At 45.1% G+C, this 140,788-nt stretch overlaps 6 protein-coding genes, 1 long non-coding RNA gene and 1 pseudogene across 19 annotated transcripts; 7 read left to right on the forward strand and 1 right to left on the reverse strand.

The window, feature by feature from the left end:
• Positions 1-1,494: 1,494 nt before the first annotated feature.
• LOC103017351 (zinc finger protein 264) lies at positions 1,495-31,703 on the forward strand. Of its 4 annotated transcripts, none has more exons than XM_057534224.1 (5): positions 1,495-1,892; positions 3,515-3,641; positions 15,664-15,771; positions 22,284-22,427; positions 23,303-31,703. In XM_057534224.1, exons 1-5 carry the CDS (start codon positions 1,671-1,673, stop codon positions 24,928-24,930), a joined length of 2,229 nt encoding a protein of 742 aa, XP_057390207.1. In that variant the 5' UTR covers positions 1,495-1,670; the 3' UTR covers positions 24,931-31,703. The 4 variants fall into 4 exon arrangements, with proteins under 4 accessions (XP_057390207.1, XP_007175510.2, XP_057390210.1 ...); XM_007175448.2 differs by having other exon boundaries at positions 15,664-15,759; XM_057534227.1 differs by lacking the exon at positions 22,284-22,427 and having other exon boundaries at positions 15,664-15,759.
• A 6,537-nt stretch (positions 31,704-38,240) lies between these two features.
• On the forward strand, positions 38,241-41,556 carry AURKC (aurora kinase C). 4 transcript variants are annotated; one of them, XM_057534231.1, is made up of 7 exons: positions 38,241-38,499; positions 38,616-38,732; positions 38,897-39,088; positions 39,499-39,637; positions 40,059-40,207; positions 40,920-41,094; positions 41,261-41,556. In XM_057534231.1, the coding sequence occupies exons 4-7, from the start codon at positions 39,548-39,550 to the stop codon at positions 41,429-41,431; spliced, it is 585 nt and encodes a 194-aa protein (XP_057390214.1). In that variant the 5' UTR covers positions 38,241-38,499; positions 38,616-38,732; positions 38,897-39,088; positions 39,499-39,547; the 3' UTR covers positions 41,432-41,556. The 4 variants fall into 4 exon arrangements, with proteins under 4 accessions (XP_057390214.1, XP_057390212.1, XP_057390215.1 ...); XM_057534229.1 differs by having other exon boundaries at positions 38,616-38,655; XM_057534232.1 differs by having other exon boundaries at positions 38,619-38,732.
• Positions 41,557-43,103: 1,547 nt separating this feature from the next.
• Positions 43,104-71,611, forward strand: ZNF805 (zinc finger protein 805). The gene is given in 5 exon segments (XM_057534228.1): positions 43,104-43,356; positions 46,142-46,268; positions 50,436-50,531; positions 61,793-63,226; positions 63,229-71,611. Coding segments are annotated over 5 exon segments (1,800 nt in total). The 5' UTR covers positions 43,104-43,323; the 3' UTR covers positions 63,339-71,611.
• Positions 71,612-73,239: 1,628 nt separating this feature from the next.
• On the forward strand, positions 73,240-94,494 carry LOC103016585 (zinc finger protein 543). 3 transcript variants are annotated; one of them, XM_057534222.1, is made up of 5 exons: positions 73,240-73,640; positions 76,067-76,193; positions 84,183-84,278; positions 88,087-88,230; positions 88,767-94,494. In XM_057534222.1, the coding sequence occupies exons 1-5, from the start codon at positions 73,611-73,613 to the stop codon at positions 90,731-90,733; spliced, it is 2,364 nt and encodes a 787-aa protein (XP_057390205.1). In that variant the 5' UTR covers positions 73,240-73,610; the 3' UTR covers positions 90,734-94,494. The 3 variants fall into 3 exon arrangements, with proteins under 3 accessions (XP_057390205.1, XP_057390206.1, XP_057390204.1); XM_057534221.1 differs by lacking the exon at positions 73,240-73,640 and adding an exon at positions 74,080-74,780; XM_057534223.1 differs by lacking the exon at positions 76,067-76,193.
• A 3,916-nt stretch (positions 94,495-98,410) lies between these two features.
• LOC103016037 (uncharacterized) lies at positions 98,411-104,662 on the forward strand. The gene is made up of 4 exons (XR_450435.2): positions 98,411-98,823; positions 99,637-99,763; positions 100,717-100,849; positions 101,836-104,662. It is a non-coding gene; the product is annotated as an uncharacterized LOC103016037 (long non-coding RNA).
• Positions 104,663-109,405: 4,743 nt separating this feature from the next.
• On the forward strand, positions 109,406-117,332 carry ZNF304 (zinc finger protein 304). Its single transcript, XM_007175442.2, has 3 exons — positions 109,406-109,835; positions 111,441-111,567; positions 113,447-117,332. Exons 1-3 carry the CDS (start codon positions 109,803-109,805, stop codon positions 115,270-115,272), a joined length of 1,986 nt encoding a protein of 661 aa, XP_007175504.2. The 5' UTR covers positions 109,406-109,802; the 3' UTR covers positions 115,273-117,332.
• Positions 117,333-128,188: 10,856 nt separating this feature from the next.
• On the reverse strand, positions 128,189-137,180 carry LOC103015555 (zinc finger protein 548-like). 5 transcript variants are annotated; one of them, XM_057533437.1, is made up of 5 exons: positions 137,025-137,123; positions 135,144-135,185; positions 133,970-134,087; positions 132,954-133,089; positions 128,189-131,423 (listed from the first exon to the last, which is right to left on the reverse strand). In XM_057533437.1, the coding sequence occupies exons 3-5, from the start codon at positions 133,973-133,975 to the stop codon at positions 129,973-129,975; spliced, it is 1,593 nt and encodes a 530-aa protein (XP_057389420.1). In that variant the 5' UTR covers positions 133,976-134,087; positions 135,144-135,185; positions 137,025-137,123; the 3' UTR covers positions 128,189-129,972. The 5 variants fall into 5 exon arrangements, with proteins under 5 accessions (XP_057389420.1, XP_057389419.1, XP_007175505.3 ...); XM_057533436.1 differs by having other exon boundaries at positions 133,970-134,778; positions 137,025-137,104; XM_007175443.3 differs by lacking the exon at positions 133,970-134,087 and having other exon boundaries at positions 137,025-137,180.
• A 61-nt stretch (positions 137,181-137,241) lies between these two features.
• LOC114236880 (zinc finger protein 547-like) overlaps positions 137,242-140,788 on the forward strand; it is a 9,564-nt pseudogene continuing 6,017 nt past the window's right edge.

Genomic DNA, 140,788 nt, shown 5'->3' on the forward strand with positions numbered 1-140,788 from the left:
AAAATATTTATTTATTTATTTATTTATTTATTTATTTATTTATTTTATTTTATTTTGGCTGCGCCAGGTCTTAGTTGCGGCATGTGGACTCTTAGTTGCAGCATGCATGCAAGATCTAGTTCCCTGACCAGGGACTGAACCCCGGCCCCCTGCATTGGGAGCATGGAGTCTTACCCACTGGGTAAGTGGGTCCAGTCTTACTCACTGGACCACCAGGGAAGTCCCTAAGCTACTTTTAAAAAATCTGTTCCCCTAGAAGGCTACCAAATCAAACTTGGGTTCATTCACTCCATGCACAGCAAAGCCAATCTACTGTCACTGGGTTGTGGTGAAGGAAAGTATAGCGTTTATTGCAGGGTGCCAAGCAAGGAGAACAGGCAGTTCATGCTCAAAAGACCTGAACACCCTAATGGCTTCAGGAAAGGGTTTTTAAAGACTGTTAGGGGAGAGGGTCTTAGGATGCAAGATCAGCTCATGGACAATTTTCTGATCGGTTGGTGGTGAGGTAGCAGGGCGGTGATTCAGGAATCTCACCATCAGTCTTCTGATTCCAACCAGCCTGGCTTCTGATGTGTTTGAGGTCAGCAGTTTCCACCTGGTGGGAGTCTGGGTTCTGTAAAAACAACTTAAGAACATGCATCAGACATTGTTAACTGTTTTCCTTAAGGAGAACTATGGTCTTGTGACCCCATCCCACAGGTTGACTTATTGCTTTAGTTATTATACCCTTTTCTCCTTGAATGCCTCTCCTTTGTTCCCATTGCTGCCTCTTAAATGATTAACTGTTTGAGCCCACTCTTTGGAACTGAGGGAGGCCTAGTCCGCTAAAGGTTTTTCCACAGACAAGAAGTGGGGGATGCAGAGAGGCTTGGGGGTGGGTGGGAGGAGGCTCCACAGGGTCCTGCTAGGTTTCAAGAAGAGGCTCTTGGGGATTCCCTGGCAGTCCAGTGGTTAGGACTCCGTGCTTTCATTTCTGTGGATCCCGGTTGGGTCCCTGTTTGGGGACCTAAAAAAAAGAAGAGGATCTGGGAAGGCGTAAGGGGGGGAAGGGGGGAAATCACTCAGCGGGCTGCAAGCCTACGTCACAGCCCTACACCCTTTGCACCGCCCTGGGCGACTGTCCCAGCATTCCAAGCCTCAAATTCCCTGGGGCACAGCATGGACGCTCTCGCCCCCACTGCCTGGTCCTCCCCACTTGAACCCACTGTTAAGAAACAGATCTGGACCGGCGCTCAGTTCCTCCTGTGGCTCTTAGGTGGAGGAAGACCCTCCCCCTCCCCCCCTCTGCCCCACTCCCTCCCCTCCCCCTCCGTCCCACTCCCTCCCCTCCCCCCAGTTAAGGCGCTCCTCACTTCTGCGTATCTAGGGGAGACTACATTACCCAGAGGTGTGCATTGTGCGGCCGAGGAGGGCGCTGGCCAATGACGGCCAGCCGTAGGGGCGTTTCCTGCGGCGCACGTACGTGGGCGGGACTTCCGGTTTCTCTCAGAGGACGCCATTTGCCTCAGCGTTTCGCTCTTGGCTGGCTTTTAGGTGCCGAGAGCTGGGCTGCGCGGCTACTTAGGCCTTTCGTGGGGACTGAGCAGGGAAGGGGGATGGGACTCCCTTTCGTGCCTTGGAACGGGCCGTGACTCCCTAAACGGGCGTGTGCACTGGTCGCCCGCCGGGCCATGGCCTCTCCGGGCCTTCAGCACCCGCCCTTCGTCCCCGCAGTTCCCGAGGGCGGCGCCCGGTCTGGTGTGCCTTTTTCTCGGAGAGCGGCGGTCAGCCGAGGTCGCCCGGCCAAGGCGGGGCGGAGGCGAGGAGCAGCAGGCCGCCCGGCGCTCGCCTCTCCCAGCGTGGCTGGAACGCAGGGCCCCATCATGGCGGCGGCGCCGACCCACCAGACGCAGGTGAGTGGATGCTGGTTGCGGAGCTGCTTCTCTCCGAGGGCGGAGACGGTTCCGGAAGGAAGGCATCCCCTGGGTTTGTCTTCGCGGTCGTGTGCTCTGGCGTGTGGAGCTGCTTTGCTACTCAATTTATCCTCGGCCCTAAAAACTGTTGGGTCTCTGACACATGCTCAGTAAGTTGTGGAAAAATGAGTAATGCATCCTACAGGGGCTTCCGTTATAGTAAATCCCGAACTCCGCCATGTGCTGCAGGGATGTACCCTGCCCTCACCGCCCCCCCCCACTCCCGCCTTTCTCCAACCGGTGGCCTTGGAAAATGGAGGGGGAGATAAGCGCATGGACAAAGCCAAGGTATATTGGTTGTTTCACAAGGCCCATGAGGGCCTGTGAGGTTGCCACGGTGCCTCCTAGATGCTAAGACGTGTCTTGGGAGGGCGAGGTCCTGTAGTCTGTTGCTGTATGTTCCACTCACCTTCAGCCAGGTCAGACGTTGTGACCAGTCTCATGGTCAAAGCCTGTGTTATCTTTAGCCATTTGTGCTCTCTGGTCCTGAAGTATTCCTGGCGTACGGCTAAGTGCTGTCAGGGCTCAGGAAGGAAGCGGCTAATGGTTCATTGTGGAACCTCCCCGGAGTCTGGGAGACCCAGGAGGGTGTGGGGAGCTGGTCCAGGTCCTGCCATTACCCAGGTAGTTCCACCCTTTCAGGGGTGTCTCCAGGGAAGTCAGTGATGAAGGCTCTGCTTCTCTGTGCATGTTCACAGGAATATTTTCAGGTGTGATGAAAGGGACTTAACAGCAGAAATTGGTGTAAATGCTTCACAACCTCGTCATTAGGTATTCACTTTGATGATGGAAGCGTGTCGGGTTACTTTATTAGACCCTGTATTAGGGTAAGCTGTGTTAAAGTCTTGCCACTCGTTTGTAAGACACAAGACTCTTGGTGGATTGGTGGAGCTCCCTTAGTCTCGGGTCATCGGCTGGCATGGAGATGTTTACCTCAGGGGCTGTGGGACAATTAATGAAAATCCCCAAGCACACCGAACATTGAATAATTTCTGTCTGAATCTCACAACTGTTATTGGTGAAGTGGGAACTATTGTTGTATTGATCCAGAAACCAAGGCTCAGAGAGATGAAGTGATGTCTCCAGGGTAACACAGCTGGTAAGTGTCGCGTTTCAAGAGTTTGGATGTAAACAAGAGAGTGACGAAAGAACTGGGGACTTTTAGTCACTTTAACCAGGATGTGAAGCCCTCAGCATGGGGCAGGCAGCTAGCAGGACCAAGGAGGCTCAGGTACTGTTGTAACCGTTATTGATACTGTTATTATCATTATTTACTCATTCCTCTGAGGTCCTATAGCCCCTCCTGTCCGCATCTGACAGCCCACACATCACTTTCATTGTCTTGTGTGACTTTCCAGTGGCTCCCGCACAGGAGATTTCTTCCTTACACTACTGTATCATGTCCAAAACATTGTCCACTTCAGCCCAGCCTAGAGCTTGGCCCTCAGGAGGTGCTAAGTGGTTAGGGTCTTGATCTCTCTGCACCTTTAACAGTCTTCCAGAAACAAGCTCCGATCCCATCCACCAGCCCCAGGGTCAACACTACTATCTCTATTTGACAGGTGTCTGTGACTTTCGATGATGTGGCCGTGACTTTTACCCGGGAGGAGTGGAGGCAGCTGGACCCGGCTCAGAGGACCCTGTACCAGGAAGTGATGCTGGAAAACTGCAGGCTCTTGGTGTCTCTGGGTAAGGCCTTGCCACTCTGCCATGCAGAGGACCTGCCATCTCCTCGTCAGACATGCTCTGGCTCCACGCCCGGCTGATCGAGAAGCTTACCCTCTCTCTTCCATAGAGCTTCAGTCATTTTTGAGATTCATCTTTTCCTGCCTGCTATGTCTGTGTTTCTTGGAGCAAGAAACAGTTCCCCTTTTGCTCCCAGAAGGTGGTGGAAGGAAATGGGGGTGTTCTGCAGAACCCAAAGGCAGAATTTCCAGTTGGGCCACATGGGACTGAAATAAGGACTGGGAACCACCAAGATTATGCCGGCTTCTGGATCTCTTGTCCTGACTTCTCTGTCTGGCTTTGCTCATGTCTGTCTTTTCAGAATGGCTTTTGTGTTTCAGCAAGTTTGTGGCAGGAGTGGCCACCTCAGTCCCTGCTCTCTGTAGCCCCCAGATGCTTTGTTTTTACTTCTTTGCATACTTAACATTGTTTCTTTTTCTTTCTCTACTGCTGGGCTCTAGGGGGTTGTCCCTGAGGCAGGAGTGGCCGCCTGAGCCCATACTTCCCTGAGCCTCTACCCCAGTGCCCAGCACAGACTGGCCTCTGTCTGAGGTTCTTATTTCACATTCCAGACTGGGAGCTGACTGGGTGGGGCTGGTTGGCTCAAGTGTCCCCTGCAAGCCAGTCCGCAGGGCTGTGAGTGATGGGAGGGTCTCCAGGAAGAGGGTGAGGCAGGTCGGGCCTCCGGAGGTCTTTCCCTTCAGTGCCAACAGGTATTGTTGTAAACCACAGGATCTCGGTTATGGGGCTTTTCTGTTCTCCTGTGCCTTCATGATCTTCTCTCGTTCCCTGAATCCTGGCCAAGATCCTCTGCTAGTCCAAGAGAGAGAAGCGCTTCTCAGTACTTGGCGGTTTTGTCCCCAGGAGACACTTGGAAGTCTGCAGCCACATGTGACTGTCACACCTGGGGTGTGGGTGGTCCCGGCATCTAGCAGGCTAGAGTCCAGAGATGCTGCTTAGTGCCTGAGGCTGGACAAGACAGCCCCATTCAACACAGGATGATCCCGCCCACAAGGGCAGGAGAGCCAAGGTGGAGAGACAGCAGCCTGAGGATAATCACCTTCGACCTCGCAGTTTGAGGGAAAGGAGAGCTGTAAATCCAGGGCTTAGGGTAAGACCTGCCTGTTTTTAGAGAATCGGGATTGTGTCTGTGTTACACAAAATTAGGAAACGTTTGACATATTTAGATATTTTATAACAAAATTTTAAAAATAAAAAGGTCCACTATCTGGCCCTGCTGACCCTTCACTCTCCTCCCCACACTTTCCCTGAGCTCAGTCTGCTGTGGTCATGCCAGCATCTTGCTATTTCCTGTGCACATACTTAACATACTTGCTTTGGGCCTCTGCAGTTGCTGTTCTCTGTGCCTGGTGGGTGTGCTTGGGCATTTTGGCTTTTCTTTTTCTTTCTTTTTTTCTGAATTTTTAAATTTAATTCTATATATTTATTTATACTGCAGGTTCTTATTAGTTATCCGTTTTATACATATTAGTGTGTATATGTCAATCCCAATCTCCCAATTCATCACACCACCACCACCACCACCACCCCCGCCGCTTTCCCCCCTTGGTGTCCATACGTTTGCTCTCTACATCTGTGTCTCAATTTCTGCCCTGCAAACCGGTTCATCTGTACCATTTTTCTTGGTTCCACATATATGCGTTAATATACGATATTTGTTTTTCTCTTTCTGACTTACTTCATTCAGTATGACAGTCTCTAGATCCATCCATGTCTCTACAAATGATCCAATTTCATTCCTTTTTATGGCTGAGTAATATTCCATTGTATATATGTACCACATCTTCTTTATCCATTAGTCTGTCGATGGGCATTTAGGTTGCTTCCATGACCTGGCTATTGTAAATAGTGCTGCAGTGAACATTGGGGTGCATGTGTCTTTCTGAATTATGGTTTTCTCTGGGTATATGCCCAGTAGTGGGATTGCTGGGTCATAGGGTAATTGTGTTTTTAGTTTTTTAAGGAACCTCCATACTCTTCTCCATAGTGGCTGTATCAATTTACATTCCCACCAACAGTGCAAGAGGGTTCCCTTTTCTCCACACCCTCTCCAGCACTTGTCGTTTGTAGATTTTCTTACGATGAGCATTCTAACTGGTGTGAGGTGATACCTCCTTGTAGTTTTGATTTGCATTTCTCTAATAATTAGTGACGTTGAGTAGCTTTTCATGTGCTTCTTGGCCATCTGTATGTCTTCTTTGGAGAAATGTCTGTTTAGGTCTTTTGCCCATTTTTTGATTGCGTTGTTTGTTTTTTAATATTGAACTGCATGAACCGTTTATATATTTTGGACATTAATCCTTTGTCCATTGATTTGTTTGCAAGTATTTTCTCCCATTCTGAGGGTTGTCTTTTCGTCTTGTTTGTAGTTGCCTTTGCTTTGCAAAAGCTTTTAAGTTTAGTTATGTCCCATTTGTTTATTTTTGTTTTTATTTCCATTACTCTAGAAGGTGGATTAAAAAAGATCTTGCTGTGATTTATGTCAAAGAGTGTTCTTCGTATGTTTTCCTCTAAGAGTTTTATAGTGTCTAGTCTTACATTTAGGTCTCTAATCCATTTTGAGTTTATTTTTGTGTGTGGTGTTAGGGAGTGTTCTAATTTCATTCTTTTACATGTAGCTGTCCAGTTTTCCCAGCACCATTTATTGAAGACTGTTTTTTCTCCATTGTATATACTTGCCTCCTTTGTCATAGATTAGTTGACCATAGGTGGGTATATATCTGGGCTTTCTATCCTGTTCCATTGATCTATTCTGTTTTTGTGCCAGTACCATATTGTCTTGATTACTGTAGCTTTGTAGTATAGTCTGAAGTCTAGTATAGTCTGGAGTCTGATTCCTCCAGCTCCGTTTTTTTCCCTCAAGACTGCTTTGGCTATTCAGGGTCTTTTGTGTCTCCGTACAAATTTTAAGATTTTTTTGTTCTAGTTCTGTAAAAAATGCCATTGGTAATTTGATAGGGATTGCAATATTTTTTTAATTAATTAATTTATTTATGACTGCGTCAGGTCTTCTTCGTTGCTGTGCACTGGCTTTCTCTAGTTGCAATGAGCGGAGGCTGCTCTTCATTGCTGTGCACAGGCTTCTGACTGCAGTGGCTTCTCTTGTTGCAGAGCACAGGCTCTAGGCACGTGGGCTTTAGTAGCTGTGGCTTGTGGACTGTAGAGCACAGGCTCAGTAGTTGTGGCTCATGGGCCTAGTTGCTCCGTGGCATGTGGAATCTTCCCAGACCAGGGCTCGAACCTGTGTCCCCTGCATTGGCAGGCAGATTCTTAACCACTGCGCCACCAGGGAAGTCCCAGGGATTGCATTTAATCTGTAGATTGCTTTGGGTAGTATAGTCATTTTTACAATATTGATTTTTCCAATCTAAGAACATGGTATATCTCTGCATCTGTTTGTATAATCTTTAATTTCCTTCATCAGTGTCTTACAGTTTTCTGCATACAGGTCTTTTGTCTCCCTAGGTAGGTTTATTCCTAGGTATTTTATTCTTTTTGTTGCAGTGGTAAATGGGAGTGTTCCCTTAATTTCTCTTTCAGATTTTTCATCATTAATGTATAGGAATGCAAGAGTTTTCTGTGCATTAATTTTGTATCCTGCAACTTTACCAAAGTCATTGATTAGCTCTAGTAGTTTTCTGGTGGCATCTTTAGGATTCTCTATGTATAGTATCATGTTATCTGCAGATAGTGACAGTTTTACTTCTTTTTTTCCAATTTGTATTCGTTTTATTTCTTTTTCTTCTCTGATTGCCATGGCTAGGACTTCCAAAATTATATTGAATAATAGTGGTAAGAGTGGACATCCTTGTCTTGTTCCTGATCTTAGAGGAAACGCTTTCAGTTTTTCACTGTTGAGAATAATGTTTGCTGTGGGTTTGTTGTATATGGATTTTATTGAGGTAGATTCCCTCTATACCCACTTTCTGGAGAGTTTTTATCATAAATGGGTGTTGAATTTTGTCAGAAGCTTTTTCTGCATCTGTTGAGATGATCATATGGTTTTTATTCTTCAATTTGTTAACGTGGTGTATCACATTGATTGTTTTGCATATGCTGAAGAATCTTTGCATCCCTGGGATAAATCCCACTTGATCATGGTGTATGATCCTTTTACTGTATTGTTGGATTCTGTTTGCTAGTATTTTGTTGAGGATTTTTGCATCTATATTCATCAGTGATATTGGTCTGTAATTTTCTTTTATTGTGGTATCTTTGTCTGGTTTTGGTATCAGGGTGATGGTGGCCTCATAGAATGAGTTTGGGCGTGGTCCTTCCTCTGCAATTTTTTGGAAGAGTTTGAGAAGGATGGGTGTTAGCTCTTCTCTAAATGTTTGATAGAATTCACCTGTGAAGCCATGTGGTCCTGGACTTTTGTTTGTTGGAAGATTTTTTTAAAAATTTTATTTATTTATTTATTTATTTATGGCTGTGTTGGGTCTTCGTTTCTGTGCGAGGGCTTTCTCCAGTTGCGGTAAGCGGGAGCCACTCTTCATCGCGCTGCGCGGGCATCTCACTATCGCGGCCTCTCTTGTTGCGGAGCACAGGCTCTAGACGTGCAGGCTCAGTAGTTGTGGCTCACGGGCCTAGTTGCTCCATGGCATGTGGGATCTTCCCAGACCAGGGCTCGAACCTGTGTCCCCTGCATTGGCAGGCAGACTCTAAACCACTGCGCCACCAGGGAAGCCCGAAAACCATTTTGAGAATGAAAAAGAAGAACGTAAGTAGAGATATAGGAAGTCCTTGTAGGCAGGTTCATAACTAAGTTTCCCATTTATGTAGTATTAGCCAAGAAAATCGATATGTAATTTGGGGAGTGTCTAAGAGTATCTTTCAGGAGTTATAAGGTGTGCTAAAAGTATGGCTTTGTATGTATACGTGTGTGTGCATGTTAGTGTGGTATTTGTAAAAAATAAACATGGGACTTCCCTGGTGGCGCAGTGGTTAAGAATCTGCCTGCCAATGCAGGGGACACCGGTTCGAGCCTGGTCCGGGAAGATCCCACATGCTGAGGAGTAGCTAAGCCCATGCGCCACAACTACTGAGCGTGTGTGCCTAGCGCCCGTGCTCTGCAACAAGAGAAGCCACCACAATGAGAAGCCCGCACACCGCAATGGAGAGTAGCCCCCACTCGCTGCAACTAGAGAAAGCCCATGCGCAATGAAGACCCAACGCAGCCAAAAATAAATAAATTAATTTAAAAAACAAACAAACAAAATCCTTTTTCCTCATAACACTTGTGATATCAAACGTCTGGATTTTCCATACCAGGCAATTCTGACCCTAATAACTACCTGGAGTTAGCACAGACTCCACAGGTTAATAAGGATTCAGTCCCATAAGACAGCCCCTCCATCTCCCATCCACCCACTTCAGATGTCAGTCACAAGTCCTCACAACCTGTCCTGACCAACCAGCTATAAATTGGAGATTTCCGTTTTGGCAGATTGAGGCATATACCAGGATCACAGACAGCAGCTCAGGAACATGATAGAGTCCCTAATAGAAGAAAGCAAAAAGGTCCCAGGTCTGATTTCTGTCTTAGGAGAGGAAGTCCATGGGTATCTGCTGGCTGAAGGTTTTCGTGTCCCCAGGTGAAGTCATCTTCATCAGTGAGGTCTTGGTCTGGGACATGGGGCAGGGTATCCTTTGCAAGTGGGTACGCACTTGACTTGATGTGGGCCTCAGTATTTGCCGTGTTTGGTTGAAATAGTGGCTTCCTCAGAGGGTTCAGGCCTCTGAGTTATAAAGCAATGAAAGTACCCAGACCAGTTATAGTAAGAGCAACAGTTACCGGAATGGCATATGGCTGTTCTTCAAGGTTTGGTTTGTTTGTTTTGTTTTGTTTTGAAGTTCAGGGCAAATGGATCCCATATCAGGTGACCAGCTGCCTGGCCTGTGGGGCAGTCTGTGGTTAATGGGTTCCGGGAGCGTGTGCTCCCTCCTTCTGGTCTCCAGCCTCATGGGATGATGGGAAGCTCTGTGTGTAACTGCAGGGGAGACAGTGTGAATGGCCTCCTGTAGAACGAGTCTTTGTGTACATAGAGGTGAGGCACATTCCCTTCCAGAGTAGGAAAGGGCATTGGGACATTTTTAAAGGTATGTGATTCAGGGAGCCTTGAATTAAGGCTAAGGGGTGAGATAGAGGCCCATTGAGGGGTTTGTTTGTCAGACTGGAGTTTGAAAAGAAGCTGTTTAAGGAAATCGTTATGTTTTTCAGTTAAACCAGCTATTTGGGGCCTATTGGGGCCGTGAAGCTCTATTGACTACCTCTCTCCAGAGCCCAGCATTGTGTAGTTTGAGAAGTGAAATGTGTATTGTATCTTGGTTATTGTCAGTAATGTCTGTAATTCCAAAGGGAGTAAGGAGCTTCCTGGCAAGGCCTAGCGTTGTGGCCTTTATAAATGTAAGGACATGTGATTTTGACTTACTTTTGTTAGGGGTGTTTGTCTGTTAGGGGTGTTTGTGAGACAGTTTCTTTACCCTGAAGGAGGCAGTTTTTAAGCAATGGCCTAACAGTTTATAATGAATGTGAAGAGGAGGCCGTTTGTTGATCAGGGCATCTAGTACGAACATGACCTCCTGAATAGGCCAAGAAATGTTTCTTAGGTCCCATTTTTTATTTGGACATTCTGGCTACGGGATAGAAAGCAGCAGCATTCTACTGAGCTCCATCATGTGCTGTGGATGTAAGAGATCCGCAAACTCCCACAACTGTTCACTCACTTAATCCCAAGGTGCTCCCCAGGTCGCCAAGGGCTGTGGGGAGGGGTGCCCTCCTCCAGCACCACGGCATCTGGCAAGGACCCACCTTGTCCTACAAGAGGAATATGTCAGAGGGCCCAGGTTGTGTTCCATCCTGTCCTGGGGCCTCAGGAGCTGTGCTGAACTTGTGATGTGTTGTTGCCATGATCCAAAGCTTGATGGGCAACTGGGTGTGGCGGTCAGTGGCTTGGGGTCTGCAACAGCCTTCATTATCTGGAGAGCCTTGTGTGTAGTTAGTTGTTGTTTTAGTAGCATATAGTACCAGGCTGAGGGGGCAGTCTGTTACATCCGAAGCCCTTGGGCATCTTGTGGCCCCGGTAGGTGATTCAGAAACTCGAGGAGGTGTGAGAAGAGGTTGTCAAAGCCTCTTTGGTGAAGGAGTCTCTGAGGACACTGATGGGACTGGCTATTTAACAGTATTTTGAGCAGATTTTAGAGCTTTTGTTGGATGGAGTCCCATTTAAGGTGGGCTGATTTGCAAGTGTCAGCATCAGGGAGAGTAAATAAAATTTATAAATGAGGAATATGTGGCCACCAGACCCAAAGTAATAGTAAATAGTATTTTTATCTAAAACTAGTTCCCAAAGGATTAAAAGGTGTTGGACTCACTGTCACAAGTGTGTCAAATGAATCTCCTTAGACGAGGTTGTCATTGATGTAACATCGCCTGTGCTCCTGGAGAGAGGTGGGTGGGTGCAGCTTAGGTCTTGGCTGCAGAGGGTGTGGGTGTTGGCAGAGCTGTTGAGCCACCCCACGGGGCAGCCTGGGAGAGGAGTCCTATTTGCCTTCAGAGCGAAGGCAAACCGTGGTTGAGAGGCTGTCAAAATACACACCAGCAGAACACGTTAGCCACATCTGTAACTGAAGAGTAATTACCAGGTTCTAATAATATTGGGTATTGGGTGTGTGGATGTTGTTAGTCAGCTCAGGCTGCCATTACTGTGTGGTTAAACAGCAGCTTTATTTTCGCACAGTTCTGGAGGCTGGAAGTCCCAGTTGGGTTGCTGATAAGGATCTCTTGCTGGCCACCTTCTTGCTGTGTCCTTACCTGACTTTTCATCTGGCTTGAAGAGGCCTTCTCTTCCTCTTAAAAGGATACTGGTCCTACCAGATCAGGGCCCCACCCCATGACCTCATTTAACCTTAACTACCTTCTTAAAGGCCCTAAGTCCATATAGGATCACACTGGGGATTAGGGTTTAACACATGCAGTTTAGGGAGACACAGTTCGGTCAGTAACAGGGACCCTAACAGATGGGACCATGGCATTAAGATTGCAGTAACTCACAGCGAGGTGCCCTGTGTTTTTTTAGGTTTAAGAACACGCACAGCTGGGCTGTCACGTGGAGAAGCAGTGGGGATCATCACCCCTTGATTAATTAGGTCTTATATAAAAGTTTTACTCCCCAAAGACCCCTTTTCAACTTACATTGGGCTGAATAATTATTTTAACTCGGGTCTGTAGGGTCCCATTTTATCAAGCCAATTAATTTGTAAGTGCCAAAAATTTATTTTAATTGTTTATTGTGTCAGAGCATCTATGCCCAATATGGGATACTTTAGGACAGTGGGTACTAGGGCTATAGGAAATTCAGGCAAAGCTACTGTCAAAGTGAGATATACCTATTTTTTCTCTTTAATATTTAGGTACTTTTTACAATGGTGGAGTAGAGTGTTTCAATTTAGTGAGATCCCCAGGTATAACTATGATTTGAGCCCCAGTATTAAATTCATGAAGTTTTGTCAGTTGGTGCATTTTAGCAAATTCTAAAGATAATTTAGAACCTGTGTTGTGGAGTCAGACAAACCAATCAGTGCCCTGTTTTGTTTTGGTGATGAATTTTTTTTTAATATATAAATTTTGTTATGTCATATGTAATTATTATATAATAATTTATTATATAAATTTTAGTGTATAAATTGTGGATTTCCAGTTGGGTCAGAGTATAGACAGAGTTCTAACTTAGTTATATGTTGTATGTTATTTAAACATTTATCCTCCCTGTTATCTAGGGTTTTTTGTTGTTGTTACTGCTTTTAAATAAATAAGTAGTATAGAACCAGTATTATGTTTGCTAGACCTGGCATTTGCTTGGTATGTAAGGTTAATAGTGTGCACCCCTCCCCTTCTTTCTTCCTTTTGAGCTTTTCAGCCATTTAAAGCCCTGGTTTTTAGTTTTAGTTTGTCTCCTGCTGAGGAGAGGAAAGAGGGGAGGGGCCTGGGGCCTCCAAGATGCAGCCTCTCCCCTGGATGGCCCTGGTCCACAGCATAACGAGCCCCTTCCTCTCCACTCATTTTTTTTCTGCCTCCAAACAAAATCTTTTGGTAGGGGGGAGGGGTCACCTTTCTGCTCCCCCCCCCCCCCACCATTTTTCTTTTATTTGGGTATTTACCTGGTAGGCTCTTAGCAGTCCCAAGTGGCAACCACTGTGAGTGGCAGCCTGCCTTTCTAGGGAGGGGCTGGGGCTCATGCCTCAGGACAGCAGTGGTGGTGGCAGTGTCCTGACAGGGTGACAGTTTGGTGTTGAGGAAGAGCTCTCCACGTGCTGGTCTGCAGCAGCACTCAAGAGTGCCGGACACACTGGCCGGGCTTACACAATCTCGAGTGGGTTGAGAAACATCCTCGGGTGTCTCAGAGGGCAGCAAGAACAATATTCCTTATTCCTTTGTTTCTCCCCCCCATTATACGTTGAACTAGCAGTCTCCAGAGATGGGATCTCTTATCCGCTACGCGGCTGGGGCAAACTGCAACAACAGTAAGGCAAGCAGCCATGGCAGGGTTTGCCTGTGAAGCAGTCGAAGCCTCTTCTGTGCCATGGCGTGTGTGAGGGGGGTGCCCTCTGCCACTCGGATCCCTGTATTGCTCCAGGGACCAGTGCCTGGACTCTGGCCAGGTGTGCCCTCAGAGGGCAGGCAGTGCCGTCAGTCTCTCACAGGGCGGTGGGCAACTCAGTTGAGCGGCCCCCCGCAGACTTCAGTGTTGTTGGCTCAGTTGATCACACTTGAATCCCAACCGTCTATGGGGGGGGCCTCGGCGTTAGGCAATAGCCAGTTACCTGGTTGCCCCGGGGTCACCAGCCCAGAAACTTGGTGTGTTGACCATGGCGAGACAGACTAAGTGCTCCGTCTCTTCCCAGATCAGGTGGCAGCTAGGGACTCACAGCCCTTGCAGACCTAGACAGGAGGAGCGCTCTTCAGAATTTTGCTTGGTATCTAAAAAAATACTTAGATCAATGGAGGCATACCTTACTTTGACTGAAAAGAGTCAATATTTTAAATATGTGAGTTCTTTAAATTATTCCATCCATTTTAAACAACATAATGCATTTAAATTACTTGGTACAGTCTCTGGGATATGGTTACACCCTATAAACGTTAACTTTTCAATTATTATTAAAGTTAAAAGTTCATAGGGACGTGGTGGATTGGTTAAGCACCTGGACTCAGCCACTGTTCAGCAGAGTCTTCTCAGGGAATAACATTTGAGCTGAGACCCAAAGAGAGGTAGCTGGAAGGAGCAAGGTGGGGAGAGAACAGCCTTGCAGGGAGAAGGGCCAGCATGTGCAAAGGCCCCGAGGTCGCAGGGAGCGTAACTCTTGACAGCTAAAGGGAGATCTCGTCACTGTCACTGAGCCCCCTGCTGGGCACGGAGCACACAGGAGAGCACATTGCTTAGTGATGACTGATGAACCCTGGACCTGCCAGAGAAGCTGTCGGCGAGTCCTCGCACCTCTGCCATCGACTTCCTCCCGAGTCCGTGTGTCTTTCCCCTGCATCTGTGTTTGGCTGCATGTGACAGACTGGCTCAGTCTTCACCCCGGAGGAAATTTATTACCTCACCAGTACGAAGCTCAGAGGTGGGGCTGGCTACCGGGTTGGTGGGTGCCAGCCCAGTTGTCTGCTTCTTCCTGGTCTAGGGCCTCGGGCAGGTTCCCTCACAGGCGACCCAGGCTACTGCAGGACTCCAGCACCGGCCGGTCCCCTCACTCAGCCATCCTGGACTAGAGCTCCCACCCCCAGAGGGCTGGTGTAGTCACCTGCAAGTTGGTGGAAACCAGAGTTTTCAGCCCTCCCTTGATGCCAGAATCTGGGGTGGTTTTTATAAATCTGTAGTTACCGGGCCTCATCTGCAGAGATTTGGTTTCTTCTTTTTTTAAATAAATAAATAAATTTACTTATTTATTTTTGGCTGCGTTGGGTCGTTGTTGCTCGCAGGCTTTTTTTTAGTTGCAGCGAGTGGCGGCTACTCTTTGTTGTGGTGTGCAGGCTTCTCGCTGTGGTGGCTTCTCTTGTTGCGGAGCATGGGCTCTAGGTGTGCGGGCTTCAGTAGTTGTGGCACACGGGCTCAGTAGTTGTGGTGCATGGGCTTAGTTGCTCCGCGGCATGTGGCATCTTCCCAGACCAGGGCTTGAGCCTGTGTCCCCTGCATTGGCAGGCGGATTCTTAACCACTGTGCCACCAGGGAAGTCCCTATTTGGTTTCAGTTGGATGTGAACCAGACATCTCAGGAGGTTTTAATGCACAGGTGGTTGAAATTCACTTGGGTTAATTAGTAAACACCTTCTGGAAGGGGGGGGTCATATTCTCTGTGTCTCTTGGCTGCAACTGAATAGAGTTGGAACTCTGTGCAATGGAGGTCAAAGGGAATAGGTGTTGTCTACACAACCAGCACTACAGTTTAAAGTCTTTGGATCCCAACATTGGTGTTTGGTTGTTTTTTTTTTTTAATTTATTTATTTTATTTTTGGCTTCAATGGGTCTTCGTTGTTGCCTGCGGGCTTTTTTCTGGTTGCAGCGAGCGGGGGCTACTCTTCGTTGTGGTGTCCAGGCTTCTCATTGTGGGCTTCTCTTGTTGGGAGCATGGGTTCTAGGTGCGTGGGCTTCAGTAGTTGCAGCACATGGGCTCAGTAGTTGTGGTGCAGGGGCTTAGTTGCTCCGCGGCATGTGGGATCTTCCCGGACCAGGGCTTGAACCCGTGTCTCCTGCATTGGCAGGTGGATTTTTAACCACTGCGCCACCAGGGAAGCCCGCAACATTGGTGTTTTTGACCTTGGTTTCCAGGTTACAGGTCAGGATTTCTGTGGATGGAATCAGCTTCATTCTGAGGTCTTGTCCACATCTTGAAGTCCCACACTAGATCGAGGGCTTTTCTTTGTTTTCAGAGAAATCCTAGTGTCTTTTTCCTTTCTCCATGAACAGGGTGTCCTGTTCCCAGACTTGAGCTGATCTTCCAGCTGGAGCAGGGGCAGAAGCTGTGGACGGTGAAGGAAGACCTCTCCCGCAGCACCTGTCCAGGTAGGAGCCAAGGTGTGTGCAGCTGGGAAACCCTGCAGGGGGAGGCCGCTGGCCCTGGTTCCCTGGGGAAGCATCTTGTTCGGGCCTCTGTGGTGGTCTGGAGGCCATGGAGCCCTTTGACCCCAGGTCCCTCTGTCCTCCTGGAGGATAGAGGTTCATGAGCTGAGATGTGTCCTGGGCTTCAGCTGCCTGGGCTTCAAGCCTGGGTGCCAACCGATCACCAGCTCTGTGGCCCTGGTGAACTTCGGGATCTCGTTGTGTCTTTGTATATATAAGTTTGACCAAGTTAAATCTTAGCTGCCATGTCAGACAGACTCCAGCATCTTAGTGCTCAGCATATGGAAGCACTTGTTCTTTTTTTGTCTTTCTTTTTCTTTCTTTCTTTCTTTCTTTCTTTCTTTCTTTCTTTCTTTCTTTCTTTCTTTCTTTCTCTCTCTCTCTCTCTCTCTCTCTCTCTCTCTTTCCTTCCTTCCTTCCTTTCCTTTCCTTTCCTTTCCCTCCCTCCCTCCCTCCCTCCCTCCCTCCCTCCCTTCCTTCCTTCCTTCCTTCCTTCCTCCACACCTCGCAGCATGCAGGATCTGCATGATGCAACAAGAGAAGCCACCGCAGTGAGAAGCCTGCACACCGTACCTAGAGAAAGCCGGCGTGCAGCAACAAAGGCCCAATGCAGCCAAAAAAATAAATTAAAAAAAAAAACAAACTTGAATTTGCCTCGTGCTGGCAACTATTTATCAATATACAGCATTTACATTCTACTAGATTATATAAGCAATCTAGAGATGATTTAAGGTACACAGGAGGATGTGTGTAGGTTATATGCAAATACTCCACCATTTTATATAAAGGGCTTGAGCATCTGCAGATTTTAGTATTGAGCAGGGGGTTTCTGGAACCAGTTAATCTGCTGTGGATACTGAGAAACAACTGTATTTTCTTCTTTGAAATGTCATTTCATGGAAAATGCCTGTGTTTCTGTTACCTTGTTTCCCTTTTGTTTGTAGGGATTTTTTTTGTACATTCCTGATACTTTTATCAGTTATAGATGCTGCTCTATCCCCAATATCAAAAAGATATTCTTGTTTTATTCTAAGATGTTCTAAGCTTGGCATTTGACATTTAACTCCTTTTGGTCTGAGGTAGAATTTGAGTATAGTGTGAGATAGGAATACAGTTGTTTTCTTTGTACTTTTTTAAATTAATTTTTTTTATGATCCTTTTAATGTGTTGTTGGATTCTGTTTGCTAGTATTTTTTTGAGGGTTTTTGCATCTATATTCATCAGTGATACTGGTCTGTAATTTTCTTTTTTTGTAGTATCTTTGTCTGGTTTTGGTAGCAGGGTGATGGTGGCCTCATAGAATGAGTTTGGGAGTGTTCCTTCCTCTGCAATTTTTTGGAAGAGTTTGAGAAGGATAGGTGTTAGCTATTCTCTAAATATTTGATAGAATTCACCTGTGAAGCCATGTGGTCCTGGACTTTTGTTCGTTGGAAGATTTTTTTTTTTTTTTTTATAGTTTTATTTATTTATTTTTATTTTTGGTTGCGTTGGGTCTTCGTTTCTGTGCGAGGGCTTTCTCTAGTTGCGGCAAGTGGGGGCCACTCTTCATCGCGGTGCGCGGGCCTCTCGCTATCGTGGACTCTTGTTGCGGAGCACAGGCTCCAGACGCGCAGGCTCAGTAATTGTGGCTCACGGGCCCAGTTGCTCCGCGGCATGTGGGATCTTCCCAGACCAGGGCTCGAACCCGTGTCCCCTGCATTGGCAGGCAGATTCTCAACCACTGCGCCACCAGGGAAGCCCATGGAAGATTTTTAATCAGTTTCTATTTCATTACTTGTGATTGGTCTGTTCATATTTTATATTTCTTCTTGGTTCAGTCTTGGAAGGTTATAACTTTCTAAGAGTTTGTCCATTTCTTCCAGGTTGTCCATTTTATTGGCATACAGTTGCTTGTAGGTAGCCTCTTAGGATCCTTTGTATTTCTGCGGTGTCTGTTTTAACTTCTCCTTTTTCATTTCTAATTTTATTGATTTGAGTCCTCTTCCCTCTTTTTGATGAGTCTGGCTAATGGCTTATCAATTTTGTTTATCTTCTCAAAGAACCAGCTTTTAGTTTCATTGATCTTTGCTATTGTTTTCTTTGTTTCTATTTCATTTATTTCTGCTCTGATCTTTATGATTTCTTTCCTTCTAACTTTGGGTTTTGTTTGTTCTTCTTTCTCTAGTTCCTTTAGGTGTAGGGTTAGATTGTTTATTTGAGATTTTTCTTGTTTCTTGAGGTAGGCTTGTATTGCTATAAACTTCCCTCTTAGAAGGGAAGTTTACTGCTTTTGCTGCATCCCATAGGTTTTGGATCTTCGTGTTTTCATTGTCATTTGTTTCTAGGTATTTTTTGATTTCCTCTTTGATTTCTTCAGTGATCTCTTGGTTATCTAGTAACGTACTGTTTAGCCTCCATGTGTTCGTGTTTTTTACGTTTTTTTCTCTGTAACTGATTTCTAATCTCATAGCATTGTGGTCAGAAAAGATGCTTGAAATGATTTCAGTTTTCTTGAATTTACCGAGGCTTGATTTGTGACCCAAGATGTGATCTGTCCTGGAGAATGTTCCATGTGCACTTGAGAAGAAAGTGTAATCTGCTATTTTTGGATGGAATGTCCTATAAATATCAATTAAATCTATCTGGTCTATTGTGTCATTTAAAGCTTCTGTTTCCTTATTTATTTTCATTTTGGATGATCTGTCCATTGGTGTAAGTGAGGTGTTAAAGTCCCCCACTATTACTGTGTTACTGTCAATTTCTTCTTTTATAGCTGTTAGCAGTTGCCTTATGTGTTGAGGTGCTCCTATGTTGGGTGCATATGTATTTCTAATTGTCATATCTTCTTCTTGGATTGATCCCTTGATCATTATGTAGTGTCCTTCCTTGTCTCTTGTAACATTCTTTATTTTAAAGTCTATTTTATCTGATATGAGTGTTGCTACTCCAGCTGTCTTTTGATTTCCATTTGCATGGAATATCTTTTTCCATCCCCTCACTTTCAGTCTGTATGTGTCCCTAGGTCTGAAGTGGGTCTCTTGTAGACAGCATATATATGCGTTGTGTTTTTGTATCTATTCAGCAAGCCTGTGTCTTTTGGTTGGGGCATTTAATCCATTCACGTTTAAGGTAATTATCAATATGTATGTTCCTATTACCATTTTCTTTTTTTTTAATTTATTTATTTATTTTATTTATTTTTGGCTGTGTTGGGTCTTCGTTTCTGTGCGAGGGCTTTCTCTACTTGCGGCAAGCGGGGGCCACTCTTCATCGCAGTGCGCGGGCCTTTCACTGTTGCGGCCTCTCTTGTTGCGGGGCACAGGCTCCAGACGCACAGGCTCAGTAGTTGTGGCTCACGGGCCTAGTTGCTCCGCAGCATGTGGGATCTTCCCAGACCAGGTCTCGAACCCGTGTCCCCTGCATTGGCAGGCAGATTCTCAACCACTGTGCCACCAGGGAAACCCTATTACCATTTTCTTAATTGTTTTGGGTTTGTTTTTGTAGGTCCTTTTCTTCTCTTGTGTTTCCCGCTTAGAGAAGTTCCTTTAGCATTTGTTGTAGAGCTGGTTTGGTGGTGCTGAATTCTCTTACCTTTTGCTTGTCTGTAAAGCTTTTGATTTCTCCATCGAATCTGAATGAGATCCTTGCTGGGTAGAGTAATCTTGGTTGTAGGTTCTTCCCTTTCATCACTTTAAGTATATCATGCCACTCCCTTCTGACTTTGAGTTTCTGCTGAGAAATCAGCTGCTAAGCTTATGGGAGTTCCCTTGTATGTTATTTGTCATTTTTCCCTTGCTGCTTTCAATAATTTTTCTTTGTCTTTAATTTTTGCCAATTTGATTACTATGTGTTTCGGCTTGTTTCTCCTTGGGTTTATCCTGTATGGGACTCTCTACGCTTCCTGGACTTGGGTGGCTATTTCCTTTCCCATGTTAGGGAAGTTTTCGACTATAATCTCTTGAGATATTTTCTCGGATCTTTTTTCTCTCTCGTCTCCTTCTGGGACCGCTATAATGCAAATGTTGCGTTTAATGTTGTCCCAGAGGTCTCTTAGGCTGTGTTGATTTCTTTTCATTCTACACTTGATCTTAGCCAAGAGGCCAAGAAGTGATCATTTCTTTTCATTCTTTTTCCTTTATTCTGTTCCGCATTAGTGAATTCCACCATTCTGTCTTCCAGGTCACTTACCCGTTCTTCTGCCTCAGTTATTCTGCTGTTGATTCCTTCTAGTGGAGTTTTCATTTCAGTTATTGTATTGTTCATCTCTGTTTGTTTGTTCTTTAATTCTCTAGGTCTTTGTTAAACATTTCTTGCATCTTCTCGATCTTTGCCTCCATTCTTTTTCCAAGGTCCTGGATTATCTTCACTGTCAGTATTCTGAATTCTTTTTCTGGAAGGTTGCCTATCTCCACTTCATTTTGTTGTTTTTCTGGGGTTTTATCTTGTTCCTTCATCTGGTACATAGCCCTCTGCCTTTTCATCTTGTCTATCTTTCTGTGAATGTGGTTTTTGTTCCACAGGCTGCAGGATTGTAGTTCTTGCTTCTGCTGTCTGCCCTCTGGTGGATGAGGCTATCTAAGAGGCTTGTCTAATTTATTTTTTTTTTTTTTATTTTATTTTTTTGGCTGTGTTGGGTCTTCGTTGCTGCGTGCGGGTTTTCTCTAGTTGTGGCGAGCAGAGGCTGCTCTTCGTTGTGGTGTGCAGGCTTCTCATTGCAGTGGCTTCTCTTGTTGTGGAGCACAGGCTCTAGATGCACGGGCTTCAGTTGTTGCAGCACGCGGGCTCAGTAGTTGTGGCGCATGGACTTAGTTGCTCTGCGGCATGTGGGATCTTCCTGGACCAGGGCTCGAACCCTTGTCCCCCGCATTGGCAGGCAGATTCTTAACCACTGCACCATGAGGGAAGCCCGGAGTACAGTATTTTTATTCCCAGCACGTCTCCCATTTTTCTAGCTCCATTTACTTTATTTACTAATTTTTTTAAATAAATTTATTTATTTATTTTTGGCTGCACATGGGCTTTCTCTAGTTGTGGCGAGTGGGGGGCTACTCTTTGTTGCAGTGTGCGGGTTTCTCATTGCGGTGGCTTCTTGTTGCAGAGCACGGGCTCTAGGCACGCAGGCTTCAGTAGTTGTGACACACGGGCTCAGTAGTTGTGGCACACGGGCTTAGTTGCTCCAGAACATGTGGGATTTTCCCAGACCAGGGATCGAACCCATGTCCCCTGCATTCACAGGTGGATTCTTAACCACTGTGCCACCAGGGAAGTCCTCTGTATAAGTTTTTTTGTTGTTGTTGTTTTTTGTTTTTTTTTAAATGAAAGCACCTCTAATCTTTTTTTTTTTTTTTAATTTTTATTTAATTTATTTTTTTATCTTATGGATTTGTTAGGTCTTCGTTTCTGTGCGAGGGCTTTCTCTAGCTGTGGCAAGCGGGGGCCACTCGTCATCGCAGTGCGCGGGCTTCTCACTATCGCGGCCTCTCCTGCTGCAGAGCACAGGCTCCAGACGCGCAGGCTCAGTAATTGTGGCTCACAGGCCCAGTCACTCCGCGGCACGTGGGATCCTCCCAGACCAGGGCCCGAACCTGTGTCCCCTGCTTTGGCAAGCAGACTCTCAACCACTGTGCCACCAGGGAAGCCCCTCTGTATAAGTTTTAAGTCATACAGCCTGATGGTTTGATTTACATATATTGTGAAATGATTACCACAGTAGGTTCAGCTGACACCCATATAAATAGAATAAAAAATAAAGAAGAAAAGACAAAAGGAAAAAATTTTCTCCTTGTGATGAGGATTCTTAGGATTACTGTCTAAACAGTGCTTCTTTATAGCATACAGCAGTGTTAGCTACAGTTACCGAGTTGTATACTGCATCCCTAAGACCTGTTTATCTTACAACTGGAATTTTGTACCTTTTGACCATCTTTCTCCAACTTCACCTCCCCCCACGTTAAATTCTTCATTGGTATAGGTTCTCTTTAATGTCTTCAAGTAAACTATTAACATTTTCTCCATCTAGGTCATGTGTATTTTGCTAGTCTTTTCGCCGCACTGTTCGGGCATAACAGACCCAATGTGTCCATCCCAGTCCTGCTCACCTCCTGCCTTATGAGCCCTATCCTGGGAGTCCTCACTGTAACCCAAGTCAAAACCATGGGAATCAGCTTCCCTGGATTCTTGTCAATACCATCCTTATGGTCTGGGGGACCTTTGTACATTCTGTGTCCTAAGGCTATAGTGTCCTTCCCACTTCCTCTCTGTGGCAACGCCAGTGGTGCCAGTAGGACTCCCCTGGTCTCTTCCTGCACACAGTTAGCCAAACTCAAGGTTAGAAATACAGAACTCCAGGACTGCCAAGTCTGCCCAGGTCTTGTGAACCATCTGCATGTCGAGGGGTTTCCCAGTCCACCCTCAGGTTCAGTGATTTGCTAGGAAGACTCACAAAACTCCCTAAAACCTGTTATGCTCACAAACCATGTTTGTTACAGGGAAAAGATACAGATTAGAAGAGGAGCCGGAGGTGTTCCAGACACGAAGCTTCCGTGTCTTCAGCGTCTCGTTACCTCCTGGAATTGATATTTGGCAGTATGTGCACGGAGTGTTACCAACCCAGGAAACTTACCAGAGCCTCGGTATCCAGATTTTTATTGAGTCTTCATTATAGAAGCATGATTGATTGAGTCATTGTACATGGGACTCAGTCTCCACCCTTCTTCCCTTTCCAGAGATCCAGCTGATAACTCGTGGTTCAAAGCCCCAGCTTTCTAATTACATGTTTGGTCTTTCTGCTGTGGCCAGACCTTACCCAGACCTAATGTCATCTCTTTAGCATAAACTATTTAGGGGCCCATAGTGAGTCATGTGTTGTCATAAAGTATCATGTATATCCCTAGGGACTCACCATGAACAACAAAGACACACCTGTCTCTCTGGAGATACCCAGTTTACAGGTTACTTCCTTAGAGCTGGGGCAAGGACCATACTTCTCTTTGGAGATAGTTGAATTTGCATTAATACACTTCCTGTCTTTTATCAGGGCTGCATTAGATGCCTTTTCCTAGTGTTCTTTTTTTTTTTTTTTTGGGCCGTGCCACTTGGTTTGCGGGATTGTAGTTCCCCTACCAGGGATTGAACCTGGGCCTAGCAGTGAAAGCACGGAGTCCTAACCACTGTACCATTATGGAATTCCCTTTTCCTAGTGTTCTTACAGCAACATGGGATGTCTTTGATTAAAGGAAACTGAAAGCCCACAGAGGCATTATTACTCTGTCCAGCCAAGCCTGTGAAATTGTGGTGTTATGTCCATTGCAGACTCTTACTGGGTCTGGCTTCCAAGGTGTCGGCAGTCTAATGACCAAGAAAGAAAGAAGTTACAATCTTGAGATTCAGAGGTAGCAAAACAGACACAGAGGCACTGTTTTCATCTTTATCTTTTTCACTGAAATGCTAATTTTGTTTCATCCTTGTTGGTATTACTAATGGGCCTTGTTTATTGGTTTTCTTTCAGTCGACAAAGGAAAACCCAAGACCACAGAACCTACCACTTGTGAGCCAACCCTCTTTGAGGGAGCCTCTATCCAGGAACTAATACAAGGAGGCCCAGCGGACTCCCAGTTGGGACAAACCAAGGATCAGGATGGGCCATTGGAAATGCAGGAAGGACACTTGGGACCAGGGATGGACCCCCAGAGGGAGAAGCTTCCTGAGAAAATGAGTCCTGAACATGGCAGCTTGGGGACAGCTGGTGGTGTGTGTTCAAGAATTGTAGAGGAGCTCGTCCCTCCAGGAGGTGCTGTCCATGACCATGACTCATGTGGATCTGGTAATGATCCCATTATTCAAGAAGAGGAAAGTATCTTTAAATGCAACGAATGTGGGAAAGTTTTTAACAAGAAACACCTTCTTGCTGGACATGAAAAGATTCACTCTGGCGTGAAGCCCTATGAATGCACAGAGTGTGGGAAAACCTTTATTAAGAGCACACACCTCCTCCAGCACCACATGATCCACACCGGGGAGAGGCCCTATGAGTGCACAGAGTGCGGGAAGGCCTTCAACCGCAGGTCCTACCTTACACAACACCAGCGGATTCACACTGGGGAGAAGCCTTACAAGTGCAGTGAATGTGGAAAGGCCTTCACCCACCGCTCCAATTTTGTCTTACATAAGAGGAGACACACTGGGGAAAAACCCTTCGTTTGCAAAGAATGTGGGCAAGTCTTCCGACATAGGCCAGGATTCCTTCGACATCACATCATCCACAGTGGTGAGAATCCGTATGAGTGCTTTGAATGTGGCAAGGTCTTTAAACACAAGTCATACCTCGTGTGGCACCAGCAGACTCACACTGGGGAGAAGCCCTATGAGTGCAGTGAATGTGGGAAAGCCTTCTGTGAGAGCGCAGCCCTCATTCACCACTACGTCATCCACACTGGGGAGAAGCCCTTTGAATGCCTCGAGTGCGGGAAGGCCTTCAACCACAGATCATACCTCAAGAGGCACCAGCGGATTCACACTGGGGAGAAGCCTTTTGTGTGCACTGAATGTGGAAGGGCCTTCACCCACTGCTCCACTTTTATCTTGCATAAACGGGCCCACACTGGAGAGAAACCTTTTGAGTGCAAAGAATGTGGGAAAGCCTTTAGCACTAGGAAAGACCTCATTCGGCACTTCAGCATCCACACTGGGGAGAAGCCCTTTGAGTGCACGGAGTGTGGGAAGGCCTTCAACCGCAGGTCAGGCCTCACCAGGCACCAGCGGATTCACAGTGGAGAGAAGCCCTATGAATGCTTGGAGTGTGGGAAGTCCTTTTGCTGGAGCACAAACCTCATTCGACATGCCATCATCCACACCGGAGAGAAGCCTTATAAGTGCAGTGAATGTGGAAAGGCCTTCAGTCGCAGCTCATCCCTCACTCAGCATCAAAGGATTCATACTGGGAGAAACCCTGTCAGTGTGACAGATGTGGGAAGAACCTTCACCAGTGGGCAAACCTCAGTCACCCTCCGAGAACTCCTGTTGGGGAAAGACTTTTTGAATGTAAACACCGAGGAAAATCTTTTGCAGGAGAAAACACCTACCATGACATCTGATCGTACATACCAAAGAGAAATCCCACAAGTATCTTCTCTGTGAGAAAACCTGTCACGGATCATCAGTAGTTGTGTAAAGACGCATTGTAGAAATTGACCCAGCCTAGAGCCTTACTCTACATCTGAGAGTTCATCTGTGAGGGAGAGACCAGTGTTTATTGTGCACTAAGGAAAACTTTAGCTACGTTTTTCCCTTAGTTTACACTGCAGTGTTATCTCAGGAATTTTTATAAAAAGAAGGTGGAAACTTAGATGAAAAAATGAAATGCAAACACAGTTTCTTTGAGACTTCTCTGTCAAGGTTATGGCACTTTGTCATGGATCCCTTAGTTTACTTGGGGTGAGGGGAATGTTATTTCACAGGCAAAGGGCCTTGACCCTTTATGTGTCTTATATATACATTCATTGCTGTCCAGTATTGGGAGAGTTAGACACTTGAGGACAGGTATTTAAGTAGATAAAGATACACATATGACACACGGGCACGTTTTATTGCACCAGTTAAGACTGTTTCAGGCTTTGGTTTTTTAAAAAAACAAATGGTTCTTTTGGTGGTTTTGAACACCAGACATTCAGACTTTTTATTGATTCAATCTGTTTACTTAATTTCTGTAGCTATACGGTAAATCTTAAAATTCGGTAAAGTGAATACTTTCTTTCATTATTTAAATTAACTTAGCTTTCCTAGTTCCTTGGACTTTCCATATAAATCTTAGGATGCAAAAAAACCTTGCTCACGTATTTATAGAAATTGATTTAAACCTGTAGAGCAGTTTGTTTAAAAGCAACACCATGAACACAGTACGTGGTATGGCATTTCATGTATCTAAGTAATTCTTGATATTTCATTACCTTTTTATAATATTGAACAATACAGGTTTTGTATATTTTTGTTAGGATTTATGTCTAGGTTGTTGGTTTGTTTTTTTTTTTTAGTGATTTGTAAATGGCTTTTTTTTTTTTTTTTTTTTGGCCTCAGGGCTTGTGGGATCTTAGTTCTCCCACCAGGGATCAAACCCAGGCCCCCTACAGTGAAAGCAAGGAGTCCTAACCACTGGACTGCCAGGGAATTCCCTATTGGCATTGTTTTAAACTTTCATTTCCACATGATCTTTAGTAGCATACAGAAAGATAATTGTTCTGGGGGGTGGTATTTTAGTATCTTGCAGCCTTGGCTGAACTCAGTTATTTCTAGACATTTCTTTGGATAGAATCCTTGGTATTTTCTGCATAGAACCGTCAACTGCAAATAGTTTTTTTTTTTTTTAATTTTTAATTAATTAATTTATTTTTGTCTGTGTTGGGTCTTTGTTTCTGTGCGAGGGCTTTCTCCAGTTGCGGCGAGCGGGGGCCACTCTTCATCGTGGTGCGCGGGCCTCTCTTGTTGCGGAGCACAGGCTCCAGACGCGCAGGCTCAGTAGTTGTGGCTCACGGGCCCAATTGCTCCGTGGCATGTGGGATCTTCCTGGACCAGGGCTCGAACCCGCGTCCCCTGCATAGGCAGGCAGACTCTGAACCACTGCGCCACCAGGGAAGCCCCTGCAAATAGTTTTCTTTCTTCCTATTTGTATACGTATTATTTCCTTTTTTTATGCACTTAGCTAGGACTCCCAGTATGATGTTGAGTAAGAGTAGTAAGAGAGGACATCCTTGACTGGTTTCTGATATTAGGGGGAAAATGGTCAGTTTTTCATCAAGTACAATGTTAGTTGTAAGTTTTTTTTTTCCATAGAGTTTTCCTGTCAAGTCTAGAAAATTTCCGTCTGTTAATTTGCTGAGATTTTTGTTGTCATGAATGAGTGTTGGATTTTGTCAGATGCTTTAGCTCCGTCAGTTAATGTGATCATCTGGTTTTTCTTCTTTAGCCTATTGGTATAGTGTATTACATTGAGTTTTGAATATTGAACCAGTCTTGCATCTTTGGAATAAACCCCACTTGGTTGTGGAGTATAAATTTTTTAATATATATTAAAACATTCCATTTGATTATATTTTTTTGAGCAGGTTTTCCTATAATCTTTTGATTGATGATATGTAGTTGTCATTCTTTGTTTGCTTGTTTTTAACTATTGTCATTGTCTGGTTTTGGTGTTGAGGTGATAGTGGCTTCCCAAGTTCTATTTTTTAGGAAGACAGTGTAATTGATTTTTTTTTTTTTTTAATGTATAGAGCTTGACCTTTTTTTTTAATAACTACTTTATTTATTTATTTATTTATTTTTGGCTGTGTTGGGTCTTCGTTTCGTGCGAGGGCTTTCTCTAGTTGCGGCAAGCAGGGGCCACTCTTCATTGCGGTGCATGGGCCTTTCACTGTCGCGGCCCCTCCCGTTGTGGGGCACAGGCTCCAGACGCGCAGGCTCAGTAGTTGTGGCTCACGGGCCCAGTTGCTCTGCGGCATGTGGGATCTTCCCAGACCAGGGCTTGAACCCGTGTCCCCTGCATTAGCAGGCAGATTCTCAACCACTGCGCCACCAGGGAATCCTCTGTGTAATTGTTTTTAATTGTTGTTTTAATGTTTCATAACATCCTCCAGTGAACCATTTGAGCCTGGAGATTTTCTGGATACTTTTTAGTTACATATTATTTTATTTGATAAGTATGGAACTATTCAGAGTATCTGTTTTCATATTGGATAAATTGGATAGTTGGTCCTCTTCAAGGAAATGTTTGATTTTATCTAACTTTTCTTATTTGGAGACTTGTTGGGAGTATTCCCTTATTATGTTTTTAATGGCAACAGGGTCTGTACTTATATCCTATTTTATTCCTGATTTTGGAAATATGTCACCTTTCTTTTTAATCATTGTCAATCTTAGACATTTACCAGTTTTACTGATCATTTTGAAGAACCAGCACTTTATTGATTTTTCTCTATTGCCTTTCTGGGTGTTTTTTTGTTTGTTTGGTTTTTTTTTTTTGGTCGCACCATGCAGCATGCAGGATCTTAGTTCCCCGACCAGGGATTGAACCTTTGCCCCCTGCATTGAGAGCACAGAGTCTTAACCACTGGCCTGCCAGGGAAGTCCCTTTACCTTTCTGTTCCTAATTTCACTGATTTCGGATCTTTATGATATCGTATCTTCTACTTTGCTTTGGTTGTATTTTGCTCTTTTTATTTTTTGAGGGGTGCGGAGATTATTGATCTGAAACTTTTTTTTCTTTTCTAACGGATCATTAAGTATTTTAAAGTTCCTTCAACACTGTTCCAGCTTTATCCCACAAGTTTTCATTACAATTTATTCAGTTCTAAATATTCCTTGATTCCCTTAGAGACTTCCTCTGTCACCCATGTATTATTTAGAAGTATATTGTTTCATTTCCTACTGTTTGGAGCATTTTCTGGTATCTTTTTGTTACTGATTTCTTATTTGTTTCATGTTTGGTTTGACTGTTTAAATTTGTTGAAGTTTGTTTTATGACCCAGGGTGTGGTATATCTTGTTCTATAAGGCTTCTCAAAACGAATGCGTATTCTGCTGTCACTGGGTGAACTTTCTATAAATTTCTGCACAATCCCCTTGGTTGGGGTTATTGCTCAGATTTTTTACATCCTTGCTGACTTTCTGTGTAGTATTTCTGTCAGTTGCAGAGAGAGGGATGATGAAGTCCTGAAGTATAATTGAGAAATTGTCTATTCCTTACAAGTTCTGTAAGTTTCTGCTTCATGTATTTCAAAGTTCTGTTGTTTGGTGCATACACATATAGGATTGCTATGTCATCTTGGTGTATTGACCCTTTAATCATAATAAAAGGGTTCATTTTCTTGCCTTTGAAGCATACTTTATCTGATATTAGTATAGTCACTACTGCATTCTTTTATTAATGTTTGTAGTTTATATTTTTCCATAATTTTATTTTTAACATTATCTACATCATTATATTTGATGTAAGTTTCTTGTGACAGCATGTAGTTGGGGTCATACTTTTTTTTTTATCCATTTTGCCACTTTTAATTCGTAGGTTTAGATCATCTAAATTTAAAATAATTATTGATATGTTAGAGCTTAACTGTACCATTTTATTAATCTTTTTTTTTGTGTTCCCTTTGTATTATTCCTCTTGTTTTCCAGTTTTTATTATTTGGGTTCCCCACACCCTGTTTCCTGTGGGTTATTTTAACATTTTTTAGAATTCTATTTGATAACGTCTGTAATGTTTTTGAGTATATACCTTAATTTTCTTTACGTATTATGTATACATAACTTATCACAGACTGTTACCAGCATTTTAGCACTTTGATGTATAGAAACCTTGATTCCATTAGGTTCACCTACATTCCCTACTCTTAATATAATTGTTGTAAGTATTTTCTCATTGTATACTGAGAACTATATTGGATATTGTAATTTTTGCCTCAACTAAGTGTTGTTTTTTTTTTTTTCTACAAAATTCATGAGAAGCATAGTCTGTTTACCTCTACTTTTACCATTCCATTGTTGTTTCTCCATTCTTGAAGTCCCAAGTCATCTGTTAACATTTCCATTCTGTTTGGCAAATTTCCTGTGGCCTTTTTTCTAGGGTATGTCTGCTGTTAACAAATGTTTTTTCTTTCTTCATCTAAAAATGTCTTTATGTTCACTTCATTCCTGAAGGATATTTTTGTGGGACATAAGACTTGGGGTCCACAGTTCTTTTAGGACAAAAGAAAACATGTCTGTTTTTTCTTCTGTCCATCTCCTTTTTTCCAACATGGTTTCAGATGAGAAACCTGCCTTTCAACCCATTGTTCCTCTATTTGAAAGCCATCCTTTCCATCAACTGCTTTCAAAGTGTTTTTTATTATAATATTCAGCAGTTTATGATGAGTCCTGGCATAGAATTTTTAGGGTTAATCCTGTTTGGTGTTTTCTCAGCTTTTTGAATCATGTGGTGTATGCCCTTTGCCAAATTTGGGAGATTTTTAGTTATTTTTCAAATATTTTTTCAACCCCACGCTTTTTCTCCTCTCAGGGACTCCAGTAATGTGAATGATAATTCTCACATTCTTGTTCCGTAGGACCCTCAGGCTCCCATCTTTTTGTTTCCACCAGTCTGTTCTTCTCTGTTCCTCACATTGATTAATTTCCGTTGATGTCTCTTTGAGCTCACTGGTTTCTTTCTGTCTCGTATATAATCTACTATTGAGCTCACCCAGTGAGTTTTCATTTTGGTTCTTGAATTTTCCAGTTGTTTGATTTCCATTTGGTTCTTTTATACATCTTCTGTATTTTTGCCTAGCTTATAATGCCAAAGGACTCTGAGAAAACAGGCCAAACTGTATAGTCCAAAGTCATGGTTCTCTGGTGGTTTATCTTGATGTTGGGATAGAAATCCTAAATTAACTGGAGAAATGAAAAGCCTGGTATCCACAAGAATTTCTGAGAACAGATCTTACAGCTGAGACCTGTAGATTGTTCAGAGTTGTGTTTAAGGTGCCTGGATTCTCCGTGAATCCTACTGTCTTCTGCCTTGTTGCCCAAGCCAGACACACTTTGCAGCCATTTTTTCATCATCACCCACATCCAGCCACTGTCCCATTCTGTTCTTTTTTTCCTAGTAGACACTCAGTATATGTGTGTTCTAGTGAATGGCTACATGCAGCAGGGAATTTATAATGTTTGGCTCCCTCACAGTGTTTACACAAAGCTGTGTATATAGTTGGCACCGTATAGAACATACGTTGACCTTGAAGAAAATCTACACAGGCTTTTCTGGCCAGATCGTAGTCATAATGAATGATTGTTTGGGGTCATCAAAGACCACCCTCAGTTTCAGTGAATTGCTGACTCAGTACTCAGCATATTGTTACACTCAACAGCTGTGCTTTATTACACCAAAACGGTGCAAAGCAAACTCAGCCAAGGGAAAAGGCACAAGGACTGAAGTCCAGAGGAAACCAGGGACAATCTGCAATGGTCCTGTCTCAGGGAAGTCACAACAGGATGGGCCTAATTTAAGCTCCATCAAGGAGTTAACAGCAATAGATTGAAATGTCTACTGGGGAAGCTACTTGGAGACCCAGTGCCCAGGGTTTCTTGGGGACACTCCAGCACATACCAAATTCTAGACCTCTAGAAGGATAGATCGATCTTCGGCATTAAGCCACACAGGTAAACAAAAAAACTTGGGCACACTGAGCCACTCGTCATTTGTGGGAATAATGGGAAATCTCCCGAAATCGAAGGTCCCAAACCCCAGCCCTTGCAGAGGTGAACCTTGCAAGCTCAAGAGAATAGCAGTCTCAGGCCTGCTGTGTTATGTCTTCATAGTGACTTAAATGGTACTAAGATGCCAATTAATTCAGACTTCTGTAACAAACATTAAGCAAATACAGTTTCCTACGACAAAAAGTGAGTCGTAACTCTGAGGTGAAATTGTTTAAAAAAAAAAAAAAATCAGCCAAAGTAGAACTTAACTAGCCAGGATTTAGTTTAGTGATGACAAAATACAGAGGCAGTATGGTGACAAAGGACCTTATCTCTTCCCAATATTAATATATGTATGTATATGTGTGTGTATGTATGTACACCACTTGAGGCCATATATATGTATATAAATGTGTATAGACCTAATATATTTGTATTTCTGTGTGTATATATATACAGATACATGGCTTCAAGTGGTCTGACTTGCAAATACACCCACTGCTTGCTTACCCTTATCTATAAAGATGTAAATGCCAGATCAAGGCTGTGTGTTCCTGTAGCACGTAAGTCAACAGTTTCTTGTCTCTTTGTTCCTGCTCTTGATGCTGTTTGTCTCTGTCTTCAACAAAGAAATAAGGAATATGTGCATCATTCAGTGCACCTGACAAGATTTAATTAAAGACTTCACTTCAGGCTTAGTCGCGTTCATGATCTATGTGTGAGTTTCACTTGGGGAGAGCGGGAGCCGGTGGCTCCAGCGGGGAGGGCCCTTGCTGGAGACATGGTGCTGGACCCCGACAGGAACCTGGTCTCTGGGAGTATGTGCCTCTCCCCTTTGTACTCACATTGTGGCCTGCAGATGACCTTTCCTGTCTCAGTTGTGGGATGGGGGGGGGGGGGGGGAGCGGCTCTGGAGTGCTCAATGACGTCATCCTTAAGAGTTTAGGGTTAAAGATTTGTAATCTGCTCACAGGTAGGCTACGCACCTCACAGTTAAAGGTCTAAATGGTAAATGGGCAACTTTGCCTCCCTCAGAGCAGTGTCAGTGCCATGGGCCCTGTGGTCTGACTTCCTGTTCGTACTTCCTGACCTGGTTCTTACCTGCTGGAAGACTTTTTAGAAAATTCCTGGCCACTCTCCTTCCCTTTGTTTTGGATATCCATGGGTTAAAGTATGTGCTTTTATTCTGAAGTTCTAACATTTGGGACCTTGCTGATCCTGTAGAGACTGCCTCCTAGAGCTAGCTGATTCCTCCAGATAATTTTCCCCACTGGGTGTGCCTTTCAAATACAAACCAGCCATTCCAGAGCCCAGACCCCACAACTACTGCCTTTATCAAGTTCTCATGCTTCAAGACCCTTCCCTAGATCCCAGGAAACTAAGGACAGCCCCTGCACTCTGAACTGTGCTGAAATCCCAACTAGCTAATCCTAAACCTATTTAGCCTGCTGGCTTCACCTGGCCCAATGCTCCCAGTGAAAATGACAACACAATCTTTGCCTACACTTCCGCCTCCATCCTTTTGCCTCTGACTCCACTCTAGTGTGTCCCCATGTGACCCTGTGAAGCATGGCGTGACCTCATCTTGCAGAACTGTATTTCTTCAACGGCAATCATCTGTTGGCCTCATATCAGGATACTAAATCCTACATTTTAAAACAATGCCTGAAAGCGTTAACGAGAGGATAAATACTAGGAATACAACAGCAAATCAGGTATTTCCAGAAAGCAGCGTGTCAGTGCACCCAGCCAGATGCAATCTTTAAATTGGAACGGTGTGGAGAGTCATGGACAGAGGAAAGAACAATGCCAAGGAGAGGCTGTCCAGGTGAGCAAGTAGAAAGCAGGTATTCGACAGGCCAAGGTGTTAGTAAGATGCCACTTACCTCCCCCCCTGGTGTTTGTCTTTTAGAAAGATGGTTCCAGAGTCCCTTCTCAAAGTCACACACTTGAGACAATGACCAAGCGTGACTAACTGGGGGCCACAAATTCATTAATGACAAATTCAGATAGTCTGCCTGTATGATTTCTCCAACTTTCTGAGACATGAAGGAAGAAACGCCTTTCTGTGTGCTGTCTCCCGAGTCCTACTACGTCATTTGTTTTCTTGATCACCTTCTGGTTAACAGACATCCTCATCACTTTCCTCCCTTGTCCCTTATGGCATCTGTAGCCACGTCATCTTTCAACCTCTCTGCTTATTATTGCTCATTCTAGTTACATTTCATGCTCTTGATCTTAGGTATAAATCTTCGTACACATTTGATGTGCTGTCTTCTCACTTTCTCTCTCCTTGAAACCTGGAATCACACTTAAGCAATCATCAACATTTTCCCCATCATAGAGTCTGCCCAACGTTTGCCGTGCCTGTGATCTCAGCTGCCTAAAGCCTGTTTCTCATCTGCCTGTTCTTTTGTCCTTCACCCTTTCTGATTTGTCCTCACACATTGCCTTGAGTGTCAGGCACCACTCTCTGTCCCACATCTCACTTCTTTATTCCTCCCTCTCCCTTTAACTGAGGAGTCCCCTTGGACCTATTTTCCTTTCCTTGCGATTACTGCACTTCACCATTGCCTCTTCCTCTATTTTCCTCCACTTCCCAAACCTCCCTACCTTGTGAACCTCCTTGCTACAGTCCCACCCTCTACACCACTCTGGCGAAGGTCGGTGGTGACTCCCATGTTTATAAAATTTAAGCCCTTGTGTTTCTTGAGACTGAACTTGACCCCGTTGACCATTCCATTCTTGAAATACTCTTTTTCTTTGGTTCTGTAACATCACTCTCCTGGGTTTCTCTCTCCCTCTTTCTTTTTTTCTAACTTGCTAACTCATCCACTTCTAGTCACCCATTCAGTTTTGAAATTTCTAAATACTTTTCACAGGCCTTTTTCTCACTCTGTGGTCTCTTCCAAGGCTTCATCTGCACCCTTGGCTTCAGTTATCTTCTTTACTTTGAACAAATTGAAATTTATTTTCCCAGTGCTGACTTATTGGCGCTCTAGCCCTGAACCCCTGATTGTCTTCTTACTGTCCGCACTTGGATGTTTCAAAGATGTCTCATTCTCCACTTGACTTTTTAAAGATTCCTAAAATGGCTCCCACTTCTCCCTGATTCTGATCCACTTTTATTTTAAAGAATGAGATAAGGCCATGTCTTTATTTTTTTTAAAATTTTTTATCAAATATTAAGTTTTTAAATTTGTTTTTAATTTTGGCTGCGTTGGGTCTTTGTTGCTGCGCGTGGGCTTTCTCTAGTTGCAGCGAGCGGGGGCTACTCTTCGTTGCGGTGCGCGGGCTTCTCATTGTGGTGGCTTCTCTTACTGTGGAGCACGGGCTCTAGGCATGCGGGCTTCAGTAGTTGTGGCTCGCGGGCTCTAGAGCGCGGGCTCTGGAGCGCAGGCTCAGTAGTTGTGGCACACGGGCTTAGTTGCTCGGTGGCATGTGGGATCTTCCCGGACCAGGGCTCGAACCTGTGTCCCCTGCATTGGCAAGCGGATTCTTAACCACTGCGTCACCAGGGAAGCCCCTGATCCACTTTTAGTCTTGCCTCTACACTACATGGCACTGTTTGGTTACTGAGGATAGAAATCCCAGGGGACTTCCCTGGTGGGCCAGTGGTTAAGACTCCAGGTTTCCACTGCAGAGGGCACAGGTTTGATCCCTGGTTGAAGAACTAAGATTCCACATGTCATGCAGCACGGCCAAAAAAAAAAAAAACTCCCTTACTCAGCCTGGTTACCTCTGTTTCCTCATCCCCCACATGCAAAGTTGCCAGTTTTGCCTCTTTAATGCCTCTCAAGTCTATCCTCTTCTCTGTAATCCACCACTTCCTTCCTAGACCATAATACCATCATCTATCACCTCTAATTCTGTTTAGTAATTAGGTCTTGTTTTACCCATGTTTCCTCTCCAATCCATTCTCCACAGTGAAACCAGAGATGCAACTCAGATTAGATGATGCATCTCACTCCCTGCTACCTGCCCAACACACACACCCTTAAAGTGTTTCATGACTTCCCTTAACTCTTGGGATAAACACCGAATCCTTAACATAGCCCGTCCATGGGGCCTTACCTGGTAAGGGATGTGCCTAATTTACTGCCTTTTCTCTTGCACGTGTCTGACTGCTCTTCTCTCTTCACTTCCTGTTTCCGTTTCTTTTCATTTCCCCACCTGCTGTAGGGCTCTTCCTTACCCACTTTGGCTAGTGAGTGAGTGCTTATCTTTCACATCTCACCTCAAATAGCACTTCCCTAGGGAAGCCTTTACCAGAATACCCATCTAGGTCATAACTTTTCTTTTTCAGGGAAACTTTCATGGTTCTTCGCTGCCCAAGACCACCTTCAGGCTGGGTGGTTTGCTAGGAGAATTCACTAGACTCAGAAGAGCTGTGATACTCATGATGACAGTTTATTACAACAAAAAGACACAGACCGAGATCACCAAAGGGAAAAGGCACGTGTAATAAAGTCCGGGAGAAACCAAGCACCCCTTCCAGGTGATCCCTCCCTGTGCAGTTCACAGGGACTCAACTTTTCAGCAAAGATGTGTGACAACATGTTCAGTTATCGCCAACAAGGGAAGGTCACCCAAGCTTCAGAGTCCACAGATTCCTTTACTGAGGCTCGCAGCGCCTAAGTGACCTACCATGGATACTCAGGATCCGCAGAAGGCAAAGATGTAGTGCTGCCTCAGGCAATACAAAGCCCACCCTTCATCATGAGTCACATTGTTAGCATGAATTATCTGGTCATAATAATACAGTGGGACCTACAGGTGTAAGCATAAAAATCACTCTCACTAGTCAAGATATTCCAAGGACTCAGAAGTGGTCTTCCTGGAGCTGGTCAAGGGCAAGTCCTTATTTTTTTCTTTCTTTTTGCCACACTGCACGGCTTGTGGGATCTTAGTTCCCCAGCCAGGGATTGAACCCAGACCCTCAGCAATGAAAGCGCAGAGTCCTAACCACTGGACCACCAGGGAAGTCCCCCACAGGTACATTTTAGAACACGTTCAGGTGCATATTAGAACCTCATTACTATGGCTGACAAAGTTCTACACAATTTGCCTCCCTTTATCTCTCCAACTTACCTCGTACCACTCTAACTCCTGAAGATGCAGCTCTTAGCCACACTAGCCTTGCTTTTCCACAAACACCCCAATACACTCCGAACCCAGGAATGTCTCTCTCAAAGACCTAGGAATCCATCTCTTTGAAACGAAGACATCAAAGGAGATAGCATCCCTACATCCCAGCTTCTGTGGGAGGGTAGGAGCCTAACTTTGACAGGCACCTTGCTCCAAGTAGCAAAACTTCCCCTGTCATAAAGAATTGAGAAGTTAGTTTTCCCTTCTAGAAAGCCAGTGTAACAGCAGATAGTCACCCCAATTACCAGGTAAATTTAGGATGAACTATGTGTAACAAATGGTGCTGTCAGTACTTGAGAACTAATTATTGTTTGTTTGAAAATGTATGTAATGGGTTGTGTCTGTTTGGCTATATCAAAGGGTGAGTTTTATTCTTTGCAATCTCTTAGCAACTGTGCTGTGCATCACATTCTGGTTTAATGCTTATACAATATTAAACTATTTTATTTCTCTACTATCTTTTCGGAGAGGTTTTTCTGGGTTGGGAGATTTTTTCCTTTTTACATTTCCCCACCAATTCACCCTATTACCTGTCTAAAAGAATTCAATTGCAAATGTTTTTGAAATTTCCGTGTATGCCAAACAAATAAATATGGGGGATGATTTTACTATTTGAGACCCAAAATGCAAACTGATTACTGGGTCCAACAAATACACTTGACCCTTGAACAACAGGGGTTGAACTGCCTAGGTCCACTTAAGGCAGGTTTTTTTCAATAGTAAATGCTATAGCACTGCACCACTTGGGGTTGGTTGAACTCCTCCCTGGATGCAGACCTGCAGATATGGAGGAATCTCAAATACTGATAAGACAGGCTAGGACGTGGGACCCTTTGCTGCAGTGCTTGCACCTGGACAAACATCTCCAGTAACAAAATACAAAGAAACTATAAGGGACTAAAAATAACTGCATGCATGCGCAATTGAGGCAAATTATGAGCAACAAGATACAAAAAGACCAAAAACCCAACTGCCACTTCTGAGGAGATGGGAACAGAAGCAGGGTACCAGGAGCAAAAACAGGGTACTGGGAGCAAAAACAGGGTACTGTGCATGCTCCCTGCACACAGCACCAGCAAGGGGGTGGGCAGATAACCTAAGACACCCCTCCAGCCCCTCCCCTGGGGTCACCGCGTTTAAGGGCCCAGCCTGCCCCCCTTCAGGGAGCAAGCCAGGGAACCTGCTACTTGTTTTCTCCCTCCTGCTGCAGGAGTCCCAATAAAGCCTTATCTGAATTTCTCCTCAGGCCTCTTATCAATTTCTATTGATTAGGGAGTCCAAGAACCCTGGTGGTAACACTGAGGGCCAACCACAAGTTATATGCTGAAGGTCAGCACCCTTAAATACCAACCCCCCCAGCCCCCTTGTTCAAGGATCACCTGTGCTGTAGTAAGTACATGAGACAGGAGGGCGGAATGCAGCTGTGGTCCGTGCCCCCACTCCAAGTGGCCCGGGCAGTCCTGGGCTGGGGGAGACAGGTGTATTGGGGGAGGGCACACAAGCCACAGGATATTGGGGGACAGAGGCACAAATTTCAGGGAGCTCCACAGTGGTGACCCTCACATAAGCGAGTGACTGAGGAGGACCCTGGGGAGCGGCCTGAATAGGACACGCCCTTCAAGCTGGGGCCAGTTGGGCTGCACGTGGTTCTGGAGTTTGCCAACTGCACAACGTACCCCGGCAGCTTCCTGCGGTTGGTTTATATTCAGTCACACCTGCGTCACGTCACTGAGTTCGTTAAAGCAGTCACTCAGTCACGGATTTATATGTTTGCTCATTCATTCAGGCTTTTTGCATTACAGGCTCTCCACACCCCTCCACCCTCTCTCCCCTTCCGGTTTCTGGCGCTCCCTCCTCTCGTGTCTTTCTGCCCCGGCTCCCGCCTTCCTGTCTCCCCGCCCTGCCCTCTCATTGGCCCAGCGCCTTCAGTCCCGCCCCCCAACCACGGGCGGAAGCCCTCATTCCTGTCTCTTCTATTGGGCACGCTGCCTAAGCCGCAGACATTTCAACCAGTGGGAGTCAACCAGGAACTACCCGCTCAGCCAATGGGGCCAGAGCACTTAGTATAAAGGGCCTGGCCCGCGTCGTCCACGATCTTCTCTAATTCAGCAGTGGGTGTGAGCGCAGGTGAGCCTCAGCGGAACCCGCAGGCGGTGCCAGCCCAGTGACTGCCCCGAGGCTGCGTGGGAGCAGGTCGGGACTGGAAGAGCCCCAGCCTGAGGGCTACCTCCTTCCTGGACACCCAGCTCCGCAGGGCTCAGGAAGGCGTCCTCCTCACCACCATCTCGTCTAGTGAGCCACCCGAAAGCTGAGATGAAGTCGGGCAGTGTTCAGCCCGCAGGTGAAAGGGATAAGTACCAGGACCAGGGAAAGAGGATTTAGAAGAAAGGCCTGGTGTCAGTTGTTGGGGGTGGGTGTGCACAGAAGAAAGTATTGACGTCTCTTTTCTCTTTTCAGTAGCTGTAGCAGGTCAAACGATGCCCAGCATCCCAACCATGTGAGCGCCTTTGTTTTGTATCTGAAAAAGGAAGGGGAGTGGGACCGAGGGAAGAAGAGCAAGCTCCACGTGTGAAGGTTGCCTCGTGGGACTGACAGTTATTGACCAAACACCCTGACAGGGCCCTTGAGAAGGGAAAGGGGCCCAGGGAGGGTAAAGTGAAAGAGGAAGGCGAGCATGAAGTTTCCCCGACTCTCCACCCACCTCCGAAACGGAGGCTCTTTTCCTTCTCTCCTATCAGGCGGCGCCTCACAATTGATGACTTTGAAATCGGGCGTCCTCTCGGCAAGGGAAAATTTGGGAATGTGTACCTGGCTCGGCTCAAGGAAAGCCATTTCATTGTGGCCCTGAAAGTCCTCTTCAAGTCCCAGATAGAGAAGGAAGGACTGGAACACCAGCTGCGCAGAGAAATTGAAATCCAGGCACATCTACAGTAAGGACAGTCTCTGTATGAGATTCCTGTTACCGGTTCTTTTTTTCTCTTGTTCCTGTTTCCTCTTCCATCTCCGACATCTGAACTCAGCATTTCCCCCAATACTACCCCCAAATAGGCCCTTTGCTTTCACCTCGAAGATTTTTTTTTTTAACCTCCTTATTGGAGTATAATTGCTTTACGAAGATTTTTTTTCTCTGCAGTTCATTCCAGTCACACCATGTAAAGCTCCCTGTGTCAGACATCAGAAACTTGATGCCTGTTTCATTTTCCCCTCACAAACTTCCAGATCATGCTGTTACTCTTCTGGTCCCAGCACAATTTGCCCCTTGTGTGACCAGTCACTTGTAATAGCATCATGAATTGGGCCTCAGGGAGGAGTCCTGACACTTCCTCCTTCTGTTGCGCAGACACCCCAATATCCTACGCCTGTACAACTACTTCCATGATGCACGCCGGATGTACCTGATTCTAGAATATGCTCCAAGGGGTGAGCTCTACAAGGAGCTGCAGAAGAGCCACACATTAGACGAACAGCGTACAGCCACGGTGAGGTGGGAGGCTGAGGGCTCGGGTTCATGAGTTTACTATGGGCTGATGGGGGTCACTGCTTGTGGCGGTCATGAATATCGAGATTGCTTTTTTCTTTATTTCTGAATTTCAATCTATAAATTTTATATAATGACTCTTATACCCTACAACTTCACATTTGGATACCCTAATTACCCCCAGAATATTAATAAATTGTGTGTGTAAGTTTGGATTCTTTGGTTGTAAGCAACAGAATCTAAGTGCGCTACCTTATGGAAAGAAGCGTGAAAGGCTCTACGGGAGTTCACTGAATAAATGAGTGGAACTGACTTAGAAATAGGAAGCAAGAGATTCTTGGGGGGCTCCAGATGGGAAATCACAGCAATAATCATCCCATGGCCAGCTCCATTTCCAGACTGCTTTTTCTTTGCTCACACAGGTAATGGAGGAGTTGGCAGATGCTCTGACCTACTGCCATGAAAAGAAGGTGATTCATAGGGATATTAAGCCGGAGAACCTGCTGCTGGGGTTCAGGGGTGAGGTGAAGATTGCAGACTTTGGCTGGTCTGTGCACACCCCCTCTCTAAGGTAGGTCAGGTGGTGGCACCCTGGGTGCCAGTTAAGAATGATCCAGTTTGATTTATTTCACACGTAAGATCCAGATACAAGCCTAGGTTTGTATTTAAATACTACCTTTTTTCAAATGCCTATATTTAATGTGTATTTGTAGACTGAAAGAATGTGGTTCAGCCATTTCACAGAGATTAATCTCTGTTAACATATAACTTTACCAATAACTTTCCATGTAAATAAATTAAGAACCATTGCTCCATAATTCCAAGGATTTTACTGTATGAATAAACCATAATTAATTTACTTCGTCCCTCTTGTTGTACCATCAGTTTGTTCCAAATCTTCCTTGTGAAAATATCCCGGATCGTGAGCTAAATAATTGTATGAAGAATTCTAAAATATGGAGGGACTTCCCGGTGGTCCAGTGGTTAAGACTCTGTGCTTCCACTGCAGGGGGCACGGGTTTGATCCCTGGTTGGGGAACTAAGATCCGGCATGACGTGCAGCACCTCCAAAAAAAAAAAAAAAGTTCTAAAATATGGAGTTGGTGGATCCCAGTACTTGCCTTCTTCAAAGCTTGATCTGTATTAAAATTTGGTGTTTCCAAATTCCTGTGCCTGGGAGAGGGCTGCCAGGACTTCCTAGGGTCTCCTGTCTCATTGAAAGCTGGGGAAGGAGTTTCCCTTGTACTGATCCTCTGCTTAGTGCTCCTTTCTCTGCCCTCTAGGAGAAGGACAATGTGTGGGACACTGGACTACTTGCCCCCAGAAATGATTGAGGGGAGAACATACAATGAGAAGGTGGATCTATGGTGCATTGGGGTGCTCTGCTACGAGCTGCTGGTGGGAAATCCGCCCTTTGAGAGCCCCTCCCATAATGAGACCTACAGACGCATCCTCAAGGTGGGAAGGCCACACTCTGGGCATTCATGCGGGCGCTAGTCAGTGGGGGCTGGTGGGCCTGCGGAGCCCAGGGCACACACAAAGACTGTCTGCTAAGATCCCGAACAGTGCCTTGAATGGACCAAGGAAATTAACCATACTTCCCTTTCTTCTCTGGCCTCATCAGGTAGATGTAAGGTTTCCCCCATCAATGCCTTTGGGGGCTCAGGACTTGATCTCCAAGCTTCTCAGATACCAGCCCTCGGAGCGGTTGCCCTTGGTCCAGATCTTGGAGCACCCATGGGTCCGGGCCCACTCTCGGAGGGTGCTGCCCCCATCTGCTCAAATGGTTTCCTGAGCCCTGTATACCCCTAATCCTTTGTGATTGCTCATGGAGCACCCCTGGCTCTGGTATCTACTCTGTCTTTTGTTTCTTCTCTTTTAAGATGCATCTTGCTAATTAATAAAAGCTGAATCATTTTGTACCAGGTCTTTATAGTTGCATGAGTTGGTGTGTGATTGAGTAGAATCTTTATTTTATTTATTTATTTATTTATTTATTTATGTTTGGTCGCACCACACAGCATGCGGGATCTTAGTTCCCCGACGAGAGATTGAACCCACGCCCCCTGCAGTGGCAGCATAGAGTCTTACCTGGGAAGCCCCTAGAATCTTTATTTCTTGTAGAAACTGTTTCCCATGCGAGCAGCCCAAAATGATGCCCTTCCTGGGCCGCAGGTATTGTGACTTAACGACACTTCTTGAAAACAAGTTACTACTTTATGCAAATAACCACCCTGGTGGTGCATCACCTACCACCTATCCCAGTGGCTCCTAGACTCAACTCACTTTCCCCATGTTTTCAGGAGTATGTCATTTGTAAAACAGGACACTAATCCATCCAGAGGTCCGTTCTCTTTATGCTGACATCCAACATGGAGCCATCTTCAAGATAAAATGTTTCACTGCACATCAATGCCGTCCAATTCTCAAATGAATTCACTAGCACTTACGCGGTGTTGTCATATTATTGCGTCAGGATAAGTCATCCCTGATAATAAATGTATCTTCAACCTCTTCTGAAATCATGTGCTCTGCTTGCAGCAATTTTGGGAGTTTTCTTCCAACATTCCCCTACATCCTTCTGTTGCAGTTTTATGTGGCAGCTGCTCCCTTCATTTACAATAAGCTTGACTGCACCAGAGTAAACATCCAGACTACTCAGCGAGGAGCTCAAACATGTTTTCTGATCATTTAGGGCATCTTTTTCACCACTGTGTCTCCTGACTAAAAACACTCCATATAGAGTTTACCCTGTTAATGTTACTTCCACCACAGTATTCTATATATTCTCCTCAATGTGAAATGTCCAGCAGATGCAGGACCACATTCCTATGTGACCAGAACCACTAAGTAAATACAAGCTATTCAGCCACTCTACTCTCAGATGAACAGCCCTACCATTGCAGATCTATCATTTAAATGCTCCAAGGGAATTCCCTGGCGGGCCAGTGGTTGAAACTCCGCGCTTTCACTGTGTGCAGCCAAAAAAAAAAAAAAAATGCTCCAAGATATTGGCTCCTAGTTTTTTCACTTGCACCTTCAGTGCTCCTTGGTTCCCCCAAGTTATGTCCCTTGTGAAGGGGCGGCTCTGATTCGGGGCTCTGGGTCTCCTAAGTCTTTTTTTTTTTGCCGTGCCTTGCAGCTTGTGGGATATTAATTCCCCCACCAGGGATCGAACCCAGGTTCCGGGCAGTGGAAGCGCGGAGTTCTAATCACTGGACCGCCAGGGAAGTACCCCTGGGCCTCCTAAGTCGTTTACGTGGAGGAATAGCGCCTCTGGAACGCGCTCCGCTGCCGGTTATTTGTTAAGAAAAAACTACATTACCCAGAAGGCTGTGCACCGCGCGACTGTTGTAGGCGCTGGACCAATGAGGGCCCAGGGCGGGGGCATTTCCTGCGCAGGGGCGGGACTTCCGACCCCATTGGCTGCAGATGTCATTTGCGCGCGACTGCTCCGTCCACGCCAGCTGTGGGGAGGGGATAGCTGTTCTGTGGCCGCTTATAGTGCGGCTCTTCGCAAATGAGCAGAAAGGAGGCTAGGGCTCCCCTCCGCGCATTTGAGCGAGCGGTGAGCCTCCGCGCGATCGGCCACCCAGCCCAGGGCAGGGAACGGGTGGCAGTCGGCTGAGCCCGCGGTACCTGCCTCTGTCGCCGCCTCTCCGGGCCCCGCTCTCTCCTCAGGGTCCCATGATGGCGGCGGCGTGGATGGACCCGACGCGGGTGAGTGGACCATGTTTCTGGCCTTGCTGCTTCTCTGCTGGTTCGGAGAGGGCTCCTTAGCAGGGTGGAAGTCAAGAGAGGCGCTAGATTACTCTTTGCCATTGTGTTTGTGTAAGAGCAGTGGAGCTGGCTCGTCACTGACTTTATCTCCAGTCTTAGGACATGCGAGACTGAATATACAAATGGAAAATAGACCGCGTATAAAAATAGAACTTTGACAAACAACCTGCTGCGGAATCCAGTCCCTTATCTACAATCAACAACCCAGGAGTCCAGCCCGGTCTAAGTCAGACTTGCCAGAAGCCAGATTCCTATCTCTAGAGACAGTCCAGGAAGAGAAACAGTGACTTCTGTAACATCGGCCCCAAATGGCCAGGACTTGATTAATAATTGACCCTTTCCCTAATCCTTGTCCCCACTTCCAACTTAAAACCAACCAGAGAAAGCCATCCATATGTGCGCCCTTAAACCATCATAGAGGATGCTGTAGGATTACCTCCCGGAGAGTTTTAATTAATTAAACGTATATCATCTGGTAGTCAATGTTGAAGCCCTAGTTAATTTTTCTGTCCTTATCTACCTGCCCAAAATGTGCCCAGTAATATGAATTTTTCCAGTACCAGAAATGAGTAATATTGCAGGGTTCCTATGTATGAACCAGTCAATTTATTAGGAATTTCCAGGTCTTTAATTGAAATATTAACTCAAGAAAGCTGATAGGATGAAGCTAGAAAGCAGAGAGATGTGAGCACTGAACGTGCAGGTGAAAAACCATGAGGCGATGTCTTGGAGCATTTAAATGATAGATCTGCATTGGTGGGACTGTTCACCTGAGAGTGGAGTGGCTGGATTTTTTATATTTACTTAGTGGTTCTGGTCACATAGGGATGTGGTCCTGCATCTGCTGGACATTTCACATTGAGGAGAATGTATAGAATATGGTGGTGGAAGTAACATTAACAAGGAAAACTCTATATGGAGTGTGTTTAGTCAGGAGATACTGGTGAAAACGATGGCTTAAGAGCTAGGGACTTAGTTGCTTTTAGACATAACATAAAGCACTCAGCATGGGGACCAGCAGGTAGTAGGACCAGTCAAGTTCAGGTACTGCTGTTGTTAACGTTATTGATATTATTATTATTTTTTTTTTAAAAATATTTATTTATTTAAGGTCTTAGTTGCAGCACACAGGATCTTTTTTTTTTTTAATGGGAATTATTTATTTATTTATTTATTTATTTTTGGCTGTGTTGGGTCTTAGTTTCTGTGCGAGAGCTTTCTCCAGTTGCGGCAAGCGGGGGCCACTCTTCATCGCGGTGCGCGGGCCTCCCACTATCGTGGCCTCTCTCGTTGCGGAACACAGGCTCCAGACGCGCAGGCTCAGTAATTGTGGCTCACGGGCCTAGTCGCTCCGTGGCATGTGGGATCCTCCCAGGCCAGGGCTCGAACCCGTGTCCCCTGCATTAGCAGGCGGACTCTCAACCACTGCGCCACCAGGGAAGCCCTATTGATATTATTATTAATATGACTTACTCAATCGTCTGACATCCTAGCGTCCTTTCTGTCTGCATCTCACAGTTCCAGTGTCATTTCCATTGACTTGTGTCATTTTCCAATGGCTCCTGCATAGGACGCTCCTCTCTCTTACACTATAGGCATACCTCGCTTTATTGTGCTGCATAGATACTGTGTTTTTACGGATTGAAGTTTTGTGACAACCCTGCGTCCAGCAAGCGTTTCAGCTTTCACTTACCTCGTGTCTCTGTGTCACATTTTGGTAGTTCTCACAATAGTTCAGACCCTCCACCCGCAAAAAGATTACAGCTCGTTGAAGGCTCAAGATGATGGGTAGCATTTTTTAGCAATAAAGTACTTTAAAAAAAATTTTTTTTCCTTCTTGCTTTTCAGTTTATTCCTTTTTTTAATTTTATTTTTATTGGAGTATAGTTGCTTTACAGTATTGTGTTAGTTTATACTGTACAGCAAAGTGATGCAGCTATACGTATACATATATCCCCTCTTTTTCGGATTTCCTTCTCATTTAGGTCACCACAGAGCATTGAGTAGAGTTCCCTGTGCTATACAGTAGGTGGCAATAAAGTACTTTTTTTTTTTTAATTTTTAATTTTTTGGCTGCGTTGGGTCTTCGTTGCTGCACACGGGCTTTCTCTAGTTGCAGAGCGAGCGGGGGTTTCTCTTCGTTTCAGTGCACGGGCTTCTCACTTCTCACTTCTCTTGTTGCGGAGCACGGGCTCTAGGCGCGCGGGCTTCAGTAGTTGTGGCTCTCAGGCTCTAGAGCGCAGGCTCAGTAGTTGTGGCACACGGGCTTAGTTGCTCCGCGGCATGTGGGATCTTCCCAGACCAGGGATCAAACCTGCGTGCCCTGCTTTGGCAGGTGGATTCTTAACCACTGCGCCACCAGGGAAGTCCCTAAAGTAATTTTTAATTAAGGTGTCTACATTATTTTTTTAGACGTAATGCTATCGCACACTTAATAGACTGCAGTATAGTGTAAACATAACTTTTATATGCTCCTGGAGACCAAAAAAATCCTGTGACTGGCTTTATTGCAGTGGTCCGGAACCAAACCCCCAGTATCTCCAAAGTATGGCTGTATCGTATTATGTCCAAAGCATCGTCCACCTCCCCTTCAGCCCAGTGCAGAGGAAGTGCCCAGTGATGAGGGCCTTGATCTTGCTGCACCTTTACCAGCGATGCAGAGACGGGCTCTGATCCCATCCAGCCATCCCAAGGCTAATGCTACTATCTCTGTTTGACATTCCAGGTGTCTGTGACCTTCGATGATGTGGCCGTGACTTTTACCCGGGAGGAGTGGGGGCAGCTGGACCCGGCTCAGAGGACCCTGTACCAGGAGGTGATGCTGGAAAACTGCGGGCTCCTGGTGTCTCTGGGTAAGGCCTTGCCACTCTGCCATGCAGAGGACCTGCCACCTCCTTTATCCCAAACTCTGGCTCCGTCTTGGCTGGTCAAGAAGGCCTCAGGAGCCCTCCCTCCCCCTTCCTCACAGCTTCAGTCATGTTTGAGATTCATCTCTTCCTGCCTGCTATCCCTGTGTCTCTTTGAATAAAGTTCCTTTTTGGCTCCTAGAAAATGATGGAAGGAAACAGGGGTGTTTTGCAGAACCCAAAGGCAGAATTTCTTGTTGGGCCGTATGATGGGCTGATGTAGGAACTGGGAACCACCAGGATTATGCCCTGACTTCTGGATCTCCTGTCCTGGTTTTCCCTCTGGCTTTGTTCATGTCTCTGTCTTTTCAAAATGGCTTTTGCGCCTCAGCAAGTTTGTGACAGGAGTGGCCACCCCAGTCCCTGCTCTCTGCAGCCCCCAGATGCCTTATTTTTACTTCTTTGCATACTTAACATTGTTTCTTTTTCTTTCTCTACTGCTGGGCTCTAGGGGGTTGTCCCTGAGGCAGGAGTGGCCGCCTGAGCCCATACTTCCCTGAGCCTCTACCCCAGTGCCCAGCACAGACTGGCCTCTGTCTGAGGTTCTTATTTCACATTCCAGACTGGGAGCTGACTGGGTGGGGCTGGTTGGCTCAAGTGTCCCCTGCAAGCCAGTCCGCAGGGCTGTGAGTGATGGGAGGGTCTCCAGGAAGAGGGTGAGGCAGGTGGGGCCTCCGGAGGTCTTTCCCTTCAGTGCCAACAGGTATTGTTGTAAACCACAGGATCTCGGTTATGGGGCTTTTCTGTTCTCCTGTGCCTTCATGATCTTCTCTCGTTCCCTGAATCCTGGCCAAGATCCTCTGCTAGTCCAAGAGAGAGAAGCTGAGAGAGTAGTGCTTCTCAGTACTTGGCGGTTTTGTCCCCAGGAGACACTTGGAAGTCTGCAGCCACATGTGACTGTCACACCTGGGGTGTGGGTGGTCCCGGCATCTAGCAGGCTAGAGTCCAGAGATGCTGCTTAGTGCCTGAGGCTGGACAAGACAGCCCCATTCAACACAGGATGATCCCGCCCACAAGGGCAGGAGAGCCAAGGTGGAGAGACAGCAGCCTGAGGATAATCACCTTCGACCTCGCAGTTTGAGGGAAAGGAGAGCTGTAAATCCAGGGCTTAGGGTAAGACCTGCCTGTTTTTAGAGAATCGGGATTGTGTCTGTGTTACACAAAATTAGGAAACGTTTGACATATTTAGATATTTTATAACAAAATTTTAAAAATAAAAAGGTCCAGTATCTGGCCCTGCTGACCCTTCACTCTCCTCCGCATGCTTTCCCCGAGCTCGGTCTGCTCTGAGCACGCTGGTGTCTTGCTATTTCCTGTGCACATACTTAACATACTTGCCTCGGGCCTCTGCAGTTGCTCTTCTCTGTGCCTGGTGGCTGTGGGTGTGCTTGGGCCTCTCACATGGCTGCCCCTTCCGAGCACAGTCACCACCTCCTCACCAGCTGTTTCCTGATCACGAAATCTCTTGGAGGCCCCTCCCCTGTCACAGTCGCTTTTCCCCGTCACCCTATTTATATCCTTGTAAGCCAGTGGTTCTCATCCAAGGATGATGTTGTCCCCAGGGGACACATGACAATGTCTGGAGACATTTGGGTTGTCGCAGCTGGGATGTAGATGCTACAGGCATCTGTTGAGTGGAGACCTGGAACGCTTCTGCACATCCTTATGCTGCACAGGACACACACACTCCCTCCCCTTCTCCTCAACAAAGAATTTCCTGGATCTGAATGTCAGTTGAACAGAGGCTGAGAGACCCTCTTTCTGAAGGCTCATGGACACTTCACCAGGGGCACTGAGAGACACCCTGAGGAAGCCATTCCTTTATTCTGTGTCTTTCCTGCCTCCTGATTATGTAGTGAAAATCTGGGTTCGGTACTGAACACCTCCCCCCACCCCCACTATTGCTAATTTCCCATTTTCAGCAGAGGGAGCCCCGTCCCTGAGCAGCAGCATGAGCTCGCTGGCACTTAACCTCACCCTTCGGATTTTATTGCTGTCTTTCCAGGTTGACCTGCCATCGACTCAGGTGACTCTGGGTTTCTGTTTCCCATTTACCAGAGCTAAACAGGATTCCCTTTTTGAACGAATGTAAGAAAAATAAAAAGTGGGTCACTTTTAAGAAAAATGTTAATGTTAATACTAGTCACAGCTCACTCTGGTCATTGGGGGACTGACTGCATATCAGGCCTGCTCCAGGCACTGTTCTATTAGTGCCTGCATATCAGGCCTGTTGCAGGCACCCATTTGATTCTCATGCTCTCCTGGTCCTTAGCAAAGTCAGGAAAACTCAGCTACTGCACTGAGTCTCATACAGCTGAACTTACACAGTAAAGAACATACACCTTCATTGATGAAGCTGTCCTCTGTGGGTTTATTTTAAGCAACAGTCCTTTTATGAAATATTGATGAAAGTAGATGTTATTTGATGTTTCTATAAATGTCCAATGTGACCATACACCACCGTGTAGGATTCTCAATTTTATTATTTTCTAGTAGTTCATGAAACGCTGAAGTCTAGAGTCACTGAGTCTGCCCCTCCCCCGGCCCCTGTTCCCAGCGGGTGAGTCTTCGTGCTCACACCCCTGCCTCACAGCTGCCCTGCACTTGGTCTCAGGATGCTGGCCCCACTCAGGGGTGTTTGCTGTTTCCTCCTTAGTGTAGTGCTGGGGAGCCCAGGGTCCGGAGCCAGACCCTTATGTCCAGTCCCCACTCTGCTCCGTAAAACCTTGTGGTCCTGGGCAAATTACTGAAGCTGTCTGTGCCTGGGGGTGCTCATTGGTAACATGGGGTAAGATGGTACCTGCTTGCCGGGGCCGTAGCAAGGGTCCATGGCTAACTTACGGGAAGGGGTCAGAACTGTGCCTCGTGTGGCCAGGTTACGTGCAGGTTAGCAGTTGAGAAGCTCGCTGCCGCCACTACCGCTGTTACTCCTCAGGAGTCACATCGTCCCCATGCCTGGATCCAGCACCTTCTGGAACAGTGTTGTGTAGCTTTGTGGTAAAACAGCGCACAGAGCAGAGCTGGCCAGACCGGGCTCCATATTGGCTCAGCCATTCACCAATTCTGGCCTCTCTGGCAAATCACATTATCTGCCTGAGCGTTGGTTTCTGTATGGTTTTTATCTATAAAATAGGGCTACTCACAGACATAGAACACAAACTTATGGTAACCAAAGTTGGGGGGTGGGGTGTGAGGGATAAATTAGGAGTTTGGGATCAACAGATACACACTACCATATATAAAATAGATAACCAACAAGGTTCTACCGTATAGCACAAGGAACTATATATATTCAATATGTTATAATAACCTATAATGGAAAAGAATCTGAAAAAGAATATGTATATGTGTGTGTGTGTGTGTGTGTGTGTGTATATATAAATATATACACACATACACACACACACACACATATATACATATATATAACTGAATCACTTTGCTGTACACCTGAAACTAATATGACGTTGTAAATGAACTATAATTTTTTAAAAAATGGTGCTGATCACACTATGTACTTGCTGGGAATGCTGTGAGGAAGTCCTAGGATAGAATCCTCCTGTGGCCTGTAGTAAGAACAATACAAAACTTTGCTTGGGTTCTAAAGAAAGAACTAGATCAATGAAGACACATAACTTGTTTTGAATGAAAAGAGTCAATTTTCTTTTTTTTTTTTTTTGGCTGCACCATGCAGCTTGCGGGATCTTAGTTCCCCAGCAGGGATTGAACCCATTGCCCCCTGCAGTGGAAGCACAGAGTCCTAATCACAGGACCGCCAGGGAATTCCCAAGAGTCAATATTTAAAATATGTTAGTTGTTTAAATTACTCCATAAATTTATTTCAATTTTGAAATGATGTAATGCATTTAAGTTGCTTGAACACAGTCCTTTTACTACGATTATACACTATATGTTAGTTTTTGACTTAGGAATAAAAACTCCATGGCAGTGTGGCATGTCTTTGGTTTGCAGTTCACAATTCAGCATTTTGTATATGCATGGGTGCAGCTTCATTCTGAGGTCTTGTCCACATCCTGAAGTCCCACACTAGATCGAGAGGTTTTCTTTGTTTTCACAGAAATCCTAGTGTCTTCTTCCTTTCTCCATGAACAGGGTGTCCTGTTCCCAGACCTGAGCTGATCTACCAGCTGGAGCAGGGGCAGGAGCTGTGGACGGTGAAGAAAGACCTCTCCCAAAGCACCTGTCCAGGTAGGAGCCAAGGTGTGGGCAGCTGGGAGACCCTGCAGGGGGAAGCCACTGGCCCTGGTTCCTTGGGGAAGCGTCTTGTTCGGGCCTCTGTGGTGGTCTGGAGGCCACGGAGCCCTTTGACCCCAGGTCCCTCTGTCCTCCTGGAGGATAGAGGTGCATGAGCTGAGATGTGTCCTGGGCTCCAGCTGCCTGGGCTTCAAGCCTGGGTGCCGACCGATCACCAGCTGTGTGGCCCTGGTGAACTTCGGGATCTTGTTGTGTCTTTGTATATATAAGTTTGACCAAGTTAAATCTTAGCTGCCATGTCAGACAGACTCCAGCATCTTAGTGCTCAGCATATGGAAGCACTTGTTCTTTTTTTGTATTTCTTTCTTTCTTTCTTTCTTTCTTTTGCCACGCCGTGCAGCATGCAGGATCTTAGTTCCCCGACCAGGGGTCGAACCTGTGACCCCTGCAGTGGAAGCTTGGAGTCTTAACCACTGGACCGCCAGGGATGTCCCTGGAAGCACTTTTTCCGAGTCACACCCGGTCCGTGTGACTGTGCAGCACACAGCTGTTCAGGGACCCGGGTCCGCTCTGCCGTCAGCATGTGGCTTGAAGGTTGTCCTGACCTCCTGCAGCTGGCAGAGGAGAGTGAGAGGGCAAGGAAGATGCCACCCCAACTCCCACAAACACCAGCCCCGTGCTTCCGCTGACAGGCACTAGGCACTTGGCCACACTCGGGGGACGGGGCTGGGAGATGGGGCTGAGCCATGTGTCCAAGGAGAAGAGCAGATGGTTTGGCGAGTGTGGTCTGCTGCGCTCAGTCTGTTCGTGATAGTTGCTCCGTCCCCGGGTTGTTGGGGACGTGGTCACATAACACGTTAAAGCATGACACCGCTTAGCACAGCATCTGCGTCGCAGTCAGTGGCTCGTGGGAAGTAAGCCGTTGGTGTCATTCATGTCCCTGTATTGTAGTGAGTAATGCATCTCACGTTTCCCTCTGACCTCTGAGGAAAAAGGCCTTCCTTCCTCTCCCAGCTCCTCTTCAGCTCTCCTCTGCCTCCCCTTTCCCACCCTGTCTGTCCAGACACTCAAGAAGCCTTCCCTTGTTGCACGTCTCCCTACTCCTCCTGTTTGGTAAAACCTGACGGTGACATTTGTCCTGCTGTGCCCCACATCTGGGCTGCTGAGGGCACTGGGGCCGCCGTGTGTGGTGAGGGGGCCCCTGCGAGTCGTGCTCTTTCCCTCCTAGTCCCTCGGGCGGCCCCACCAGCCTGCGAGTGTCTATGTGCAGCCCATCGACAGCCCCTCAGAGGGGCAGTTCCAAGCCTCTGCCCGCTGCTCTCTGCCCTTCTCCACCTGAATATCTCAGAGGCACCCAGTCAACATGCCTGGCGAGGAACCCGTCACGATGCTCACTCCTCCCCTCCCAAGTTAGAGCGCATGGTCCTGCCGTCCAAGCAGGTTGGAGACTGGATACAGCCCCAGAGACTTCCTCACCCCTCCACCTCCAGCGGCCCCTACATCTGGCCGCCTCCCACATCCCGTCCATTTTACATCGTGTACATCTCCTGAGTCTGTCACTTCTGCCACCTCCCATCAGATCTGTCCCTGCATTCTGAGTCCAAGCTCTCATCATCTTTTCCTTGCGGGATGCTAGTAGTTCCCCTAACTGGTCTCTACATCTGCCTTGTGCCTCTGGTCAGCTCTGTGTCCTGCATGAGCTATCCCAGGTGTAGCCACAGATGTCTCAGCATGTGTCCACTAATGTGTCAGCAAGTTTTCATGTTGAAAGTAAAGTCTGCCTCCTCACATTGCTTGATCTTCAGCCCTTCCACACTCATTTGGACTCTCATATCTGTAGCTTCTCTTTTCACCTAGTTGAAGAGGTCTTGCCCCTGGGCATGGCCAGTTCCGACATCAGAATCTAGAAAATAGCTTTTCATGAAAGTGCCTTCATCACTTATATTCTGCTTGTTTTATAACTTTATCCTTTTCTCTGCTCAAAATAAAAATATGCTGAAGTTCCTTACAGTGAAGAAAATAAATTAAAAATGTTCCTGTCTCACACCGTATTCATCCATTGTCTGTAGCATTTAATTGTTCACATTTTTTCACTCTCACAGTGCTGCCAAGAACATTTGTATATATTAGTCATCTTGCTCATGTTTAGGGCTGTCTTTTAATGTTTCTTAGAGTGAAATTGTTGGATTATAGGCTGTGCAAATTCTCAAGTTTACAAGATAATTCCTGTTGTGTTCTAAAGGGGCTATACCAATTACACTTCCACCAGGAAAGAGTGGAGGTTTCTTCAACCCATACCTTGACCAATACCTGGTATTATAAGGCTCCTCAATTTTTGACAATCAAATGAATACAGAATTGTATCCCACATGGCTTTGATTTGCTTTTCCTTCGTTCATAAGGAACTTTAGCACCTTATCGTATGATTGTGGGTCAATCTATGAATTAAGTTTTCTTCTTTGAAATGTCGTTTCATGATAAACGTCTATTTTATTCTATTGACTTGTTTGCATTTTCTTGTTTCTTAATAAATTTATTTATTTATTTGTTTTTGGCTGCGTTGGGTCTTTGTTGCTGCGCGCAGGCTTTCTTTAGTTGCAGCGAGCAGGGGCTAATCTTTGTTGTGGTGTGTGGGCTTCTCATTGCAGTGGCTTCTCTTGTTGTGGAGCACAGGCTCTAGGTGCACGGGCTTCAGTAGTTGAGGCACGCGGGCTCAGTAGTTATGGCTCGCGGGCTCTAGAGTGCAGGCTCAGTAGTTGTGGCACACGGGCTTAGTGGCTACGCGGCATGTGGGATCTTCCCGGACCAGGGCTCGAACCCGTGTTCCCTGCGTTGGCAGGCAGATTCTTAACCACTGCGCCACCAGGGAAGCCCTGCATTTTCTTTTTTTTTTTTTATAAATTTTATTTATTTATTTATTTATTTTATTTTTTTGGCTGCATTGGGTTTTCGTTGCTGCACATGGGCTTTCTCTAGTTGCGGCGAGCAGGGGCTACTCTTTGTTGCAGTGCACATGCTCCTCATTGCAGTGGCTTCTCTTGTTGTGGAGTGTGGGCTCTAGGCGTGTGAGCTTCAGTAGTTGTGGCACGCAGGCTCAGTAGTTGTGGCACACAGGCTGAGTTGCTCCGCGGCATGTGGGATCTTCCCAGACCAGGGATTGAACCCATGTTCCCTGCATTGGCAGGTGGATTCTTAACCGCTGCACCACCAGGGAAGTCCCGCATTTTCTTTTTGATTTGTAGGGATTCTTTGTGCGTTACTCATGTTATCTTTTTTTGTGGGTGTGGTAAAATGCAGATAGTGTAAAATTTATCATCTTAGCCATTTTTAAGTATACATTGAATGGTATTAAATAGAGTCATAATGTCGTGTAGGCATCACCACCAGCCTTCTCTATAACTCTTCATCATTTGAAACTCTGTACCCATTATACAATAACCCCCCTATGTCCCTACCATGCCCTGCCCCTGGCAACCACAATCTTTCTGTGTCTGTGATTTTTGACTACTCTAAGTACCTCATATAAATAGAGTCACACACTATTTTGTTTGTGTGACTGGCTTATTTCACTCAACATAACGTCCTCAAGGTTTATCCATGTTGTAGCATGTGTTAAAATGTCATTCCCTTTTAAGGCTCGGTAATATTCTTGTTTGTGTGTGTGTGTCACATTTTGCTTATCCATTCATCCCTTGGTGGAAACTTGGGTTGCTTCCATGTTTTAGCTATTGTGAATGACGCTGCTGTGAACATGGTTGTACAAATGTCTTTGAGACCATGATTTCAATTCTTTTGGGCATATAACAAGAAATGAAATTACTGGATCATGTAGTATCAATATTTCCATTTTTAATTTTTTGAGGAACTGCCATACTGTTTTCCACAGTCTGTGCCAATTTGCCTTCCTACCAACAGTGTACAAGAGTTTCAGTTTCTCCACATCTTCACCAACATTTGTTATTCTCTGTTTTTTCCGCTAGTAGCTGTCCTAGTAGTTGTGAGACGGTATCTCATTATAGTTTTGATTTTCATTTCCCTAATGATTAGTGATGTTGAACATCTTTTCTTGTGCTTATTAGCCATTTGTATATCTTTGAAGAAATGTCTATTCAAGTCCTTTGCCCATTTTTGTATCAGGCTATTTTTTTATTTGTTTTGTTAAGTTTGAGTTCTCTGTATATTCTGGTTATTAATCCCTTTTCAGATATATGATTTGCAAATATTTTGTCACATTCTTTGCATTATCTTTTTACTCCATTGATAGTGTCTTGATGCACAAATTTTCCTAATTTTCATGAACTACAATTTTTCTATTTTTTCTTTTGTTGCCTGTGCCTTTGGTGTCATATCTGAGAAATTTTTGTCAAATCCAGTGCCATGCCACATTTGCCCTATGTTTTCTTCTCTCCATTTTTTTAAAAAATAAATTTATTTATTTTATTTTTGGCTGTGTTGGGTCTTTGTTGCTGTGCATGGGCTTTTCTCGAGTTGCGGTGAGCGGGGGCTACTCCTCGTTGCGGAGCACGGGCTCTAGGCATGCGGGCTCAGTAGTTGTGTCTCATGGGCTCTAGAACGCAGACTCAGCAGTTGTGGTGCACGGGTCCAGCCGCTCCGCAGCATGTGGGATCGTCCCGGACCAGGGCTCGAACCCGTGTCCCTTGCACTGGCAGGCGGACTCCCAACCACTGTGCCACCAGGGAAGTCCCTTCTCTCCATTTTGAGTTAATTTTTGTATATGATGTTAGATAAGGGTCCAATTTCATTCTTTTGCATGTAGATATTCAGTTTTCCCGGCACCATTTGTTGTAAACACTGTCCTTTCCCCCGCTGAATGGTTTTGGCGCCCTTGTCAAAAAGCATTTCATGATATATGTGGGGGTTTATTTCTGGGCTCTCAATTCTATTCCCTTGGTGTGTTTGTCTGATTTTATGCCAGTAGCACACTGTATTTGATTATTGTAGTTTTGTAGTAAGTTTTGAAATCGGGAATTTTCTGTTCTTCAGCTTTGTTCTTCTTTTGCAAGAGTGTTTTGGCTATTCAGGGTCTCTTCAGGGGCACTATAGATTTTAGGGTGGATTTTTTTAATTTCTGCAAAAAATTTTGCTGGAGGACTTCCCTGGTGGTCCAGTGGTTAAGACTCTGGGCTTCCAATGCAGGGGGCGCGGGTTTGATCCCCAGTCGTCGGGGAACTAAGATCCCCCGTACCATGCGGCGCAGCCAAAAGATTAAAAAAAAAATGTTGTTGGGATTTTGATAGGGATTGCATTGAATCTGTAGATCACTTTGGGTAGTATTGATATCTTAATATCAGTTTTCCAAATTGGGAACGTGGTATGTGTTTCCGTTTATTTACATCATCTTTAACTCTTTTAGCAATGTTTTGTAGTTTTCATTTTGCAGGTGTTTCACTTCGTTGATTAATTCCTAAGTATTCTTTCTCATGCTATTGTAAATAGAACTGTTTTGTAATTTCATTTTCAGATTGTTCATTATTCATGTATATAAATGCAACTGATTTTTGTGTGTTGACTTTGTATCCTGCTACTTTGCTGAACTCATTTATTCAGCAGTTATTTTGTGACGTTTTTGTGGTTTTTACATGTAATAAACTACCATCTGCAAGCAAAGATAATTTTACCTCTTCCTTTCCAATTTGGATGCTTTTGATTTCTCTTTCTTGCCAATTGCTCTGTCTAGAACTTCCAGTATTACGTTGAATAGAAGTGGTGAAAATGGATGTCCTTAGAGGAAAAGCTTTCAGACTTTCATCATTAAGTATGATGTTTGTTGTGGTTTATCATATATGGCTTTTATTATGTTCAGGTAGTTTCTTTCTATTCCTAGTTTGTGGGGTTTTTTTTTTTTTTTTTTTTTTTTATTTATATTTATTTTTGCTGTGCTGGGTCTTCGGTTCGTGCGAGGGCTTTCTCTAGTTGCGGCAAGTGGGGGCCACTCTTCATCGCGGTGCGGGGACCGCTCTTCATCGCGGTGCGCGGGCCTTTCACTATCGCGGCCCCTCCCGTTGCGGGGCACAGGCTCCAGACGCGCAGGCTCAGCAGCTGTGGCTCACGGGCCCAGCTGCTCCGTGGCATGTGGGATCTTCCCAGACCAGGGCTCGAACCCGTGTCTCCTGCATTAGCAGGCAGATTCTCAACCACTGCGCCACCAGGGAAGCCCATGGGGTTTTTTTTTAAATCATGAATTTTGTCAAAGGCTTTTACTGCATCATTTGAGATGATCATGTGGACTTTTTCCTTCATTCTGTTAATGTGATGTGTTACGCTGATCAATTTTCATATGTTGAACTGTCCTTACGTTACAGGAATAAACTGCATTTGGTCATGGTGTATATTCCTTTCGATATGTTGCTGAATTCGTTTTGCTAATATTTTGTTCAGGATTTTTGCATCAGTGTTCATAAAGGATATTGCTCTGTAGTTTTCTTGTAGTGTACTTGGCTTTGCTATTAGGGTAATGCTTGTCTCAGAATGAGTTTAAAAGTGTTTTGTCCACTTTAGTTTTCTGGAAGAGTTTGAGGATTGGTCTTAGTTCTTCTTAAAAAATGTTTGGTTAGAATTCACCAGTGAAGCCATCAAGTCCAAGATTTTTCTTTGTTGGGAGATTTTGATTACTAATTCAATCCCTTTCTAGTTATAGGTCTATTCGGATTTTCTATTTCTCCATGATTTAGTCTTCACAGGTTTTGTGTTTCTAGGAATATGTTCATTTCACCTAGGTTTTCCAATTTGTTGGTGTATAGTTCTTCACAGTATTCTCTTATACTCTGTTTTGATTTCTATAGAATCAAAAGTAATATCCCCACTTTCATCTCAGATTTTAGTATTTTGAATATTTTTTTTTCTTGGTTCATCTAGCTAAAGGTTTGTCAATTTTGTTGATCTTTTCAAATAACTAACTTTTTGTTTCATTGATTTTTCTCTTTTTTTAAAAAAAATTAATTAATTTATTTTTGGCTGTGTTGGGTCTTCCTTTCTGTGCGAGGGCTTTCTCTAGTTGCGGCAAGTGGGGGCCACTCTTCATCGCGGTGCGCGGGCCTCTCACTATCGCGGCCTCTCTTGTTGCAGAGCACAGGCTCCAGACGCGCAGGCTCAGTAGTTGTGGCTCACGGGCCTAGTTGCTCCGCGGCATGTGGGATCTTCCCAGACTAGGGCTCGAACCCGCGTCCCCTGCATTGGCAGGCAGATTCTTAACCACTGCGCCACCAGGGAAGCCCTCTCTCTTTTTTTATTCTCTGTACTATTTACCTTTTTAAAAATATTTATTTGTTTGTTTGTTTATTTAACTGTTTGGCCATGGAATGCAGGATCTTAGTTCCCTGACCAGGGATCAAACCCGTGCCCCTTGCATTGGGGGTGCAGAGTCTTAACCACTGGACTGCCAGGGAAGTCCCCTGTATTATTTATCTTTAATCTTTCATATTCCCTACTGCTAGGTATGGGTTTAGTTTGCTTTTGTTTTCTTACTTAATTATGTTGTTAGGTTGTTGATTTGAGGTCTTTTTTTTTTTTACTGGAAGCATCTATAGCTACAATTCTTCCTCTTAACACTACTTTCACTGCATCCTGTAAGTTTTGGTATGTTAAGTTTTTGTTTTCATTAGACACAAATCATACTTTGTATGATATCTTTTTAAATCTGTTGAGACTTAATTTGTGGCCTAACCTATGGTCTGCCCTGGAAAATGTCCCATGTACACTTGAGAAGAATGTGTATGCTATTGTTGTTGGGTAAAATATTCTGTATGTATCTGTTAGATCTAGTTGGTTTATTATGTTACTTAAGTCCTCTATTTCTTTACTTATCTTTTGCCTGGTTGTTCTCTCCATTATTGAGAATGGGACGTTGAAGTCTCCATCTGTTGTTGTAGTGCTCTTTCTCCCTTCCATTCTGTCATTCTTTGCTTCATGTATTTTGACCTTCTGTCATTATGTAAATGTTTACAATTGTAATATCTTCTTGCTGTATTATACCTTTTATTTATATAATGTCCTTCATTGTCACTTGTAATCTTTTTTGATTTAAAGCCTATTTTGTCTGATTTTAATATAGAAACCTCTGCTCTCTTTTGGTTAGTATTTGCATGGAGTATCATTTTCCATCCTCTGACTTTCAATCTGTTTGTGTCTTTGGATCTAAAGTGAGTCTCTTGTGGAAAGCATAGAGTTGGATCATGTGGGTTTTTTTTTTAATATTTATTTATTTATTTTTGGCTGTGTGGGGTCTTAGTTGTGGCACGTGGGATCTTTTGCTGCAGCACGTGGGCTCTTTGTTGCAATGCGTGGGCTTCTCTCTAGTTGTGGTACATGGGTTCCAGAGCTCGTGGGCTCAGTAGTTGTAGCACATGGGCTCTGTAGTTGAGCGCGTGGGCTCCAGAGTGCATGGGCTGTGTAGTTGCGGCATGTGGGCTCTCTAGTTCTGGCGTGCAGGCTCAGTAGTTGCGGTGCCAGGGCTTAGTTGCCCCAAGGCATGTGGGATCTTAGTTCCCCGACCAAGGATCGAACCCGTGTCGCCTGCATTGGAAGGCAGATTCTTAACCACTGGATCACCAGGGAAGTCTCCGGATCATGTGTTTTTATCAATTCTGCTAATCTCTGTCTTTTAATTGAAGAGTTTAATCCATTTACATTTAAAGTAATTGCTGATATGGAGAGACTTCTGTCATTTTGATATTTGATTTCTATATGCATTATAGCTTTTTTTTCTCATTTTCTGTGTTATAGTCTTGTGTTTAGTCGATATTTTGTAGTGAAACATTTAAATTCCTTTTTCATTTCCTTTTGCGTATATTCTATAGCTATTTGTGGTTACCATGGGAATGACATCTAACATATTAAAGTTTTAACACTAATTTGATTTTATACCAGCTTAACTTCAGTAACAAACAAACAAAAATCCTTTACAGCTGTCATCTCTTCTTTCAATTGTTCATGTCACAAAGTTACATCTTTATATATTGTATGCCTAGAAACTTAAACTACTAATTCTTTTAAATGCATTAGTCTCTTAAATTATGTAGGAAACTACACATGGAGTTATAAACTAAAGTTACAATAATAGTAGCCTTTAGATTAACAATTTAAAAAAGTCTTCTAAATCATGTAAAAACAAAAAGTGGAGTTACACGGGACTTCCCTGGTGGCACAGTGGTTAAGAATCCGCCTGCCAATGCAGGGGACACGGGTTCGAGCCCTGGTCTGGGAGGATCCCACATGCTGCGGAGCCACTAAGCCCGTGCACCACAACTACTGAGCCCGCGTGCCACAACTACTGAAGCCTGTGTGCCTAGAGCCTGTGCTCTACAACAAGAGGAGCCACTAAAATGAGAAGCCCGTGCACCGCAACAAAGAGTAGCCCCCCCTTGCCACAACTAGAGAAAGCCCGTGTGCAGCAACAAAGACCCAACACAGCCATAAATAAATATATATGTATATATATATAAAAAGTGGAGTTACAAAGTAATACTAGCTTTTATAATTGCCCGTGTATTTACCTTTATCAAGATCTCTATTTCTTGGTATAGCTTTGAATTACTGTCTAGTGTCCTTACATTTCACCCTGGAAGAATTTTCCCTGAAGAATTTCTTACAGAGCAGATCTAGTGGTAACAAACTCCTTTAGCTTTCATATATGGGAATGTCTTAATTTCTTCCTCACTTTTTTTTTTTTGGCTGTGCTGAGCTGCATGTGAGATCTTAGTTCCCTGACAAGGGATCAAACCTGCACCCCCCTGCCTTGGAAGCACGGAGTCTTAACCACTTGACCACCAGGGAAGTCCCTCTTCCTCCCTCTTGAAGGACAGTTTTGCCAGATACAGGATTCTTACTTGACACTTTTTGTTTGTTTGTTTTACACTTGAATATATTGAACCACTGCTTTCTGACCTCCCAAGTTTCTGATGGGAAATCTGCTGATAATCTTATTGAGTGCCCCTTGTATGTAACAAGTTGCTTCATACTTGCTATACTCTTATCTATCTTTGGCTTTCAAAAATTTGATTGTAATTTTCTCAGTGTGAGTCTCTTTATTTTTCTTGGAATTCATTGAGCTTCTTGGATGTTTCGTCAAATTTGGGAAGTTTTCCGCTATTTCTTCAAATATTCTCTCTGACCCTTTCTCTCTCCTCTTTCTGGGACTTCCCTAATGAGTATGTTGATTCATTGGGTGTATCACAGGTCCCTTGGGCTCTACTCACTATTTTTCAATCTTTTCTTTTTTTCTGTTTCTCAGACTCAATATTTTCCATTGTCCTATCTTCAAGTTTGCAGATTATTTCTTCTTCCTGCTCAAAATTTTTTTTGAATCCCTCTAGTGAGTTTTTCATTTTAGTTACTGAACTTGTTGCTCCTGAATTTCTTTTTCATTTCTTTTTTTTTGTTTGCCGTGCCACATGGCTTGCGGGATCTTAGCTCCCTGACCAGGGATCAAACCTGGGCCCCCTGCAGTGAGAGCATGGAGCCCTAACCCCTGGACCGCCAGGGAATTCCCTCTTTTTCATTTCTTTTTAGGTTTTCTTTTTTTGTATTGATGGTTCTATTTTGTTTTTACCTAGTTTTCTTGACTTTCTCTGTATCTTCCTTTAGCTCCTTGAGCTTTTTTAAGATGGTTGTTGTAAAGTCTTTATCCAATAGGTTTGCATCAGATGTTTTTTAGGAACAGATTTTGGAGAGGTTCCAAACGTAAGCTACTATGTTCTCAGACTCGTTAGCCTCCTGGCATTGATATATGGCAATATATGCATGAAATATTGCCAACCTAAGAATTTCACCGAGTCTCATTATATAAGCACAACTGATTAAATTAGTGCCTGTATGACTCAGTCTCTTGCCCTCCTTCTTTTTCTGGAGGTCTAGTTGTTATCTTATGGCTTAAAACCCCAACCTTCTGATCACATAGTTGGTCTTTCAGGCTTTGCACTGAGTCATCTCTTCACCATGAACTCTCTGTGAGCCCAGATGAGTTACTTATTTGCATAACTATCCAGTCTGGAATTGACCGTGTCTTTTTCCAGCACCCTGTCCCGTCACCCAGCTAGTTCTCTGGGTCTCCCTTTCAAGGTGTCAACAGTCCATGGATCAGGAAAGAAAGAAATTGTTACCCTGGGATTCAGAGGTCAGGAAACATGGCAGACACAGAGACACTATTTTCATCTTCATTTCTTTCACTGAAATATTGATTTTCTTTCTTCCATGTTGGCATTATTAACAGGTCTTTTTGTGTATTGAATTTCTTTCAGGTGACAAAGGAAAGCCCAAGACCACAGAACCTACCACTTGTGAGCCAGCCCTGGCTGAGGGAGTCTCACTCCAGAAACAACTAATACAAAGAGTTTCAGAGGACTCCCAGTTGGGCCAAATCAACGATAAGGAACGGTCATTGGAAATGCAAGAAGGACACTTGAGACCAGAGATAGAACCCCAGAAGGGGAAGCTCCCTGGGAAACCAAGCTCTGAATATGGCAGCTTAGGGACACCTGGTGGTGTGTGTTCAAGGATTGTAGAGGAGCCGGTCCCTCCAGGAGGTGCTGTCCATGACCATGACTCATGTGGATCTGGTAATGATCTCATGATTCAGGAAGAGGAAAGTATCTTTAAATGCAACGAATGTGGGAAAATTTTTAATAAGAAACGCCTCCTTGCCCGACATGAGAGGATTCACTCTGGCGTGAAGCCCTATGAATGCACAGAGTGTGGGAAAACCTTTAGTAAGAGCACTTATCTCCTTCAACACCACATGGTCCACACCGGGGAGAAGCCCTATAAGTGCATGGAGTGTGGCAAGGCCTTCAACCGCAAGTCACACCTTACACAACACCAGCGGATTCACAGTGGAGAAAAGCCTTATAAATGCAATGAATGTGGAAAGGCCTTCACCCACCGCTCCACTTTTGTTTTGCATAACAGGAGCCACACTGGAGAAAAACCCTTTGTGTGCAAAGAATGTGGAAAAGCATTCCGAGATAGGCCAGGTTTCATTCGACACTACATCATCCACAGTGGTGAGAATCCGTATGAGTGCTTTGAATGTGGCAAGGTCTTTAAACACAGGTCATACCTCATGTGGCACCAGCAGACTCACACTGGGGAGAAGCCCTACGAATGCAGTGAATGTGGGAAAGCCTTCTGTGAGAGCGCAGCCCTCATTCACCACTACGTCATCCACACTGGGGAGAAGCCCTTTGAATGCCTCGAGTGCGGGAAGGCCTTCAACCACAGGTCATACCTCAAGAGGCACCAGAGGATTCACACTGGGGAGAAGCCCTACGTGTGCACTGAATGTGGAAAGGCCTTCACCCACTGCTCCACTTTTATCTTGCATAAACGGGCCCACACTGGAGAGAAACCTTTTGAGTGCAAAGAATGTGGGAAAGCATTTAGCAATCGGGCAGACCTCATTCGGCACTTCAGCATCCACACTGGAGAGAAGCCCTACGAGTGCATGGAGTGTGGGAAGGCCTTCAACCGCAGGTCAGGCCTCACGAGGCACCAGCGGATTCACAGTGGAGAGAAGCCCTATGAATGCCTCGAGTGTGGGAAAACCTTCTGCTGGAGCACAAACCTCATTCGACACTCCATCATCCACACTGGAGAGAAGCCCTATGAGTGCAGTGAGTGTGGAAAGGCTTTCAGTCGCAGCTCATCCCTCACTCAGCATCAGAGGGTTCATACTGGGAGAAACCCTGTCAGTGTGACAGATGTGGGAAGAACCTTCACAAGTGGGCAATCCTCAGTCAATCTTCAAGAACTCCTATTGGGGAAAGACTTTCTGCATGTAACGACTGAGGAAAATCTTTTGCCAGAGGAAACATCTTACTCAGAATCTGATCATTCATACCAAAGAGAAACCCCACAATTTTCTTCCCTGTGAGAATACCTATTGCAGGATATCAGTTGTCATCTAAAGAGTCATATTGGAAATTGACCCAACCTAGAGCCTTATTCTACATCTGAGAATTCATCAAGGAGAGAGACCCAGTGGTTATTATGCACTTAGGAAAACCTTCAGCTACATCTTTCTTCTTAGTTTACACTTCAGTGTTATCTCAGGAATTTTTTTAAAAAAGAAGAGAGGGACTTAAAATAGAAAATGAACTACAAAATGTTTCTTTCAGACTTCCTTGCCAAGCTATGGCACTTTGTCATTGATTCCTTAGTTAATTGGCAGGAGGATAGTTTTGTTTCCATGGTAAAGAACCTAGACTCTATGTGTCTTGTATATACATTCATTGCTATCCAGTTTAAAGAGAGTTAGACAGGTCTGAAAACTTTCATTGAACATCTCCTTTGGTCTGAAACATTGTCTGTTCTTAAGGACCTTAATTTTTTGATTTGAGCCATCAAATACCTTTATATTTAAGGAGATAGGAATACACATATGAATGGGCACGTTCTGTTGCACCATTTTAGACTATTTAGGCTTTGATTCTTTAAAGACAAACCTTTTCTTCATGTGGTTTTAAAGACCTAATACTCAGACTTTTTCTTGGTCCTGTACTATTATTGGTTTACTAATTGCTCTAGTTATGTGGTAAATCTTTTAATCAGGTAAAGTGAGTCCTCTGTCTTCAGTCTTCTTATTTAAAACTTATTAACACTCCTCGTTACTTTGAATTTCCATGTAAAGTTTTGGATAAGCTTCTGTTTTTACCAGAAAAGAACTGTATTGAATTTTGATAGAAATTGAGTTAAATTGGCAGATTTATTTGTTGAGAGTTGGCATCTTTGCTGTTTTGAGTCTTCCAATCCATGAAAACATTATGTCTGTACATTTATTTGATATGGCTTGATTTACTTCATTACTATTTTATAAGTCTCAGTAATAGGTCCTGTACAATTTTTATAAGATTTATATATAGGTATTGTTTTTTTTTGAGTAATTATAAATGGCATTGATTTTTAAACTTTCAATTTCCACACGGTCTTTGGTAGTATACAGAAATATGTATATTTTTCATGTTATTTTGGTATCCTGCAACCTTGCTGTTTCTTTTGATAGAATGCTTGGGATTTTCTACATAGAAGTATCATCTGCAATTAGAGACAGTTTTACTTCTTCCCATCTGTATACCTGTTATTTCCTTTTCTTGTCCTACTACACTAGCTAAGATTTCCAATATGACATTAAATACTAGTAGTGAGAAAACATGTTCTTGCCTGGGTCCTGTTATTAGGGGAAAAACATTCAGATTTTCTTCATTAACTATGGTGTTAGTTGTAAAGTTTTCTTCATAGAGTTTTCTTTATCAAGTTTAGAAAGTTTCCCATATTCCTAATTTACTGAGTTTTTTTGTTATTGTGAATGAGTGTTGAACTTTGTCAAATGCTTTTTTTGTTATCAGTTGATAGAATCCTGTGTTTTTTCTTCTGTAGCCTGTTGATATGATGTATTACATTCATTTGAGATTTGAATGTTGAACCAGCCTTGTATCCTTGCAATAAGCCCCACTTGGTCATGGAGTATAATTATTTTTATATATTATATTACAGTATTAAATATGCTAGTATTTTGTTGAGGAAGTTTTCCTCTAATTTCATGAGTGACAATGATAGGTAGTTTTCTTTCTATATATATATATTTTTCTATTGTCATTGTCTGGTTTTGGTGTCTAGGTGATTCTGGCCTCCTAACATGTGTTAACAGGTGTTCTATTATTCGGAAGACAGTGTGTTGTATAGAATTGGTTTTATTTGTTCTTTTAATGTTTGGTGGCATTCTCCAGTGAACCATTTAGTCCTGGAGATTTTTCTTTTGGATGCTTTTTAATTATGTATTTATTTTATTTAATATGTATAGAACTATTCAGAGTATCTATTTCATATTGGATAAGTTTTTATAGTTTATCTTTTTCTAGGAATTTTCCCATTTCATCTAAATTTCTTATTTGTTTAAAGTATTCCTTTATTATCCTTTTGACAGCAGCAGAATCTGTACTTATAGCCTTTGTTTTATTCCTATTATTGGAAATGTGTTAACTCTCTTTTATCTTTGTCAGTCTTCTTAGACATTTATCAATTTTTTTATTTCAAGGAACCAGCACTTTATATAATTTTTTCCTCTATCTTTTCCTAATTTCACTGAATTTTTTTTTCTGGTCTTTTTTATATCCTTTCTTCTACTTGCTTTGATAGTATTTTCCTTTGCAGTTTCTTGAGGTGGGTGCTTAGGTTATTGATTTGAGGGTTTTTTTTTCCACTTTACTAATGTAAGCATTAAGTTCTATAAATTTCCCTCACAGTACTGTTTTAGCTTCTTGTCTTACATTCTAATTACATTTCATTCAGTTCTAAATATTTCTTTATTCGAGACTGTCTAACCCATGGATTATTTAGAAGTATGTTGTTCAATTTCCCAGTGTTTGGAGTATTTTGTGCTTTCTTTTAATTTCTTTTACATTTGATTTGGCTATTTAACTTTTTTGAGGTTTGTTTTATGACCCAGGATATTTGATGAATGTTCAGTAAGGCTGCTTGAAAAGAGTGTGTATCCTACTGTCATTGGGTGGAGTTTGTATATGTATGTACCAGATACTGTTCGTTGATGGTGTTTTTCAGATTTTCTATATCTGCTGATTTCCTGCCTCATATTTTTATCAACAGCTGAGAAAGGGGTGTTGAAGTCCTGCAGTTTAATTCTAGAATTGTCTCTTCCTCCTTTAAGTTCTGTCAATGTTCACTTCATGTATTTCAAAGCTCTGTTGTTTGGTGCATACACATTTAGGATTGCTATGTCATCTTGGTGTAATAACCCTTTTATCATTATGCTTTCTTTTTGCTCCTCTAAAATTTTTTGCTTTGAAGTATACTTTATCTGATATTAATATAGCCACTATTGAGTTTTTTGGTTAATGTTTGCATGGTTTGTATTTTTCTGTAATTTTATTTTTAACCTTATCTATATTGTTACATTTGAAATAATGTAATATGTGAATATTGTGAATAGCATATACTTGGCTCATTTTCTTATATCCATCTTACTGATTTCTATTTTAAAATTGGTATATTTAGGCCATTTAAATTTAAAATAATTATTGATATTTTTAGGGCTTACAACTACCATTTTATGATGTTTTTGTTGCTCTGTTGTTGTTTGGTTTTGAGGGGGTACTTTTTGTTGTTTGTTTTGCCTTCTTATGGGTTCCTTTAATGTTAGGAGCTCCACTTGATATATCTGTGATGTTTTTGAGTATATCTCTTGTATTTTAGTGGTTACTCTAGGTATTGTACATACATAACTTATCACAGCCTACGGTATCAACACTTTAGCACTTTGACACATAGAAACCGTACTTCCATTGGGTACCTTTACATTCCCCATTCTTTTAATATAATTGTCTTAAGTATTTCCTTTTCATATACTGAACACCATATTGGATGATGTTCTTTTTGCTTCAACTGTCAAACAATTTTTACAAAACTCAGAAGAAGCACAGTCTGTTTACTTCTACTTTTACTCATTACATTGTTCTTTATTCCTTCTTGAAATCTCAAGTTTCTTCCATTAACAGTTTCTTTTTAAATTTTTTGCCCCATGAACATCTATAGCCTGTCTTTTGTTGCAGATTTTCTGGTAACAAATGTTTTTGTTTTCCTTCATCTAAAAATGTCTTTATGTTTCCTTCATTCCCAAAGGATATTTTTGTGGGATATAGGATTCAGGGTCAGCAGTTCTTTTCTTTTAGTACTTGAAAGGCAAGTAAGTCATTTCCTTCTGTCTTCCAGATGGGAAATCTGATCTGTTTCAGTTGAGAAATCTGCCGCCATTTGACTCATTATTTCCCTATCTGTAATGTATCCTTTATGTCAAGTGCTTTGAAAGTGTTTTTTCCTTGTATATAGAGTTCAGAAGTTTGATTATGATGTAACCTGCCATAAAATTTGGGGGGCTTATCCTGTTTGGTGTTTGCTCAGCTTTTCAAATTTTGTGGTGTATGCCATTTGGCAAATTTGGGAAATTTTTAGTTATTCTTCAAATAGTTTTTTCAGCCCTTTGTTCTCTTGTTCTTGTTCCATAGGATTCTCAGGCTCCCATCTTTTTGTTCCCCCCAGTCTGTTTTTCTCTGTTGCTCACGTTGATTAATTTCCATTGATTTCTCTTTGAGCTCACTGATTCCTTCTCTCTCATATATAATCTACTATTGAGCTCATCCAGTGAATTTTCGTTTTGGTTTTTGAATTTTTCAATTGTCTGATTTCCGTTTGGTTCTTTTGCCTAGTTTATGATGCCAAAGAAGGACTCTGAGAAAACAAGCAAAACTGTGTAGTCCAAAGTCAGTGGTTCTCTGGTGGTTTATCTTGATACTGGAATAGAAATCCAAAAGTATCTGGAGGAATGGAAGACCTGCCGTCTTCTGTGTTGTTATCCACAAATATTTCTCAAGAAAATAAAACTGGGCAACCTGCAGATTGTTCAGAGTTGTGTTCTCCAGGGAGGATTTGTGTGTAAAATTTCCGAGCTCTCTAAGGCTTGTTATAGCCTCAAAGGAGAATGGGCTACTCCTCTTCCAGGTTCAGTCTTCCTCTTTGTTGTTGAACACATTCTCCCATATTCCCCAACTTGTATAGGGCCTGTGTCTTTCTTTTGTGCCTCTACTTCTTGGTCTTTAACTTCTCCTTCTGAATCCCCTTCTGTCCTCACAATCTATACCTGTGTTCCTCACCCCCAGGCACTTTCTGCCCTACATGCGCATTGAGCTCTGCCCTTCTCTTTTCTCTCACAGATACACCCTGTGTGACTGTTCTGTCCACTGCCTGTCCTCACCCCCTCATGTCCCTTTCGCTCCACTGACAACTAAAGAATGACCTCCACCACGGTTGCCTGACTTAAGCAGGTCTCACAAAGTTCCCTTTTGTCCTCTCTCCTCCTCCCGCCCTCCCACCACTGTTGGACTGCTGCCCACCTCTCTGACTTGAAGGTCCTTTCCTGGATTCTGTGAGTTCTTACCCTTCTTCAGAGAGTCTGTGTCTTCAGCCCATGTATTAAACAGTGTGCTTCCCAGGGTCCATCCAAGGCCATTGCTGTCTCACTTGTGATGTGTTCCATGAGTGAGTTAATTCCCACTCAATGCATTTTATACTCAGTGATCTACAGAGTTCCCCCAAATCTGTGTCTCCAGGTTGAATGTTTCTCATGTCTGTTACCCTTTGTTCATACTTCCACACCGTCTGTGTATTCATATACACTGAGTTAATGCATGTGTCATTTGGCCAAGACCATCACCATGAGGATGCACCCATAATAATTCTAAGAGCAAGCAAACATGTGGTATTACTGTATATCAGCCATTGTTTTGAATGTTTTAACACATCAACTCTTAACCTTTGCAACAAGTCTATGTGGTAGGTAATATTATCCTCATTTTACAAATCAGAAAACTGAGGAACAGAAAGATTAAGGAGTTTGCCCAAAATTGTACCGTTGTTACAAAGTATGAGATTAGGGATTGGAGCCCATTTAGGCTGGCTGCAGAGTCCATGCCCTTATCACTTTCCTAGATTCCTTCTTGTAGTATGAATCTTTGTTTTCCTGGTCACTATTCATTTTTACTAAAACGGATCAAATAATACTCATTTGATCTTTCTCATTTTATAGTACATCTTGGCCATCCTTTCAGTTTGAGTGAGAAACCAAACTCAGTCTTCAATGGTTGCATCATCTCTTGTAACTTTGTAGGAAATACAGATAATCTCTGAGTTTGAGGAAGCAGGGAAGTAGAAAAGGGCTAAGGTTGGCATTTGGTTTTAGACATTGTGTTTGAGGTGCCTGAAAAAACAGTCTCAGTGAATTCCACTATCTTCTGTCTTGTTGACCAAGCCAGACACCTCACAGCCATTTTTCTTTCATCATCCTCACATCCAGCCACTGTCTGATTCTGTTCATTTTACGTTTTTATTTTCCTCAGTAGACAGTATATGTGTTTGTTAGTGAATGGCCACACACAGTAGTGTATTTTTATGTTTGCCTCCCTCACAGTGTTTACACAAAACTGTGTGTATAGTTGGCACGGTATATGACATATGTTGACCACAAAGAGAAACTATATGGGCTTTTATGGACAGATCTATAAGACTTTAAAAGTCATAATGAATGACTGTGTTGAAAGTCCTCGAGACTACCCAGGTTTATGACTTACTAGCAAGCATCAAAGGACTCAGCATATTATACTCAACATCGATGGTTTATGACAGCACAAGAATACAAAGCAATCTCAGTCAAGGGAAAAGATACAAGGACTGGAGTCCACAGGAAGCCAGGGACAAGCCTTAGGAAATCTGAGTGCTTAATTTAAGTTCTGTCAATGAATTATGACTGCATGTGTGAAATGTCTACTAGGGAAACTTATTAGAACCTCAGTGCCTATGATTTTTATTGGGCACTCTGTCTAGAGCATAACAAAATTCTAGACCTCCAGAAGCATAGCAGGTTAGCAGCATAAGCCACCGTGTTTACACAAACAATAGGTGCACTGAGCCATTCATCATTTCTGAGAATGATAGGAAGCCTCCCGAAATCTAAGTCCCCAAACTTTAGCCAAGGGCAAACTTTGAAGCTCAAAGGATAGCATGCTATATTAACTCTTCTTCACAGTGACTTAAATGATACCTAAATGTTGAGGAAGTTCAAATTTCTTTAACAAATATTAAATACAGTTTGCTACAACAAGAAATAAGTCATAGCTTTGAGGTGAAGGCTTATATACATGTAAATCACTGTAACGAAAACAATCAGTTATGTCAGAGTGGAAATTCTTACATAGTGGTCAAGATTTAATTTAGTGATGACAAAATATAGAGAATGTCTGGTGAGAAAGAATCTTGCCTCTCAATAAATCTGTGTCTATTTAGATAATGTCGTCAGTGGTTTGACTTGCAAATATTCCCTTTATTTGTACAAAGATGTAAAGACCAGGTCAATGCTGTGTATTTCCATTGCACATATGTCAACAGTTTCTCATTTACTTTTTGTTCCCACTGTTGAAACTTGTAGCCTTTGACTTCAACAAAGAGAAAATTAAAGAACATGGGGTCATAATAATTCCTACATCATTAAATGTGCATAACTGGAGATTAAAGGGTGTGTTGTTGCAGGCTTAGTTAAGTTCATGGACCTGTCTGTGAGTTTTACTGAGATGGTATGGGAGCATTTGGTCCAGCCGGGAGGGCCCTCTACAGAGACGTGATGCTGGAGATCTGTAGGAATCTGATCTCTGGGAGTATTTGCCTCGCCCCTTTGTACTCATACTCTGGCCCGCAGACTGCCTTTCCTGTCTTAGTTATCGGATGCTGAGGTGCCTCTGGAATGCTCAAAGACGTCATCCTTGAGTTTTGAGGGTTAAAGATTTGTAATCTGTTCACAGGTATGTTACACACCTGACAATTGAATGGTCTAAGCTAAATTGTAAATGGGCACTATTTTCCCTTCCTTGGAGCAGTGTCAACAGCATGGACCCTCTAGTCAGACCACCTGGTTACACTTCCTGGCCTTGTTCTAACCAGCTGGATGACTTGAAGGAAATTTCTGTCTGCTGTGATTTTTTTTTTTCACACACACACACTGTATTTTATTTTTACAAGAGATAAATAGACTGACATCAAGCATTGTACATGGATGACCACAACAAAAGCAACAATGATTGCAGTTACCAAACATGAAACACACTCATACTATGTCATAATATTGACATTCAGTCCAGTAATCCTCCACTGTAGCAGCTCCTTTACTTTGCAGTGAAAATTGATTTGTATATTCTTTGCCTCTGAGTCCTTGTGGGATTTTTTTTTTTAATTCAAACAAAAAGTCACAAAAATTATACTCATCCTCATCAGTTCACTCAGTCCCATGTAATTAATTTTTTTTCCTCTTGATCTTTTGTTAGCATTTTTATGAGTTCATCAGTTTTTCATTAGAGTTCTGAAAATGCTTATTCATTCAGTTCCTGCTGTGATTTTTAATTTGGAGATCCGTGTATTAAGCATATATTTTTTTTTGTTGTTGTGCCCCACGCCCCTTTTTAGTCTTTTTTTTCCTCTTCTTTTTTTAAATAAATTTATTTATTTATTTTTGGCTGCTTTGTGTCCTCATTGCTGCACGTGGGCTTTCTCTCTAGTTGCAGCGAGCGGGGGCTACTCTTCGTTGAGGTGCACGGGCTTTTCATTGCGGTGGCTTCTCTGTTGCAGAGCACGGGCTCTAGGCACACGCGCTTCAGTAGTTGTGGCACTCGGGCTCAGTAGTTGCAGCACGAGGGCTCTACAGTGCAAGCTCAGTAGTTGTGGCACACGGGCTTAGTTGCTCCGCGGCATGTTGGATCTTCCCGGACCAGGGCTCGAACCCGTGTCCCCTGCATTGGCAGGCGGATTCTTAACCACTGCGCCATCAGGGAAGCCCCAAATGGGCCATTTTTATGTCACTTCCAAAGAACAGGGTGTCAGTGCATCAAGCCAGATGTGATCTTTAAATTGCAACAAGGTAGAAAGTCATGGACAGAGCAAGGAGCAATTCCAAGGAGGGGCTGTCCAGGTGAGCAAGTAGAAGGCAGGTATTCAAGGGATGATGGTGTTAGTAAGGTCCCAGTTATCTCCCGTGGGATTGGTATTTTAGAGAGATTGTTCCACATGCCCTTCTCATAGACCCACACCTCTGAAAATGGCGAAGGACAACTAATTGAGGTCGCCAAATACACAGCGTGGCTTGTGGGCTCTTAGTTTCCCAACCAGGGACTGAACCTGGGCCCTCGGCAGTGAGATCATGGAGTCCTAACCACTGGACTGCCAGGAAATTCCCGAGCCTGCCCCTTTCAGGACTAGCCAGTTCTTAGAGGTAACAAACTACTCTTAGGGGCTATTTCTTTCATGTGTAAATTAAACAACCCAAAGCCCCTAATTGGAACCCCTCCTCTTTCTGACTCTTACACTTAGGAGACTATATTTCTCATCATCTAAGGGCCTGTGCTGGGCAGATAAGGTCAGCCCGTATGCTCCAAAGCCTGTTGCCAGTATTCAAACCAGCCAATACCAAACTGTTTATCCTACCCTGCCTTGTCTTTCCTGTTGAAAACAAAGTAAAAGCTCTGGACCATGCTTTCTTCACCTCTCTTACCTCCTGACCCATCCTGGTCTCCCCTCGTGGCCCTTTGTGATGTGCCCTGTCTCCTGTTTCTAGGAATGTGTGAGCATAAACTTCTCCCTTCATGACAATCATTCCCATTTCTGTGTATATTAACATACCAAATTAAACAACTCCTGGGTATATTCTAGAACACACAGGGGACATATTACGACTTCTTTACAGTGGCCTACAGGGCTCTACACGGTGAGCTTTCAAGTGACACTAGGGATGAACAGGAAGGAGCAGGTGACGGAATTCCAGGGTCAGGACCCATTTTTCACATTCCTTGCCAGAAAATATCTGGGAGTCTGGGAGTCTTTTTCCACCGATAGAGACCATTCATGGTGCTTGAGGAGACGGTCCAGAAATACTGCTTTCACTGATGCTCTGAGGCAAATTGCTCCACACACCTGGTTGTGTGCAGGGGGAAAATACTACGTTACCCAGAAGGCTGAGCGCCGCGTGTTTGCGCCGATGCTGGGCCAGTGACGGCCCAGGACGGGGTGGGGGGGTTTCCTGCGGCCCGCGCCGGCGGGGGCGGGACCTCCGATCATTTGGAGAGCCGCGTCATCTGTCTGCGCCGGCTGGGTCCTCCGGGGCTGTGGGGACTGTGGCGATGGGCCGGGTGCGTTTCCCAGCCCCGAGCTGGGCAGGCCTGTGAGGAGGGTGTGTCTTACCTCTGCGTCGGTGTACGAGCCCAACACCCGCCCCGGGTCCTCCGTACGGGAGTGTCCCGTGAGCGCCCGCCGGGGCCCCGACCCCGTCCCCGCGGCTCTGACGCGACGGCCTGGGCCTCGTGCGCGTTTTGCGCCGGGGAAACTGAGGCTCGGAGTGCGACCGTCGGCTGAGGTGACCCCCCCCCCAACCCCCTCATCCCCCCGCTCTGGGCAGGAGGCGGGCGGCTGAATCCTGGAGCCGCCTCTCCGGCCCCGCTTTCTCCTCACGGTCCCGTGATGGCGGCGGCGTGGTTGGACCCGGCGCGGGTGAGTGGACCATATTGCTGGCATTGCTGCTTCTCCGCTGGTTCGGAGAGGGCTCCTGGGCAGGCTGGAGGCTAAGTAAGCCATTGGGTTTCTCTTTGTCCTCGTCGTTTACTTACAACAAGTGGCGCTGACTCGTTATTTTATCCGCGGTCTTACCACAGTTTTGGGTCTCCGACAGGTGTTTCATCAGTGCGTGAAGGATGAATGATGCTTCCTTCCTTCCCGTCACACTTAAAATCTAGAATTCCAGCTTCCCCATCCTCCTGGCCGACCTCCTCTGACCTTCCGTTCTTCCCTGGCTCACTGTTCTGCAGACACACCAACCTGACCATGATAAGTTCTCTGTCCCCGCGCCCCGCCCCGCCCCCAGTCTTTATATTTGCACTGGCCTTTGCCTGGAGTACTGTTCCTGTATCTTTTTTTTTTTTTTTTTTGGCTGTGCTGCAGGGCTTGGGGGATCTTACTTCCCCAACCAGGGATCGAACCTGCGCCCCCTGCAGTGGAAGCATGGACCCCTAACCACTGGACCGCCAGGGAAGTCCCACTGTTCCTATATCTTTGCAGGACTTCCCTCTCACATCCTTCTGGCCTCTGCACAGATGTCTCCTATTTGGAGAGGGCTTTTCTAGCAGTTAGCTTAAAATGGCCCCTTCCTGTTGCCTGTGTTCTGGCATTTTTGTGTAGGGAACCTGGCAAAATTCCTGGTTGAATTTGTCCAGGATACTGTGGGAGCAAAGAGAAAACAATGAGAAAAGAACCATAATAGCCGGCCGGCCTCCATTGAGTCTTTGCTGTTAGCAGGTAGACAGGCATAATATATCACCTCATGTAATCCTCACCTTTTCAGAGCTAAGTTCTGTTATTGTCACTGTTTTGTACAAGAACAACTTGAGACTCAGAGAAGTTCAGTTTCCTGCCCAAGTTCACTGCAGTTCTTAAGTAGCAGAAACTAACAACCAGTATGTCGCTGCCACAGCCTGTATTTTTACCCTCTTCTCTACAGACAGTGGAGAGGGATGCCTGGAGGTGACACCTAAAGTAAACTTTGCAAGCCATGCAGGCTTCCTTCCGGTAGGCAGTCTTGGCATGAACCAGGGACATGGCATTTCAGCAGGCGGAAGAGTGTGGACCAAAAGAAAGGTATATTGGTTGTTTAAGGAACCCCCAGAGGGTCTTTGCGATTGCCAGAATCCTCCCCACTCCCCCATCTGCTGAGACGTGTCCTGGGAGGGCCAGACGGTGTGGCCGTTGGCTGAATGTTCCATCCTGCTCAGCCAGGACAGACATCATGGCCAATCAAAGGCTGTTGTTCTCCTGGCTACAGCCTCCAGTGTCCTCAGCAGTTCCTATTCCCTGGTCCCTGGAGTATTCTTTCCTCCGGGATACATGCTGTCAGGCCTCAGGTAGAAAAAAGAAGTGATGACTCGTTGTGGAGTCTCCCTGGGAGTCTCCAAGGTTCACATGGCAGCAGGAGCTGGTCCACGCCCTGCCACTTCCCAAGCAGGTACCACCACCTCAGGTGACTCTCCTGTGAGGTGGGTGATGATGAATCTGCGCCTCTGCCCACGTCTGCAGAATTATTTTCAGTGGTGGCTGAAATGAATATAACTGGGAAATTTATTTAAAATGCTTCACATCTTCATTAACTGTGGTTTTACTTTGCCAGTGGGTCATGGTTATGCTGTTAGACCTCAGACCAGAGGAACCTGCTTTTAAATCCTGCCTCTGATCACAACACATGTAAACTTTGGGTGAACTGGTAGAGCTCCCTGGGCCTCAGGTCTCCTGACTGACATGAAGATGATAACGGCATTGACCTCACCGGCTGTGGCCAGTCACCCCGTGTTTCTTTTTTCTTTAATTCTCATAACTATTATCGGTGAGAATCATTGTATTGATTCAGAAATCAACGTTCAGAGGAATTAAGCGAGGCCCCCAACTTCACACAGCAGGCAAGTGCTGACTTTAGGACTTCGGATTCAAACCTCAGGAGTGGGTGGGACTTAAGAGCTGGGGACTTTCAGACACTTTAACAAGACATGTAAATGCCTCAGCACGAGGCAGGCACACAGTGAGGACCAGTGAGTCTGGGGTGCTGTTGCTGTAATTATTATTGGTATTGTTTTTGTCGTCATTGCTATTCTTTCCCATTTGTCTGACATCTCAGCACCCTCACCATTCCGTGCCTCACAGTCTGTGCGGGAGGCTCCTGACCTCGTGTCGTTCTCCGTCGGCTCCTGCCTAGGAGGCTTCTGTGGGCTACGCTGCTGTGATCAGTCTAGAGCAGTGTCTGCCTCCTGGAGTCCAGCACAGAGCTCAGCCTTCAGGGGCTGTTTGGTCTCTGCATCTTTGCCATGGAGAGAGATGGGCTCTGATTCCATCAGTAGCCCCAAGACCAACACAACTGCCTCTGCTTGACTTTCCAGATGCTTGTTACTTATGAGGATGTGGCCGTGACTTTTACCCGGGAGGAGTGGGGGCAGCTGGACCCCGCCCAGAGGACCCTGTACCAGGAGGTGATGCTGGAGACCTGCGGGCTCCTGGTCTCTCTGGGTAAGGCCTTCCCAACTTCCCCATGTGGGACCTGTCACTTGCTTCATTCCGCCCTCTGGCTCCAGGCCTGGTGGTTGGGAAGCCCTCTGTAGCCCATCTACCCTCCTCCCCACAGCTTCAGTTATTTTCTGGACTCACTCTTGCTGCCTGGTCTCTTTGTATCTCACTTAGGGAGGGTTGGACAAGAAACATAGTTTGCCTTTGGTCACAACCAAAGGAGAAGGATGTGTTGGGAGGAAATGGGGGTGTCTCACAGAACCCAAAGGTAGGAATTCCTGCTGGGCTCCTTGAGGGACTGATATAGCGACTTAGAGAAGCATGATTATGCCCTGGCTTCTGGGTCTCTTGTTCTGCCTTCTCTCGTGGGCCTGCTCGTGTCACTTTGTTTTCACAGTGGTTTTTTTCTGCTGCAGCTATTTTGCAGAAGGAGGTAGTCAGCAAGTCCTTGCTCTCTGAGGCCCACTCCCTCCTCATCTCTATTTCTTGCTGTATGTTTATCTTGTTTCTCTGTTCATGCTCTACTCATTTAATTCTCCCAGCACGCTGTCCTCAGCAAGTCAGGAAAATAGGGCCGTTGTTGTGAGTCCCTCCTAAAGCTTAATCCATTCAACTTAAAAGGCACATCTTGGTTGTCAACAGCTCTCCTTTGCATTTTTTGTCCGTCCTTTTGTGAAATGTTGGTAAGAATACATGATATATGATGTTCGTGCAAATGTCTCTGTTTGACCGTGTCACTGTGTGGGATTCCGAACCCAAGTTTTTATTTTTAGTAGTTCATGAAATGCTGAATTCTGGCGTCTCCACGTCTGCTCCTTCCTCTGGCCCTGTTTCCTGAGGATTGACTCCTCTGCTCATGCCCCCCTCTCACCACCACAGCCCACTTGGTCTGAGGCTGCTGACTCCCACGGGGAAGTGTTTGCTGCTTCCTTCTTCGTGTAGCACTTGGGAGACCAGGGTCTGGTGCCAGACCCCTGGTGTCTAATCCCTGCTCTGCTGCTTATGAGCTGTGTGTTCCTGGGCAGGCTACTGAACGCTTCTGTATGTCAGTCATCTCATAGGTAGTATCTCATGAAGTAATACAGTACCTACTTCACACGTGTGTCGTGAGGGTGAGTGGCTCAGAACAGTGCGTGCTGACGCCTGGCTGTGTGCGGGGTTAGCAGTTGTGACCCCTGCTGCTGTCGCTACTATTAATGATATCATCGTCGTCCTTGTTGTCATGGTCATCACCCTACACTTGGACTCAGCATTTTCTGGAACAGTGTTGTGTAGCTTTGTAGTTAAATACAGATGCCAGATGCCAGAGATGACTAGACTTCGGTTTTTATCTTGGCTCAGCCATTCATCATGTCCATGGTTTCAGCAAATCATTTTATCTGCCTGAGCCTCTGTTTCTTCATCTATAAAATGGTGCTTATTGCAGTATGTACTTCATGTGGGTGCTATAAGGAAATCCTAAAATAGAATTTTTCATGCAAGGCCCACAAGAAGGTCAATATAACGCTTTGCTTAGGACCTAAAAAAGACTTAGATCCATGAAGACATTTACCTTGTTCCTGAATGAAAAGACTCAATATTTTAAATATTTATGTCATTTCATTTCTAAATTAGTTCATAAACTTAATTCATTTTTTTTTAATGCATTTAAATTGCTTGGCACAGTCCTTAGAATATGGTTACATCTATAAATAGTTATTGTTTTTTTAAGACTTGTCTTTTTTGAGCAGTTTTAGGTTCACAGCAAAATTGAGAGGTAAGTATAGAGATTTCCCATACACCCCCTCCCCCCACACGAGCATACCCTCCCTCGTTCTCAATATTCTCACCAGAATGGTACATTTGTTATAGTTGATGCATCTACACTGACACATCATAATCACCCAAAGTCCATAGTTGACATTAGGGTTCACTCTTGGTGTTGTACATTCCATGGGTTTGGACAAATGTATAATGACGTGTATCCATCATAGTATCATACAAAATTTTTTTGTTGCCCTAAGAGTCCTCTCTATTCATCCCTGCCCCCTCACCAACCACTGATCTTTTTTACTGTCTCCATTTGTGTTTTCCAGAATGTCATATAGCTGGAATCAGAGAGTATGTAACCTTTTTAGATTGGCTTCTTTCACTTAGTAATATGCATTTGTTTCTCGTTTCATGGCTTGATAGCATGTTTCTTTTTAGTGCTGAATAATATTTTACTGTCTAGATTTACCATCCTTTATCCATTTACCCACTGAAGAACATCTCAGTTTTGCTTCCAAGTTTTGGCAATTATGAATAAAGCTGCTGTAAACATCCATGTGCAGGTTTTTATGTGGACATAAGTTTTCAGCACCTTTGGGTAAATAGCGAGAACTGTGGTTGATGGATCCTATGGTGAAGGTATATTTAGTTGTTTAAGAACCCACCAAACTGTCTTCAAAATGGTGGTATCATTTTGCATTCCCACCAGCATTGAATGAGAGTTCCTGCTGCTCTGCATCCTCGCTAGCATTTGGTGTTGTCAGTGTTCCACGTTTTGACCTTCCTTCCTTCCTATTTATTTATGGCTGCTTTGAGTCTTCGTTGCTGCATGTGGGCTCTCTCTAGTTGCGGCGAGCAAGGGCTACTCTTTGTTGCAGTGCGTGGGTTACTCTTCGTTGTGGTGTGCGGGCTTCTCGTTGCGGTGGCTTCTCCTATTGCGGAGCATGGGCTCTAGGCCCGCAGGCTTCAGTCGCTGTGACACTCAGGCTCAGTAGTTGTGGCATGCGGGCTCTAGAGTGCAGGCTCAGTAGTTGTGGCTCACGGGCTTAGTTGCTCTGCGGCATGTGGGATCTTCCCAGACCAGGGCTCGAACCAGTGTCCCCTGCATTGGCAGGTGGATTCTTCACCATTGCGCCACCAGGGAAGTCCCGTGACCATTCTAATAGTTGTGTAGTGGTATCTTGTTTTAATTTGCATTTCCCTGATGATATATTCTGTGGAGCATCTTTTCATATGCTTATTTGCTGTGTGTATATTGTCTTTGGTGAGATGTGTTTTAAGGTCCTTGTTCTTGTCTTTGGTGAGGTGTCTGTTAAGGTATTTGGCTCGTTTTAAAATTGGGTCATTTTTGTTTTCTTACTTTCTAATTTTAAGAGATATTTGTGTATTTTGGATAACTGTCCTTTATCAGATATGTCTTTTTCAAATATTTTCTCCTACTGTGTGGCTTGTCTTCTCATTCTTTTTTTTCTTTTTTTTAAAATTAATTTTATTTTTTTTGTCTGTGTTGGGTCTTCGTTGCCGTGTGCGAGCTTTCTCTAGCTGCGGTGAGCGGGGGCTACTCTTCGTTGCGGTGCGCGGGCTTCTCATTGCGGTGGCTTCTCTTTGTTGTGGAGCACGGGCTGTAGGCGCGCGGGCTTCAGTAGTTGTGGCACGCGGGCTCAGTAGTTGTGGTGCACGTGCTTAGTTGCTCCGCGGCATGTGGAATCTTCCTGGACCAGGGCTCAAACCCTCATCCCCTGCATTGGCAGGCGGATTCTTATCCACTGTGCCACCAGGGAAGTCCTGTCTTCTCATTCTTTTGGCAGAGCAGAAGTTTTTAATTTTTATGAAGTCCAGCTTATCAATCATTTCTTTCATGGATTATGCCTTTGGTGTTGTATCTAGAAAGTTATCACATACCCATAGTCATCTAGGTTTTCTCCTATAATATCTTCTAGGAATTTTATGGTTTTGTGTTTTACATTTAGATCTGTGATCCATTTTGAGTAAAGTTTTGTGAAGGGTATAAGGTCTGTCTAGGTAATTGTTTTTATATGTGGATGTCCTGTTCCAGCACCATTTGTTAAAAAGACTAGCTTTGCTAACTATTGTATTGCTTTTGCATCTTTGTCAAAGATTAGTTGACTGTATTATGTGGGTCTATTTCTGGGCTTTCAATTCTGTTCCATTGATCTTTCACCAACATCACACTGTCTTCATTACTGTAACTTTATTGTAAGTCTTGAGGTTGGGTAGCGTCAGTCCTCCCACTTTGTTCTTCTTCAATATTTTGTTGGCTGTTTTGGGTCTTTTGCCTCTCCAAATAAACTTAATCAGTTTTGGATATCCACAAAATGATTTGCTGGGATTTTGATTGGTATTGCATTGAATCTATAGATCAAATTGGGAAGAACTGACATCTTGACAGTACTGAATCTTCTTATCCATGAACATAAAATCTCTCTCCATTTATTTTGTTCTTTGATTTCATTCATCAGAGTTTTGTGGAGTTCCTCATATAAATCTTGTACATATTTTCTTAGATTTATACCTAAGTATTTCATTTTGTAGGAGTGCTAATGTAAATGATAATGTGACAAAGGGCAACTAATCTAAGTCTGCTTTCAAATAACACTATATCACTTCACTGGTAACATGAGACCTTATAACAAAATAATCTTAATTCTGTCCTCCCATCCTTCATATCATTGCTGCCATTTGTTTCACTATGTAAGTGCATATATAATGGGTACATATATTTTATACATATATAAAAATAAGCATATGTATGTATGTATATATATATAAGCGTGTGTAAGCTATGTACATAAGCATAATTGAATACATTATTACTGTTATTATTCTGAACAGACTGTTACTTGTTAGATTGGTTAAGACAACTAAAAGTTTTAACTTTACCTTCTTTTATTCCTCTTGCAGTATTCCTCCTTTCTGTATTTAGATCTGAGTTTCTGACCTACATCATTTTCCTTCTCTCTACAGAAGTTATTTTAACATTTCTTGTAAGATAGGTCTACTGGCAACAGATTCCCTCAATTTTTGTTTCTTTGAGAAATTCTTTATTTCTCTTTCAGTTTTGAAGGATAATTTCACAGGGTATGGAATTCAAGATTGGTGAGGTTTTTCTCTGAACACTTTAAATCTTTCCGCTCTCTTCTTATGTGATTTCTGAGGAGAAATCATATGTAATTCTTGTCTTTGTTCCTGTATAGGTAAGATGTTTTGTTTTGACCTCCGGCTTCTCTCTGGATTTTTTCTTTAGCTTCAATTTTCTGTAGTTTTTAAATGGTATGCCTAGGTGTGGTTGTTTGTTTTTTTTTGCTGGGGGACAGGGGTGGGGGTAGTGAGCATTTATCATGCTTGGTGTTCTCTTGGCTTCCTGGATCTGTGGTTTGGTGTTTGACATTAATTTTGGGAAATTCCCAGTCATTGTTGTTTCATGTATTTCTTCTGTTTCTTTTTCTCATTTTTTCCCCTTTTTAAATTTGCATTACTTGTATATTACACCTTTTATAGTTCTATGGTCCTTGGATATTCTGTTTTTTTCAGTCTTTGTCCTCTTTCCTTTTCAGTTTTGAAGGTTTCTATTGATATATCCTCAAACTCAGAGATTCTTTCTTTAGCTGTGTCCAGTCTACTGATAAGTCCACCAGAGGCATTCTTCAGTGTTATTTGATCTGTAGCATTTTTTTTGGTTCTTAATTAGGATTTCCTTCTGTCTGCTTACAATGCCCATCTGTTTTTGCATGCTGTCTACTTTTGTTCATTAAAGCCCTTCGCATATTAATCAGTGTCATTTAAAATCCCTGATCTGATAATTCCAGCATCCCTTACATGTCAGGTTCTGATGCTTGCTCTGTCTCTTCAAATTGTGTTCTTTGACTTTTAGCGTGACTCATAATTTTTTTTGATAGCTGCATATGATATACTGGGCAAAAGTAACTGCTGTAAATAGGCCTTTAGAAATGTGGTGGACGGGACTTCCCTGGTGGTGCAGTGGTTAAGAATCCGCCTGCCAATGCAGGGGACACGGGTTCGAGCCCTGGTCCGGGAAGATCCCACATGCCGCGGAGCAACTAAACCCATGCACCACAACTACTGAGCCTGTGCTCTAGAACCTGCAAGCCACAACTACTGAAGCCTGTGCACCTAGAGCCCATGCTCCACAACAAGAGAAGCCACCGCAATGAGAAGCCTGCGCACCACAACAAAGAGTAGCCCCCGCTCACCACAACTAGAGAAAGCCCACGCGCAGCAACAAAGACCCAATGTAGCCAAAAATAAAATAAATTAAAAAAAAAAAAAAAAGAAATGTAGTGGCAGGGCAGGAGGGAAAGAGTGTTCTATAGTTCTATGATTTGGACTCAGTCTTTTAGTGGGCCTATCCCTCTGGACTGTGAATGTCACAAGTGTTTATCTCCTCCACTAAGGTAGGACAGGATGGCCAAAGTTGACTGGAGTTGGGTATTTCCCTTCTTCCAGGCCATTTAGGCTCTGATAAAACCCCAGCAGTTTAGGCTCTGGTTAACTAGTTTCTTCTGAGGACAGGCCTGGTTAAAGACAGAGTGCTCTGGTATATTTCAGAATTGGTTCTTTTTCCTTCCCCCCTGCCAGAAGCCCAAGGGAATTTTTCTCTTCTATTTTTTGTGGGAACTTGATTGAGCTTCTGGAGAGAAATCTCATAATACTGTGAGGGCCTGCCTGTGACTGCGTCCCCTGGAGTTTTTTTTTACTCTCAGAGTTGTCTGCACTGAACCTCCACCAATCCATTCATTACCGTTCAGGTTTCCTATCCTGGCGCTGGTTCCTGTGGCAGTTTCTGCTCATGAGTCTCTGCTCTTGTAAGCTGTGACTGACTGTATTCCCTGTGTCTCCAATCCTGGGGATAGCAGTTTACCTTGTTTCCTCCCTTCTGTTATTGATCCAAGAAGACTTGTTGATTTTTCAGTCTGTTCAGCTTGCCACTTGTTGTTAGGATGGAGTGGCGACTTGGAAGCTCCTTACAGGCAGAACTGGAAACAAGAAGTCGACTAAATATTAGTTTTGACTTAACTGTTAGGATTTAAAAATTGCATGGCAACATGGCAGATTGATGAAGCACCTGGGCTCAGGAGCCACAGTTCAGTGCAGTCTTCTCAGGAAGTGACATTTGAGCTGAGACCCGAAGAATTAGAGTAATCTAGAACGAGCAAAGTAGGGAAAAAAACAGCCTTCCAGTTAGAAGGGACAGCACGTGCAAAGGCCCTGCAGTTGCAGAGAGTGTGACTCCTGACAGCTGAAGAAAGACTCCTTCACTTTCCACTGCCCTGTCCCTGAGCCCCGTGCTGAGCATGTAGCAGACAGGAGTGAACATTTGCTTAGTGATGACTAACGAATCCTGAGCTTTGTTTCAGGATCTGCAGATGTGCTTTCTGTGCGGGTCCTGGTACCTCTGCCATTGATTTATCTACAGTCTTTACCCCCACATTGGTTGATATATGTTTGGGTATACATGACAGACCAGCTCAAACAGTCTACACCCTGAAGGAAATTTATTATCTAAGAAGCAGCTCAGAGGTGATGCTGGCTTCCAGGTTGGGGGTGCCAACCCAGGTATCTGTTTCTTTGCTTCATTGGTTCTGATGCTCAGGCTGGTTCCCTCACAGGAGTCGCAAGATGCTTCTGGATGGCAGGAGCTGTGAGGACGTCACTCAGCCCTTCCTGAAATAAAGCTTTCTTTTTATTCAGAGCGGCTGTCGTAGGTAACCTGCCTACCTCAGATACCGATGATGCCATTTGTGGGATGATGGAGACCAGGGCTTCTTAGCCTGCCAGGTTGGCTACTATCGCCTGGGGAGCATTTAAAATCTGATGCCCAGGCCCTTCCCAGAGATTTTGTTTGAACTGCTGTGTGGTGGTAGCTGGGCACCCCAGGTGTTGCTGATGCACAGGAGGTTGAGGTCCCTGACTTGAATGAATTAGAAAACGTCTTCAGGAGGTACGTCTGAACGGTGCTGGGTTCTGTGGGATGGAGATCAAAGGGAGTTGGTGCTGTCTATGCAACCAGCACTAATGTCTACAGTCTTCGGGGACAAAGGATGGTGTTTTTACAGTTTGTTTCTCAGTTGCAGCATTTTGTTTGCATGGATGGGAGCAGCTACATTCCGAGGTCTCTTGCAAATCCTGCAGTCCCAGTCTGGGTTGAGAGGTTTCTTTCTTCTCACCAAAATCCCCATGTTCTCTTTTTTTCTCTGTGAACAGGGTGTCCTTTGCCCAAGCCAGAGCTGATCCACCCACTGGAGCACAGCCCAGAGTTACAGACGTCGAAGAGAGGCCACTCCCCGAGCTCCTGCCCAGGTGAGTGCCAACAGCTGGCCAAGCGGGCATCACAGCAGGTTGCAGACAGCAAGAGGACCATTAACTATAAAATTAGTGAGAATTTTCTTGTCGTGGCCTCTCTGGAGGCGTGGGATCTGTGGAACCTTTTAACCTGTGGTCCCTCTACCCCATAACACTCTCCACTGCTCCTGGGGAGGTGTGGGGCGTATCAGGTAAGTTCAGGCTCTTGGCTCCATGTACTTGGGCTTAAAAACTAGGTGTGACACACCACACAGATTTGTGGCCCTGGGGAAGTTCCATGATCCCGTTGTGCCTTTGTATATAAGTTTGGCCAAGGTAAATCTAGCTGTTCTAACAGGTGTATTCCAAAATCTCCATGGCTCAGCACACGAAAAGTGTTCTTCTTGAACCAAGGGCGATGTGGATCAGTAGGGAGCTCTGACCACACAGTTATTCAGTGACTCAGCTACCTTCTGTCATCAGCGTGAGACCTTCAGGGTTCCTGGCATCCTCCAGCTGGCAGAGGGAAAACAGAGAAGGGAAAATGTCACACCCACTTCCAACACATTGTTTCCACTCACATTCCACTGACAAGATACTCGACTTTGTCATTTTTTTCCTGGGGCTGGGAAATGAGGCTAAGTGTTTTCAAGGAAAGGAATGAAATGGTTTGATCAGTGTGGTCAGTTACACTCAGTCTGTTCCTGAGAAATTGTAGTCATAATCGTTTCTGTCTCGTTGGGTGGTTGGAGGATGTAATAGATTATGTATGAAACTGCTTCGCACTGGGCCTGACCCATAGTGAGTGGCTCAGCAAAAGTAACCTATTAGTATTATTCACATCGTGGGATTAGTGCTAGTGAGTAATGATAGTATCTCACATTTCCTTCTGAACTGCAAGTAAACAGGGCCTTTCCAACTATGCTCTGTATCTCACCCTTTCCCACCTTCTCCATCCACCCACACTCTGAGTGTCAGTCAGACACCCAGAAGCACTCCCCTGCCCTAGTTTTCCTATCCCTCCTGTTTGCTTAAACCTCAAGGCACCTCATGTTCAACATGCCTAAGAGGGGGCTTTTGACCTTGCCCGTTTCTCCCACCTCCCGTGCATGTTAGAAGGCTGGGTGCAGCCTCAGACAACTCCTCAACACCCCCATCTCCACCAAGCCCTCCAAATGCTGTCCGTTTTGCATGCACGCTTCCTGAGTCTGTCACCTCCACCACCAGTACAAGATGCCCCCCCCACACCCTCGGTCCAAGTTTTCAGCTTTTGCCTGGGTGATGCCAGCACACTCCTGGCTGGTCTCCCCACATCTCCTCTGTGCCTCTAGTCAGCCCTGTCTCCCACGGTGGCCCCCGCAGCCACCAAGATCTTGTTCCCAACCTTCAGCACTCCCCCAGCCACTGAGCCCTCAGCATGTTTTCATGTCGAAGGTAGAGCCTGTGGGACTTCCCTGGCGGTCCAGTGGTTGGGACTTCGTCTACCAATGCAGAGGGTGCAGGTTCGATCCCTGGTCGGGGAGCTAAGATCCTGCATGCCTCGCAGCCAAAAAACCAAAACATAAAGCAGAAGCTATATTGTAACACATTCAGTGAAGACTTTAAAAATGGTCCATGTCAAAAAAATCTTAAAAAAGAAAAAAAGAAAATAGAGCCTATATCCTTGTGTTGCTTAATCCTTAAACCCTTCCACATTCATCTAATTCTCTCATATGTGTAACTTCCTTCCTCACCTCCCTAGAGGAGATCTCAGCCCTGACCAAGGCCAATTCATGTGCCAGAGTCTAGGCCAAACCTTTTCAGGGAACTGCTGCTTCTCACCTTTTCTGCCTCTTTTGTAACATAAAGATATGTTCAGTTGCCTCACACTCGGGGAAAGTAAATAGAAAATGCTTCTGTCTCTCTAATGGCTTCACACTGACATTGACTCTACTTTCCCTGTAAAATCCATCTTTTTGGAGAAGCTGTCTCATTCTTGCAAGAGATGTCTATGCTTGAGTTCCGTCCATCTCATTTACTAAAATTTTCTTGCACTTTTTGAATGAGGTGTAACTCACACCCTGTGTTGTGTAAAAATCTTAAGAGGTTAATAACTTCATGAATGCTTGCGTATGTTTAACCCACGTAAGCACCACCTCAGTCAATATGTAGACTATTTCCAGCATCTCATTGGGATCTCACGCCCTCGATAGCCCCTTGTGCTCGGTAACCCCTATTTAGACTGTCGGCATCAATTAGTTTGGACTGTTGAACCCCATAGCATGCTCTTTGTCATATATGTCTTCTTTTGATCATCATGTCTGAGATTCTTTTCATGTGGTTGCCTGTGGTTAGAATTTGTTTACTCTTAATATGGTGTAATATCTCATTGCGTGAAAAATTGCCCTTCATTGATCCATCCCCCTTCTGATGGGTACTCCTGTTGTTTTCAGCTTAATGCTGCTGAGAATATTCATGTTATGTTTTTTGGTGCATGTAAGCACTGATTTCCATTAGGAATACATTCTGGTATGTGTGCAGGTCAGGTCCTGGAGTAGCTGTATGTTCAGCTTTGATAGAAACTCCAGACAGTTCTGCAGAGTGTCCGCCCCCTTTAACATCCCCACCATTCATCTATGAAAGACTCCATCTGTCCCTATCCTTGGCAGCTCTTGGTAATGTTCCCTTTGCTCTTTGAGGTCTGAGGGAGGTTCCTTTGCACCACAGCGCTGAAACTCTTCCTTACACGGTCACTGCTTTGCTCCCAATCTTCAAATACAGCACAACCATAAACGATCATGAGCGATGGGCCACAATTTACTGAACACACCTGGCACTGTGCCCAGTGCTTTACAGACATTTTCTCATTTAGCCTTCACAGCAGCCTATGAGGCAGAAACTGAGAGCCTCTCAGTTTTTCAGACAAGGAAGCTTAGACAGGAAACAGATAAGAATTTGTCCAACATTAGCTGGCTGGGTACAGGCAGAATTTGAGTCGAGTTGTTCTACTCCAGAGCCAGCACTCTTGACCGCCACGCCATATGAGCTCAGGACGCAGCACAGACTTTTCAGACTGTGTCGTGTTTGAGCATTTGACCCTCTTGGATTCTTTGCCCCTCTTCTCACTGGACCTTCATTCTCCCTCTCTGATCATCACTTGAATGTTGGCTCATGGGGCATCTCATGGCTCATTCTCTTTACTCTTAAATGCTCTCCAAGGTTAATCCACACATTCTCATTCTCACACCTCCAATTTACATGCTGCCTAGTTAGGTCCCAGGTGTACATTATTGGACTAACCCATAATAAAAAATTAAAGCTAATTGATTGACTTTTTGCCCTGTGTCTGGCACCCTGCTGAACATGGTATATGCAGTGTTTCACTTCATCCTTGTAGCAGTCCTACAAGGTGGGCTCTATTTTTAGCTTTATTTTTCAGAAGAGGAAAATGAAGGCCTATGGAATTTTGAGTGCCTTACCAGACGCCACAAAGCTAATATTGCGTTCTTTTGGAACTTGGGCCTAGGGTTTTTGTGGTCAGAGACCATGTTCTTAACCATAATACTCATGTGACCTCTAACTTTTGTGTAGTGGACCTCAGGTACAGGTTTCAGTTAATCATAAACCTTGGTTTTATGGGGACATTGTCATCACTGATTCATCAGTGACCTTGATTAATTGATGTATTAATTAAATTATTTGCTCATTTGTTTCTTTTTGAAAATAATATTCTTAACATCACCGAACTCCAGAATGAGAACATTACTCATACCCTCCTGTCTTAGTCTGGCTGCTGTAACAAGAATGCCACAGAGTGGGCAACTCAAGTAACGTTTATTTCTCACAGTTCGGGAGTCTGGGAAATCCAGGATCAAGATGCTGGCAGATCTGGCGTCTGATGAGGACCTGCTCCTTGGTGTGCAGATGGCAGCCTTCTCATTCTGTCCTCACATGGCAGAGAAAAGAAGCAAGCTCCTTAGTATCTTTTCTGGTAAGGACACTAATCCCATCTTGGGAGCTCCACTCTCACCAACCTTATCCTCTCATGCACTGCAGTTCCCTGATTCTGGAAGACTCTGTGCCTTTGTTCGTTCTATTTCCAAAGGCTGACAGGGCCTTCCCATTTTCTCTATACGTCAGTAGGTCTGGCCGCATCTGGGAAGCCTGCATGACCTCTTCCTGTCTCCCACCTACTGCACTAGGTGACCCTTTGCTGGCTTCCTGTAGCACCTTGAGATGTTCTGGCTTCGAGCAAACTCACCACACGCAGTGTCATCATTCCTCTGTCTACCTGCCCCTCGTCTCCAGACATTCTGTCCCATGCCCATGCTGTCCCTTTGGGTTTTCCCTCTAAAATTTTCAAGAATCTAAGAACCAAAAAGAAAGAAATTGCACACCTGGGTTTCAGAGATTTGAAAAGACAGCAGGTACAGACCCACTATTTTCATCTTCTCACTGACATGGTGATTTAGTTTCTTCTATGTTGCCATCACTTATATGCCTTTTTGTGTATTGTACTCCCTTCAGGTGACAACACAAAACCTGACACTACAGAGCCTGCCCCTTCTCACCTGGCCTTGTCTGAGGAAGTCTCACCCCAGGAACAACCGACTCAGCGAGCCTCAGGGGACTCCCGGTTGGGACAAACCAAGGATCAGGATGGGCCACTGGAAATGCATGAAGGCCACTTGAGACCAGGGATGGACCCCCAGAGGGAGAAGCTCTCTGGGCAAATGAGCCCTGAACATGGTGGTTTAGGGACACATGATGGTTGTCACTCAAGGATTGTTCAGCAGCGAGTCTTTCCAGGAGATATTCTTTATGAATGTGACTCACATGGACCAGTGAAAGGACCCTTGATACATGAAGGGAAACACCTCTATAAGTGTGAGGAATGCGGGAAAGTTTTTAACAAGAATTGCTTCCTTATTCGACATGAACAGATTCACTCTGGCGTGAAGCCCTATGAATGCACAGAGTGTGGGAAAACCTTTATTAAGAGCACACACCTCCTCCAGCACCACATGATCCACACCGGGGAGAGGCCCTATGAGTGCACAGAGTGCGGGAAGGCCTTCAACCGCAGGTCACACCTCACGAGGCACCAGCGGATTCACACTGGAGAGAAGCCTTACAAGTGCAGTGAGTGTGGAAAGGCCTTCACCCACCGCTCCAATTTAGTCTTACATAACAGAAGCCACACTGGGGAAAAACCCTTTGTGTGCAAAGAATGTGGGAAAGCCTTTAGAGATAAGACAGGGTTCCTTCGACACTACATCATCCACACGGGAGAGAAGCCCTTTGAGTGTGTGGAGTGTGGAAAATCCTTCAACCGCAGATCACATCTCACCTGGCACCAGCAGATTCATAGTGGAGTGAGACCCTTTGAATGCAGTGAATGTGGGAAAGGCTTTTGTGACAGCACAGACCTCATCCAACACTATGTCATCCACACCGGAGAGAAGCCATACAAGTGCCTTGAGTGCGGGAAGGCCTTCTACCGCAGGTCACACCTCAAGCAGCACCAGCGGAGTCACACCGGGGAGAAGCCCTATGTGTGCGGTGAATGTGGAAAGGCCTTTACCCACTGCTCCACTTTTATCTTACATAAAAGAGCCCACACTGGAGAAAAACCCTATGAATGCAAAGAATGTGGGAAAGCCTTTAGCAATCGGTCAGATCTCATTCGACACTTCAGCATCCACACTGAAGAGAAGCCTTATGAGTGCATGGAGTGTGGGAAAGCCTTTAACCGTAGGTCATACCTCACCAGACACCAGCGGATTCACAGTGGAGAGAAGCCCTATGAATGCATGGAATGTGGCAAAGCCTTTTGCCAAAGGGCAAACCTCATTCGACATGCCATCATCCACACTGGAGAGAAGCCCTATGTGTGCACTGAATGTGGAAAGGCCTTTACCTACTGCTATACTTTCATCTTGCATAAAAGGGCCCATATTGGAGAAAAACCTTTTGAGTGCAAAGAATGTGGGAAAGCTTTTAGCACTAGGAAAGACCTCATTCGACACATCAGCATCCATGCTGGAGAGAAGCCCTACGAGTGCATGGAGTGTGGGAAGGCCTTTAACCGCAGGTCAGGCCTCACCAGGCACCAGCGGATTCACGGTGGAGAGAAGCCCTATGAATGCATGGAGTGTGGGAAAACCTTCTGCTGGAGGACAAGCCTCATTCGACATTCTGTCATCCACACTGGAGAGAAGCCCTATGAGTGCAGTGAGTGTGGAAAGGCCTTCAGTCGCAGCTCATCCCTCACTCAGCATCAGAGGGTTCATACTGGGAGAAACCCTGTCAGTGTGACAGATGTGGGAAGAACCTTCACAAGTGGGCAATCCTCAGTCAGTCTTCAAGAACTCCTATTGGGGAAAGACTTTTTGCATGTAACAACTGAGGAAAATCTTTTGCCAGAGGAGACATCGTACTCAGAATCTGATCATTCATACCAAAGAGAAACTTCTCATTTTTCTTCCCCATGAGAAAAGCTATTGCAGGATATCAGTTGTCATCTAAAGAGTCATGTTAGAAATGGCCTCAGCCTAGAAACTTATTCTGTATCTGAAAATTCACACAGGAGAGTGATCAAATCTTTATTGTGCACTTAGCAAAACCCTCAGCCACATCTTTCTCCTTAGTTTTACATTACAAAATTATATCAGGGATATTTAAATAAAAGAGGAGGAGACGAGAAAAGAGAGAAATGCAAACACAGCTTTCAGATTTCCGTGATGAGCCTGTGGCAATTTGTCATCCCTTCCTTAGTTTATTTGAGGTAAGGGGAGTGTTGTTGCAGGGATCAGAGGGCCTTGTTCCTTTTATTTGTCTTGAATATACATGCGCTGCTGTCCAATGTCAGGAGATTTAGACAGTTGAGGGTATGTCTGAAAACATTTACTGAAAGCCAACTTTGTTCTACAACATTGTCTCTATCCTTGAGTAGCATATGTTTTTTTGAGAAATATGAAGGCTTGACTTATGAAATACTTTCATATTTAAGGAGATAAAGATGTATGTATGTATGAATGGGCCCATTTTACTGCATATTTGAGACTGATTTTTTGAAAACATACTGTGTCATGTGTCTTTAACCACCTAACACTCATACTTAATCTACTTGTTTATTTTTTCTTTTTTTTTTTCTGTGGGGTGACAATGACAGTGTAGCTGTGCGACCTTCCCAGATGAATCCCAGTTCTTCCTTCTGATTCCTCCTTAGAGAGGCTTCTTCAGGTCCACCTCAGTGACTTTCTAGAGGTCGAATTAGAGCCAGAACAAAATGAAACACATAGCTAAATTAAGCTAAAGGATAACGATACATGCAGAGAGGTAATCTCATTTTTAATCTTACAAAAGATTGTGTGAAGAGTCACTGTCAAGTAAAGTGACTAGAATTTTAACAGATGAAATGAGCATGTGTGGGTGCAGGTACATGTGTGTTCCACAGTTGTTGCCATTGGCTTAGTCCCAGTATAATGACTAATGACTAGTATCTTTTGTCAGGGTATTTTGAAATTCCTTCTTCGCAGTTTTGGTTTATTTTTTGTTTTTTGGTTTTTTTTTTGAGCAACATGTGATAGTATTCCTTCATGTTAAGAAATATACTGTACAGAAAGACATAAAAATAATCATGTATTCACTCTGAACCCTCCTGAGGGCCTTTCAAATGACCGCATGTCTAGTTTTGTATTCCCATTGTAGGCCAAGTCATTTTTGTCACGTTAATCCATGGCATTATTGTGAAGGCCCCTTCTTCCTGCTTTTCATGTCTTGTCTAAGAAGTCTTCAGCAAGCTCTAGGTCCTGAATATTTTCTCCTAAAAGTCTTATAGTTTTACCTTTTATATTTAAATCTCTAGTTCATGTTGAGTTAATTTTTGTATTACCATGTGAAGTTTAGGTTGTGTTTTTTGCCTCAGGATGTTTAGTTGTTCTGGTACCATTTGTGGAAAAGACTGTCCTGCCTCTATTGAAATGAACTTAGTAAAGAATCAGTTGGGCATATTCATTTTGGTCTATTTCTGAGTTCTTTATATTATCCTGTTGATCTGGGTATTTAAACCTCTGCTAATACCACATTATCTTGAATACTGTAGCTATCATTAAATCTTAAAATTGGGTAAAGTGATTCCATCTTCTTTATTTTTAAAAATTGATTTAGTTTTCCATGTCAATTTTTCCTTTGGTTTTCTGTATAAATTTTATCATGTGCTTGTCTATATTTTAAAAACATCTTGTGGGGTTTTTTATGGATGTTACATTAATCTGTGGATCATTTTGGTGAGATTTGGCATCTTTATTATGTTGAGTCTTCCATTCCATGAACGTGGTATGTCTCTCCATTTATTTAGGTTCTTTGACTTATTTCATTAGTGTTTTATAATTTTCACCTTACAGATCCTGAACATATTTTGTTAGATCTTTATCCATGCACCTTTTCTTGGAGTCATTATATGTGGTATTGAGTTTTTCATTTCAGTTTGCTCATTATCATTACTGTTATAGGGAAATATAATTAATTTTTATATGTTGACCTTGTATCCTGTGCCCTTGCTGGACTCAGTTATTAGTTCTAGCCGGTTTTTTTTTTTTTTTTTTTTTTTTGGTAGATTCATCAGGATTTTCTTCATAAGCAATGTTATCAGTGAATAGTGAACATCTTATTTCTTCCTTATGTGTATCCGTTTTATTTCCTTTTCCTGTCTTTGTTCTACTAGCTAGAATTTCCTGTACAATGTTGAATAGAAATGGTGAAAGAGCACACACTTGTTCTTTTTAAAATAAATTTATATATTTTTGGCTGCATTGGGTCTTCATTGCAGCACTCAGGCTTCTCCCTAGTTTTGGCGAGCGGGGGCTACTCTTCGTTGCAGTACACGGGCTTCTCATTGTAGTGGCTTCTCGTTGTGGAGCACTGGCTCTAGGCATGCGGGTTTCAGTAGCTGTGGCACACGGGCTCAGTAGTTGTGGCTCACGGGCTCCAGAGCACAGGCTCAGTAGCTGTGGCACATGGGCTTAATTGCTCTGTGGCATGTGGGATCTTCCCAGACCAGGGCTCAAACCCATGTCTCCTGCATTAGCAGGTGGATTCTTAACTAGTGCACCACCAGGGAAGCCCACTTGTCATGTTCTTAATTTTAAGGGGAAAGCGTTCAGTGTTGCTTGACCATTAAATAAGATGATAATGTGGGTTTTTATATAGATGTTTTTTATCTAGTTTGGAAGGTTTCCCTTCTCATTTGCTAAGAGCTTTCATTATGAATAGGTGTTGAATTTTGTCAGATGACTTTTCTACTTCAGTTGATGTGATCATATGACTTTTCTTCTGTAGCCTGTTGATATGATGGATTGTCTGACTGGATTTGAATGTTGAACCAGCCTTGTATTTCTGCAAAGTAATCCCTGCAGTCATGGAATATGGAATATAATGATATATATGTGTGTGTGTGTGTGTGTGTGTATATATACATACATTCCTTTTGCCAGTGTTTTGTTGAGAAATTTTATGTGTAAAATCATGAGCATATTGGTCTATATTTTATTTATTTATTTTTGTACTGTTATTGGTATCTGAGTAATACTGGCCTCCCAAAATGAACTAAGAAGTATTCCCCCACCCCGACTCCATCGCCCCCAACTTGGATGAGATTTTGTAGAATTGGTTTTATTTCTTCTCTAAATGTTTGGTAGAATTCTCTGGTGAAACCATTTGGGCCTGGAGATTCCTTTTAGTGTAATTTATTAATTGCATCTCATGAGAATATGTAGGGATGTTATTAGTTCTCAAATATTGTAAAGTGAAGTCTCAAGTTGGATATCCTATAATAATTTAAGAACAAGATTATGCTTTAAATAATAGGACTTGAACACTTTAAAGGACCATGGAGACCCCTTCAATTTAATGATTAGAAAACTGAGGTGCAGAGAAGTCAGGTGACCAGCCCAAGCCCATATTCTCAAGATAAGGGCAGATCCCATCTATTTCTCCTAACTTACTGGACTGCTGCCCATTATACTGCTTATAAAAGCCCTATCAAATTGGCATTGGGGATGTCATTATTTTCAAAAAATATGTTCTCCAGTTTTGATTATCCTTGCTTCCTTCAGGCATGGGTTGTTTCGTATTTTGTAACTTAATTTCCAAGCACATCTTTAAATGTTTTCAATCACATCTTCTGTTTCTAATCTTTGTCCTGTTTTATTTCAGTCTCTGTTTTATCACATTCTATGCAAGTTAGAGATTTTTTTTTTTTTTTTTTTTTTTTTTTTTTTTTTAAAGATTTATTTTTTTTATTGATTAATTGATTGATTGATTGATTGCTATGTTGGGTCTTCGTTTCTGTGCTAGGGCCTTCTCTAGTTGTGGCAAGCGGGGGCCACTCCTCATCACGGTGCGCGGGCCTCTCACCATCGCGGCCCCTCCTGTTGCGGAGCACAGCTCCAGACGCGCAGGCTCAGTAATTGTGGCTCACGGGCCCAGCCGCTCTGCGGCATGTGGGATCTTCCCAGACCAGGGCTCGAACCCGCGTCCCCTGCATTAGCAGGCAGACTCCCAACCACTGCGCCACCAGGGAAGCCCAGAGATTTTTTTTTAATGGTCCTATATATATTGTCAGTTTTATATATATTCAGTTTGTGCTAAAAAGCAAACATCCTGCGTTTGGTGTATGCAGTTCTATATGTATCTGTTAGGTCAGATTTATTCATCTTGGTATATGAACCTAATAGAACCTAACCAATGTTATTCCTGCCTTATAAAAATTAATTACTGAGATAACATTAAAATATTCTAATTTGTTTATAGATTTAACTTTATTCTTATAGTAAAATTGTTTTATGTAAATTGAATTGATGTTTAAAATTGTATACAAATTTTAAAGTATAATATGTCTTCCTGCTATTTTCTTCCTTATATCTATTTTTCAGATACAAATACACATTTTTGTGGTTTTTTTTTTTTAATTTTTTTTTTTTTAACTTTTGGGTTTTATTTATTTATTTCTTTATGGCTGTGTTGGGTCTTCGCTTCTGTGCGAGGGCTTTCTCTAGTTGTGGCAAGTGGGGGCCACTCTTCATCGCGGTGCGCGGGCCTCTCATTATCGCGGCCTCTTTTGTTGCGGAGCACAGGCTCCAGACGCGCAGGCTCAGTAATTGTGGCTCACGGGCCCAGTTGCTCCGCGGCATGTGGGATCTTCCCAGATCAGGGCTCGAACCCGTGTCCCCTGCATTGGCAGGCAGATTCTCAACCACTGCGCCACCAGGGAAGCCCCATTTTTGTGTTTTTGTTTAATAATTATAAGGTATATATTTTCCAAGTTTTTATTTGCTTTATTCCTGTAACATATCTTCGAACTGTGACTTATAAACTGAATATTGCTGGATATTTTTCAACCCAGTGAAAACTACTGACTACTAATTCAAACATTTATTCCATATACATTTCCTGTGTGATGCATCTTCCTGTTGTGTGCTTATCTTTACTTCAGTTCTGTGTCTTATATACATTCTTTTAAAAATTTGTGTAGATTATTTACATTCTAAACTTCGCTTTTAGTTGGGAATGTATATACTCCTATTTTATTAATGTTTAAACTAAAAATTATAATGTCTTTAACACAAAAAAGTATAGAGTTAATACCATTACCCTCCTTTTGCACAATGTAAGGGATATTATTGAGTATCGCATGGTAGTTTTATTGTTCTCAACAAGGAGATGTTTTTCATGTTTTACACAGATAATGAATCAATTGTATTGATTCACAGGTGCATCCTTCTCTTGGATCTTCATTCCTTCTGTCACTGCAGACTTTTCACCTGGGATCACTTTTCCTCTGGCCTTAAATGTAACCTTAGGATTCATTTTGTGTGAGTTAGTTTTCTATTATGTTTCTCATATTTCGTGCTCTGTTTTGAAAAACACTTTTGCTGAGTATAGAAATCTATGTTGGCGGTTATTTCTTCAGCACCTTCACATGTCCTTCCACTATGTCCCTGACCCCACTATATGTTAGGTGTGAGTGGAGACGATTTATTTTGTGTTGATAGTTTCCTGGTGTTAAGGAACAGTACTTGAACCTGATACAAAGAACAACACATCCTAGAAATTATAACGGTTAGATGGGCTCAGTAATTAGATGGGGTTTTGAGTTGTTGGAATAATAAAAGGATGACAGGGCTTCCCTGGTGGCGCAGTGGTTGAGAATCTGCCTGCCAATGCAGGGGACACGGGTTCGAGCCCTGGTCTGGGAAGATCCCACATGCCACGGAGCAACTGGGCCCGTGAGCCACAGTTACTGAGCCTGCGCGTCTGGAGCCTGTGCTCCGCAACAAGAGAGGCCGCGATGGTGAGAGGCCCGCGCACCGCGATGAAGAGTGGTCCCCACTTGCCACAACTAGAGAAAGCCCTCGCACAGAAACGAAGATCCAACACAGTGATAAATAAATAAATAAATAAATAAAAGACCGTGAATTTCAAAAAAAAAAAAAAGAAGGGCCTCTTTCCTTAAAAAAAATAAATAAATAAAAGGATGACAGTGTAGAATGCATTGGAGAAATAATATGTATCTGGTGACCAGGTTGATGGATTGTGACATAAACTGACTAGATGATTAACAACCCCATTTTCTCTTTCTGGATGCCTGGGAGGACAGCGTGTCTCCACTTTCTTTACAGTTAACTTTGGGACCATGTGAATGAGATGTGGCCAGTTGAATACAGGCAGAATTGATTGTGAATGTGTGTCTTAACTGTTCTTGCATTTGTGCACCATTCTGGGAATCTCCTCAGTGGTTCTAGATTTCACATCTCCCCAGGATTTAGTGCTCCCTTGCGTGCTGTAGGTTCAGGAGATGGGTTGATGGTGTTTTGATGTGGACAGGACCTGATGACCTGAAAAGCCTCTAAGCTTCAGGCTGGGCCATCTCCTGATAACATATTTGTACCTGGGTCTACCTGTCCTGAAGGTCAAGGGGAGGACAGGAGGGGGAGAGGGAGGCCCCAGTTACTGTGAACTAGATGACATGTCATCTTATGTCACAAACATGAAACCATATCAGCTCCACTCTCCACTTAGACTTGAGGGCAGTTAGTTCTGATGTTCTGAAGATCTGAATCATGTGGCCTTATTTGTAATGATGCAACTCTTTGGGCATCATGCCTACCTGTAGTTTAAGAAGCCCTCCTGGACTTCCCTGGTGGTCCAGTGGTTAGGACTCTGCGCTTCCATTGCAGAGGGCTCGGGTTCAATCCTTGGTCGGGCAACTAAGATCCTGCATGGCACTCGGCATAGCCAAAAAAAACCAAAAACCAAAAACCAAAAAAAAAGCTTCCTGCGGTGCTCTTTAAGAAATAATTACATATGCCAAGTAGTACATACAAATGTATGCTTTTATGTAAAGCGTTTAATCAATACCTATGAGGCTACTTGCCAAGTCAAGGAATCATTGCTTTTTCACAAATAACGCCAAGGATCCTGCAAAGAGGTATCCCTGACTTATCCTCCCAAGCCCTGTACGTGAAAGCATTGTGATGTTAATGCTAATGACAGTAATAATAATTGTTCTTATTTACTGAGCATGAACTATGAGATAGGCACTTTTTATGTAAATAACCATGAGGGACTTAGTATTTCCCATTGTAGTTGCAGTAGAGCCATGGTTCTTAAACTTGAATGAGCGGTACCAGGATTCCTTAAAGCAGAGAGTGCTGAGCCCCGTCCCCAGGGTTTCTGATTCTCTATGTCTGGGTGAGGCCCCAGAGCTTGCATTGCCAACAGGTTCCCAGGTCCTGCGGTGGCACGATTAGGGAGGGCGGGGCATTTCCCCCAGGCCTACGGAAATCTGGGCACTTTTCTTTAAAAGGAAGCGAAGCCCCGCCCCGTATTAGGATTCCTGGAGCTAAATTATTTCCCAGTCTCTTCCCGCGGTGTCGCTGGGCCGTCGCCATGGAGAAGGGAAATGGCGCACGCGGGTGGGCACAGGCTGGGCGTTAACTACATTACCCAAAAGCGGATGCCACCTGCGCTGCCGCCCCCAGCGGTGCCGCCCCCAGCGCTGGGCCAATCACGACCCAAGAGGGGGGCGTTTCCTGTGGCTTCGGGGCGGGACTTCCGGTCTCGCCGCAGGAGAACATCCGTCCGTGAGCTGGTGCTGGTTGGACGGCGACCACGTGGACTCGAGCGTTGCACTGGGGCCGCATCTCTAGGGCTGGACGGGGAAGGAGAGCGAGGTGCCAGGGACTATCTCCGCACCTTGTCCGAGCCGTGACGGCCCCAGCCCCGGCTCCTTCGCCGTGACACTGTGTCCCCGTACGTGGGACAGACGACTTTGCGCCTCGTGTTTGCCAGGCCCTACGGGACCTCACGTTTTCCCGGGTCTTCTCATGCGCTCTGTTGACAGGGCCCCCGAAGGCGGCGGCCTGGGCCTTTCGGGCGTTTGACATTTCATAGCGAGGTTCGGAGTGCGACACGCAGCCCGAGGTGACCCCGCCCAGGTCTCCCGCCTCTCAGGGCCCCATTCAGCCCACTGGGTCCCTTGGCGGTGGCAGGTGCGGCAGCACTGATGAATCCGGCGCAGGTGAGTGGAGGGTCACCCAGGGCCACACGCTCATTGTCCCCGCCCCTTGCGATAGCTGATGATGGTGTCCTGGGACTTTGCCTTTCCTTCTCCCAGTTCTTGGTCGTGGAGTCTCTGGAGGGAGTCACTTGTGGCGCAGGGTACTGAATTCAGGCCAAGGATTATATGCATAGGTTCCTGTACTGGCAACCAAGGGAGTAAATATCAGAACGGTGTCCTAGTGCATGTGCAAATACTCGGTGAGACTGAGTTGGGAGTGATCAGGGAACAGAGCAGCCGGGCAGAAGTCTGGCCTGGAATGGCAGCCCGAGGAGCTAGACCTCCCTTCTGAAAGTTTGGACAGAAGGTGGAGGTGATTTAACACATAATTCATTGGAAAGCTTTCTTCTGGCTGCACAGTGGAGACTGTGGAAGTGAGGGAGGAGGCAGGGAGACCGGGGAGGAGGGTGAATGGACAGCCTTAAGGCCCAAGTCCTGGGAGCTTGTGGGGGAAGGCTGAGCCTAAGTGTAGTTGTGCCTCGGGGGTAGGCTCTGGATGACACCGGGAGGACTGGCTGGCAGGAGAGTGTTTGAGGCCTGTCATGCCATACTCAGCTGAGAGAGTATTTTGTCTGCCCACGTGCCTGGTTTTGCTCTGGGCTGGACACAGTAATCAGAGGGACGTGAGGAGAGAGCAGGCACTAGTGGTGCCAAGTCTGGTATCGCCTCTGAGCTGGGAGGCCGGGGAGGAGAGGGATGGGGTGGGGGGATTAGGTGAGTGGGTAGACTGGGGAGTCCTGTTGTCCGTGAGCTCAACTGTCCCCATCGTGGCAGGGCTGTGTGACCTTCGAGGATGTGTTCGTGTACTTCTCCCGGGAGGAGTGGGAGCTCCTTGAGGAAGCTCAGAGACTCCTGTACCGTGATGTGATGCTGGAGAACTTTGCACTTGTGTCATCACTGGGTAAGTCTCTGTTTTAGTTATGTGTTGCTACATGGCAAATTACTCCAAAGCTTAGTGCATTGGAAAGACAAACATTTATCTCACAGTTGGTTTCGGTCAGGAATCAGGCATATCCTGCTTGGGTACCCCTAGCTCAGGGTCTTTCATGACCTTGCTGGCAAGCTGCCCAGGGCTGCCATCTGATCTGAAAACTCAACTGGTTAGACTAGTCATTTCCTTGTTGGCTGTTGGCCAGAGCCCTCCCACAGTTTCTTGCCATGTTGTCTTCTCCATAAGCAGGTCACAACAAGGCAGCTGATATCCAAGATAATGAGCAAGAAACAGCATCCAAGATAGAAACTGGTATTTTTATCACCTAATCTCGCAAGTGCCATCTCATCGTTTTTGCCATATTCTGTTCATTAGAAAGTAATTTTTAGGTCCAACCAACACTCAGCAGGAGGGAGTTAACAAGGACATGATTCCCAGTTTCCTGGGCTGGCTTTTGTTTTTCTCAAGGGGCAGTTCTCTCTGTCTCACAGTTCTGTCGTGGCACGGCTTCTTTCCTTGGTTCCCTGGGGTAAGTAGTGTGAGTATCAGGGCTGGGCGATGTGCACCACTGCCTCCTCGCCCAGAGCAGCCCCAACCTGTACTGCCCCAAAGCTTTGAGATGAAGAATTGGGGGTGAGAAGTCTTGCAGTCTGCCCCTCTGCCCCAGAGATTCCAGATGGCCTGGCCGGTCCTTGGCTAGGTGTCTGTCCAAATCCCTGGCCCAGGTTCTGCCTCCTTCCTCTAATTTTCCAGGGTCTGACATGGAATTGCAGGCACTGATATGGTTACTCCTTGTGGTGAACACTGAGCTCTTCCTGTAAGCCCTCTTCCAAGATTCTTTTTTTAATATTTAATTATCTTCTCTGCAGAGAGTGTCTCCCTGGGTCAGTGCTGGCCACTCACCAGCTCTTCCTTTCCATTAGGACTTGCGGTTTCCAGGTCTCATGGAGCCACCCAGCTGGAGCCGGCGGGGAGCCCAGGGTGCCTGAGAAGGTAGACGCGGCTCCAGTCACCCCAGAGAATACCTGGAGGAGGCCTAGGCCTGGTGAGCGGAAGGTGCGGGAATCAGGGCTGGCTTCACTTTATTTTATTTTATTATTTACTTATATTTTTATAAATTTATTTATTTTATTTATTTTTGGCTGTGTTGGGTCTTCGTTGCTGCGGCGAGCGGGGGCTACTCTTTGTTGTGGTGCGCGGGCTTCTCCTTGCGGTGGCTTCTCTTGCTGTGGAGCACGGACTTCAGGAGTTGTGGCTCGCAGGCTCTAGAGCGCAGGCTCAGTAGCTGTGGCGCACGGGCTTAGTTGCTCTGCGGCATGTGGGATCTTCCCGGACCAGGGCTCAAGCCTGTGTCCCCTTCATTGGCAGGCGGATTCTTAACCACTGCGCCACCAGGGAAGCCCAGGGCTGGCTTCACTTTATACCAGCACTTTGTGCCGCGTCTACTAGTGTTTAGGTGGCCACACCAGTGGCGAACCTTATCCCACTTTTCCTTCCCCAATTTTGATGCCTTGCTCATTTGTCACTTTTACTCTGACCTTAGGTACCTGTTAGTCCCATCCCCCTTTCTAGTAGCACATCTTATCTGCTCTTCTCTTGCTGCTCCATGCGGCACTCTACAGCACTGGGTTTCTTTTAACGTGTCACAAGATGCGTACGTATCCTTAAATTTTCCTTGAACACTAAATGTTCTATCTGGCCAGATTTTTCTGGTCCTGGCTAGACCCTTTTTCATAGCACTCACCTGTCACAAGGAACCAGGAACCTTGCTGGGAGACCATTTACAAGGTGTGATTCAGAGAGCATGCCTCTCCTGCTCACACTGTACCCCATCCTAGTATCCTCTCCTGCAAGGTTTCCTTCATTCTTTAAGCTTTAGAGGCCCACAGCACACAGCAGCCCTTCCTCATCCTGATTCTGGGTCCCCTGTGATGCCCATAGTCCCATAGACTAGTTGCCAGTTATCTCAGACACACATTTGTTACTGGATGGCATTTGCCACCAACTGAACATGCACTTCACCAGCATTCATCTTCCTTCAGGTTGTTGGCGTGGAGTGGAGGGTGTGGCTGCACCTTCTGAGCAGGGAGTTTCTGCGAGAGTGTCACACACGAGAACTCCCAAGGCACATCCTTCCACCCAAAAGGCTCACCCCTGTGACATGTGTGACCCAGTCTTGAAAGACATTTTTGCACCTGGCTGAGCCACAGGGAACACCATCTGGGCAGCACTCGTACTCCCAACATGTGAATCATGGAGGAGAGACTTCTGGTGTAGTTTAAACCTTTACTGGATGCAGAAGCAGCGGAGTGGAGTCTTCAGAAGGGAAAATCCAGGCCTCGTTTGTGAAGCGCTGCAGATCCAGTGTATCAGAGAAGGACTTCACTTGCAGGGAGGGTCGGAAGAACTTCTTGGCCAGCTCTGGACTTGGCCAGCACCTGTCCCCTCACAGTGGGGAGAAGCCACACCGGAGTGTTGGGAGGTTATTCTCTGCTGTCCTCACTAATAGGCCCTTTTGGGTATTGGATTCCCGTTAGGCCAGAAAGCACAACCTCAGGCCATAAAGCTTCTTAGCTGCCCTCGTGGAGGGAATGTTGCTCCAGGGTCATTTGACTCTTGGACCCTCTGTTGGGGGCAAACCAGGAAACAATGAGGGCCATTAGAAATGCAGGAAGAACCCAGGGACAGTTTCCCACAAGGAGAGTTTCCTCCGGAGGATGAGCTCTGAACACAATGGTGTGAGGACAGATGATAATCTGCACTCAGGAGTTTTACTAGAGCAATCCTCCGGGAGATGCATGTCATGAACAGAACTCACATGGACCAGGTAAAGCTTCCATGATCTACGCAGGGAGGAATCTCTGCAAGTGTAAGAAATGTGGGAAAGGGTTTAACAAACGTTGACCTGCCTTTCTCAAGAGGGCAGACCTCGGTCAACTCATGAGGATTTATGCTTAGCAGAACCACGTGAGTGCTTCCACTGTGGGAAGGCTTTCAACTGCAGGTCAGAGCTCATGCAGCTACAGCAGATTCACACTAAGGAGAAGCCTTATGAATGCAAAGAATGTGGGAAAGTCTCTTGTGTCAGGTCTGTTTTTGTCCCAAATAATATTTCCCACTCCAGAGAAAGTCACTTCGAGTGCGAAGTATGTGGGTAAACCTTTTTCGACAGCTGTTTTTTTCATTCATCACGTGAGGGTTCTCACAGGAGAGGATCCCTGAGTGCAATGAATGTGGAAAAGCCTTCATTCACCCTTTTCTATCTGGCCTAATAGGATCCACAATGGACAAAAACCCTTTGAGTGTAAGAATATCAGAGAGCCTTTCACGACAGCTCTTCCCTGACTCAACACGTGAAGCGTCACACTGAGGAGAAACCCCGTGAATATAGTGAATGTGGACAGTCCTTCAGCCTTCGTTCATCCCTCACCAAGCTGCGAAGTATTCATACTGGGGAGAAACCATATGAGCGTAAGAGATGGGGGAAAGCCTTTCACAAGTGGACTTATTGTGATATCAGAGAACTCATACTGGGGAAAGACCTTTTGAATGTAACTCCTAAGGAAAATCATCTGACCAGAGGAGACGTCTTACTCTGAGAAATTATACCAAAGAGAAACCGTGTAAGTGTCATTGCTGTGAGAAAATCTTCTGAGGCCAATCATCACTTATTGTCATCTAAAGAGTCATACTGGAAATGGACCCATCCTAGGACTTTGCACCTGAGAATTTATAAAGGAGAGAGAACCAGTGACTATTGTGCAATTTCAAAAATCTTCAGCTATAGCTCTACCCTTAGTATACACTGAAAAAGCAACCACAGGAATATTTAAAAGACAAAAACAAGGGAGGAAGAAGAAAAGAAGTAGATGTAACAGGAAGAGAAATGTATTTATGACTTCTTTCTTTCCTGACAAACTTGTGACAATTTATTGGTTGTTTTTTGTTGTTGTTATTGGGTGGCAGGGGAGGAGCAGTGTTTGAGAGGTAAACACCTGAATTACTACATATGCACTCTTCTGCCATGCTGAGCTGGAGAGCTGGATACTTGAGAACAGCCCTGCAAATATTTATTTGTTACAAAATATTGTCTTATGTGAAGCCTTGAGTTATGAAGCATTTAAAACTTAAAAGAAATTAGGATACTAAGAATGTTGTTTAAAATGAGATCTAAGGAGATAAGGACACACTTATGAATGGGTACATTTTACTGTACCGCTTAAAACCATTTAAGGCTTCATTTTTATTCTTATTTTTTTATTTATTCATTGATTAATTATTGAGATATAATTGACATATAACGGTGTGTAAGTTTAAGAATGTACAACATTTATTCGATACATTTATATTGCAGTATGATTGCCATTGTAGCCTTAGCCTCTGTTGTGCCACAGAAGTATCATTTCTTCTAGTGGTGGGAACAAATAAGATCTTGTCTCTTGGCAAGTTTAGTGTTTATAATGCTGTTTTGTTGTCTGTAATCCCTGTACTTTATATTACATCTCCAGGAATTATTAGTTGTAAGTAGGTACCCTTAAACATCATCATCTCTCCCATCCCCTCACCCACCCCCAGCCTTTGGTAACCATCATTCTACTGTTTTCCAGTTCAGTTTTTGGCTTTGTTTTGTTTTTTTAGATTCCACATATAAGGGATATTGTACGGTATTTGTCTTTCTCTGTCTGACATATCTCACTTAGCATAACATCCTCAAGGTCCATCTGTGTTGTTGAAAATGGCAGAATTTCCTTTTTTCTCAAGGCAGAGTAGTAGTATTCCACTGTAGGTATATATACATTTTTATCCATTCATCCATTGATGGACACTTAGGTTGTTTCCATATCCTGGCTATTGTGAACTACAATAAACATGGAAGTGCATATATCTCTTTAAAAACCTGTTTTTATTTCCTTTGGAGTTTGGAGTTGGGATTGATTGGGCTTGCAGCCTGTCTCCACCATGCCTATCCCCAACCACATGACCTTGGTCATGTCACTTATCCTTGGGGTTCAGTGTTCTTGTGTGTAAAATGGGAAGATGGACATTGAACTAAAGCTTAGGAAGCAAATTAGAAAGAAGGAAGAGCTTGATGTGGAGACCCCTGAATGATGCAGGACCCCCAGGCAGGGTCGGAGTTGGAGAAGAACATCTCCAGCAAAGGTAACAGCAGGTGTCAAGACAGACTGACAAGAGCATTGTCTGGTGCAGGAACCAGTTGACAGTCACCGCAGCCGTAGAGGGGAGAGGGGTGGGCAGTGAAAGCAGGGCAGGGAGAGATGAGGAGTTGGGTTTTGTACTCATGCAGTTTGAGATGCGTGTCAGACATCTAAGAGGAAAGGTTGATCTAGTTGGATGTGCAGTCTGGAGTTCGGGGGTCATTCGTGTCTGCAGGTATGCGGTGCTAGTGCGTCCAGCACCAGGAACGTGTCTGACACCTGTGGTGGAGCAGTGAGGTTTACTGGTGTGCTGCAGTGTGGGTTACCACACTGTGGGAAATGTGGGGCCCTCAGTACGAAGATGTTAGTAACTTTTCTAGGCTCTGGGCTTGTGTTCAGTGATTTGGAGAAGAGTTTAAGGAAATGGAGCTTTGGTCTGAACTGGATGCTGTCAGGAAACGGGGTTGGTTTTATGATCAGATATCCTGAAATTTGTTATTTACAAGGCAGGGGAAGGCAGCGGCACTAAAGCAGCAGCTAGTGGAAGATGGAGCTGTCACTCATGTTACCCAGGAGAGGGGTCTATCTGGTTGTTTGCACAGGACTCTGGTTGTCTGTGCTCAGATATGATGATAGGGTGGTTTTGTCATTGTCTCATTTCATCATGGTCACTGAGTGGCCCTGACTGAGGTTGGTGTTCTATGAACTTGTTTATATTGTAAAAAATAGTAAATAAAAACCTAGGCTAAATAGAGTCAGGAGGGAATTCCCTGGCGGTCCAGTGGTTAAGACTCGGCACTTTCACTGCCAGGGCCCGGGTTCCATCCCTGGTCTGGGAACTAAGATTCCACAAGCCATGTGGCACAGCCCCAAAAAATAAAATAATAAAATAAAACATTAAAAAAAAAATAGAGTCAGGAGACCAGCAGGGGAGATTCTCACACCCGGCAACTGACAGCAGAGCTCAACAGGAAGAAGAAAGACTCCTCCTCTTTCTTGGCAAGGACTCAGCCAGTGAAAAGCCCTCGACTCTTTCTTTACTACAGCCCTCCTAATTTACTTTTTCCCTCTATAAAAGTGTTCTCCTACCTTTGCTGTGCAGGTCCTTGCCTGGTGGCTCGCCATGGTTGCAGACTCCGAGTTACAATTCTCAGCTGACCCTGAGTAAGCCCATCTTTGCTGGAGCAATAGATGGCAGTCTTTCTTTTAGGTGAACAATATTCAACAGGAGAAACTCAGAGTTCAGAGGTGAGTGCCAGACCAGCAGCCTGGCCCCCAGGATCCCCCTGAACTCTGCTTTCCCCCTTCCAGTCATAACCCCTTCCATGGCATCTAATTTAAACCTGTAATACAGATCAGCACCACACACAGAGTTCTAGGCAGAGGGAACATCCTGTGCAGTGATGGGGGTGTGGGAGTGATCCTGGGGCACTTGAGAAATTGAAAGTTCAGTGTAGGGAACTCTGAGGCCAGGGCCTGGGGACTGGTCAGAGAGGCCTCTCAGAGCAGGTGAATTCTGAGTTGGGACAAGCTGAGGGCACAGATATCCCAGCAGACACCCTGTTCCAGGAGTGCCCAGCTGCTTGCAGAGCCTGAGTGGCACTAAGAGGTCCCCTTATGGTGACTGGGCTAGGGCAGAGCAAGGGACATGGGGTCAGCATAGGCACCCAGAGGGAGGCACACGCAGGGCACACCCAGACACGCCGTGGGACACGTATAGACCAGGAGTGGACTCTACAGCACCATCACACATAGGACTCCCCAAAAATGAATCAGCAGATGTGCACACTCAGACACGTACATGGGACACAAAATCCTATGCAGATGCACACACAAATTCCCACCAGGACACAAACAGAATAGAGAGGATATATTTATATTAACTAAAGACACACACATGAAAACAGACACAGACATAGAAAGGCACCCAGACACGTGTGCACACAAGTCCCGTACATACCAAGAACAGTGCTCACAGGGACATGCATGGGCAAAAGGCAGATGCACCCATTGGCACAAACATGTACGTGCAGACACAGGGGCACAAGCATGCAGAAAGATTATGGAGACACAGAGAAAGAAACTCCTAGACACACAGAAAGACTACACAGGAGAACACAGAGACAGCAGAAACAGGTACATTGAGAGAGGGCCACATGTACAGAGCCAAAGGTAGACACCTTTGCACAGCCACATTGACAGATGCAGATGTACAGATGGTCATACATGTATAGGTATAGCCATCCAGAGAGAGACACACAAGAACTCACTTGGTCACATACACACACAATTACACAGGCGTTCCCAAATGCAGATAATCAGATCTGTACACATAGGAATGTGATAATGTTTAACACCTGCTCTTGAGAAGAAAGTGCACACAGATTACATAAGTTCATTACAAACTTTACTGATATAAAGGATGCGTAGCACACAATTTACAAATGATGATAATATATCCAACAGTCTCCATTGTAAATTCCACATGCCAATTAATTCTCACAGTGCTTTCATTAATTTCAGTTTTAACTCTTATGTGTCAAGATTACCATTAAATTTCAACATATGTATATATTACAACCAAGCAACTCCAATTCCAAGCGTATACCCATTAGAAATTAGGGCATTTTTTTTTCTCTAAAATATATATACATGAAGGTTTATAACAACTTTATTGATAACAGCCAAGAGGTTGAAACAACTCACTCAACCATAAATGGGAACATGCTTAAACAAATTATGATCTGGTCACATGAATGAGGGTGTAAGAGTGTAGAATGTAGAAGATGAATAAAAAATGGGTGTCTGGTGATCAAATCAATGGATTGTGCTAGAAACTGGCTAGTTGTTCACCAATACTGTTTTCTCCTTCTGGGCACCCAAGAGGACAGTCATGTCCCAGCTTCCCTTACTTAATTTGGGACCATGCAAATAAATTTTGGCCAATGGAAATGGGCAGGAGTGATTGTGAATAATGTGTCTTCAGTTTATCTTCTCATTTATGCTCCTTCCTGGGGTTGCCTCTTTGGGCCTCACTGTTTCCAGTTTTCACACCTCCCCACGAATTATTGCTCCTTTGGGAGCTGAAGAGAAGGAGGACCAGACCTGGTGACCTTGAGCCACTAGATATCAGACTGGACCATGTCATGATCATACATTTGTACCTGGGTCTGCCTGCCCTGAGAGAGGGGAAGGCAGGAGGAGTTTGAGTCTTTGTTCTTGTGAATTAGACATGAACTATGATGTCATCTTGTGAAGTATACCATGATATGAAACTGTGTTAACCCACTGCCCACTTAAGCCTAAGAACAATTAGTCTTGATAGTTCTACGTTTTGAATCATATGGTCTGTAAAAATGCATCCCTTTGACAACAGACTTACTTGTAGTTTTTGAAAATTTCCTTCATCTAATGTTTTAAAAAAAAAGAATGAACCTACAGGTATACAGGTGTGCTCTATGCAAAATTTTTACCGTTATCTGTAACGCTACTTGCTGACTCAGGGAGTGATTGTATTTTCTATTTTAAAAAACGTGATCAGTGATTCTGCAAAGAGGGGCCTCTGACATACTCCTATAGCTGTATATGTGAGAACCTTGTGGAGATGATGAATAATAACAATAATAGCTTGTGTGTATTTAGCACCAGGCCTTGTGCTAAGCATGTTTCATCTCACTTCCTATGAGGTAGGTTGTAGTATTTTCCCATTTTAGTTGTCGTACTTTGGGGGAGGGAGGTGGTCATGACTTTTAATAAGAGCTCCCACCTCTGGGGGGTTTGTGTGTCGGAAGGTGTAGGTTGGATCCGAGAACTTGCATTTTCAGTAAGTTCACAAGTGCTGCTGACCCAATTTTGGGTGGCAAGGAATAGGAGGACCATATGTTATACTACCCGAAGACCGCAGGAGAGAGGGATATTAATTGTTCAATTTTTTTTTTTGGCCGGCCCGCGCGGCTTGCGGGATCTTAGTTCCCCCGACCAGGGGTCAAACCCGCGCCCCCTAACTGGAAGCGTGGAGTCCTAACCACTGGACCGCCAGGGAATTCCCTTCATCGTTCAATTTAAATCTCAGTCCCCAAAACTCGAGAGAGGTGAAGCAGTTCTCCCAGCATGAAAGAATGCTCCACCTGCTGGAGACGGCGGAGGACGCGGCGTTGTCACAGGTGACCACGGGAATCTGGGCGCGTCGCCTTTAAGAGGAGCTCTGGCCCTCCGCGACCAAATTTCTCGCCAACCTTCCTCCCTCCACCTAACTCCGCACCGCTGTCGGGGAGAGCCGGAAAAGGGACCCTTATCTGGTTGGATGGAAGACACAAACTCCTTTACCCAGAAGTCTGTGCCCGGCGCATCCGTGCTGCGCCAATGACAGTCCGGGAGATGGGCGTTTCCTGCCGCCCTTGCCGGCAGGGGCGGGACTTCCGGCGTCGCGGCCGTGACGTTTTCTGCTTGCGCCGGGGCTGTCTAGAGTGGCTGTGGAGGTTGGGAGGCCTGGCTGGGGTCCGCCTTCCGTGCGGCTCTTCGGAATCGAACAGGGAAGGACAGTAGAAAGGATAGGACCTCCCTTCGCGTCGTTGTTAGGCTCCATGGTCCCCGTCGTGGGACGGGCCGCCTTGCGCGGAGGTGTCAGCCGGGGCTGCGCTCTTCCCGAGGCCTTCACACCCGCCCTCCGTCCTCGTCCGCTTCCGGAGGCGGCACCCTGAGCCTGAGCGCCTTATTACAAGGGGGAGCCTGGGGCTCGGAGTGCGACAGTCGTCCCGAGGCCACTCCGCCCAGTGTGGGGTGGGGGTTCGGCTGCTCCCGCAGAGCCCGCTCCAGTCGCCAGCTTCTCGACCCTATTCTGCTCAGAGGATCCAATGGCGGCCGCGGCGCTTATGGACCGGGCTCAGGTGAGTGGAGGGTCCCTCAAGCCCTCACCGCCTCAGGTGTAGGGGATGGTGTGTTCTAGGGCTTTCAACACTTCGCCTTCATCCCTCCCTTCTCTTGAGTATAAAGGCGGTGAAGGGCGGTCCTTGACGGTGGATATGTGGCGAGGTTCCCATTCCCAGTGTTGATGGGATGAGGCGTGAAATGGTTTCCAAGGCCCAGGAGCCAACTGGTACAAACACTTGGAGGTGAGAATGAATTAGGAGTGTTCAGGAAACCGCAGGTCTCTGTTATGTTTGGTGAGAATAGAGAGCAGGCAGTCAGGGATCAGGCCTGGAATGGCAACCTGAGGAGCTGGGCCTCTTTTCTGATGGTGGCGGGAGCCATGGAAGGTTTGTAACAGAGAAGGGAGGTGATCTGACATCGGTGTTAACAGGCTTCCTCTTGTAGCAGAGTGGAAAGATTGGGGAAGCCTGAGGGTGGGCAGGGAGACCAGGATGGAGTCTACTGCAATAGTCCAGGTGAGTGTTGATGGTGGGTGGACCAAAGTGGTGGCAGTGGAGGTTAGAGAGGTGTATGGATTTTGTATATGTTTTTAAACTAGGGTCGTTGGAGATTTTCTGATGAGACATAGTGAGATTCTGGGACTCTTCACCTGTCCCTCCCCCTGCACTTGAGTCTGGGGCCCTTAAAGGAGGGTCCTTTCTAGCCCAGTATCCTGAATCTAAGCCAACAGTTAAATGAAGAGGTTCCTGCTTCTGGTAGCTAATGGGATGAGGACTGCAAGGGTGTATTATACCCAGGAACAGCATGTGCAAATGCTTGGAGGTAAGATTGAGTTGGGAGTCCTCAAGGAACCACAGGTTTTCATTATGTCTGTTGGGAAAAGGGCCAGGAGTCAGACAAGAATGGCAGGCTGAGGAGCTGGGCTTCTATTCTGAGGGTGTTGAAAGACATTGAAGATTTGGAGTAGAAGAGACATGCTCTGAATCGGATCTTAACAGGCTCTCTCTGGCTGCTGTCTAATTGAGAATGGAGTGTGGGTATGAGGGAGGAGCTTACTGCAATAGTCCACATAAGTGTTGATGGTGGCAAAGAAAGTGGAAACTGGGCCCTCAGGACTTGGCATCTTGCTCAGGCACTTGGGTGGCAGTGGTGCCTGTCATAAAGACATGAGTACTTCCTGGATACTGTATGCAGAGTGGCTTCAGGAGTGGGGGTTGCCTTGGAGGTGCATATGGTGTGGGTCAGAAGGTTGTCAGTGTTAATGGAGTGTGGTCCCAGATATGAGGAAAGTGTGGTTCAGAGTGATACATGTTGGGAGGAGTGTGACCTGATGGTCTTAAAGTTGTTTCTGGGTGGCATGTTCTTGAGGATGCCAGCAGGAGAGTGTTTGGTGCCCTTCATGCAAGACCCATAGCTTATATAATATATTTCTGCCGACCTGCCTGGTTCTGCTCTGGGCTGCACACAGCGATCAGAGGGACAGGAGCGAGCAGGCAATAGTGGTGTCAAGGCCTAGTATCGCCTCTGAATTGGGAGGCTGGGGAGGACCAGGGGGTGGGTAGGTTAATGGGTAGACTGGGGAGTCCTGTTGTCTGTGGGCTCAATTGTCCCCATTGTGGCAGGGCTGTGTGACCTTCGAGGATGTGTTCGTGTACTTCTCCCGGGAGGAGTGGGAGGTCCTTGAGGAAGCTCAGAGACTCCTGTACCGTGACGTGATGCTGGAGAACTTTGCACTTGTGGCCTCTCTGGGTAAGTCCCTGTTTCAGTTATCTATTGGTACATGGCAAATTACTCCAAAAATTAGTGACTTAAAACAATTAAAATGCGTTATCTAAGTTTCAGTGCATCAGGAACCTCGCTCGTCACAGCTTACCTGGGTGCTTTTGGCTCAGGGTCTCTCATGAGGTTTCAGTCAAGCTGTCAGCCAAACCTGTGTTCTCATCTGAAGGCCATTCTCAGGAAGAATCCACTTACAAACTCACTCATGTTTTGTGTTTCCAAGATGTAGTTTCTTGCAGCTTGTTGACCTGTGAGCGTTAGTTCCTCAGTGGCTGTTGGTCAGAGGCCTCCCTCGGTTCCTTGTCATGGTGGCCTTTCTGTAGTGCACCTCATAACATGTAAGGTGCCTTTTCTGAGCAAGGGAGCAAGCGAGAATGTCCAGGATGATAGCTGGTCTTTTTGTAACCTGACCTGGAGAAAATGATCTCATCATTTTTGCCCTATTCTGTTCCTTAGAAATGGGTCAATCAGTGCCGCCTACAGTCAAGGGAAGCGGCCTACACAGGCGGGAATACTGGGAGGTAGGCATTCTTGGGGGCCATCGGAGAAGCTGCCTTCCACAGGCCCCCATGCCCGCTCCAGTGTCCTTGGGGTTTGCTTTTTCCCCACTTCCCTTGGGGCAGCTCTTTCAGTCCAGCCAGATCAGTGACTCTTCTTCTTCCTTTCTTTGGTTCCCAGAGTAGGCGCTGTGGGTGCCGAGGCTGGGCCGTGTGTGGTGTCCCCTCCCTCGCTGAGCAGTCCCGACACCTATGCCCAAAGCCTTTCAGGATCGGGTTAGGAGTTCAGGGCTCTTTCAGTCTGCTTCACAGATTCTGCCTGGCTTGGGCACTTCCAGATCCATGATGCCTCTGCGTCCATGTTCTGCCCCTATCCTCTGGCTGAGATTTCCTGGGGCATGACTATGCCAGGAATTGTAGGTACTGACATGGTCACTGCTTGTGGCAGGCACAGGGATGTCCCGCCAAATCCTCCTTCAGGTTTTTCTCTCTCTCCTTTTTTAAAAACATTTTCTCTTCTTCTCTGTGGAATGGGTCTATCTGGGCCACCCATCTGCCCTATGATTTCTTTACAACTTCCATCTTCCTGATCACATGTAGTTGCCCAGGTGGAGAGGGACAGGAAGCCTCGGGTGCCTGACAGGGAGCCCTGACTCCAGCCACAGTGAGAGAGGCCAGAGAGGGCCTGGCCCTGCCGCATGGGAGCTGAAAGAGAGCCATCTTAGGGCTGGGTTCACATCGTACCGTCAGCCTGCTTTGTGTTCACCAGTGTTTTCTTGCCAAGGCACATAGCAGTACCTCACTTCTCCCTTTCCTTCCCCATTCTCGGCACTTGACGTTTCTCTTCTGTCTTCCATCCCTTGGCTGTTTCCCCACCTCTCTGGCCTCCATGTCTCTCACTCATTCTCCTCTTCTCCGTCCGCAGTGCTCTGCAACATTGGCTACTATAATGTGTCATGAGTTGTGCACGTATCCGTACGTAGTCCTTAAGAACCAGCTACTTACTTGCAATCAGATTTTCCTGGGCCTGGACATAGATTTCTGCACAGAGCTCACCTGACACAAGCAGCCGAGGCCCTGCTGAAACGCTTTTGTAGAGGAGTGAATTGGAGACCTCGCCTCTACTTCCAGTACTGTCCAACATCATTGTGTCTTTACCCATCGTTAGAGTTCCTTCGTACTGTGACCTTTAGAGGCCCAAGACCAACAGTGGGCCCTTCCTGATCCTGGCTCCCTCATCCTGCCAAAAGCCAGTGGACTCATTCATTGGTGTGTCACACATACATATGTGATGGAGTTGCTGCTTCCCACCAAAGTCAACATGTCCTTCACTAGCATTTCTTTGCTTTCAGGTTGTTGGTGTGAATCAGACAATGAGGAGGCCCCTTCTGAGCAGAGCGTTTTTGTAGAAGGAGTGTCAGAGGTCAGGACTCCTGAGTCATGTCCATTTATCCAGAAAGCCCAGCCGTGTGAGATATGTGACCCACTCTTGAAAGACATTTTGCACCTGGCTGAACACCAGGGATCATGCCCTGCACAGAAACGGTACACATGTGACCCCTGTGGGCGAGGATTCCTGTTCAATGAAAATTTTTATCAGCACCAGAAGCAATATAGTGGGAAGAATCCTGTCAGAAGGGGTGATGATGGGGCCTCACTTGTGAAGAGCTGTGCTGTCCACATGTTAGGGAGACCTTTTACTTGCAGGGAGGAAGGGATGGACTTGCCGGATAGCTCTGGCCTGTTGCAGTACCAAAGCACTTACAATGGAATGAGTCCATGCAGAAGGGCTGAGTTCATGGAGCCTTTTCCACAAAGCTCCAGACTCGGGCGACACCAGGGAGACCATGATGAACTGATGCTTCTCAATTGCAGTGACAATGGAAAAGCCTTCCTGAACACCTTCACTCTCCTTGACAACCAGATAACTCAGGCTGAATTGCGAGCTTTTAGGTGCCTACCATGTGGAAATCTGTCCAAGGAGAAATCAGTTCTTATTCATCACACAAAAATTCATGGTGTAGAAACATCACATGTGTGTAGGGAATGTGGAAAGGCCTTCATTCACCTGTCTCACCTAAAAACCCACCAGAAATTTCACAATGGAAAAAGACAATATACATGCAGTGAATGTGGGAAGGCCTTCAGCCGCAAAGACACGCTTGTACAGCACCAGAGAGTCCACACTGGAGAAAGGTCTTATGACTGCAGCGAATGTGGAAAAGCCTACAGCAGAAGCTCCCACCTTGTTCAGCACCAGAGAATTCACACCGGAGAAAGGCCTTATAAGTGCAGTGAATGTGGAAAAGCCTTTAGCCGTAAAGACACACTTGTTCAGCACCAGAGATTTCATACTGGAGAAAGGCCTTATGAGTGCAGTGAATGTGGGAAATTCTTTAGCCAAAGCTCTCACCTTATTGAGCACTGGAGAATTCACACTGGGGCAAGGCCTTACGAGTGCATAGAATGTGGAAAATTCTTTAGCCATAACTCCAGCCTCATTAAACATAGGAGAGTCCACACAGGAGCAAGGTCTTATGTGTGTGGCAAATGTGGGAAGGCTTTTGGCTGCAAAGACACACTTGTTCAGCACCAGATAATTCACACTGGAGCAAGGCCTTATGAGTGCAGCGAGTGTGGAAAGGCCTTCAGCCGTAAAGACACGCTTGTACAGCACCGGAAAATCCACACCGGAGAAAGGCCTTATGAGTGTGGCGAATGTGGAAAATTCTTTAGCCATAGCTCCAACCTCATTGTGCATCAGAGAATTCACACTGGAGCGAAGCCTTATGAGTGCAGTGAATGTGGGAAATGCTTTAGCCACAACTCCAGCCTCATTCTACACCAGAGGGTTCACAGTGGAGCAAGGCCTTATGTGTGTAGTGAATGTGGAAAAGCCTACATTAGTAGCTCCCACCTTGTTCAGCACAAGAAAGTTCACACTGGAGCGAGGCCTTATGAGTGCAGTGAATGTGGGAAATTCTTTAGCCGCAATTCTAGCCTCATCCTTCACCAGAGGGTTCACACTGGAGAGAAGCCTTACGTGTGCAGTGAATGTGGGAAAGCCTATAGCAGAAGCTCCCATCTTGTTCGGCACCAGAAAGTTCACACGGGCGAAGGGCCTCATGAATGCAACAGCTTTGATGGCCCTTCAGCTGCATCTGTTACACTTGTTTAGCAGCCAGAAAGTTCACACTAGAGAAAGGCCTTATGAATGCAGAAAATGTGCTGTATCCTTGTTCAAGGTATGAGGACTCACACCAGAGAAGAGCTCTGTGAGTGCCCTTTGTGAGGGAGCCAGCAGGTCAACCTTGTACAATCGTACATCCACCCCGGGGAGATTCCCGACAAGTACCACGTAGGTGAGAAGCTCTCATGAGGTGCATTGCACTTCCTCAACTGTCCAGGGCTCTTGTCAGTTATATCACTGCCAGTGCCTGTGGTGGAAGCCATCTCATTGCTGTTAAGTTCCCACAGTGTCTGTCAGTTACTCCAATATGCTCAGGAAAGGTGGACCCCTGTGCTGTCTCTCCTGATCCCTCGAGGGGATCGTGAATGTTCTGAGCACACTGAAGGTCCTCATTTCCACCACCAGGACTGGGTACTGAGTGACCATGATCTAGCTCTGGCCGAAAGGATCTGAACTGGAGTCTCCTGGGGATTTCCAGACAAGATTTCTCTTCTTCCTTGACAATGTTGACTGTCACATGATAGCTGTGACTTATTTATCTTGCTCCCAAGTCACCCAACTTTGGAAATCCCTGCCCCATGCTACTCTAGTTTGTGCAGTGATAAAGGCCTGCTGTGGCAGTCTTTACTCACGGGAGGTCAGTTCACTGTGTCTAATGGATTGAGAAAAAATTGGGTTTTGCCAACATGAAGGGAGGAACACCTTATGTTGACACCAACGGTATGTGCTTCAGAAGGGACAGCAGGGTGGTAGAGAACAGCTCTCAGTCTAGTCTGGCCTAGTTTGCATTGTTGCCCAAGGCTTGCTAGAAAAGTCTGAAGAGCTTTGTGCACCTAATCCTGTGGCCTAGAAGTCAGGATTTCCTGTGAGCCCACAGTTCATTCTGAGGAGGGCACAGTTGGTGTGGAAATCTCCAGTGCTTGTGGAAGCAACATGAATTGGGTCCTTTGTTCCTAGGGAATGTCCCATATTCCTCAGCACTTTTGAGGGATTTCTGTCTCCTGGACCTATACAGGAGCCAGTCCCTGATGTCCAGAATCCCATAGGCAACTATCATTGACTGGAAGGCTTTAGCCCTTTAGAGCAAGGTAGGAATCATAGTTAGTACAGAAACACTGAGATAATGGAGTGGGGATGACTGTGGCTAGTGAGAGGATGTGTGTCTGTTCTAATAGTGGCATCTATAAACGTCCATGCGATTTTGGCTGTATGGCATGAAAGTGTACAGAAATTCTCAGGACCTTCAGACATCTGAGTCTCCTGTGGCCAATGCACTGTCACAGTAAATAATCTAAACGTTTGTGGATTCCTGTACCTCCCTGGGCTGTTGACGTTATGGCCATCACTGCACAGGCAGGAACCCCAGCACTGATGAGAGATCCAGGAATCAGGCTTCTCTGACCCAGCCAACATTTCTAGTGACTGAAGTGGACGTGGACTTCATTGCTGATACTGAGGCAGGGCTCATCCCCCTAAACTGTGGGGAGAGGGATATGCTAGAACCAGAACAGTTGGCAGATGTGACTTTCCAAGAGGAATGGTAAATATGGATTTTCATAGGGAACATTTAGTTCTTAACATCTTCATTAAGGTATGGTGACATGAAATAAACTGAATATATGAAGTGTAAAACATGTTATGTTTCACCATGTGTAAATACTGATGAGACCACACCATCAAGATAATGGAGATATCCCACACAACCAAAAGATTCCTTGTGTCCCTTTATAATCCTTTCCTCCCAGTCCTTTCTGGCCCCCTTTCCCACAATTCACAAGTAATAGCAAGCATTTTCTAGAATTTCATATAAATAGAATCATATGGTATATACTTTCTGGGGAGTGGGGACTCTGGCATTTTTCAATAACCGTAACTATTTTGAGATTAAGCCATCTTGTTGCATGTATTAATTGTTCATTTGTATTGTTGAGTATTATTCCATTGTATGGATATACCACAGTTGTTTTTTTATCCATTTGCCTGTTAGTGGATGTTTGGGTTATTTCCAGTTTTTGGCTGTTACAAATAAAGCTGCTGTGAAGATTTGCGTATAAGTTATCACTGAATAACATTCCATTGTATGGATGTAACAGTTTGCTTATCCATTCACTGGCTGAAGGACATCTTGATTGCTTCCAAGTTTTGGCAGTTATGAATAAACCTGCAATATGCATTGTGTGTAGGAGGACATAAGTTTGTAGACATAAGATTTCAGTTTGTTTGGTTTCAAGCCAAGGCATGATTTGCTGGGTCATATAGTAAGAGTATATTTAGTTTTGTAAGAAACTGTCTTCCATAGTGGCTGTATCATTTTGCATTCCCACGAGCAGTAGGTGAGAGTTCTGTTGCTCCATGCCCGTCAGCATTTGGTGTTGTCAGTGTTTTCGATTTTTGCCATTCACATAGGTGTGTAGTAACAGTATGTTTTTGTTGCTTTAATTTGCAATTCCCTAATGACATGATGAATATCTTTTCATGTTCTTTTAACAGTGTCTTTTGCAGAGCAGAACTTTTAAATTTTAGTCAAGTCCAAAATACTCGGTTTTTCTTTCATGGATTGTGGTTTGGTGTTGTATCTAAAAACTCATTGCCAAACCCAAGGTCTTCATTGTCTCCTGTGTTATCTTCTAGGTGTTCTATAGTTTTTTATTTAGGTTTATTATCCATTTTTTGAAAATATTTGTGAAAGGTGTAAGATCTGTGTCTGGGTCACTTTTTTAAAGCCCCATGTGTTGAAAAGACTATCCTTTCTCCATTCCTTTGCCTTTGCTCCCTTTTCAAAGATCACTTGACTATATTAGCGTGGATGTATTTCTAGACTCTCTGTTCCAGTTTTCTTCATTTATTGTGATAATCATTGTGTGGCTGTGGGGGTTTTTTTTCTTGTTGCCTTTTATTTTATTTACATGGTTTATTCCATTAATTGATATTCAAATGTTAAGCCAGCCTTGCCTTTCCTGGGACAAATCCCACTGGATCATGTTGTATAATCCTTTGTATATGTTGCCGAGACAGTTTTCTGATACTTTGTTAATGTATTTTACATCTATATAGATGAATGATAATGAGTTTGTAGATTTGTTTTCTTCTGATACCTCTGTATCACAGGGGTCCCCAACCCCCGGGCCATGGACTGGTACTGGTCCGTGTCCTATTAGGAACCGGGCTGCACAGCAGGAGGTGAGCTGCGGGAGGGCAGCCGGGGAGCGAAGCTTCATCTGCTGCTGCTCCCCATGGCTCGCGTTACCGCCTGAACCACCGCCCCCCACAACCCTCCCACCCGGTCCACTGGAAAATTGTCTTCTGCGAAACCAGTCTCTGGTGCCAGAAAGGTTGGGGACTGCTGCTGTATCACAGTAATTCTGACTCATAGAATAAGTTGGGAAGTGTTTCCTCCTCTATTTTCTGGAAGAGTTTTTGAAGGATCAGTGATATTTCTTTTTTAAATGCTTGCTGGAATTCCTTAGTGAAGGCACCTGAGCCTGGAATTTTCTTGTGAGAAGATTTTCAATAAAAACTACTTAGTATAGTGCTATATACATTCTCTACTTATGTCAGATTTGATCATTGGTGTCTTTTAGGAATTTGTCCATTTTAACTAAATTGTCTGATTTGGGAGGAATAGGATTGTTTATAATATTCCCTTATGATACTTTTAATTTCTGTAGGGTCAATAGTGTCTTCATTCCTGACTTTGTTAGTTTGTTGTCTTCTTTTTTTGTGAGCCAACCTAGAGTTTTGTCAATTTTGTTGATCTTTTGAAACAACCAACTTTTTTTCTTTCATTGATTGATTGATTGATTGATTGATTGATTTATGGCTGTGTTGGGTCTTCGTTTCTGTGCAAGGGCTTTCTCCAGTTGCGGCAAGCGGGGGCCACTCTTCATCGCGGTGCGCAGGCCTCTCACTATCGCAGCCTCTCTTGTTGCAGAGCACAGGCTCCAGACGTGCAGGCTCAGCAATTGTGGCTCACGGGCCTAGTCGCTCCGCAGCATGTGGGATCTTCCCAGACCAGGGCTCGAACCAGTGTCCCCTGCATTGGCAGGCAGATTCTCAACCACTGCGCCACCAGGGAAGCCCTCTTTCATTGATTTTTAAAAAATTTTTTTCTGTTTTCTGTTTCTTTTTTTTTTTTTAATTTATTTATTTATTTATTTATTTATGGCTGCATTGGGTCTTCGTTTCTGTGCGAGGGCTTTCTCTTGCTGTGGCAAGCGGGGGCCACTCCTCATCGCGGTGCGCTGGCCTCTCACTATCGCGGCCTCTCCCGTTGCGGAGCACAGGCTCCAGACGCGCAGGCTCAGCAATTGTGGCTCACGGGCCTAGTCGCTCCGCGGCACGCGGGATCCTCCCAGACCAGGGCTCGAACCCGTGTCCCCTGCATTGGCAGGCAGATTCCCAACCACTGCGCCACCAGGGAAGCCCTCTTTCATTGATTTTTTTTTTTTTTTAATGATCTTGAATCAGATGCGTATGTTTGATTGATTGATTGATTGATTGATTTTGGCTGTGTTGGGTCTTCGTTTCTGTGCGAGGGCTTTCTCCAGTTGTGGCAAGCGGGGGCCACTCTTCATCGCGATGCGCGGGCCTCTCTCGTTGCGGAGCACAGGCTCCAGACGCGCAGGCTCAGCAGTTGTGGCTCACGGGCCCAGCCGCTCTGCGGCATGTGGGATCTTCCCAGGCCAGGGCTCGAACCCGTGTCCCCTGCATTAGCAGGCAGATTCCCAACCACTGCGCCACCAGGGAAGCCCTCTTTCATTGATTTTTAAAAAATTTTTTTCTGTTTTCTGTTTCAGTGTTTTGTTCTAATCTTTATTATTTCCTTTCTTATCCTGGCTTTGGGATTAGTTTGGTCTTATTTTCCAGGTTTCTTAATATGGAATATTAGGTTATTGACATCATTCTTCTTTTGTAATAAGCTTTTTTTTTTTTAATTTATTTTTTTTGGCTGAGTTGAGTTTTTGTTGCTGAGTGCGGGCTTTCTCTGGTTGCAGCGAGTGGAGGCTACTTTTCGTTGTGGTGCGCGGGCTTCTCACTGTGGTGGCTTCTCTTGTTGTGGAGCATGGGCTCTAGGTGTGCGGGCTTCAGTAGTTGCAGCACGCAGGCTCTAGAGCACAGACTCAGTAGTTGTGGTGCATGGGCTTAGTTGCTCCGGGGCATGTGGGATCTTCCCGGACCAGGACTCGAACCTGGGTCCCCTGCATTGGCAGGCGGATTCTCAACCACTGGGCCACCAGGGAAGCCCTGTAATAAGCTTTTTAAAGCTATACATTTCCCTCTAATCATTTAATTTAGTTGTAGCATATCAATTTTTTGTATGTAGCGTTTTTATCTTCATCTAGTTCAAAATATTTATGTTTGTAACATTTTCCCTGTAATCTCTTCTTTTACCCATAGGATATTTGGCAGTTTAATAACTCTTTCTATTAAATTTGCAGGGATGGTATCACAGAGCAGGAAGAATGCTTTTGCTTTTTCAGTCAATGGCCCAAGTGTTACTGTTGAAATGGGGAAAATCTGTGGGTTATTTGAAATACCTTCCACTCTTAGGAAGAGATTGAGCTAAGCTGTTGGTGTTTAATGGAGAAAAAATAGAAACCATACCTATCAGGAATTGATGAGGATGACCATCTATAGTTAACTCATCTTGAGGGCTTAAAGGATATGGCAGGTTATTGGGCACTTTTCCTTCCTCAAAGCACCCTGACTGCTCTGATTTGAGGGATTTTCTTTTTTCAAATAATTAATTAATTAATTAATTAGGCTGTTCCGGGCATTTAGTTGCGGCACGCGGGATCTTTGTTGCGGCATGCGGGATCTAATTTCCTGACCAGGGGTCGAACCCGGGCCCCCTGCATAGGGAGCGGGGAGTCCCTGAGGGATTTTCTTTGTCTTGGTTTTTCTTCATAAGATGGGACAACCTTTTTTCCAGTGTCCCTTCTACTTATAATATTTACAAGTGTCCTTGTCAATAGGTGGTTGGTTGGGACGTGGGCCCCTTAGCCCCTGCTGATCTGCAGGGACACATGTTTTCCTCAGATCCTGTCTTGTAGATATGTAGCTGCCAGGTTTTATAGTTCAGCTAAAGGGGCTAATTATTCTAAGTTCTGTTTTTGAATTAGGTCTCCAACTTCAAACTTAACACCACTGGTAAAATGACATGAAACAGCTGCTCTTACATAAGCACCTCTGTGACTCCCAACTGTTGAAATTAGGAATTTTTTCTAGTCTGTCCTGAAAATCTCTTATAGTTTAAAAATATTTTTGTTTTAATGATTAAATTACTCTACAGTCGATTTTTGTTGTTAATACTTCAGGTATAGCTTTCAGGAGACTTGGACCTACTTTCCTGAACTTTCTATGATCCTCAGGTTTATTATGGAAAGAACTCCCGTCAGTCCCTTCCTGGTCAGTCCAGTCAGCTTTTGCCACCTTTGATTTAGCATCTTAGCTTCCAACCACCATGTACACAAGTTGTGTAAGTTAGGTGACCTTGGTCAGATGTACCCTAAAGAATTCTAAACTTTTTAATGATTACTTGCTTGTCTTATTTGAGTTGAGAAGAATCTTTAGTTATACCTCTTAATTCAGCTCAGGTACAAGGTTTAAATTCTAAAATTTTCTGCATGCCTGACTCATGGCTGGAGTGGATCTTTAGAGATAACTGGCATTTGGGGTTTTATGAGAGTTGGGAAAAGGTGATGAAACTGAGTCCCCCTAAAACCGAATTCCCCTGCTGAGTTTATGATTAACCTCTCTATCCAAAACTGTGTTCCCTTTCTTGTCCCTTTCTACCTTAATCCTGTGCTAACTGAACACTAATCAACCGGAGTCAGATGACTAAAATTGCCGTTGTTGATAACATCGTTAATGTACAGACAGGGGTGTTTCTCCAGGGCAAGATGAGCTAACAGAACTTCCAGGTCATGGACCACCAGACCAGAGACTCGTAAACAATAGGCATCCTTATTCCTGAAACTATGATTAAGAAACGTCACAAGATGACGATTAACCCCAGCTTCTTTGTTCCTCCCCTCTAAAACCCCCCAACTCAAAGACCCAGTTGCAGTGGGTGTCAGACTTGTCTCTCACTGCCTTGATTGGTGCCCTGCAACAAACCCTTACTTTGCTGCAAACACCCAATGTCAGTTTGGCTTTTGCTCCGTTACAGTAGGGGATCTGAGCAAGGGAAAGAGTAGGGGGAGAGGTGCTAAGGAGAGAGATCAGAAGGATAAGGGGGTGGGAGCGCTGGATGTGGCACGCTACTGCAGGACAAGGAGAGGGTGGATTTACAGGGGGATGAGTCTCCTTTGTTCCTGCTGAGTTCGTCGACTTGCTCATTAGTTTTGGCCAAAGAATCTTCTAGTGATGTAACTTTTATTTCAGAATTTAATTTGGAGTCCTCTGCATACTAAGAAAAAATACTATCCTTCGGGCCTGAGGACTCTTATTTCCTTTATTTTCAAAGATGTCTTACAAATTAACCCTTTTGTTCAAATCAGGTGACCCCCAGAGTGGCCATTGAAGGCTCAAACCATCCTTGGTACAGTTACGCTATTCGGAAACACAGGCACAAGGGACTTCCCTGGTGGTCCAGTGGCGAAGACTCTGTGCTCCCGGGCTTCCCTGGTGGCGCAGTAGTTAAGAATCTGCCTGCCAATGCAAGTGACACGGGTTTGAGCCCTGGCCCGGGAAGATCCCACATGCCACGGAGCAACTAAGCCCGTGCACCACGACTACTGAGCCTGAGCTCTAGAGCCCGCAAGCCACAACTACTGAGCCCACGTGCCACAACTACTGAAGCCTGTGCGCCTAGAGCCCGTGCTCTGCAACAAGAGAAGCCACCACAATGAGAAGCCCATGCACTGCAACAAAGAGTAGCCCCCGCTCGCCGCAACTAGAGGAAGCCTGCATGCAACAACGAAGACCCAACATAGCCAAAAATAAGTAAATAAATAAATTTATTAAAAGACTCCGCGCTCCCAATGCAGGGGACCCGGTTTTGATCCCGGTGCTGCAACTAAGAGTTTGCATGCCGCAACTAAAAAGATCACGCATGCTGCAAGTAAGACCTGGCGCAGCCAAATAAATAAAGAAAAAAAAAAAAAAAGAAACACAGGCGCAAGAATTAGGATTGTAACAAGAATATGAAGATTTAGACTTAGACCACCCCAGAGGGCAGGCAGTGATCAGTAGGTATGGAATGCTTGTGGCCCTCAGGTCCCTAACCTGATGGTTGTCTCCTCACCAGACAGACCCACCGTGTTCCCCTGGCATGCGGATACCAGAGAGAATGCTCTCTCTAGCTTATAGCCCAGCTCTCAATACAACAATTTTAAGATGGAAGGAGACCTCATTTGGTTTATTGGTAACCTTCAGGAAAGTTTGTCCATGTAGCCTCCAGTACTATGAGAACTGCAAACCCACTGGTCTGTGAGGCTGGCCTGAACAACAGGCTTATAGGGCAGTGCCTGTGTTCTACCCTGTGATTCAACTTCTCGTGAGAAACTACATTTTTAGACAGCACAGGAAAAACAAAAACAACCAGTAACTCAAAGGACATCAAAAAAGGTATGAAAAGGAATAGCCTGATTCACCCAAGTATCTCAACAGGGAACTATCAACAAAATCCAGGTGTCAAATTGAGAACGAAAAGCCAAGAAAATCAACACAGAGCAGAGTTTAGACCTACTGCTGATTTACCACGTCGTCACGGACTCAAGTTGCCCTTGAGCAGCAAGGCACGTGGACATCTGTGGGTACTGCACCTGGTGGAAGGCTAGGGTCTGCGGTGACAGCGTAAACCATATTTCAGTGGGACTTCCACAGTAAACATAATAGGTTGTAACATAGCTTCTACAGTGGATACATCCAATTTATCTTGTTCCTTTTGTCCATTGAACGTTGATCAGTGAGACACAGGCTCAACAGTAGTGTGAACTGGAGGACTGATGATATACAGTGTGGAAGCACCTTATAACTTCTGTTACTATTTTCCCTTCTTAATCTGAATTTCTCATAACAATTACTTTTTTATTTTTTTTTAACAATTACTTTTTCACTTGCTTTAATACTAGTTGAGGAAATCATATAACTCTCATGCTTAACTTTAGTAATGTTGATTTATATCTGTCCATCATTTTCAATATTGAATGAACAATTGTATATCATTCAGAGACCTCAAAGAGGACTTTTACCACATTTAATAAATATCCACTCTTAAGAAAATTCATCACAAAATTTATATTTGCATTTTGCATTTTTTAAAAAATTAATTATTTACTTATTTTTGGCTGTGTTGGGTGGGTCTTCGTTTCTGTGAGAGGGCCCCCCCCAGTTTTGGCAAGCGGGGGCCACTCACTCTCGCGGCCTCTCCTGCTGCGGAGCACAGGCTCCAGACGCGCAGGCTCAGCAGTTGCGGCTCACGGGCCCAGCCGCTCCGCGGCACGCGGGATCCTCCCAGACCAGGGCCCGAACCCGTGCCCTCTGCACTGGCAGGCAGATTCTCAACCGCTGCGCCACCAGGGAAGCCCTGCATTTTGCATTTTTATATTCGGTATATACAAAAAATAGATAATAGCAATTTCAGCAAGAAGAGAAAACATTGCCTTTGAAATCTCACGTGTGTGTCAATTTGTCTGTTACAAGTCCAAACTCATAACTGCTAAGAGGTTGAACCATTGAAAGGTTTTCAAACTTGTGAACTGACAGTGAATTGAACTTGGTATCTGATACAAAAAGAAAAAGAGGGAGGGGGAACTTTCTGCTTGCCTGCCTGCTCTAGTTGTCAGGCAGTCACCTCAAAAAAAGCCAGAGCGGGTCTCATAGGAGCTTTTGGGAAGTCTGGCATTCAGGAATTGGCAGACTTTCAGAAATGGGCATGTTTAATGATTGATGGACTTCCAGGTGTGTTACTCTGCTCACTACTGTTGACTAGGACTTTCAGAAGCAAGGTTGCTATAGTGAGGCACTTACTGATTGGTTGTTACCTAGGGGCTGGGGCTGTCACTGATTGGCTGTCTTTCAGGACTGGGGCCTGAACACTGATAGGCTGAATTCTAGAAGGTTGGGACTATCAATTATTTGTGAATTTTCGGAAGCTTCAGTTTACTGGGATGAGGCTGTTGCTGACTGGCTGGCTTTCACAGGTTATCTGAAGTTATCTCTAAAAAACCATGTTTTCTTGTTCAAGATTTTGGAATTGGGCTAAAGAACAGTCTTTGCCTTCCTGTTATGAAAAGTAAACACTTTAATTATTAGTCCCCTCTGTTGTTCTTCCTTAGCCAGACCCTAAGGAGAGACCAGAAGGCATTGTCCAGGAGGTTATTTCTGGGGCTATGTTTATGAGCTAATGTTGCCACTAAGTGATTTAACTGCCAATTACAGTGAGAGAAAAATAGCTCTAACTGCTGAGTTTTTGTAATGTATTGTAAAAAGCTAAGTACAGGATATTTAGGGCGTTCTGACAGTATCAATACAGGATACAGGATGTGTGCTCTATATGCAGAACAGCTGGCAATCCTATTCCTGATGTCTATCATGCACCTACTCTTGGACCTGAATCCTTGTTAGTGCTCATTGAACAGTTGTAGATCAGTAAATACACAACAGCACAACTTCTTTATTCATTTTTACCTCTCTGGCAACTCCTTTTAAATATTGTCTTTACCTCTCCCTCCAAGCTGTTAATGCATCATGTTTTCAAGTATTTAAAAAAATAATCACATTTTGGAACCAAACTCTGAGTGTGGCTAAGGTTTCAGCAAGCCTTGAAGTCTCAGCTTCATTCTCTGACTTCTCAGACTCAGTGACTTTTTCAGACTTCATTGATTTCTTACCTTTTTTTCCTCCACTGTCACAGATAAATTTCTCTAGAACCATTTCTGCCACTTTCCTTGAAAACCTATAAAATTATTATTAATAACATTTAGTAATATCCATTTAACAAGTGTTTTCCCAGAGATAATCTAAACTCCCTGTGTATACTGTTGCTGCAATTACAGGTGAAATGACAAACCATTTTCCAGCAAGGAAATGAGATCATAGAATCCCAAACCTTTATGTCAGGAATAAGATGGCCCCTTTGCACAAGTGGTCAAATTCTCAGAGAGGCATATGCTGTCCTGGTAGAAGATGGCATGTGATAAGTCCCTCTTCTTTTAGAGAGGTTTCACATTTCTTAAAAGAAATGGAGTAATCTCAGAGTTAATTAATTAATTAATTAATTAATTTAGGCCCTGCTGTGCAGCATGCAAGATCTTAGTTCCCCGACCAGGGAGCGAACGCATGCCCCCTGCATTGGGAGCGCGGAATCTTAACCACTGGACTGCCAGGGAAGTCCCAAAATGGTGTATATCTCAGACATGAAGTAATATTATCTTAAATAGCAATGCTGTTGAAACACCATCACTGACTATTCAGGCAGGAAGGATGTTTTCTGTGGGAATCAGGGGCACATCGTCACCCTTTCTAGTGCCTCCAGACATCCCTTCTCCGAGTTCACCATCCTAAGCCCTGTCTGGGGGCTTTTTATATTGCGCTTGAGAGAAGCTACTGAAACTCATGAAAAGCGAGAGTGTACGTGTTTTTGACAAGCAACAAGATAGCCGACAGCTATGAGAGGACGAGAAGTAACATTATGGTATGGTGGATCCCTTTCTACGTGCAGTCTTTGGAAATTTGCTGCGATTCATGCAGTCTGAAATAATGTCTCTAAACATTTCTGTGACTTGCCGTAGACTACACTCCAAGGAAATCTGGGTATAACGCCTTAAAGAGGCAGAGAAGCCCTGCCGGGTTTACAGCCTAAGAACCTCATTTCCCAGAGCCCTTCACTCCCTCGCTTGGCCTTTAGCCACAATCTGGAACTACCAACCTTGAGAAAGTACAGGTAACGCCCGTAGTGGAAACTACTCTACCCACAAGGCTGTGCAGCGGCGACCGCGCACCGAAGAGACTTCTGGGTAATGTAGTTTCCGCTGCTAACACCACCTACTATCTCTCACAGAATGAGTTACTTCCTACCTGGCCTATTAAAAGCCAAGAGCCACCCTCAGGGATACTGGGAAAAGGAGTTCCCTGCTCCAACCATGGGACAGGCCTTGCTTACTCTTAAATCGCACCCAGATTTGGAGAGCAGTCTTGGAAAAGCCCACAAAGATTAGGGACCTGTAATTTCAGACTCTGTGAACTACAGCAAGTTCCCAAATCTACACACCGAAACAGACACACTATATCATGACACTCTATGTCCACACATAGCTGTCAGCTGTCTTGTTGACTGTCAAATAGACTGAAATTTTAGAGGCTGTTTCATGACATTCAATATGCAAGAAAAGACCCCAGACAGGGCATGAGGGAGAATTGGAGACAGGTATCTTTCCTGCCTTGATAATCAGTGATTGCGTTCCAACCTAGCAAACAACACTTTTATTGAAATATTTATTACTCTCTAAGATTTCTTTCAAAATCTGAAGCCTAGCTCTAAAGGACAGCGAATTATCACATGCCATCTCCTGCCGAGATACATCACTGAACATTTAAAGATGGTAGATGATAAATTTTATGTGTATTTTACCACAACAAAATGATTAATGATTAAAAAATGTGCTAAGAACTTTTATGACACAAAGACATAGCTGAAAGACACAAGAAAAAAGAAGTCAAATAAGAAAAATCTAGAAAGATGTGTCAGTGGAAGCTTGTTTACGAGGCAGATGGTTCAAAAAAATTTTTTTAAACATCTTTATTGAAGTATAATTGCCTTACAATGGTGTGTTAGCTTCTGCTTTATAACAAAGTGAATCAGTTATACATATACAATATGTTCCCATTTCTCTTCCCTCTTGCATCTCCCTCCCTCCCACCCTCCCCATCCCATCCCTCTAGGTGGTCACAAAGCACCGAGCTGATCTCCCTGTGCTATGCGGCTGCTTCCCACTAGCTATCTATTTTACATTTGGTAGTGTATATATGTCCATGACACTCTCTTACCCTGTCACATCTCACCCCACCCCCTCCCCATATCCTCAAGTCCATTCTCTAGTAGGTCTGTGTCTTTATTCCCATCTTGCCACTAGGTTCTTCATGGCCTTTTTTTTTTTTTTCCCTTAGATTCCGTATATATGTGTTAGCATACTGTATTTATTTTTCTCTTTCTGACTTACTTCACTCTGTATGACAGACTCTAACTCCATCCACCTCAGTGGAAGCTTGTTTACGAGGCAGATGGTTCAAAATTTTTTAAGATATTAATTTCCTATGAAACTGAATTTAAATTTACTTAGACTTCACTTTCCCACTTTAAACAACTTTTTCTCAAAGTGCCTGTCAGAACACACAGCTTTACTACATAACAGAGCCTTGTTTATTCTTATATGATGCCATGCTTTTGCACACACAAAAGGGATAACACTAAAAATATATTTATACACTTAGTGAAAGCAGCCATACAAGAGTAACTATAGGATTCCATTTATATAAAATTCTAGAAAATAAAAACTATATTGGGAATTCCCTGGCGGTCCAGGGGTTAGGACTCCGCACTTTCCCTGCTGAGGGCCCGGGTTCAATCCCTGGTCAGGGAACAAGATCCCGCAAGATGCGTGGCACAGCCAAAAAAAAAAAAAAAAAACAACGAAAAAAAACTATAATGTCTCCCTAGAGATGGCAGGTTGGCTAGGGCTGAGAGAATACAAAGGGGCCAATGGAAACTCTATGACAGACATGTTCATTATCATGACTTTGGTGATGGTCCCATTACGCACACGTGTGAAAATACATCTTACATTTTTAATAAATGCCGTTTATTGTATGTCAGTACCACAGTAAAGGTGTTAATAAAATCTAAATCTCTTCCTCTACAAAAATCGTATCTGGCAAGGTAGTACTGACTCCATCAGCACCCTTCCCCATGTCTTGGGTGGGTCAATTCTGATTCCTTCTCAAAACAGAAAGAAGTGCTCACAAATGCTTCAACACGGGGAATTTATGCTAAGCTAAATAAGCCAGTTACAAAGAGATGAAAAATGTATGATTACACTTATATAAAGTATCCAGAGTAATCAAATTCATAGAGACAGGTCCGATAGAGAGGGCACAGGAAGAGATGTTGTTTAATGGGTATACAGTTTCATTTTTGCAAGATGAAAAGAATTCTGGAGATTAGTTGCACAAATACTTGAATTTTTAAACACACTAAACTGTACAATTAAAAAGGTAGAGGGTAAACTGTTACATGTATTTTGCTACAATCAAAAATGTAAAATGTAAAAAAAAAATACTATATGAGGATACTGTTAAGGATAGATTAGAGCAGATATTTTACTGAAGTCTTTCCCCATTTGCAACACTCCCTCTGTTGTGAAATTTTTGGTGCTGAATGAGGTGGAAGTTTTGGCTGAACATATGCCCATATTCACTGTACTTACAAGGTCTTTCTGCATTGTGAAATCTGTGACGTGCAATGGGCCTGACGTTTCACCTAAAGACTTATCCACATTCACTGCACTCAGAAGGCCTTCCTCCAGTGTGAACTCTTGTCTAATGAGTGTCTAATGAGTGGGGAGCTGTACCAATTTCCCATATTTTCTGTACTCATAAGGCCCACTCCAACATCAACTCATAAGGTGCTCCTCCAGTGTAAGGAGTTTGGAGTAGTACCTAAAGAATTTACCATATTCTCTGAACTCATAATGTTTTTACCACTGTGAAGTCTCTGCTCAGTGAGGTTGGAGTTGTATCTAAAGAGTTCGCCACATTAAGGGCACTCATATCGTTTTCACTGTGGATTTTCTGGTGATGTATGAGGTAGGACTTCCTAATGAAGGCCTTCTGACATTTTCTGCACTCATAAGGCCTTTCTCCAGTATGGGTTTTCTGATGCTGAAGAAGTACATTCTTATGGCTAAAGGCTTTCCCACATTCACTGCACTCATAAGGCCTCTCTCCACTGTGAACTCTCTTATGTCTAATGAGTCTGCAGTGGTACCTGAAGCCTTTTCCACATTCACTGCACTCGTAAGACCTTTCTCCAGTGTGATTTTGCCAATGTTTAATAAGCTTGGACTTGTACTTAAAGAATTCCCCACATTCACTGCACTCATAAGGCCTTTCTACAGTATGAATTCTTTGATGTCTAGTGAGTGTGGAGGTGTACCTAAAGAATTTCCCACATTCACTGCACCCATAAGGCCTTTCTCCACTGTGAACTCTCTGATGTTTAATGAATGCAGAGTTGTACCTAAAGAATTTTCCACATTCACTGCACTTATAAGGCCTTTCTCCAGTGTGAACTCTCTGATGTTTAATGAGTGTGGAGTTATACTGAAAGAATTTCCCACATTCACTGCACTTATAAGGCCTTCCTACAATGTGACCTCTCTGATGTCTAATGAATGTGGAGCTGTACATGAAAGATTTCCCACATTCACTGCACTCATAAGGCCTTTCTCCGGTGTGAATTCTCTCATGTCTTACCAGTCTGTAGTTGTATCTAAAGAATTTTCCACATTCTCTGCACTCATAAGGGCTTTCTCCACTGTGAATTCTCTGATGTTTTATGAAGTTAGCGTTGTACTTGAAGAATTCCCCGCATTTGCTGCACTCATAAAGCCTTACTCCAGTGTGGATTTTCTGGTGCTCAACAAGCATCTTTTCTCGGCTAAAGGCTTTCCCACACTGAGTGCACCTGTAATCACTCTGTCCACTACCACAGGCTTCCCTGCACTCAGTGTCCCTGTGTGGCTTCCCCACACTGTGAGGGGCCGGCTGCTGCAGAAGGCCTGTGCTGCCTGGGAAGTCCTTTCTGTCTCTGTTGCATGTCAAGGTCCTCTCTGCCATGTGAACGCTGCTGTTGGTCAGAAATGAAGGCTGCCCCTCACCCCTTCTGGAAAGGTTGTCTCTAATCTGCTCCTTCTGCTGCTGGAAAAGGTTTGCCCCACCAAAGTATAGTCCTGGATCAGAGAACATTCCGTCATGCTCAAGCAGCTGCAAAAAGTCTTTCAAGAGTGGGCCATATATCTCACAGGGCTGGGCCTTCCTGGAGGATGGATCTGGCTTTGGAGTCCTGACCGGTGACACTCCTACAGAAACATCTTGCTCAGAAGGTGCCTCCTCATCCTGGGCTCCGTGCTGACAACCTGTAAGCCGAGAAATGCTGGTGAAGTGCATGATGATTTTGGTAGGAGGGGCAGCCCCATCAGAAATGACACACCGAAGACTAGAGCCACAGAGAGGAAGGTCTGCTGTGCAGAGATGGACCTGCGTAGCTCCCATGATGCGAGAGCCCTGACAATAGGCAAGGACTGAAGGAAGAGTTACTGTCTCAGTCCATTTGGGATGCTATGACAAAATACCACAGACTGGCTGGCTTATAAAGAACAGAAATTTATTTCTCACACTTCTGGAGACTGGAACCCATAGATCAGTCTGCACTCTCCTGGGTCGCAGACTTCTCATAGTGTCCGCACATGGTGGAAGGAGCTAGGAAGCTCTGTGGGGTCCCTTTTATAAGGGCACAAATCTCATTCATGAGGGCTCTGCCCTCATGTCCTAATCACCCCAAAGGCCCCATCTCCTAATACTGTCACCTTAGGCATGAGGTTTTCAACATATGGAACGTGGTGGGGACACAAACAGTCACACCAGAGCAGGGAGGAGAGGCAGGCCTCCAAGTCAACATGGCCAAGGCTACTGGTGACAGGTGAGCACTGTGTCAAAGGCTGTGCCCAGACCTAGAAATACTTGATACAAAAGAAATGCTAAAGTTCAAGGACTATTTAAGGATACATGCAGACGTCACGACATCTTACACACAGGTCAAATGTTGAACACTGCAAAGGGAGCAATGAAACAGAACATGTGACAAGTCACATGTGAGAGTCACAAAAGTGTGGTTGGAGTGTGACAGAAGAAATAAAAATGAAAAGGAAGAAATGAGGTGTGGCACTGGTCCGAGCATCAATCAATGGTGAACACAGGACAGGTTCCCAGCTCTGACATCACACCCTTTCCCAGGACCTCACACCAAGCCCGGGTACTTCTGAGTGTCTCCTGCCATTGATGTAGTAATGGCCACACTAGAAGGTACCCAGAGTCCTCTCCATTGCTCCAGGTGAGCATTAGTATGGCACCTGAAAGAGGTTAGTCCTACGTGAAAGACAGAAAAAGAAGGGGCCAGCACACGTAGACAGAGATCCGACACAGGGCTTCCGGCATTCTAAAATTATAAGAACTTCACAGGGGAGACTAGTAACAATCAGTGGTTCCCCAAATTAGTAACTAGGTTGGTGCTAAAATTCCTGGCACAGGAGGCCCTAAGAAATGTCAGCAAGAGGAAGGGGTAAGGCCTGGCGCAACAAGAGTCCAAGCATCTAGACTGAGGACCCAACCAAGAACAGGCCAGGTCTGAAGGGGTCTCAGACAAAATCTACATTTCTGACTCCTGAGCCCTATCTTGGAAGGACTCGGAGTAGAAGGGATGGGGCTCCCTGGGGAGAAAAATGACACTGTACACACAGTCCAGCCCCTGCACCAACAACACATATGCCAGGAAACCAGGAAAGGAAGCAGCACCCGTGGTCTCAGTGTGGGGAGTACAGAGCTTCCCCCTGGGAAAAGGGAAAGAACAGAGCACAGCCCAGGGCACTGGGTGAGCGTGTGGACCTTACCTAGGGAGGTCACAAGTGCAAAGTTCTCCGTCATCACAGCATGGTACAAGTGTCTCTGAGCTTCATCAAGGAGGCCCCACTCCTCCTGGGAGAAATACACAGCCACGTCCTCAAAGACCACATGGTCCTGCCAAAACTGGAAGAGTTTGGTTCATGAACAGCTTCTTGTTTTAACTATATTTTTGTGGTTGCTGTATTTATCTATTTGCCATCCATTAATTACAGGGCTAAACTAATGGCCAAATTTGTTTACATCTCCCTTGCAATCCAGAGCCCATACTCTCAACCAACTCCTTACCTAACTCTCACGCACCAGGTCAGTATTTCCCCTGCCCTAAAGCAGCCCAGGGCCAGGTAACAGACAGCTAGGGACAGTTCCCATAGCCCAGGTACACAGAATTATACAAACTAGTCACCCATAAACTTTTCATCCAATCCTCCCTGCATTTCCCTCAAAAGTCTAATAAAGGCTCTGACCTTTGGTGTCCCTTAGCTTGTGCTCACGCCTCCTGACCGAATCTGGTGCTTCTCCAGGTGCCCCTGTTACATAGTGTACCTCCTCCTCTCGGGAAATATAAGTAATAAAACTGTCTTTCAATGTCGTTGGCCTCTCTGTATCACGACTCACTCGCCTCCACAAGTTAAAATCCTGTGGGTGCAATCACTGATGCACTTCCCTTTCCAGGACCTTCAGCCCTCCCCCTACACATCCGTCCCTGCTCAACCTCCTCCTGGACGTCCCACCATGAAAGATATACCAGGTCCCAGTGGCACCAGTGCCTGCTCTCTCCTCATTACCATTGATCACTGTGTCCAGCACACAGCATAAAACACATGGGGGAGGGAGCAGAAAACCACCATCGAGGGTGTGGACCTGCATGCACGGCCCTACCCCTCTCCTGCCACAGTTTCCCTGGGGTCCCCCAGATGTTGACCCTCAGACAAACTCAGACTTCTCCCTGTCCTCAAGTGCCCAGTGCCAGGGCCCAGGGCCAACCATTCACACTCCTCCTTACCTGCATCTCACTCGTTGGACTGCACCTTCCTCATGACTCTAACCTTTCCATAGTGACAGTTCCACAGACAGCCCCAGCCCACACCATAGGCACTTCCTTCACCTCCTTACAGGGCACTCTGCACACGGAATCCAGGCATGGAATGGAAATGCATCCAGCATTCAACTCAGCCCAGTCCTGTCCCTGAACACCAAAGTCCCCTGGGGCCAGGGCCTGCCCCAAGCCCTGCTTAGACGGTCTCACCACCTGGCCCTGTTTTTTCCTTCCTCCCCAGCCACCCTTCCTATGTGAGACCTCATGACCCCTTAGCCCTCTCCCCCTTCCTTGTTGCATGAACTGTCCCATAAGCAGTCAGCACCTTCTCTCCTCACGTGAAGCCCAGGTACACCGACCTCCCCACCCACAGTGTCACTGCGCCCTAAGTCTAGCAACTCTCCTAGCTGACCCCATTTCCTCCCTCGACATCCATCTCATGTCTGCTCTGGCCTCAGAAGACTTTCTCAAGCCTACATCCCGCTGTCATGCACAGATAAGGAAACTCTGCTCCCTCATCTGTCTTCGTGATGTGCATCACCACCAGCCAGGTACCCAACCCACAGACTTAGTCCTGAGGCCCTTCATTCTCACTCCTTGTCCTCTAATGGCATCGCCACCATAAACTAGAAATGATGCCGCCTAAAACTTACCTTCAGCTTCATCCTAGTCCACACACCGGCCACTATGTTGTGGCCGTCTCCATCCTGAATCCGTCCTCTGAACTCCAGCCCTCTGTGTAAAGGTGCCCACTCAACACCTCCCCTTGGGAGTCTCTGGAACATTTGTGGCATGGACAAAAACGGACTCTTCTTATTCCACCTGAACATTCCTCCTAAAGTTGACTTTGCCCGTTTTAGTTGATGAGGCATCCATCCTTCCCAACAAGCCCAGAAACCTGAAGTCATCCCCAATTCTTCCTATCAGCCCACTTCCTTGAGTCCCTCGCTCTCCATTACATAAAACATGGGGAGCTCTAGTTCAAAATACATCCAGAAACCAACCGATCCTCCATCTCAACAACTAGCATTCTTGTGTAACACCATCAACACTCACCTGGATTGCTGCAGGAAATCCCCCCCCCCAATATTCCTGCCTTCAGGGTGATAATTGGGATGGGTGAAAGGACCCCTCCACTCACCTGTACAGGGTCCATAACCATTTCTACCACTGCCATGGGATCCTGGGAAAGAAGCAAGCCATGAGAAATGGGTAGCATTGTAGGATCCTACAGCTGAGCTGGACCACCACCCCAGCCTTGCCCTGCCCTGGTATAACGGAATCTCAGCCTCACAGTCTAAGTTCAGTTCTTCAGAAAACAGTACTGCCTCTTACTAGCTGAGTGACACCGGAGAAGGACTAAGCCTCCCTGAGCCTCAGGGAAAAGAAAATGCTTATAAAGATAAGAATGCTCCCAACCTCATAGGGATCTAATGTAAGGAGAACATACCATGTATCAGCTATGATTGTACATAGGATCAATAGTTTTGTACATATTTTCAGTGCAAGTGAAGTGGCAGAGTTTTGAAACTTAGGGTCTTCATTTTTACTGCTTTTTAAGATTTCAGAGGATGTCATATATAGAACTTTGCATTGTAAGCAAATACCGAGAGGTAAATCAATGCCAAGCCATTTACAAAGTGTTTGCATAAATTTAACTAAGTGAACAGGCTCATTTCTAATTGCCTGTGTGTATGTATTTAGAGGAATATTGATTAATTAGTGTTTAAATTAGTTTTCATACATTCTTAAGTTAATGAGTCATGGGGAGGGGCTGAGCAGGCAGGTCGGCTATTAGTCCATTCAGCACCAGGCCTATCACTAAATAATCCTCAAAAGGGAGCTTGTTGGGAACCCTTGACTGAAGCAGTGGATCATCCCTCTTGCCCTGAGAGGTGGAGGTGAGTTGGCAGTGTCCTTGTCTAGGACCCACTGGCTGCACCAGCCTGGCTGAGTGGCCCTGAGGGTTGGCAGAGCCTGCAAGTGGAGAATCCACACCAGCACACACTGCAGGCTCTACAGAAGGAAAGCTCCTTACTCCATCCAGGCCCCCCTTTCTACAGACATAGCCCAGAATCCCTCCTATGTCAGGTCTGCTCTTTTCTGGAGGGAGCATCAGGGATGCCAGCACCAGCCCTCATGCCCTGCCTTCCAACTCTCAGCCCTCCCCTCCCTCACCACAGGGCCCATCTCAAGTAACAATCTTAAGACTCCCTCCTCAATCTGATCCCCAGGCCATGCCCTGGTCCAATCCACACCCTCCATGCCTTTGATATTTCCAACCCTGCCCCCTTCCTCTGCTTCCAGCCTTTATGTTCACCTCCACATATGGTACCTCCATTTGGTGACATCTCCATCTTCATACATGTCAGGATCAACATGTCCAAATACAACTCATGGTCTTCCCCCTGGAACCTGCTCCTCGCGCTGACTTCCTCATCTCCCCACTTTCAGATGTTCAGGCCAAAAATCTTGGATAGTGCTTCATTCCCTACTTTTGCTTACAACCGTATTTTGTGCAGCAGGAAGTCCCGTTTACTCCAAGTTTGAGATTTCTCCAGAATCTCATCCCATCTCCCATGTCGCGCTACATTCCTGGCCCAGCCCCTGCTATAATTCTCCTGGGGTCTATCGCGGTGGTCTCCTCAGCAGTCTCCCTGCCTCCATTCGCATCCCGTTCTCCCAATTTTTAACTTCTAACTCTGGACACGGTTTTCCCATCCCCAATCCCTTCACAACCTTCCATGGATTCCCCCTGCTCAGGTTGCCGTTTCAGGTGAGACAACAACTCCCCCTCTGTGCACGACACAAGTGACTCCAGGCTTCCCCAATGCTGCCGACTCCGTAGCACCTGCAAGCCGTGCACCGGGGGCCCCCCGAGGGAACTCTCTCCCTCACCCCAGTCTACGGGCTGAAAGGGGACCCCTCCCAGGGCCGCCCTCTGTTCTGGACTCTGGGGCTGACCAGCAGGGAATTGAACGGGCGCACCACCGGGTGGGGCCCTGGGAGACGCATCACCCACCTGAGCCGGGCTCATCCCTGAGCCTCTCCGCCTGCTTTTTCGCTCGATCACCTCCATGCCCGCCAAGCGACGTTTAAGCCCGGAACTCCTAAACGTCCAGAGAGCCCCCAAACGACAGGAAGGAACTCCGGAAGTCCCGCCCCAGATGATGCGCACGCAACCATCCGTCCCTCCTCTAAGCTTTCATTGGCCCAGTTACTGCCGCCGCCGCCGCCGGTCACCGAGCTAATGAAGGCTCAGCAGGCGAACGTTTTTGTCTGCACGCATTCAGGGGCGGGACTTCCATAGGCTTTATGTGGTGGCCGGTTTTCGTGTTTTTTCACCTTTTTTAGGGCATTGAGTCCTGAGTCGGGACCGAAGAGAATGGAACAGGCGAGGAGAGGCGTTGGCCCCGGTGCCCAGAGGCGGCTGTGAGGCCCCCTGAGCCCGTAGTTGACAGCGGTGCCCTCGTTCCCGCCCCGCCCGCCAGCTCTTCCGGCTCCGTTCTTTCCACCGGCCGGTGACCCCGGTGACCGAAGCTGCGCCGATGAGGCCGGCTTAGGTGGGTGCTGCGTCTCCCGGGCCCCATCCCGGCCCGACTCCCGCCTCCGAGTCCTAAATACGGACGGAGGGGCGCCCGCTCGGTTCCCTGCCGGTCAGCCCCAGAGTCCAGAACAGAGGGCGGCCTTGGGAGGGGGGGGGTCCCCTTTCAGCCCGTGGACTGGGGTGAGGGAGAGAGTTCCCTCGGGGGCCGACGGTGCACGGCTTGCAGGTGCTACGGAGTCGGCAGCATTGGGGAAACCTGGGGTCGCTTTTGTCGTGGACAGAGGGGGACGAAGTGTCTCACCTGAAACGGCAACCTGAGCAGGGGGAATCCATGGAAGGTTGTGAAGGGATTGGGGATGGGAGAACCGTGTCCAGAGTTAGAAGTTAAAAATTGGGAGAACGGGATGCGAATGGAGGCAGGGAGACTGCTGAGGAGACCACCGCGATAGACCCCAGGAGAATTATGGCAGGGGCTGGGCCAGGAAGGTAGCGCGACATGGGAGATGGGATGAGATTCTGCGTAGATTCATTGGTGGAGCCTACAGGACTTGCTGATGTGCTACGTATAGCTGTGAGCAGAAGTAGGGGGTGAAGGACCATCTCAAGGTTTTGTTTGTTTTTGTTTTGTTTTTGCGGTTTGGGGGGGAAGCAACCACAAGGAGCAGGTTTCAGAAGATAATGAGTGAAAATTTTGGATGTGTGACCCTAAGATACCTCAAGGTGGAGACGGCACGTAGGTATGTGGACGTGAAGGTCTGGTTGCGGGGGAAGGGGGCTGGACTGAAGCCGTCAAAAGAGTGGAGGGTGTGGACTGAACCGGGGCATGGCCTGGGGATCAGATTGAGGAGGGAGATTTTTAAGGTTGTTATTTCTTATGGGCCCCGTAGTGAGTGTCAGGAGGGCTGAGACTTTGAGTTTGGGGCATTAGGGGTTTCATCATCCCTGATGTTCTCTCCATAAAGGAGCATATCTGGCATAGGAGCTACTCTGGCCTGTGTCTGTAGAAAAGGATACCTGGATGTGATGAATTGCCGGCCTGGATGGAGATGAAGGTGTAAGGTCGTGTAGACTGAGCCCTGCAGGTCAGCTCTGCTCCTAGAGGAGAATCCCTGTGGGACAAAGAAATAGCCAGGTTTGTGGAGCAGATTGGTTCCAGACAAGCACACTGCTGACCCACCTCTTCTACCCCTCAGGGCAAGAGGAATGAGCACTATAGTCAAGGGACTCCTGCAGTGCCCTTGAGGGGATCCTTTGCAAACAGGAAACAGGCTTGTTTGCAAAAAGGAAAAGTACCTGACCTGCCTGTTCAGACTCTCCCTACAGCTCATTAAATTCAAAATGTATGAAACATACTGATCAAAACATCTGTTAACCAGTATCCTTCTAAATAGGTACACGTAGAGGGGCAGTTAGAAATGAAGACATTCAATAAATTAAACATAGGAACAGTTTATAAAAAATTGCTTGAAATTTAATTTACCTGTAGTATTGGTAATACTTTAGGTGTTAGCAAATTTAGTGGAATGTTATATATTCCATTTTCTGAAAACCTTAAAAAGAAACAGGAGGGGTGGGATGAGTTGGGAGATTGTGATTGACATATACACACTACTGATACTATGTATAAAATAGATAACTAATGAGAACCTACTGTATAGCACAGGGATCTCTACTCAGTGCTCTGTGGTGACCTAAACGGGAAGGAAATCTAAAGATGGGATATATGTATATGTATAACTGATTCACTTTGCTGTACAGCAGAAACTAACACAACACTGTAAAGCAACTATACTCCAATAAAAACTAATTAAAAAAAAAAAGCAGAAACAATGCAAACCCACATTTTGAAAAACCCAGTCCCTTCATTTGCACTGAAAACATGAAAAATTGTGGATCTTATGTATAGTTACAGCTGACAGGTAGTGTGTCCTCTTATGTTTAATACTACTATCATCCTTATGAGGTAGAAAACCATTGTTACCCCTATTTTACAGTGAAGGAATTGAGGCTCAGGGAGGTTCAGTCTTTAAGCAGAGTCACACAGCTGATAATAGTGACACTGAGGTCAGAGAAACAGCATAGACCATCAGGCTGAGACCATTTTGCGCCAGGGCAGGCCAGAGGTGATAGTCTGGCCCAGTCTGTAGACTCCTAACGTGGTTGCCCATTTCTCAGGACCTCCCTCTTCCCACAGGTTCCCATGGCATTTGCAGAAATGCTTGTGGACCTGTACAGGTGAATGGAGGATGTGCCAGACCTTCAACCACCCCAGTTATCACCCTGATGGTTCTGCCACTCCCATATGAAGAATGCTGGTGGCCTGAGATTGTTCACCCATCCTTCCCCCTTCCTTGGGTCTGAAGTCCCTGTGGTTTCACCAAGGCCTAGGGTCCTGAACTCAGTCCCAGATTATATGGAGCTGTTCCCATTTCCAACAACTGATGGAGCAAGAGGTGGAAGGATGTCGTGGGCACAGGATCCAGAATGTCCAGACGACTGGAGGTGAGACTGAGCTGGAATATTCAGGGAACTGCAAGTCTGTTACATGTGATAGGATTATGGGTGGGGGGAGTGAGTGGAGGGTAGGGGCACACAGTTATCAGGTCTCAATTACAACCTGAGGTGTTGGGCCTCTAATCCGAGGGAAGTAGGAGCTAGGGAAGGTTTGAAGCAGAGGAGCCAGGTATTTGACCCAGATTGTAACCGGCTGTGTCTAGCCACGGGAGGTACTGTGTGGGAGGGAAGGTAGAGGTAGAGTGACCTGGGGGAAGTGACTGTGGTGGACGTTGGTGGTCGCTGGACAAGAGTCACTGCCATGGAGGTAGCAGAGCGGTTGCCTTCTGTTTGTGTTCTGAACAGACCTGCCCACATTGAGTGATGTGGAGAGCGTAGGACTGGGAGATGAGATGGAAGGGGGAGTCAGAGGTGACCCCAAGTTTCTGGCTTTCTCTGGAAAGATGTGTTCTGGACACAGTGATCAGTGGAAATAAGGAGAGAGAGTCACTGGTGCCACTGGACCTTGTATCTCTTCCACACTTGGGAAGTGGGGGTGGAGGTTGAGGAGGGAATGGACGTGTGGGGGGAAAGAGTAAAGATCCTGGAGAAATGAGCTGTGCATTGATTGAACCATCCCCATTTTGGTGGGGACTTGTGGTTTTTACAGACGTGGCCATACATTTCTCTCAGGAGGAGTGGGGGCTCCTTGATGAGGCTCAGAGACGCCTGTACCACCATGTGAT

Source organism: Balaenoptera acutorostrata, chromosome 19 (assembly GCF_949987535.1).
Source record: "Balaenoptera acutorostrata chromosome 19, mBalAcu1.1, whole genome shotgun sequence".
Lineage (NCBI taxonomy): Eukaryota > Metazoa > Chordata > Mammalia > Artiodactyla > Balaenopteridae > Balaenoptera > Balaenoptera acutorostrata.

Bases quoted from the DNA above. Each gene is read 5' to 3' on its own strand.
- LOC103015555 (XM_007175443.3), bottom strand. From the start codon at position 137,081: ATGGAGGTGATCGAGCGAAAAAGCAGGCGGAGAGGCTCAGGGATGAGC. The intron at 135,186-137,024 runs GTGGGTGATGCG...CTTCTTTCCCAG, and splicing joins CAGGGATGAGCCCGGCTCAG to GATCCCATGGCAGTGGTAGA. The intron at 133,090-135,143 runs GTGAGTGGAGGG...AAACTCTTCCAG, and splicing joins TGGTTATGGACCCTGTACAG to TTTTGGCAGGACCATGTGGT.
- ZNF304 (XM_007175442.2), top strand. From the start codon at position 109,803: ATGGCGGCCGCGGCGCTTATGGACCGGGCTCAG. The intron at 109,836-111,440 runs GTGAGTGGAGGG...CCATTGTGGCAG, and splicing joins CGCTTATGGACCGGGCTCAG to GGCTGTGTGACCTTCGAGGA. The intron at 111,568-113,446 runs GTAAGTCCCTGT...CTTTGCTTTCAG, and splicing joins TGCACTTGTGGCCTCTCTGG to GTTGTTGGTGTGAATCAGAC.
- LOC103017351 (XM_057534224.1), top strand. From the start codon at position 1,671: ATGGCCTCTCCGGGCCTTCAGCACCCGCCCTTCGTCCCCGCAGTTCCC. The intron at 1,893-3,514 runs GTGAGTGGATGC...TCTATTTGACAG, and splicing joins CGCCGACCCACCAGACGCAG to GTGTCTGTGACTTTCGATGA. The intron at 15,772-22,283 runs GTGTGTGCAGCT...TGTTTGTTACAG, and splicing joins CTGTCCAGGTAGGAGCCAAG to GGAAAAGATACAGATTAGAA.
- LOC103016585 (XM_057534221.1), top strand. From the start codon at position 74,727: ATGAACCAGGGACATGGCATTTCAGCAGGCGGAAGAGTGTGGACCAAA. The intron at 74,781-76,066 runs GTATATTGGTTG...TTGACTTTCCAG, and splicing joins GAGTGTGGACCAAAAGAAAG to ATGCTTGTTACTTATGAGGA. The intron at 84,279-88,086 runs GTGAGTGCCAAC...TATTTCTCACAG, and splicing joins CTCCCCGAGCTCCTGCCCAG to TTCGGGAGTCTGGGAAATCC.
- AURKC (XM_057534229.1), top strand. From the start codon at position 38,472: ATGAAGTCGGGCAGTGTTCAGCCCGCAG. The intron at 38,656-38,896 runs GTGAGCGCCTTT...CTCTCCTATCAG, and splicing joins ATGCCCAGCATCCCAACCAT to GCGGCGCCTCACAATTGATG. The intron at 39,089-39,498 runs GTAAGGACAGTC...TCTGTTGCGCAG, and splicing joins GAAATCCAGGCACATCTACA to ACACCCCAATATCCTACGCC.